We start from the raw sequence: 122,139 nt of genomic DNA on the forward strand, positions 1-122,139 counted from the left end.
AAAATGACTCATATATCTGATGCCCTTATCAGAAGCCTGATATCGTTAGTCAGTCAACCTAAAACTGTTAGATCTGTTCAAGGTTAAATTCATTCATCCATAAAAGATGGAAATTACAGTTCTTGCATCCACATCAACCAATGCTGCCACAACTATTGTTAAGGATTGGTTAGATTTAGGTACAACAGCTGCTTGGTTAAGAAAGGATTTATAGAAAGATTGATGAAAAAAAAAAGCAATGTTGGCTACCAGTAGGGAACAGGATGTGACTGTTGGGCTTTTGTGTCATAGTCATACAGTTTATTGACCCATCCATCCACAATATAGAACAATGTCACACTACTTTTGCCTTTGCTTCTGGGGCAAAAAAAGAAAGAAATCATTACTCCGGTTATCGGCCTGATTGCCGGTGAAAACAGCAGTGGTGACAGTGGACCACTCAGAACTTCAATGTTACTGGACCTACAGGATCCATAACCAACACCACTGGTTGGCCTTTAATCACTTAATAAATGTACCGTTCTAGCAACTAAAAACAGTGCTCCTTTTTCTCAAAAGCACCTTTAAGGTCCCCTGTGGAGCTTTTGACCTCTATAGCGCTACGGAGCTTTTTTCTATGATTTTGTTTGTCTCGTCCATGCACATGCACGCACACAGGGATGACACGGTACACACCCCTGTGTGCGTATGGTTTCACACTATTATGCTAATCTACAGGTGTATGTACCACATTTTTTTTAATCTGCTTTGTCTTTTATGAGGGAGGAGATGCTTTTTCAACACATTTGTCTGAGCTCCTAGATACACACAGTGCATTTTGTTGAATGACACTGAACGAAGACACAACTTTTGTTTGTTCACAAAAAAACTCCACAGGGCACCTTTAAGGCTAAGACAATTTTAGTCCTATTGTATGTCAATAGGCTAAGGTCTTAGATGCTTTTTGGAAACGGGGCCCACATGCAGTCATTTTGATGTGACCACAAAATGTCCCACTGCTTGTTGCAAACACACCTGAAACATTTAGTAATCCAAATACACGAGTTGAAGCCTTTAATGAAGTCTGATTGGTCCTCTTGATTGGAAACTTTGGATACTTTGGATAATTTTGGGGAAAAAATTTGAAAAAGGGTGCTGCTCTTACTTGAGAATCAAAAACACCTTGACCTCTCTTAGTGAAGGAGGGTAGTATCACATAAATGATCAAACACATTTAACATTGGTTCTGCTATCAAACGTTTGAAAAATGATTCTGCCTTTACACTGAATGGAAATACTCAAGTAAAGTACAAGTACCTCAAAATTGTACTAGAGTACAATGCTTGAGTAAATGTATTTAGTTACATCACTGCCGCTGACTGTATGTACAACCTATAGTCAACATGTGCTCAGACCCACAACCACATACACTCACGAGCGCAGACACAGACACACACACACACACGCACGCACGCACGCACGCACGCACACACACACACACACACACACACACACAGTGTATACGTGAACAAATAATCACACTCAGAGACTCACTCAAGTACTCTCTCTCCCACCAATCTACCTCCCTCCCCCCTTCCCCCTCTCCTCTGTTCGTTCCCCTTGCCCTCAAACACTACTCAGAATATTGATACATCACCCCCTCCTCCTTTCTCTCTCTCTCTCTCCGTCTCTCTCTCTCCCTCCATCACTCACTTTCTCTACTGAATACTGATAGGCTGTCTACTCCGTGGTCTGAGTTTCAAATCTCTCCCTCCCTCTTGCTCCCTCCAGTCGCTGCACCCACTACAAAAAAACAGCAACATAAAGGAGGAAATAGCAGAAGTTAATGCACTGAGGTAGACATAAATTCACTTAAGTACCATTTCAGATTATGTCAAGCTAAAAATGGGCTTAACATTGTGGAAAGGAGGGGAGAGGGGTGACAGAGGAGGGGGGGGGGGGGAAATGTGCTCCTTTGGTTGGCTGTCTTGCCAGCGGAAACTGGCCGAGCGGCTCGCTGCACGTTAGTGAACGGGCGGCCGGCAACAAAAGGGAAAAAGACGTGTGAAAAGTTCAGGCAAATTAAGACGCATTCAGTGTTTTTTTGTCCAACTCCCACCCTCCCGCCTCATTGTTGGGCATGTCGGCTATGCTGTGACGAGGGGGAGAAGAAGGGAGTGAATGAGGTCGTCAAAGAGTCCCAGTGAGCCCCTTCCACTTCACACACACACACACACACACACACACACACACGCACACACTCAAAAGCTTGAAACAGCTGAGAGCAGGAGACAACAACAATGACAGAAACAACACAGACAGAAATTGTCCTGCTTTTCTCATATGGATGGGAAGGTGGAAGGGCCTTTACGGGTATTTGTGAGTTTAAGTGTAAGTGTGTGTCTGCGCGGGAGAGAGTTTGTGTGTGCCTATAGTCTCTTTGGAGGAGGCTTTCTGTCTGCATTAGAAGTGCAGCGCGTCTGAGACACTGGGAGAGGGAGTGTGTGATTTTGTCCTCCAAGTCTTCCCCAGGCGTCCTTGAAGGAGACTTGCAGGGAATATCTGACTCTGTGTGTGTGTGTGTGTGTGTGTGTGTGTGTGTGTGTGTGTGTGTGTGTGTGTGTGTGTGTGTGTGTGTGTGTGTGTGTGTCAGTGTGTGTGTTTCAGTGTGTTTGAGTCCTCACAGGCTTAGTTTAGTACCGGAGGCTTGGCTCACGGAGCAGTATTACAGGTGTTCCCTTCACAAAGCAGGGAGCTCCTAGAAGTAACAAAAACAACAACCTCAGGCTGGAGAATTAACCCGGCCTGATGTATTGAGAAATGTAATTGAAATAAGGGTTGATAAGAATAAAAATCTGTTTGTGTGTGTTTGTCTGTGTGTGTGTGTGTGTGTGTGTGTGTGTGTGTGTGTGTGTGTGTGTCTGCACATGCATGTGGAATAGCGTGTGACGACTGTTGCAGTCAGTGAGACAGTCACACCCATGTCTGGCCTTGTTTCTCCGCCTGTCTACACATCCTATCGGCTGTGGTCAGTTCGATGTAGAGACAGAAAACTGCCTTTTTCAGAATCACAGTTCAAAGAGGCCAGTGATGAAAGCAATACTCAGATCCTTTACCTCAATTAAGTAACAGTACCACATGGAAAATAATCAAATACAAGTCCACCATTTCAAATCTTATCTAGGTAAACATTTAAGTAGTCCCAGCTAAATATGCTTAGAAGTAAAAGTACTCATCTTTTCAATTATTATTGATTAATTGAAGCTGATCGAGGAAAAGCTAATTTCAACTAATACTGTTGGGTATTAAATCGTTATAGTACAAATATTATATCTCAGATGATTATCACATTTTCTATGTAAAATCTTAATCTGCAAAGTAACTATAATTGTCAAATATGTAGTAGAATAAAAACTATTATAATCGGAAATGGAATAAGAAGTAGGAAGTAGCATAAAATGGATTTACAGAAGTTAAGTACTTCTAAGTGGTACTTAAAAAGATAATGCACTTACTCCACCTCTGGCAGTAGGCAAAGAATGCTATTGAGCTTTAGCTTTATGAATGGAAATTGAGCATAAATGTTCATTTTTAATATTGGAAACAGCAGTTTGAAGTTTTAATCAAAAACTACGTCAATGAATAACACCTTTGTCATGTCTTGTTGCCTTTTTGTCTGTATGTATCATGCACTCTCTGTGTCTATTTACCCTCTTCTGTTAATGTGTGAAGTTTTGTTTTACTCTGTAATGTGTTGATTTAGTTCTCATGTATAAAATCAACATGCAGTTGATTTCTAAATTTATTTTATCTGATAAAATAAAGGGTCAAATAAGTAAAATTGACACACAAAAAGCAAAAATTCAGCCAGAGCTGGCAAGATAGTGAGACTGTTAGACCATGTGGTCTAACAGTCTCTTTTGACTAACATTTACTCATATGCAAAAAAAACCTGAGAGCTTCAAACTACGCTTTAAAATGAGGAGGTCAACAGGAGAACAAAAGTAGCAGTTTAATGTTAAAGATTGATCAGATTTACTACGTGTCTTCTGAACTACCAATACTGCTTTCTGTTTCCATAGGAAGTAAACACGGTGAAAACTGGCAGACTCGTTACAGCTAAAACACACTGTGTTTGTGCAGTGAATGAAAATGAAGTTGCTCTGTTGATATACTTCCCAAAATAGACCAGGTTAGACCTATACATATTGATGTCAACATACAGCAAATAGATAGATAGTATTCCTCTTTTTGATAATACTATTTCTTTGGATAGCATTCAGAAGTTGATGCTGAAAAAAACCCATCTACAACATGAAACTATGTTCTCATTACATCTTTTCCCATCATCAAGTTGGCTAATTTTCCCTAATATTATTCTAACTCCTGAATAATTAAGAGATGGTTTGTTCCTAATATTCAACTAGTAATTGGTGTATTTTCACAAAGGCAACTTCAAGGTGATGTACGATAATTTTAGTAGTTTTGGGAGGTACTTGCTAGACTAAAAAGACACCATCAGGTTGCAATATGTGAGGAGTAGGATCCAGTATTGTTTTAGCTTGACTTGTAACAGGAAGCAAAAGCTAGGACCAACTGCTAGAATATGCTTAAATCAGAGGGACACTTAATCTTGATACAAATCTGTTTAAAATAATGTTTGTCTTAAAAGATGACTGATGGCATTGATATGATGCAGTCATCTCTGCAACATTGAAAATAATTATTTTTCCCCTGACATCCGTATCTGTCGAGAGATGAAATACTTGCTTCCGTAGCTGTCAGCGTAGTATTTAAGACTATGACAATTTTGCATAGCAGTTCACAACGTTTTCTTCACCTTCCCCTCAGCAGCTCACACGAATGATAAGTCTAAAAGGGTGTTTAAAGATAACTGCCATAGAGTAGATAATATTCCAAATCTATCAGACAATAATTCTTTGAGGGCATGTGGCCATTAAGAAGCTATTTCGCCTTTTGTTGAGTATGCTCTTCCATATTTCATTGAGATGCATATCTGCCTTTCACACTGTCTGCCTGCTCCGCTATTCTCTATTCAACAGTGACCCATTGCTCCCTGCCATACAATCCTTCACCTTTCTGGGCTTAAAAGTAATTACCACTTTAATTTGCTGTCCGCTTTTGTGCATGCCTGAGTGTATCTGTAGCTGACTGGAGAGCTTGCTGTGAGTGTGTGTGTTAGGGTGGGCGTACATGTATGCATACAAGAAGCAATGAATTGCATGTACAATGCAACAAAGAATCAATGACTGAAACAATGAGTTGATAAATTATTAGATAGACAGACAAAATGATAAACGATTAATTGTTGTAAAAGCCATGTTAAGTAAAACTGCAGTCACCGGCTGCAGCATCTCAAATCTTCAAATTTCTCTCACTTACACATATATAAATTAAATATCTTTTTAGGTTAGTGTTGGTTAAAACCTTATTAAACAAAAATGAAACAATCAAAAATGTGAATATATGAAGGTTTTGTGCGTGCAATGAGTGTTTGTTCATTACCTTTTGCATGGGTAGAAATACAAGTAAGGTGTGTGTGCAAGTTTGCTATTCACTTACACACATAAAAATGTATATTTGTGTTACTGTGTGCATATAAATCTGTACACATGTGTACTTAAAAGTGCATATGAACATGTGTGGTTCTGTATTGTTTAATGTGTGTGTGTGTATAGTTAGCCTCCCATTGGCCCAATTACTCCAGAACCAAACCCCCTCTGCTTCCCTGCTTCCCCCTAAAATCCCTCACCCCTCTCACCTCACAGTCCCAGCGGTGGAACCCCCAAACACCCCCAACCTTCCAAACTCCCGCCCCATGCGGCCAGATTGTCCATCACAATACACCCGACCCCTCACAGGACCTTCACCACCTCTACTGTACCTTCTGCTCCCCTTGTCTCCAGTAGTCCCACTAAATCACTCCATCTTTTGCCCCCCTCCCTCTCATATCTCCCCCCACCTCACTCCACCATTCTTCCCCCCTCTGCCCTCCCCAGTCCCAGGTGAGCTGACGACACAAGGAGAGCAGAAACACTCGGCGAATATTAATGGTTTGATCTGAATATTAATAAACCATGCATCTTAATGATCTTCAAAAAAAACAAAGAGCCACAGTCGAGCGCTATACTGCCAGCATACACACACATACACCTACACACTCACACACACACACACACACACACACACACACACACACACACACACACACACAGAGAAAGGCCAATGCAAAAACACACACACACACACACACACACTGAGCTGAACTATCTGCACTGTGTAGATTAGTTAAAACAGGGCCTTATCCTCCAACCTGCTGTTTAAATGCTGAGCATCACGTTCAAGACAAATGTGTTGTCTTTTTTTTCCTCTCAGTAAATGAAGACACCTCTCCTTTCCCACGTCCTTCTCCTCTATCTCATCCTGTTGCTCTCTTCATTTTCTTTTTATCTCCTTCTGCTCTTTTAGTTCAGCCCCCCCCTCCCTCCATCTCTCACGGTAGCCCCATTTCACCCCCCCCTCCTCTTTACTTACTCCCTCCCTTTTTCCCCCCCACTATCTCACCCTCTCTCTATCACTTTCTCACTAGATTACCCCATCTCTCCCTCTCTCCCAGCCTCACCTACTCGATATTCCAGCCTTGTTCTCCTGCAGTCTCCAGCACAACTTTCTGACCCACTTCCTCTCTCCTCCCTGGCCCCCTGATCAAAGCCTGCAGGACGGCATCGCCTTGGGCAGAGGAGAGGGAGAGCGCGAGATGGGGGGATGAAGGGATTGGAGCTGAGAGAAGAGAGGAAGAGACAGATAGAGTGGGGATAGAGCGGCACGAGAGAGAGGGAACAGAGAGATCACAAGTAAGGGAAGAGGAGCCAGGTGCCCTCTCAGCCCAAGGACAAAAGCTCTTCCTGGCTGATCACACACACACTCAGCGAGTCCTGTCAGCGCCGTCATTCCTGGTCATGTACGTTATGTGTAAAGACAGCGTTGACATTAATGTGGTGTGATAAAAAAAATAGCATTTTTTCTGCGGCTCAAACTCCCAAAACAACTCAACTTTACAAGTGATGGCCATTAAAATTCAACAGGATGTTTAATAAATTACACTTTCAGATTACATGTTGTCCCATCTTGTTATTCTGTTTTGCATGCTGGCATTGCACAGGTGAGCACACTGACAATGTGTATCTGTATCTCAGCAGGTGTCAGTCAGGGTGTAAACTCTCCTTATTACTAAGTCATTTTTGTGTTAAAGCCTTATTTTTTATAAGCAGGTGAAAAAAATCCGCAAGTGGAGGAAGATTTATTTTTTTGTTTAAACTATTTTCCAAAATCAAGTTGCATTTTTCTTGATTCTAGTGCAGAAAGCTACCTTCCCCTTCCCCGATACAGGCACTCACAGGCACAAATTATTACAAAAATCATTACAGAATGATTTACACTAACAAAATAAGTGTTTTAGGACTCAGTTATAGACTTGATGAGATGGAGATTTCTTGCAGAGCACATCCTTCTTCTCTGTGGAGTCGTTATAATTTTAAGAGTCTGGGTTTGGGATGTAAGGTCTGTCCATCCCAGTGGCTGTGTCGGTTGGGCAGTGGGGCGGGCGGGGAGGATGGTGGCAACACCAGCCCATTTGTACCCAGAGCGAGGTGGCTTGTACTTTAACATTCCCCGCGCATCCCGACAAAGAGCACTAATTATAAATAAATTAGGGACACGACACGGTGTGCCACAGGGGGACCAGCCAAAGCAGTCACAGAATAGAGAGACTGATAGAGAGAGAAGAGGGTGTGTAAAAAGAAATAGAGAGAGGTAGGAGGGAGGGAGAGAAGACAGAGAAGAGCAGACAGGAGAGATTTGGCAATGACATAGAGGAGCAAGTAGGAGAAGAAAGTAGATAAGAAAATAGAGGAATGGAGCACGGGGAGGCCTGGGGATATAGAGGGAGAAGAGGGAGGGAGTGTAAGCGAGCGGGTATACAAGGCCTGAATCCTCAAAATATAACTTGAACATACATCCGCTGCCAAAAAAGTGACAAGATTCTCTCTAGATGACGGAGGCAGTGCAATATATTTGAAGGTAGCAGGAAAATTAACAACCAAAATGAAAGAGTCTTAAAAAAAAAAATATATATATATATATATATATATATATATATATATATATATATATACATATATATATATATATATATACATATATATATATATATATATACATATATATATATATATATATATACATATATATATACACATATACCGGATACAAGATGAACTCTACTGAGGGAGCAAAATTGAAAAAAATAATCTGGACTGCATCTGTTATAAATGGATTCCTGTTATTTTATAGATAAATAATACAAATCTGATTAAGTAAATACTGTATAATACAATAATCATAAGGTGGCGATATCTACCAGAGTGTTCTACACACACTAGCAGTCAACACTCCCTACCTGTCACTCAAGCTTATCTGAGATGACTTGTCAACCAAGCAAGTGTATGTCAAGAGACTGCCTTGTGTCGGAGTGTGTGTCTGTGTGTGTGTGTGTGTGTGTGTGTGTGAGAGAAGAAAGATCTGTTTCTTTGTGTCAGCGTGCACACAGGTTTGTGAGTTAGGGAGCACACCCGTGTTTGTTTGTTGCGTGGTGTGTGTTTAGCCTAAGTGTGTATGTGTGCGTGTGTGCAGGGAGAGAACCTCACCACTATCTAAATGGATCACACTTCAGAGTGTGCCGCCATTTCTCAGAAGCTGCCATCTCTGTGCAGACAGACAGACAGACAGACAGACACTGGGTGGGGGTGGGGAGACGGGCTCAGCCGGCTCACTCCACTCAAGGTTATGTCCTGCCTGAAGTTGAGAACTGATGACTGTCGCCACAGCAGGAAAATGTGACGGAGTTCCAGAGGAAAAACAACCGTTGTCTTTACTCGCGGACATTTCTCTACATTGATGCAATGCGAGTGTCTTAAATGATGGAAGTTAACAACCTGCCCGGACGATAAAGCCAGGAGACATTTATCGTCCCCGAACAACTGCTTTGTGTCTCTTTTGGGCCGAGGGTCAGAGGTCAGAGGCCTGTGACACAGACAGAGAGGTCGACTGACTGACCTGCTATTGGCCCCTGACACGGCCCCCCACTGACACGGCAGTAGCCATGGCTACTGAGCTGCAGACAAACATGATGTCAGTATAAGGTTGTTGGTTGGGGGGGGGGGGGGTTGCAGGAGAGAGGTCAAATAATAACTCATCTAATATTCCCGTCAACACACATTCGCACACAACTAATCTCCCATTAAGACCTTTAGTTTCTGACGAGAAGATGCTCACTGCGCCCGAACATGCAGATCCAACATGTGGAGACTGCCGAGTGCAAATAATATAAAAGTGCTGGGGTCTCCATTATCAAAGTCCACGCTTGTGTCTATAGTGTCTAAACTTTCTGCACAGAGGATAGTTAAAGAAGAAGAAAGGTAGGGAGGGAAGACAAGAAAGGAGCAGCTTGTTGCATTAGCATTCCACCAGCAGAGAGGCTGTCTGTTTGCCTCTGGCAGCAGCCGAGAGAGGGGGACACTCTCTGCATCCTCACACAGCTCGTCTATCTCTCCCTCTGTCACTGTCTATCTCTCGCTCTGTCTGTCTCTGCCTGTCTCTCTCTCCCTCGCTCTCCCTGAGTCTGTCTGTTACATTTCTTCCTCCACTCTGCCACTGCCTGTCACTGTTTTTCTACACTCTGGACAATTTTCTCTGCAGTCTTCCTGTATCTCCCTATCAGTCTATCTCAGACTGTCATCTTTCTGTTTGTCTTTCTCTCCACTAATTTATATTTTTGCCCTCTTTCTCTTCACATTACTTTCATTCAGGACCTCACGTGCCCCTCACAGTCTCCCCTAGAAATTACACTGATCACTATTGTGAAAAACGGGCTCGAGTCATAACTGCCAGAAGTGAGTCATGAGGCTACATGGTGTCTCATGATGTTGGTCGGTATGAGTGTGCACTTTTTCTTAAGCAACATAATAGATTCATCAATGAATAATGGCAGAGATAAAGTAAATAAATACATATTCACTCATGCACAAACAAGCAGATTTTGTTTCAGGCGGTCAGCTACGTGCTAAGTGCAACCCCCCCCTCTTTGTTGCCATGGTGATTTTAATAAACACAAGCCTTGACCATTCCACGCATGCAGATACATAAAGAGCAATCCATTAAATAGTATCATGTTCTTTTTTTCAATTATTCATTGAATGTATTAAAGGTTGCATTTTTGCATTAATTATTAAATAGAAGTCCTTCTGTAAATGAATACTAGAAGGAAAATGGAGCCAAACCAAAACAGGAAATTTCAATTTCTTCTCTCAGGCTGTACAACGATCTGAAGAAAAAACATGTTTTAGCTTTCAGTGGTGTTTACGTCCATACAGTCTAGGAATCATTACCGTTTTTAAGACAATACAGCAGGACAAAGAATATAAATATACAGACAAGTCAACCAAGGAGTTTGAGGAGCAAACAGTGGAATATTATTGACTGGCCCAGTTAGTCACCTGCAGGAACCCCTGACACAAACACAAAGTGAAGCTGGTTTCAGTACAGATCTGGTAGTGTAGCACCAGGGATGATACCATGTATCTGCTGAGGTCTATGGGTTGTTATTGACTGCAAAGGCTTGGACACCAAATGTCAATAAGAGGATTTTATTTATATTATGTGTACTGTATTTTTACATGTACAATTACTTCAGCAACTGCATATATATACAGGGCTACAGTTGCTACACTATTCATCTGATATAAATGTAAACACTCAGATTAAAGTTAAAGGCAGCTTCAATCAGAGTAATTGTTTCAAAATTGCGAAAGGTTTCTGGTTCTCGAGTCTCTCTTTGAAACAAGATCTTAATCTCAATGAGGCAGCCCGACTAAATAAAAATGAAATAAAGTAAGGTCAAAACAGCACCTTCCTGAGCAGAAGTCACAATGTGCTTAACAACAATAGTTAACATAGAACAAACACAACATAAGAATGAAAATATAAACTAGAAAATAAAACCTGTACAGAGTCAGACTGCACCGTTTGTACAGGTGTTTGCACCGACTTGACTTGAATTGTCAAGTGCTTTTCGACTTGTCAAGACCCAGTCTGTGTTCTCTTTCCATGAAGGAAGTGAAACACTTAAGAGAATTCAACTTTTGTCAGCATTTTCTACCTACATGCGTGAAAGGCATCACCTTGTGAATAAACGGCATAGTTTACTGTCATTCTCTCCCTGAATACAATGCACATTTGCTCCGCTATCAACCACGTACCGCAACAAAGCGAATGCGGCCTAAAACACATTCATTCAAAAAATACCCTTAATGAAAACATTCAATCACGATAGAACTAAATTACCATATTAGTATGACAAGTACTCGCCATTATACTCTGATGATTATTCTATACTTTATCAAATTCAATTAGATTATAAAGGCTCAACCTCCAAATAGCTGTGGGTAAGTAAATCATGTGCCGTTCAGGAGCTGAGCTTAAGCCAAGCAAACTCTGTAGTGTAGCCACCGAGACAAAATGCATTGAAACAAATTAATAGTCCATTAAATAAAAGCACAACTCTGGCGGCCAATAGTGCCTTAAAAGCATATTAGCATTAGAACAGAATAGACACTCATTTGTCTCGTAAGAGACTGTTTTAGCAGTGAGAATCTGAGGGATGAGTTAGGAGCCTCGTGATTCTTTCTTTACATACATGTGACATCTGGTGGAGGTCTTTATCCCTACAGTGCTGTGAGTGATGGTTCGACCTAACCCTGACATGATCAATTTTTTTTTTCTTTCTTCTTTTCTTACATTGTCACTAAAACTCATCCTTCTCATTTAAAAGGTACTGTATCTCCCTTGTCTCAATTAATCTCACTCTCTCCCTCTGTTTGCCCTTCCGCATTTCCACTCCCCGCATCCCTGCATCCATCTTGTTTCTGCCCTCCCCCTTTCCCCGAGGCCCGGCCACCACTCTGGTATTCCCAAAGTCATCTGCAATCAGACATCTTCAATGGATTAATTACACTGTCCTCACACAGCTTGATTGAGCATCTAACATCTACACCCCACCTCCTCAGACCCGTGCTCCCTCCTCACCTCAACCCACCTACAGACCTCGAATGCTTTCTTCTCACCCACTTTTCATCTCTCTTTCATGCTTCCTCTCCTTGCCTCCTTTCGTTTTTTATTTTTTTTATCTTTTCTCCTTTTAAACCTCTACCTTCAACTCCAGACCCCACCCCGACCTCCTGTTCTCAGACGATGACCACAGCGGACGTCCCCCTCTTCTCTGGGTAAGAGAGCCTTTGCTAATTGGACATCGATTTGCAGGGCTCCCTCCATGATCTCTCCTGAAAATCGGGATCACACTAATTGAAGAATTAACTTAGGTGAGACTTGAACCTGGAAAAAAAGGAAGCGGGAGAAAGGCAAAGACAGACAAAATGCTTCAGCTTAAAGAAATACAATAGCGCACACACACATGGGTGCATTCAGGCGCATGCACGGACCCTCACGTACAAAACAGGAAAAAGACATGCAAGGAAACGGAGCTCCATCAAAGATAAATGTCTTGTTTGCCACATGGTAAGATTCACAAAATGTTACATTGATCATTATTAATCAGTGGAGCGTCCAATAACTTCCCTAACAAAACACTTGCCCAGAGGAGCAGTTTAACTAGTCTTTACTTATTTTTAGCACACAAATACGCACAGTCTCTTTTTTCACTCCTCCCTCACATACACACACATCCACTTCACATCAATCTTGGATCCCAGACCCTAACCCCAAAAGCAGAGTGCTGCTTTGAGTCATTCTAAAATCATGATGGATGACAACTTCCCAAAGCAATCCCTCTGCGTGCCAGCATCATTTAACTAAAGGCATCAACCTGCCCCAGCCAACACCACTCCTCTGTTTCCCCGGTCTGAGAGCGCCGGACTCGCCGTTCAAAACCACTGACATGATTCTGAAAAAAAATCCTCCTGAGGAGACATATGAGGGTTGCCACAGAAGAATGAGTTTCACCCAAGTTTCTGATCATGAATCTGTATTTGCCCCCCCCCTTTCACAAGCAGTAAAGACGACGAGAGACGAGATTGTGAGGAGGTTAAGCTGACCTCAGGCTCACGCTTTGGAGCAGGCTTACCCTGGAGTGTGAGATGACAAAACATTTAGCCCGATCTCACTTGCAGCTCGCTGACAGGCTGAAACAAAAGAACAGCCTCGAAGGAATTTGAAATCATTGAATGAATGTCAATTAATTTCACAGGACGAACTTGAATTGATTAGAATATAAAACAATCTTTCTTGAAAGCAAAAGGGAATTGATGTCCAAGGCCTTCAAACAGCGAGAGTGGTGAGACAGAAAAACGACAAAATGAAAGACGGCTGATCTTGTGTGTATGTGCGTGAGCTTAGCAGTGTTTGTGCCAAGGTGCATGCATGAGTGTGTTTGTGTGCGTGTGTGTGAGCTCAGCAGTTGTGTTGCACGCTTGGCTGGCGGGGTGTGTGTAAAGTAATTAACATGATAGCCTCCCTCTAAGCCTGATAGCCTGTTCCCTGCAGCGAGGTCGTTCAACAGACACCTGAGCTGCGTCTCAGACACAACCCTGCAACGCATCTCTAATGCAAACACCCACACACACACACACACACACACACACACACACACACACACACACACACACACACACACACACACACACATAATAACATGTTAAACTCACATATGCCTGGTACCAACAAATACTGGGAACATATAGCCATCAGCAGAAATGCCATGGCACATGTATACCTGTCAGCAGCATGTTGCATGAAGGCTGAGAAACTATTTATTGACATTAATCAATTCATGTTGACAACCATGCAGACAAGATGCAAAAAAAGATTTATTAAAGAGGCAATGTGGAAGCAAACAAGAGATAACAAGCAACTTGGCTCATACCTCCGCCAAGGCTTCAAAAAATGCCCCAAATATTTTATCTTAATAACACAAAACGTTTTTTAATATGCATCTGGATCTGAACTAAATAAGACATTCTGATGAACATCTTTCCTTTAAAGCGGTTATTACAAATTAAGCTTCTAAGAAGCCACATACTTTCCTCAGGAGTTGATAGAGCTCATAAACAGCTAAATGAGAGTGAATAGCATTACATTCTGTATGAGAATGTTATGGTTTTATAAAAATAATGAATTTTGCCAAGTAAGACTCACAACCAGTGAGTTATGGACAATTAAATGTACTATTTTCTGTAGCGCCCCCTATGGATGATAAGCCATCACATTTAGCAGGACAGCTTGGAGTTCAGATGTTCACATTTTATCTAAATGTGGTTGTTCAAGCCTTATGGAAGTTAAGATAACGTAGGCCATGTCTATAAGACTTTGACTACAATTTGTCACTTCAGTAAACATGACATCAAAAAACAAATGACTACATTCTTTTGCATTATCCAAATATATTATGGATTTTGTATTATGGATTGAAGATTGGATGAAATTAATAGTGTAATGGCAAAAACGGGCTAAGCAATACATCTAAAAAATAGGTAAAGTGGTTTATAAATGGCCACATTTAGAGCTATCTACATCAAACTAAAAATATTTTTGGACTATAGTGTCTTCTACCAATGTCATTAAATTGGTTCGTTGGTTTTGAACAAACAAACATGAGCTCCTTGGTGAGGTAATGAGACATTGCATATGACCGCTGGTGGCCAACACAATGCTGACAATATCCTTTTCTTTTGTTCCAATACAATCTATTGTTTTCATCTTCTTCATCCCTCATAACCCCAGGACCTTCACTCTGGTCCTCTAATACTATAACTGTGGCTTGGCGCAGACCCCTAAACACCCCCCTTCAGCCCCACACAGCCCTCATTTGCTAAAGGATTAGAGTGAGGGCACCGGGGTCAAAGTGAACCCACCACCACCAGAGACCCTAAAAAAGAAGAAATGCACACACACCAGGCACTATAGAGCCACGATTACACACGCACACACACAGACACACACACACACACACACACACACACACACACACACACACACACATTAGCATTGCGTACGCTGTACACATGACACTGCTTCATAGCACACACAGTCTGAGAAGCGTAACAGCATTATGTATTCACATACTGTAGGTGTGTAGGCAGGACCCTCATCCCCAGACACGTACCGCAACAGAGACACAAATTTGCATGAGCATGTGCAGAACTAAATAAATTGACCTTAACTCTCGAACTCAAAAAAACACTAATACACATTTGTGCGACTTTAAAAAACCAGGGTCAAATAACAACTTCAGAGAGAAAGAAGAAGGTTGTTGATAAATCGTAGCAGCTTTAAGGCGGCATGAATCACACCTTCGAAAGAAGTGAGAGAAAGAGAAAGAGCGAGAGAGAAACAGGAGGGAGAGTCAGCGAGAGAAGAAAAGTGATTGTCAGGGAGAGAAGAAACATCACTCTGAAAACTTCTAAAGAAGGCCCTGCTCTGGGTTTTAAATGCTCTCCTCCCTCTATCACTCTCTCTTCCCACTTTCCTCTCATCCCTTTCATGAATTAAAAGCACGGCCGGTCTGTGGGGAGAAGCATAGTTAATTCTGATCAGATCTCCTCCTCCCTCCTCCCCGCCTCCCCCCACCCTCCTCCTCTCCTCCCTGGGCGACGGTTGCCGTGCAGTCTGACAGACGGAGATGGGATCTGACAGTAAACAGGCGTGTGGATGCCCGGCGCGTGATTGACACGTAGGCAGGTCGGCGGGGGCCCGCCCCCCTCCTAATCCTGCCCTGTCAGCTCTAATTGGGGAGGTGGGGCTCTATGTCACCAAGGTGACTGATTGACAGGACCCCAGCTTTGCATAGATATGAGGGAAAGGTGGGGAGGTTCACGCATGGTGTAACACTGTTAACACTACCATACCGCTAATAGAGATATGTGTGTGTATGTGTGTGTGTGTGTGTGTGTGTGTGTACTAGGTGTGTGTACACATTCACAGACGCAGGTGAACTCACTCAAAAACATGGCTGAGTCCACAAATAATACCCACAACAATAACCATGAAGAAATTCGACATGCATACAGGATGTCTGTAGCAGAGTGCACTTACAAACACACACACACACACACACACACACACACGCAATCTCTTGACATGCTGTGATGAAGAGCAGAGGTTGTAAATGCTACAAGAAGTGGGATACAGGACGCAGGGAGAAGCAATTCAGAGGTCTTCACCATGTCGAGGCAAATGATCGACAGGGTCAGGGGTCAGACACTTTGCGATAACACTTCAACCTGTGGACACGCAAATGTGTAATGTGTGTTAAACGAAACAGTGTATTTAAGAGTCTATGTGTCTGTTGGACACATTTGATGTTCTATATGGCAGTGGTTCCCATCCTGGGGGTCAGGACCCCCGAAAGGGTCACAATATGATTAACCATAAAAAGGAACAAACAAGCCATGCTTAGTGGCTCATTGAGGAGGTGCTTAGGTACAGCGAGGCTTTGAGCTAATTGCTAACGTCAGCATGCTGACATGCTCACAATGACAAGTTAATCAGGTATAATATTTACCAGGTTCCTCATCTTACTTTAGTGTGTAAACATGCTAACATTTGCTAATTAGCACCAAACATAAATTAGCTGAGGCTGATGGGAATGTCAATAGTAATAAATACAATTATTGGACCAATTTTTACCTGATGATGGTGCTAGATAAAAAGTCAGCAGATCAACAAAGTGATTGCAATTCATCCTGAAAGGTACATGAATATCTGAACCAAATAAAATTGCAGACAGGACAATGAGTATTTCCCTCAAAACCACAAATGTTCACCAAAGTCTTTAATATTCTCACCCTCTGGGCACCATGATTGTCTCTAGAAAATACCACGGCCACCCATCCAATAGTTGCGGAGATATTTCAGTCTCAAAGATGTGAACCGACCAACCGACCAGCTCACAGAACAGTGATACGTTCAGTCACTATTTTATTAGTTAAAACAATTGCAGTCCAACAACCCTGCAATAAATACTACTTTCAATCTTTTTTGAGAATTGTTGATTGTGTCAACTTTATGATAATTTTGGAGGCTTTAGTTTGTGGTGGTGTTTTTGAATTGTATTACGTTTTATATTGTTCATCCCATGTGTTTTGTAGCACACTGTCTCACTGTCCACCCTGACTAGGTTTACCTAATAAACAAAATTCAAATAAAATAAAATCTTTTTTTTTTTAGAATTCAACTTATTAATTTGTTTTTTTCTTGTTAAATTCTTGGCAGTTTTAAATAATTAGAGTATGCGAAAATCTGAGAGAGAAAAATCAAGCTGCTCACAACCTCACAGACATGCACAAACTATGAGGAGGGGTCGCATGTTACTGCCTGCTTCATTATAAGGGGTTATAAACCAAAACCGCTACAAGAAACTGTCAAAGTTTGTGCTCCGAAGCATCTGAATTTGTATGGCTAATTATAAATTAATAATTATAATAGCTCATATATTTGTGTATAAATATATTTTAGTGATGGTGTGTGGGTGCATGCGTGTATGTGCATGTGAATGTGTATGTGTGTTTTGATTGACAGCTGCCACTGACCTGTGCCAGTCAAAGTGCCATACTGCGGGGCGGTGGGGTCGATCGCTACGGAGAAGACCTTCGCCCTCATCTGCATCCTGCCTTCATTAGCAGAGCCAGGCAAGGAGAATAACAACCCAATAAATTAATAAAGAGAAAGAGGGGAGAGGGGAGAGAAGGAGGGAGGGAGCGGACAAGAGTAGAGCAGGCAGAGCAAGGGTAAAACAGAAAGAGAGAATGAGGAGAGGGAGGAAGGAAGCAGGCATGAGGGAAGGGCAGGGAAGGAAAGGCGTGAGAGGAAAGAGCGACACACTGAAGTATAGAGGGCTGGGAGTGAGGAGATGGAGGGGAGAGCTGCAAAAATAGTGTGTGCGTTTGTGAGTGAGAAGGCTACGGATGTGCGGTCAGCTCTGGTAAGAAAAAAAGCTAGGTGGCAGAGGAGAGTAAAAGGTACATAAGTATTGAATTCATCCCTAGTATTAAATTCCAAGTGCAGATAAAAGATGCATCCGCAGGACATTGTGACTACGCACCGAACCTCAAGCAAGTCAAGCAAATTTGTAAAATTACCCAAGAAAGACTGGAAACGGATTTTGCCAAACATATCTCGGGGCTGATTAAGAAATGTGGCTCAGAGCCCTGTTTAAACAGAGTTTTGATACATTACCATCTGTACTGGCTCTTAAATGCCAGTATTGACAGAGATGCACTAACTGGTCCACAGAGTAGCATTTTGACGGGGCCAAATGTTCCAGACTTCCCCCCTCCCTCTGGTTCATGATTGGGTTGACCACACAGCAAATGTGTTGATAGAGTGTGAGGTTTAATCATCCACTATTGTAACGGATACATAGCCGTGCTGGTGTTGTTCAAGAGCAGACAGAGGTAAAGAAAGAAAATACATCTTGCATACCTCTACACTAGCAGTAAAACACACACAGCAGAGTCCAGAGGAAGCTTGCCACATAAATAAATTATGAACAAGTATGTTACACGGGATATACTTGGTTGGGAGCTTTCCCAGGAGGACTCTAGCAATGATGTTTTCTCATCTTCCAGCAGAGTTTTGTACTATACAGCAACTTCCATTACTCCATCTTCATCACCATGATGGATGAAAAATCCGGCCTATCTTTATGCCAGGAGATCTATGTTTTAGCCCTTTAATAATGAATTATACGTTTCAAAGTTATCTAGTGTTCTACAAAGAACAGAGGAATACAATGGCAAAGATATCTAGGACAGTTTTGTCACTGTGTTAGAAAAAGACTGTATAGATCGATCAGTTTGAAACACTGAGAGATGTTCATCAAGCCGATCACAGCCAAGTCTAACTGAATTCGGAGAGGCAACAACATCAGCCTTCATGCAGCCTGCTATAAGCACCCAATAAAACACATATATAATAATATCACATCAAAAAGCCCCATCTGATGAGAAGACACAGGTAATGTGCCTGACCCTATTTTCTCTGGCTCTAACAGAAGTGCAGGCTGTTCAGGGTCGCGGAGAGTGAGCGGGGCCTGCTGTGCTGGGGAGGAAATTCTCAGGACGATCGATGCAGAGGATTAGGGCCAGCTTTGGGGCTCAGAGGCCTGGATCTGAGCAGTATTCTCAGTGGGGCCCCTGAGAGAGCCGGAGAGGAAAGCTGGAGGAGAGAAAAGAGGACCAGGGGAGAGGAAGAGAGAGACTAACCTGGAACTGTCAGGAGGCTGAGAGAGGGTTGGTCAGGCTGGGAATAGAGGAGCTGTCATGGTCCCAGTTGACATTATGAATGGCGCTGAGACTCAGCCACCCACTCAGACAAACACTGGCCAGTCTGATTGGATAAGCTGTGGAGCAAAGAGATTGTATGTAACACAAGAGAGAAAACAGGTTGATAAACACAGATGAAGTTGGTTATTTTGCCTCCATTTTTTTAATTTTCTTCAGGCCAAATCGGTAGTTGTCTTCTAACTTGATGATTGCAGCACACAACAAAAGGCTCCCTCCGTCTGCGAGTCTGCCTCTGATGCTCATGATTGGTCAGCCCGTTTGCCAGCTCGCCGCTTTCCCCCGGGTACAGACGGTTGGATCCATGATTCATTTTGCAATGAGGAAAAGAAAAAAAGAAGAGAGCGCATGTGAGAGAAGAAACAGCCAAGACCACTGGGAAATTATATGGTGGAGCGGCGTGGTGGATCTGGAATTAAACGGCATAATTAATCAAGCAAAAAAACAAGCACGTTGCTCATACATTTATTATTTGCATTTTTTCCACTTCAGGAGATGTAATCAGCAGATATACGTTGGGGCCCCTGATCCATGTCACGGGGACCTGGAGGCCGAGCGCCCATTTAGACCACTGACCCTAAAAGCGCAAAGTGGGATCAGTTCTGTTCAACGCTTTATTTTTTTTCTCACTGACTATCATCTCCACACAATGCCCTCTGCCTCCAAAGTAATCTCCACAACAAGCGGAACAAGTCCCACAGAATCATGTTGCTGTCTCCCTGTCCTTTAAATTAGGGTGTCTGCAAAATTGGGTTCACAACTCTGGGCTCTCTGTGGAGTTGTTCTGCATTATGCAGTGTGTGCACTTGACCTGATGAAGCAAAAACTAGCCACTTTGAGAAAGATAGCGTAGAAATATTACAGCAATATGATCACATAGCAGTAAGGGGCTGGCAAAACCATGTAAACACCTCACAAAACAACTTTAAAATAAGTAAATCACCATTGCAAACACGGCTACAGAGGTCACATTAGGTTGCACGCCAATTAGCAGCCCTTGCAAAACCCCTGTACACTACTGCAAGTTCATCATACTGTATCCTTATGAGTTTGTTTTTTTCTGACTTTGGTATATAGTTGTAATGACTTTCAACACTGGTCCTCACGATGCACCTGCAGGTTGGGCACAGATAATTTGACTTATTTCATACTTTGTTAGCTGTGTCATGTTGCTTTGAAAACTCCTTTACCAAAGTAGTGAATGTCAGGTCTGTTTTTTTACAGTCTCGAATTTGTAGCTGACAAATGCTACTGTGTGTTTAATAATAATTTAGTTACTTTAAATCCTTTTTTCATGTGGTGTGTTACAAAAAGTTCCTAATCAACTACATTTATGAATTCCAAAGTTGTTACCCCAATTTTGCAACCTAAGGCACCATTAAACCCCTTCAACATCCCCAGCATCCCTCGTCACATGATGCAGATGTCAATGAGCTACAATATGAGCAGGTTGCGTTATTCCCCACTCAGATTGATTTGAATGGTGTTTGGACTCCTGGAGATGGTAAAAATAAATAAGCAAACATTTGTGGAAAAAGAGAAATAAGCATTATTTTGGGAGTTGTGTTTATTTTTTCCTACCTCCTTGATCATCTCACGACCCCTCGGTTTGATCTTGTGATACCAGGGGGTCACTGTGTACAACAAAAAGTGTACATTCATTTACATTTGAAGAAACATTGCACATAGAGTATATTACAAGCATGCACACTAACTATAGGCTATAGCTTTCTAACTTTGATCTATTATTTAAGCTTACTCACTGGCTTGGGTGTTGTCCGTAATCCTTGATTTTCCTCCTGGTGATCAATAATGTTTGGTATTATTTGATCATCTTATACAAATAAAGAAAGCTATAAAGCACAAAATTGGCACACTATATTTTACCCACTTATAAATTGTAGTCCTGCTATTGTCTACATAAGTATTGATGGTAGTATAACAGCTTGTTGTTATTATAGGAATATTGATCACAGAATACAGAGCATTGGCGAATTTGCACGTAGAATATATGTTGCAGCCTACATCATGACATGCACTTCATCTTTCACCTAGTTCTCCTGTGCCTCCGCCGCATGTATCTAACCCTCGTTATGCCCATTATGCATAAATACATCCTCCAAATAGTTTGAAACGTATCACTTTCCAGCTGGTCAATAACGGCTTGTTCCTGGAGCGCCGTCATCAATCGAGCCATCAATATGGAAATACCACTGTGACCCAGACATTAATCAATGGGCTCCTCGGGGAGACGAGGGAGGGCAGGGGCACCTAAAATCATCAATGAGACGGATCGGCCCGCAGTCAGGCTCGGACAGTCCGTATTGATAAGAGCATTTCCACCTGTAGCGGCCCAGAGCCGGGGAGGCAGGCCGCATCTGAATTCAATACCCGCCGCCGCAGCTGCGAAGCTCGAAGCCCAGAAAGACACGGTTGAGCGGAGATACGTGCTTCGACTCATCATAAGACCGGTCTCCTTTTCTCCATATATGTCCCCTTCCTCCTCCTCCTCCTCTCTGTCTACCTCAGAACTTTTTCTTTTTTTTGTGGTCGTGCCTCACACTAAAGAACCACATCACGCCTCTAATACAGAGCAACAATAGCTTCAAATTAAGTTCTTTGTCTTTATTCCGCGGCTTACTTTGGCGTGCACCCCCTCCTCCTCTTCCTCCTCCTCCTCCTCCTCTCTCTCCCCACACGATCTCTGGAGTTTAGTCAAACCTATTTCCTCCTCCAACTTCAAACTGTGAGAGAGGGGAAGTGGAGCTCGACATCAATGAGAAACGTCTTGAGACGCTCGTCTCACGCATTCATCTCACTGTGAGCGCTGGATTAAAGCGTCGTCCCACTGTTGACGTCCAAACCTTAAACCCATGCAATTAGGTCCACGCTCCTCCGCGTTTGCCTCCGTTACCCGGAATACAGCAGAGCAATGGTTGATGGGTAGTATGGGACAAGGCAGCCTCCCAGTGGCCTCTTTGTGTACGCACAAGGAAAAGCAGCAAAATGCATGTGAAGACATTTCATTTAAGAATAAAAAAGGGAATATGAGATAATTGTGATTTAATTAAGTGGCTGAAACGGGAACAAGCTCTAGCTCTAAAGGCTTTATTCTTTTGTCTCATTTTGTTATTTCCCATCAAATTAGCTACTAATTCTGGCATTCCTGACAACCCTGAGTGGCTTCATCCCTACACTGGCCAGTAAAGCAAATGTTGACGATCCCCATATTTGACTTCCAATCAAATCCCACACCACTCTCTCCCTCATGACACTTCTTAAAGGTTAGAGTTCAAGGGTTGTGTGTCCTGTGTGCACACGGGCCTGCCCTTTTCATTCCCAATCAGCCGTTCTCTCGTCGTCTTTTTTTTTTTTTTTTTTCTGAGCCAGAATGGAGAGATGGACCACAAAGGTCATGGACATGGATTTCCTTTGGTTTGACTCAATGAAAAGGTCAGATGAGGGCACCATGAAATGGCAGTGAGGCCTTCACTTCGCCCTCACAGGGACCCGAGTCCTTAGGCTACATCGTCCCTGAAAATGGCACAGGCGGAGCCCTTCTCACAAAAAAAAACAGGAGGGTCCCGTGGGCCGCTGTGATCCCATCTGGTCCCCTGGGTGGCTTTAGTGGCCCTTCAACAGTGTGCAGAGAAAACGGAGACAACAACTGTGGTGGAAAGATCATAGCATTCTGTGTGAAACTAAACTTTGGAAGACTTATAAATGAATGAACACACATCTTCTTATAACTGCTACTTAACTGGCAACAGTGTTCCACAAACTGATATAACAACAGACAAGAGCTTATGGAAATAGCTCTTTACCCACTTTTCTTGTACAGTGATTTAGTGTGCGTGTGCGTGTGCGTGTGTGTGAGTAGGCCCGTCTGTAGTAATAGATCAGAGTTGTTTTGCTCTTCCAAAGCAGCTGTATCTCTGTTGGTAGGGCAGAGTGGCCATTAATCGTAAGGTTTGTAAGGATACCAGATTCCTCCCGTCCACATGAAGTGTTACGACACGGAGCTCCAGACTGCTCTCACTTTGGACAAAACATCTGCAAAATGAATGTCACGTATCTTAATAAGTGACTTATCAAGGAGTTTAGGTGTTTGATGCCTGTGTTTGATGTCTAATTTATCAAGCTAATTGGTTTACAAAATCACAATCCACTGCATAACATTTATGGAATGTCTTAATTAAAAACAAAAAATACTATACTAATTATACCGTTTCATATAATTTTTCTTTTCCGCAATTTTTGACATCAAACCTCTTACTATTAAACTTTTTGCAGTTGTTCCAAGCCACAGGGGGCTGCAAGATGAATGTGAAGGGTTGTAAGATGATGAACAGGGTAAATATAGTCTACTTGTTACACAACATTTTATTTGATAAGAATTTAATTGAATCTTTATTTTCCTCGAAGAGATCATTTAACCTTTTAAAAATTAAACAAAACAAGGAAAAACTCATACTTTGGTAGAACTGGTCACAAACAGTGGACATGTGTGGCCACCGCTGATGGGTTGCAAGCAGACATCTCTTCTTTATGGTGTCACAAGCCAGAAACTTTTGGAAACCACAGACCATTACTGTACCTGTCCTGAATGCACACTTCTGATTTTACAAAGTGGGTTTTAGAATTTGGATGTGTTGACTCACAGGAAAAGTGATCAGCGCTATCATATGACGCTGATAAATAGCAATTTACAAGTCTTTTTTTTAGTAGTTAAACAAGAAAAAAAAACTGAACTCAAGTTCCACTTTCTAGCTTTTCCAGAGCTTGCCTGAGGTTAATTGAGATTTAAAAGTTGATTAAGAATGAATCACATTAACTGCAGACTGCTCAGGATTTCCTCATCAGTTCAATGTGTCACTAATCACTTATGTGTAATAAAGAGACAAGAAGCAGAAGTTTTACAAGATTTGATTTATTAACTATGATACAGATCACATAAGGCCTTGCTGTATACACCATTCCCATTGAGACAAATTACCATACTCAGCAAATAATGACAGTTTTTTTGTTTGATGTTATCTTTTCACTTTACAGTACTTCATTTATTTTTTTATTATTTTCTCCCCCCCATTATTTCTTTATATTTTTTTATCATCTCTTAAATAGTGAGAGTGGTGGAGCCCTCTTCCTTGGTTGGGAAGAAATCATGCACTATACTGGGCTGCTCTCTCAATCGTTCACAAAGAAATTGTTAAAAAATGCTTTGTATTTTTTAATTATTAAAATAAAACATAAAAAGAAAGTTTTTTTTTCTATCACCACAAACTAAAGGGCAACGTGTTAAACCCCCTAACATACCAATAAACAACCATTTGAATATAGTTTTGCTTGTTTCTCATTTTAACTTAACAGACATCTGTCACCATTGTTGCAAAAAAAAGAAAAGAAAAAGAAAAGCAATGCAGCCACATATCGCTGAACCAAAGTCACATTTTTTAATTCATTGTTCTTCTAAACTGTCACTTTGCTTCCTATCTCTCCCTCGACCCTTTTTTCCACAGTCTTTGGCTGCCTCACAGTCAGTTCAGTATTAACACATTGATATACACAGGGAACGCCACTGGCCGGCGTTCTCTCACACACACACACACACACACACACACACACACACACACACACACACACACACACACACACACACACACACACACACACACAAGTACCAGTGGTCACCCCTCCTTCCTCCCTCTGTCTCCCAAATAATGATCCCATTCACCCGTTTGCTGCCTGTCTTCCCTCCCTCCAACCCTCCCCAATCTCTCCTCCATCACCCTCACACTTTCTCTGAGGATCAGTGTGTGTAATCTGGACGAGCTAACAGGGTTACACAGCGGGGTAATGACTGCAAGGAGAACTGCATTCCTCTCCTTCATGTTTATTTGGATCACACGGGTGTCTGGCCGTCTGCCAAGCACAGCTTGCTAGCATGTTCGCTCAAACCCACCCGACCAAACACACGTTCTTAGTTCCTCTATCCCCTAATCACACACATACACACACACGGTAAATAGGTAGTATTGACTTATAAAAGCTCCTTTAATTAAGAGTTCAGAGATTGGTTCAAATTTAGTTTTTTTCCTCTCCTTTTGGGCAGAGGACAGTCTGGGGAGACATGCAGAGATGCAACTCAGTGTCAAACAGAATAAGTGACCCTGGTGAGCATCTGCTTAACATTAACACGCATAAGTTCACATGCGTGCACACTTTCTCAAGCTCGCGCTCTCTCACACACACACACACACACACACACACACACACACACACACACACACACACACACACACACACACACACACACACACACACACACACACACACACACACACTTCATAAGCTGCTTCGATCAGGACTCAGCAATTATCCTCGAGCCCCATCTCACTGGTTTCTACGGTGACAGCAGGCCGGGCCGAGGAATTCTGGGATGCTCGTTTCCAGTCATGCAGACGGATGAATGGACTGTCTGTTCTGTCTGCTGTCGCTCCCAGACCCAAGTATCTCTCTTGGACTGGGAATGACTAGGGGATGTGGTGGCATAACAGTGACAGCGGGGGCATACTGGTGTAGTGGTTACACTCTTGCAAATTATATTTTTTGAGTGCACAGAGAGCAAGTTTGAGTCTTCCTTTCAGAGGTATGATGCTGTGTACTAAGAGGACAGCATGCTGAGGCCTGAAACAGTGGTTACCAATTACTTCCAACAATAAAAAGCCTCCCCTGCCACCTGTCAAAGCTTGAGCCTCACTTCCAGCTCTTACTTTCTGGGCCCTAATGCTACATTTTGCCTCAATCTCCTAAATTCTTATATCCCACCACTCACGCGAGGTGTCTGGAAAGTGGCCTGCACTCCTTTACAAAGGGCTGAGTGCTCTGGTGAAGTGTGAAGTAACAACAAAAGACAGAGGACATTTTATTCACTGCATATCTAATCAACTGCAAGAGCAGAGCCTGAATCTATATAATCTCAATTGATTTGTATCAGATTTAAAACTGCCGTTTTTTTTTACTTACACTTTATGAGCACTAAAGTTAACTTTACCTGACATACAGTGATGAAAAATCTTAACAATTGCACCTATAAGAGAATCTGACACCACACAAACCACAGAAGGAAAATGGTGCTACGCCCATGCAGTAGTGGAAGTCAGGTTATGGCTGCAATACCCATTTCTTCCTATAGATGTCAGTGGTGTGCTCCCAGAGTGAGAGAAAGTAGGGTGGACTGACAATAAAGTGAACGGTGGCTGTCATGTCATGGCAGCTCCAATTTAAAATGTGCCTTCAAAGTGCTCAGAAAAGTGCTTTTTGAACAAGGTCCTTACTGTGGAAACTGCAGAACCGACTCGCTCGTAAAACCACCACAGCGTGAAAGAAGCAACATGACAGGTGAAGGTCCGACACTGGAATTATTCCCACTATCTGCCTAATACAGGGAAATTCAGGTAAAACAAAAAGGCATGGATATATGCACACACAGACTGGTAGACTCTCACACAGACACTTACACACAAGGCCACGCATTGAGTGACAGGCCCCTTCCCACGATTTTGTCTAATGAAGGACAAAATAAAACACGCGTTGGGACAGCGGGAATGTAGAATCAAGATTTAGACCAATCAATATATATCCAACTGTTTTCTTCATGTGTTTACAAAGTGCATGAGGTTGAAGTTCAAACCAAGAGAGAGAGAAACCAAACAGGAGACTGGGAGGAGCCTTCCCAGAATGCAAAGGGTGTGAGAGTTCCCATAATCCTTTGCTCCAATTTGCTGCCTAGCAGATCCAGTCTGTTGAGATATTTTTTTTTTTTTCTGTGCTTGGCATACTGCCTCAACTGAAACTGATTGTGTCTGTGTGCGTGTTTGTGTATCTGTGTGAGGGGTTGATAGATAGGAATTTGTGTGTGTCGCAGAGGACAGAACATCCTGTTGGGTGAGTAGTAACGCGTGTCTCTTGCCTAAGTCCCCTGTACAGTGGCCAAATAAACAAACATGTGTTAAGGACTCGCTCTCTGCTACACCTTGTCCCAGCCACAGCCTCCCAGGTAGGTACAGTATGTGGGCGGATTGCAAAAAACGTGCGCTGGCCTCAAAAACTCCCAGGACAGCTAGAGGCTTCGGGATTGAGGAGAATGGTTGTTGGAGGCACACTGGCCACTGGGTGTGTTTGTGTGTGTGGTGAAGCAATCCCAACATAGCAGAGTTCACATTCCCCTTTCCACTTTACTTCTGAGTCCCTCCCTGAGTCCCTTTAACAGTTACTGGCAACATCGCACTCATTAGTGTGTCTGTGTGTAGGTTCTCTATAAGGCAAGGAGGGCAGGTCTAAGTGAAGTGACACAGAGACAAAGGGATGAAGTGACGAGGGGGTAGAAAGATCATACTGCCAGTTCAGAGGCTCTTCAGTGTTCCCCTTTTCTGCCTTGTGTGTGTGTCCGTTTTTCTAAAATTAGCAGAGGCTCAAACGCCCCCTTCTTCTCCCAAACACGTAGGTTTCTCCCTGTACATACTGCATCTCACTCAATCTCTCCCAACATGTCTTCCTACCTCTGGTTCTCATTTCAATTTTTCCTTCTTCAATTCCTTCCCAAACTTCAAAATCTCTTATTCTAAACCCTTAAATCTCTCTGAATCTCGTTATCCGTCTTCTTTGTTTTTTCCTCTTTCCCTTGATCCCTGGTTCACAGCGTGTGTTGTTCCGTAGGTGGGTGATGGGGGTGTAGGGAGGGCGGCAGCAGGGCTGGGATGGGGGACTGGGGAGTAGCAGGTGGGGAGTGGGGTGGGGACTGATGTTGATGGAGGTGGTGGAGGTGGTGGTGATGGTGGTGGTGGATAGGAGGGCCGTAGTGTGGAATGACTGGAGGGGTGGCTGGGAGGACATAGGGAGTCGGGGACGGAGTCGGCGAGGATTGGTAGCCTCCAGCCATGCAGGAGTAGGCCGAAGTTCCTCCCCCGGAGGAGAGCGTGGAGGTGGGGGAGCCGGGGAGGCCGTCGGCCAGCGGCTGATTGTAGAAGAAGTATGCGCACTGGTGGATGAAGCTCTCGATGATTGTCTGGTAGGTGCGGGTGGCCGTCAGGGCGTCCATAGTGGTAAAGTCTGGTCTCATCAGTGTGGGCCAGAAACAGATGGACAGGTTCTCACTGGTCATTAGGTTCAACTTGTTGTTGTGGTTCACCCTGCGCAACACAAAGACACCAAAAAGAGAAATTAATTGGCCACAAATCACCACAGTTAAATCACATATTATTCTTAAATAGCTTCATTTGAAGGAGTATTTTATATTTTTGTGTTATTTTTTTAATCATCTTGTGACAACTCAGATTTTTCTTGGGACCTCTCGGGGGTCCTGACCCACTTATTTATACAGTTTGGCTACAAAGTTTTCCTAGCATTTATGGAGCAGAGTAGTCATCAACATACACAGAGATAACACTGCAATAACACAGATAATGACTCAACCCGAGTAAAGCAACCTCTATTCTGTCAGTATGATACTTTCGGTGATGTCACTGTTAGGTCACTTGACTGGATGACCGGCGGGGTTAGTCAGCACGGCTGTCAGAGGCAGACTCTGACCCCGTCACTCACTCACTCACTCACTTGTTCAAGTGGCTGCTGACATATTTGAAGACCTCGTAATTCTCTTTGGGGAAGCGCCGCAGAATGTCCTTCATCGTCTGGAAGCGCTGCTCCCTATCATTGATCTCTGAATGGTGGGAGAGAGAGACGATAGAGGTTAGAGGAAAGTGGCTGAAAGGAAAGATTAAGGGAATCTATGGCAAAGATGTCAGAGGAGTGAGAGTTAAGGTGGGTGGGGGGGTAGTACAATGGAGAAAAGGAGAGTTTGAAGAGCATGTGAAAGCAATTGGATTCAGCTCTCAAAAAATACGTGCAGAACACAGCAGTACGAGTTTCACACATTTAAGTCACGAAAAAACACACACACACACACACACACACACACACACACACACACACACACACACACACACACACACACACACACACACACACACACAAAAAGGACTGCAGACTACAGTTACAGTACAAAACATTTTTTTTTTTCACCAGACAAAGACCACACACATTCCAAAAGAGAAAAGTACACCCATCACAATGTCCTACAGATTACAGCAACTCACACACAAACACACACTGGGTGTGTTAAGCCTGATGGCAGCGAGGAGTGAGTCAGAAAAGCTGACGTCACCGGCTAACACAGTCCATCCTGTGTGTATGTGAGCGAGGCAGAGAGCAGCAGTGGGAACAGCAGATGTTCTCGTCCACATCGAAAACATGATTTACAATCAGAGAATTTGGGTTTGTATTCCCACAATGAGGTCAGTGTGGATCAAAAACTGATTTCATGCCTAATGACTTAACACAGCCCCAGTTCCTCCTGCTGTACGTCCATCATCGGTAATCAACACATAACTTCTTACAGCTTATTTAAAGTAACGTCACCATGACAATGTGCACTAAAAATCCACCCGCCCAGCTTTATTCGCATCCCTTCTTTTTCTCCACCTCTCACGCCTGACAGTAAGAAAATGTTCAGCACAATTTGCAATTTTTTAACCGAATGAAGGCTTCCTTGTCTCTAAACTTGTTTTCACTCTCTTCTTTTCCTCTATTGTGGCACAGACTGCAGGAGCTTTATCAGGTCTCTGTCACGGCTGAAGAAGCTCGCCATGGCCGTTAAAAAAACACACACACACAGAGCTCAGTGAGTGACAGCAGCCTTGCGGCCCAGGGGTAAATCTCTGTGGCGCGATGCAAGACTAAGCTATGCCTTAAATCTCCATTCCAACAGATTACAGGACACAAAGAGAAAAAGAGAGGCCGTGGAGAGCTCAGGAGCACCCTCGTTTATCTCACATATGACTGTTTTCTCATGACTTCATCCGGACCCCGCTATCCATAGTGCTCCTGCATCCCTTCAACATGTGCAATCATCCCAAAATTCTCCTTCCTCAAACCTTAAATATTCTCCCCTCCATCCCTTTTTTTCCTCCGTTCCCCATTTCCTCACATAGTGGCAAATCTAATTCTTATGGATGATTTTGGATTGCAAGAGTTTTGCTTGTTAGGTTAAAGAAAAGTTACAAAGAAGGGAAAAGGATTTAAGGTCAAATCCAATACACTTCAGGTTTTTGTGCAGAACTTCGCCCCACATCCCTGAGCCCCAAGTCCCCTTAAACCAGAGCCGAAGGACTTACTGAAGGCCTCCACCAGCTCTCCCTGCATGTTGTAGGGCACCAGAGGCTCAGGCAGCTCGGAGAAGAAGGCCTTCATGGCTCCGGCTACAGTGTTCATGGTGAAGTCTTTCTCCACCAGGTCCAGGTTGTGATCTGAAAATAGGATTGAAATGGAGAGAAAACATTTAAAGTACAAAACACACGTATATACACATAATTGTACATGCATACAGTAAATAAGAGATGGCTTCAATAATAATAATAATAATAATAATTGTATTATTATTAAGACAGCTTAGTGGCTTGACAAATCAATGAACAGGAGTGTTTTATGGAAATAGAATTTTCATGAATGTAATTTAGTCTATTATTACATTTTCTGGATCAAAAAATGACATTTTGGTTCAGTTGCATTTGAGGGTTTTATCCATAAAGCCTACTTACTGAATTATTCACTGTTTGTGGTTGTTTTTGATTGTGCACACAACTTGTAGACAAGCCTGGACAAACAGGTCTGTACAATTCATCATTTAATCAATATGATCTTATGGTATCACCAAAGCAAACAGCATCTTTGGTGATACCATAGGATCCTTTAGTTTAATAGAGGTAGAATGAACCGCAGACACTTATAAAGTAGATTTAAGCTGAGGGAGATCGGTCAGACAGCAACACCACTAAAGAGGCACTCAAGTGTGTGTGTGTGTGTGTGTGTGTGTGTGTGTGTGTGTGTGTGTGTGTGTGTGTGTGTGTGTGTGCGCAAGGGACTTAATTAAAAATGTAATTTTCTGATAACTTTTTACAAAAGGTAGTATGTGTAGAAAGATGAGGGGCTAAAAAAAAGTAATACAGATACGGTTAGTGAGTTCTTGAACAGTCCGAGGAGAGATCCCGTTTTGAGAGTTCCCAAAGTGTGCGGCTTCTAATGCCGCATTGTCCTGTAATGAGATATCTGAATCTTCACGGGGCTGTTGAAGTGCCATCTTCAGTATGGGTATGAGACACCTTCGCTGTAGTTTCACCTGTAATGTCTTGTCCCATCGGCCGGAGGCTCAGAATGATTCAACGCAGGGCTTCAACTCTGATTACCTGAGTTGGATTTTAGGCTCAGTCAGGCGTGGACGTACGCGTACACACACTCATACACAGGCCATCTCGCTCTGCTATCTATCTCGGCAGCGACACGCTTCATTAACCAAACCAATCTGGAGGTAATTAACTGCCCACAGCAGATAGACACACTCATGGAGACACACACGGAGAGCACTTGCACATGTGTGAAAATGCGCATGCACGCAGGAGCAGGTACAAAGATAGAGGAGGCAGCTCTGCAGTCTAAAAGGAAGTGAAGGCCAATTCGCTCTGTAGAATTAATGCACCCCGGTTAATGAAGGGGGCCGAGGTTTGTTACAAATAGAAGCAGACATGCATACACACGTCTTTGTGGCCTTTTTGCCCAGCTTGTACGTGTACAGCTGAAGCAAGGATGAGCATGTGTACACTTGTACTTTAGGTTGAAAGTAACGTACCTTGGTCAAATTGCCGCTGCATGCTCTCCATCTCTGCCTTGTTCCCGCTGACCCTGTAGAGGCCCTCTGTGCTCAACCCTAGTGTGTGTGTGTGTGTGTGTGTGTGTGTGTGTGTGTGTGTGTGTGTGTGTGGTGGGGGGGGAGGAGAGAGAGAGAAAAATGTCATTATCACAGTATTCTTTTCCCGTGTCTAATTTGCAAATATCAAATATTTATAGTAGCTGGTCAATCACCACCAAGGACTATTTGATGTATCACTATGCTGCTTATAGATGCACTCTGAAGGCCTAAAAAAGTAGAACTGCTCTAATGGCCTCTCCCTATGTCCCCTTCCATCTAGACACACTATTAGCACTATTTATTAAACCCATAAAGCACTCCTGCAGGCCTGCTAAGAGCCCACTGTGACAAGCCGAGGCTACCTTTGTAGCCACACATACTTTAAAATGACTTGAGGAACTGCAGATGCCAAATACCAGCTTCATCCTTAGGAGGATAATTACTCAGGATGTGCTTTCTTTAGACACTTGTATGCATATTTATTAAGGGCCGTGCTGAGGCTTTGTGGCAGAAAATGGGGGTAAAGTAGTAACACTAAAATGAGCGTGTTTGAGGTCTTGTAATATTTACTTAGAAATGTACTTCTATTTAGAGGTGTGAAATACACCCAATGACCAATGAAGCAGAAGAGACTGTCTGATATTTAATGTCTGGAAAAATCGGGCACTGTTTTATCCAACACACACACATAAGGAGACTACCGGCACATTAAAAGGGTTACAGACAACCATCTAATAGTTCAGACAACAAAAACATTTAAGTGGCTGCAATAAATAATACTGCAGCAAATTAAAAGATGCATTTGAAATGTGACTTAACAAGAGCTCTCCATTCATCACTATAACAATACAAGACAAAAGAGCAGGACTGCAACAGTCTGCTACTTTTCATACAATTCTGCCTTCCTGTTTCTCTCGCCTCTTGGTTGAATATGTATTTTTCAATACTTTTACTGGCTCACACCTGGAGCAGTGGAGTACTGATTGTTAAATACTTGTTAAGGAGGCCTGTTGGATTTTATTATCATTAGTGTTTACAGCAATAATACATCCCATTATATGCTAATAATCTAATATAGTTAACGGTTTCAAAGTTTTAACAGCAAACAAAAATCTCTGATGGCCTTTTAATTCATTCTGAGATCTTTTTGTTGAGCTGACAACCACCGACTAAGCTAATATGAAGTCTCATGCTGTATAATTTCATTTTATGGGAAGAATAAAGCACAATAGAAGTTTAAAAACTGTCGACCCTTCAAAATATTTTAAGTTCAGCAGCAGAAAGCACAGTACAAAACACGTCTTCTACAGCCCAGCGTCAGTTCTTATTTTGCATATCATAATCACACATATGAGACTTACTAAATACTCCCTGAATTGAGTAGCGGTGGTGGTTTGCTGAAGGCTTAACCTCTTAAGTATTTTCGCAATACATCCATGTTCTCAGAAATGGAAAGCACAAGCAACCGAGTCAAAGCACAACAGTGAAAGGCACATGGATAGCTGGTGTGAGTGAAAGCTCACTTCATTTTACTTAATTTTTTTCCTAGTTTATATAAAGATAAGGTTCCAACTCCCGCACTTGAAATTCTCTCTTCGTTCACACTTTGGTGGAGATTCAGGGAGACAAAGAGCAATCCAGAGGGAGTGAAGGAGATAAGGAGTGGCAGAAAAAGAGGGCGAGATAGAGAGGCAGGGAGGAAATGAGAGAGCTCTCAGTCAAGGCATACAGCATCGATCGCCTCCTTCTACCAATCAATTATCCACAAAAGCTTTTCTAGCCAGACACACTAGGAAAACAGGGATGGGAGGAGAGATAGGGAGAGGGGAGTAGTGTAGCAGTGGTGGGGAGAGAGAGTGAGCGATAGGGGCAAAACAGGACAAGCACCCAAGTATGAGAAAGATAGTGGGGGGAGTGTGAGGACGCATAGGAGTGAGGGTCAGGACTGATGAAAGAGAGAATGATAAATAATAAAGGGATTAAGATAAGCAGGGATCTATAGAGGAAAAGAAAATGTGTTTGAAACAACGCAGCACATCAAAGATGGAGGTTGCAGGAGAATGAAAATAATGGAAGAGGAGCCACAAAGCATTGGGAGGATGGGGGGAGTGAATGGATAACGAATAGAAGAGTTTTACAATGATAGAAATGATGAAAGGTGAGCTCTCCAAAACAAACAACAGCATCTTCTTCCTCTGGGGTGAAACAAAGTGGCAGTGCTTCCTGGGGTCAACGTAAATATGATTTCTTCCTGTGGCAAACAAAGGTTTTTTCCTACATCATCTAAGAATTTTGTTCGAAACTAATCAACTAATACCTTTCCATTGTTTTAATCTATTATCAATCCATACTACACTTCCCGAGCACATACAAGCAGAAGCCTACAAGTTAAAACCATCAATGGTGCCTTCACAGCTTCCAGCAGCACTCAAGTGGGCAAAAACACATCTGTGAACCTGCAATCACACAATCCCTGAGCGGGCGATAAATGCCCCTGCAGTTAGCGGCTGTGCTTGTACAGTGTGTTACTATCTGACAACACTCCAGCTGATCCCAAATCAGCCCAGACCCCAGCGGCTGATTTCATAGTTCACCATGATAACGCGTCGGTGGCTGGGTGCTGCCCTTTACGTCGCTATGGAGGCTCCTACAGCCAGCAGATATGCCCGCACACGCTAACACACACATTCATCACCTCGGCATCCGTGAGCAGAACACACTGCGGCTATCACGCCAAGAGAGAAAGCCAGAGCTGAGAGATAAGAGCAGTCACAATGGATTGATTTTTATATAGCTGCTTCTCTACAAGCTCAGAATGCATGAAAATAACACAGAAATACCACATCTACTCCTATTATTCTCAGGGACAAAGGGAGTGAGCTGGGAAGCACAATTAAGAGATCCAACAAAGAAGTAAACCTTTGAATAGAAATATAAAAACAGAAAACTAATTTTACTTCAGTGCCTCTTGTGTGTTGCCAAGACATGCCTCCAAAACATATAAAAAAAAATGTAATCCATAAATTCAATGTTTTGTGACTAGTAAATCAACAATTTGGCTTTGTCTGAGGGCAAAAAAAATCTGTTTCCATCACATAGACCAACATCTTCATCGGTATAGGAACACAAGACTGTAAAAGGATTATGATATTTAGCAAGTTGAGAATAAAGGCAGGAACACTGAGTTTGGTTTTAGAGTATTTTTGTTTGATTAGGAGGTAAGGGGGGAGGATGTATGTCAAAGCTGCCGGTCCAGGGTCAGTCTCTCGAGGTCACTCATTATGAGCTCACTCTATAGTGACAAACAGTGTCAGCACTGAATGGCAATTTCCCGTGAGTGCCATTATACCCACAGATTGTAGACACAGATATTGTATAAGTAAAGTCTGACTTACAGCGACTACAATCAAAACTAAATAGCACATTGTAACTCATTTCCCCTTGCAGTCGCAGTAATTGTCTGTCTGGGTGTGTCATTCTGTACTGCATGTGTTAGTATGTAAACAAAGCATTTATGTGCGCAAACTCTTCTTAGAGCACACACACACACACACACACACACACACACACACACACACACACACACACACACACACACACACACACACACACACACACACACACACACACACACACACACACACCTCAGGAGCAAGCTAAACACACAGAAAAGAGCTGAGCCCAAACATTCTTCCAATTTCCTACCTTGTGATATCGATCGGGCAGAGGGAGCTATGGGGCAGAACATTACCTTGCTACCTCCTGGCGAAAACACACCCTGACACACACACACACACACACACACACACACACACACACGCACACACAGCATGCTGACAAGAGGAAGGAGAGTCAGATATGAAAAAGTGTGTGTGTGTGTGTGTGTGTGTGTGTGTGTGTGTGTGTGTGTGTGTGTGGGGGGGGGGGGGTAGCAGGAGGAAAAACTGCAGTGAATTGAGGTGACGATAAGACAGGGAGAAATAGAAATATGGGTTAGGAAGAAGATGAAAGAAATCAAATCTGACAAGTGAAGGTACTCGTGGAGACAGAAGGAGCAGGATGACTGGATCGGGAGAAAGCAGCAGAGAAACAAGGGCACAGGAGGAAACAAGGGGATTAGGCGAAACACTAAAGGAGTGAGTGAGGGCAAGAGGTGTATGCACACACAAGTGTGTGTGTGTGTGTGTGTGTGTGTGTGTGTGTGTGTGTGTGTGTGTGTGTGTGTATATTCACGCATTAACCAGTTTTTTCTCCTTCATCCAGAACTAAGTGCCGCTGAGTCTGCTCCAGTTAGCACCTGAACAGGGGGAGGTGAAATCTAACGTGATGCCTTGTTATCTAGCGCTTTGCCCCTATACTCCTTCTGTATACTTCTGTATTTTTAGACCCAGTAATTTAAGGTAAAATAGACGGTTCCTGAGGCTAGATGTTAGTTGTGTTGTGTTTATTAGCTCTTGTTGCGCACAGATGGTCAGGTTAAATAAAACTTGTAGAAAACACAATAAAACAGCCAACTAATCAATAAAAAGAGGGGTGGATGACTGGTGGCAACAGCCTGAAAACCTGTTAAACACAATTGAGCACAGACTCTAATCCACACAAAGTTCAAGGTAAATCTAAAAAGATGAGAGCATTTTAGTTCAAATACATGGAACCATTTTAATGTTATACTCCATGACAAATATATTTGTCGCTTAAATTCCCCCTTGGTTTTTCTCATCATAACATTGATCTGAATGAGGCTCTGATGACTCTTTTTAAAGTTAGCACAAAACACTGGGACTGTAACCAACAGAAGCCTGTATGATCTGCTTGATGTTTTTACTTGAACCAGTTTGGGAGTTGCCTCACAAACAATATTTAAGTAATATGTATATACAAACAAGGAACCGGCTTCACCCGTGGATCTTATCACACCTCGTTTTGCTTTGCTTTTATGAGACGACCATTTAGGTTATCAAAAATGTGAAATAGCAACCCCAACCTGGTTCATGTCCCTGGAGGTGCCCACCTATAAAGTCTACAGCTCAGCAAAGCACTACTATTTGTCAAACCTGAACAAAGAGGAACGGAGATACAAAAGAAAGCACAGAAGCATGTGCACGTAGACACAAAGGCTGTGATTTAAGGAGGGCCAGAGAATCATCATTGCGACGAAGACCACAGTACATAAGAATCCCACCAGGGAGGGAGGAGGATTAAGATAAGTAAATATAGGGAAATGGGGGGGGGGGGGGGGGGGGAAGAGCTCAAATGAGACAGGTATAGCATACACAGAGGCAGAACGGATCCTTTGAAATAATTTCAAAACACTTAAATGACTGAAAACAACAGCCTGTTCTGTGGCTGATTGGATTCCATTAAGCATCTGTCCTGTTTGTTATGTAAAGTAAAACTCTTACCTGTTGTTTCAATGAAACGGATGCACTTCTCAATGAAGACTGGGATTGGCCTCTCAGGACTGACCACGGTGGCCAGTGGCATACCAAAGTAGTTGCTCTCGATGGGTTTCGAGATGGAATGCCTGGGTTTGGGTCGCGGTTTCTGCAAAGGTATGATCGAGAGGAAAGAGAAGATTGGTAGGAGCACTCAGAGACTAAATTTAACATTTGAGCCTGATTGACAGACACTGCTGACATAGGCACACATTTCCAAAATGACACTAAGCCTAGAGAAATTGTTCTTGAAATGAGTTGATATTGATGGAAAGGACCGTATTTAGTAACTATTTATGTTAGTATCTGCTTGAGCAAAAAGACACGCACACACCTCACACATTCCTTAGTATCTTAAACTGATAAGTAATCAAACATTCCTGACTTGAACCCTGTTCTGTGTATAAATGAGATAGACATCAGTTCCTCCATCACTCTTGTCTCTTCATCGTTATCCTCCTTCCTTCAGAATTCTGTGTTTCTTTCTGCATTGCAGCTCTCAGATAATCAAACTCTCTTATTCATTGTTTAATTACTTTGTTACTCCTGTTATTCTCCCGTTAAGAGACCTCTAATGCACTCCTGCAACATTCTCTCTGCCTGCCTCCATAAGGCTGAGGCATCAGCAGTAATTGTACTGCACTTTAATGGTGTTCAGCAGGAATGTTTTGAAGGCCCCTGAGGCCTGGATCTCTAGTAAGTCTGTCAGCCCCCCGAGGCTCTGCTCTGGCAGGCAGGGTGGTGAGGCAGGGATGCATGGTTGGCTGGGCACACAGAGAGTGGGAGCAGTGCAGGCCTGACAGACACAGACACAGACACAGGAAAGGAGCAGAGGAGTGCTCATTAGAGAGAAGGAGCCCGGTGTGCCCTCCGCTCCAGATACTGGCCTCACTGCACTCCAGCAAACATTTTTGATAGCACATATACACACACTCACTCACTCACTCACAGTGGTATTCAAAGAAACAAGCAGGGAAACACTAATTAATACTGAGCAGATTAACACAGACTCACCTGGACTTTTTCTACACGTTTTTTTTTTTTTGTTCGAACATTTAGTGAATTTATTCTGTTGTTAGTGTACGTTATCTTTCAGAGTGCTTTCTAGGCTTCCACCTAAAAGAGCCTGACCAAACCAATATTATTGGCCGATACGTGGTTATTACAGATAAAACAATATCAGTAGGTTTGGAGATACATATAAGAGATCAAAGAGTAAATTAAAGCAATACATGTTTTACTGGTGGCTTCCCAATGTATATACACATTTTCCCAACTTAAAATGTAATATATTTTTATTACATTTATAGTATTATTAATGCGTCATTTTAAGTTCAAATTCTAAATAACTTAATGTTTAACCTCCAAAATGTACTGTTATATTTACTGTTGTGGTCAGCCGTCATTGTATTGTATTGTATAGTATTGACATCAGTATTGGCCTCAAAGATCCAGTATCATCCATGATTGATGAGTATTTAATGATAAACTGTAGAAAAAGGGGCAGAGTCGCTACTTCCCCCGTCAACTGGGTGCCAAGTGTCAGGAAAAACAAAATGTCAAAGATAACTCGATAACGCTGACTGGCTTAAGAGTCTGCACTTCATTCAGGAAGGCCCCTGAGCTGCTGATGAAGGCTCTGTGCTGAAACACATCTAGGGTAAATAACGGCTGACTTTCCCAGCAAATCCACAAATGCTGTCTAGTTATCTTTCTATGAGGCCCAACATGAGCAGATTCCTAACTGGAATTCCTTCACTTATCACTCCCGACCAACTCCCCTGCGGCCCTGCCCGATCCCTCTTTGAGGCTCCCTTTCTCAACGTACAGACATTCTTATACTTGTGGCTATTAGCTGAACATCTGCGCATAAATAAATGTGCACTGTGTATCCACACGTGCACAAAACACTCACATGAGGCTTTAATTGAATTACAGGGGTAGTAATAATAGATGTGACACTGTGGTGGTAGAGAGCTGTGCTGTCATAACTCACTGCCAGCTTGGTTTGTAGCTCCAAGTAGCAGCTCATAATTTATTTGTGTCCTATCACACTGACTGTGTTGTATATATGTGCCCTATCTCATTTTAGCAGACTGTCTCTATACCCCCCTTCTCCTCTCTTCCACCCACTTTTCTCTCTCAGTGTCTTATCCCCCTGCAGTTTTGCCTTCTGGTCACTCCTTTTAGTTGCTGACTGAGACAGGATATGTTGCCAGCGCTGAGAAGACAAAACAGACCTCTACCGCAGAAGACAAACAAAACACATCCTTAATAATAACATACAGACACCATGGTGAGCGTTTACATACACTGTAGGCTGCTGAAACACAAAGCCGCAATACAAAAAAAAAAAAATACAGTTCTATCATAACTCTTATTTCTCTCCGGCTCCATTTCATTTTCTTTCCGTCATTGTGTTTTCTGTTTTTCTTCTGATGGTCTCCCTCCCTCTTATTTTTTTGTTTGAGGACACTAGACTGGAACTAGGTGACTGAGGAATTTAAAGCATTCCTCTTGCTGGCTGAGGAGCTTTGAAAAAAAGCTGCAAGAGAGAGAGGAAATGTTTCCGGCCTCTCGCTGAGGGAGGGCGGGCGGGACAGAGACACAGTTGGTCATTGCCCGAGGTGAAGGGGGTGTTAAAACAGACTCTAAATCTAGTTTCAATTATTTGTTCCTACCCGTCATGACTCGGGAGTGGTAGACAGGCTCCCTAAGGCTCTGACTGGGAAAATGTTTGCAGTGCATGAACCCAAACCTTCACCCTAAAACCAACTTTTTTAACCCTTGCAAGCCACAATAACAGGAACGGCTGTTTCTATACCAACCATGAGTCACTGCTACAACGCGTCTCCCTGAGATGACCAAATAACTCAAGAACATGTCAGCTATCCTTAGGGGATTTTAGACTACAGCATATTGAAAATTGACTCTTATCTTTGAGACAGCGGCTTAGAAAATCGGTCATAGAACTTGATAAGTTCCACAATTAAGCCATTATGGCCTTTAACACGGATATCCAGATTCCAGACCTGCTGCAGGGCAAAAATCAGAGGCACTAATTACAGCAATGGTCAAGAAACTGATGTAAATTCAGCTGGATTCAATTTTCTTGTGGATTTGTTTTGAAACGAGCCTAATAATGTGGCATGTGATACATTATTGATCCCCCTTGCCCCAGGGGGTCAGAGCACAGGGTCAGGTAAAAGTCAGCGCTAAAGGAGCTTGTTTACCTGCTAACAAGAGGCTTGAACTGGGCTGTCTAATTCATTGGTAGCCCGTCCTTGCACACTTATTTCAGAAGGACAAATGGCACCGAGCACACTATGTGCCAAGTCAGTGAGTGCATAAAGGAAATAACGTGGTTTCGGCAGTAAGGAGCTATGTGAGAAGACAGCCTTCATGCAGGTACTTGGACATCACAGCTGAGTGTGTGATAACATTAATCATCCCCCCACCTCCTGTTCCACCCAACTGACAGCCATGGTAATTATCACAGACGCACAACATACAAAGCTGTAACTCCTATTCAGCTGACACTTCTGTAACACGCCATGTGTCTGAGTGAACAGCATTCCAGGCTGATAAGCCTAACAGAGTAAGGTCAAAACTATCGTCACACGTGTGAGAGACAAGCATAGAAACTAACAGGACAGGGGTAGACAGAGACTGACGATAGAGAGATATAAGGACTGCATCATTTTGTGGGGGGGAACACTGTTAATATGAAAGAATGAAAGGAAGGAAGAAAAGAAAGCCAAGCTGACAGGGAAGTATTTTGGCGTCTAAAGAACAAGCTGACCAGCCTTGGCACATACTTCCCTGCAGTACCACAACACTGAACAGTAAACAACACTGCCTTAACCTGATGACACTGATGTCAATCACTAGATCATTAACGGCAAACACACTGCACCGTTGGCAACTAAGTTGTAAACAATGCGTAGTCGTACTACTAGCGAGGCTTGAAGCAAGGTGACTGTACAATCGGGTACTGTAAATTATAATTAAGGAGTGAAGGACTCCATCGCTGCGATTCTCTCACAGTTAGTACTTTTGTTTGCTGAACAGCAGGGATGTTTACAGCTAATTTGCTGAGGGTATAACATTAGTTTTAATATCTCTTCACGTATCGCTACAGCAAGAATTGTAAGATGGATGTTGATGCTTTCAAAATCTTGCTAAACTAAATATCAAACATCATTAAGTCAGCTCTCGTATAATGAGAAACATGATGCTAACCAAGCAGACATGCACACAAGCACAAACAGATAAAATAACACAGTGTGCTACTCTGGCTCTGTCCCTATTCATTAAGAGTTTCTGCCTTCTAGTATAAAAGTTTAGTGACTGGAGTTTGTCTCTTTTTCCTCTGATTATTTGGTTGTTTAGAGAGCTCTCACACAGTGGTCAGGGTCAAATATAGCAGACATGCTTTGAGGCAAACTCCTACAGTATGGCTTGTTTTCACTGATGTAAACTACAGAGAGTAGAAAGAGTATACTGAAATCATTCATTGACTTTAGTAATTAACACAGTTATCCACCAAAGCAAACGGGTGTTGAATTTCAACCAAATAATTGTACTGAGGATTATGGACAATTAATCCATTCTGTCCTTACAATACATGTGTACTTATACACTGCAGACAAATTTGTATAGGTGAACAACATCCATCAACAGTCAGTCATAAGTTACAATTCATAGTAAGTATTTTGCTTAAAAACTAAATTTCCACTATTTAAACGTGTCACTTTCCTGCCTAAATACTTAGGATGGTTCTTTTCATTGTCTTTACTTGGACAATGTTCACAAACAAATACGTAATATTTTGAAATAACCCTTGTTAACAGCTGTATTTGAAAAAAGTTGAATCAATCAATTAAAATTAAATGTTCTCAATTTAAGATTTAACAGTTTTTAGGAACAGAGTTGAGACTCAAACATCACTCATATCTTACAGAAACAGATGGATGCGCTAACACTAACCTTCGTATTTCTGCGCAGGCTCTTAAGAATATTTCTTCTTTTGGGGTCCTCACTCTCCTCGATGGAGTTGTCTTTTTGGGCTCCTCCCTCATCCTGGTTAACCTTGGGTGGACCCCCCATCTCATCATCACTGCCTATAGAGAAGCTCGTCCTAAAACTGCTGAACTTGCCAAGCCGTTTGGATCTGTCTCTGTAAAGCTTGGGCTTTACCCCAATGGCGGACAACTTTCTCCTTCGCTCCAGCGAACTGCTATCAGCCTCACTGTCTGACCCATTCCCCCCAGCACTCCCGTTGGAGTGACCTTTGTTGGCATTGCGGATAGTGATAATTTTGCCTTGTGTGCTGTCATGAGGGACAGAGTAAATATTCTCCTCTTCTGTGGGTCGAGGTTTGCTCACAGCATCCATGGGCTCTGCGTAATCTGAGGGATCATAGCCACCATCGCTACCTGGAGCCCAAGTGACAGCTTGGGGCAAGGAGCGGCGGTTGGTGCCACCCTGCTGGTCCATGTAGGGGCCGAGGTTCACCTTACGGACAGGCTTGGGCTTCACTTGTGGAGGAACCTTGTTGTTCAGCTTGCTCTCAAAGGTGCTAAGCTCAGAAATAACAGAGAAGGTGTCACTTGAATCCAGATCTGGCAGCTTGAAGCTTCCCAAGTGGGAACTGAGGCTGCCATCCTCCCTGAGGGTAGGGTAAGGTGGTGATGGATCAATGTCATCCTCTGAGTCCATAAGAATATTAACTGGACTAGGAGAGCCACAGCGAGGGCTGATGCTCTCATTGGTACATGCCTCAGCCACATTATCATACATGTGTGTGGCCTCAACAATAGTGCACTTCTCTACCGCCTCTTTGAGAAAGGATTGGAAAAGGTCTATTTTATGAAGCCCCCCTACTACCCCACCATGTCCACATATCACTGTGTTGAACCTGGCCTCTATTTCATGGGCTAGTTCCTCTCCTTGACTGACTTGCTCCTTAGCTGACTCTGACTCTGACAGCTCCATCTGGCTCTCCCCAACTGCTAGCAACTGGACTGGGATGATGTCTTGGACCTCACACAGGAAAGCACATAATGTCTCCATAGAGGCCTTGCGGCGAGCAGAATAAACTGCAATGTAGCCATGGACCAGCTTGGTTTTGCGGAGCGAGAATGAGGAATGAAAGGAGAGTAGCGACAGCTCAATATTCAGCCTCTGACCTCCTATACTAAGATCCAGCAAAACCGAGGTGCCACTGCTGAGGTTAGCAGCAGGACGACAATGCTGGGGCAATAGGAAAGGAGCAAGCAGCTGGTCTATGTCGTATGTGTCTCCACACATCAGGCACATGACTATCCTCAGGTCTGCCTCTAGCACTGGCTGGGACTGAGAGTCTCTGAAGGCAGAGGATGGAGGGGGTAAGGGAGGGGAGCTGCTCCCTATGCTTCTCCGTGATTCTAAGAGGCCCTTCAGCATCTGGTTGATCTGCCTCTCATTGACATTGCGACCGTAGCCCACACCTGGAGAGGCGGGGTCTAAGTAGGCACACTGCAGCTTTCCAGCCACCTGCTGCCCTTGTTGGATAAGAGTCTGAGCTGTCTCCCCCCCAATATCCCCAATGGACCCCACTCCCCGCTTGGTGACCAGAAGGAGGGACAGCGGGGGTTGAGCTAAGCTGTTTTCCCTTTCCCTTCTGCTTATAGTTGACTCCCTAAGCTTCTCTAAACTCTCGACAACATAAGAGAGAGATTCCTTTGAGTTGTACAAACACAGGCAACCATGAGGTGTAAAGGTTGGTGTGTGGAATGAATTGACTGGCAGGCGTACGTTGCCCTCTATGGGACGAAGGGCTAACTCATACATCTTGCCATCTAACACGTACCGGTCGTCACTGGTGCACATGGCCCTTATCTCATTTGCCATCTCTCTGGCTAGCCCATCTTTACCGAGGATGACAAGATTTATTCGTTCAGCCCTGCCCAAATCCAGTCTTGAACTATCCGATGATGGGTAGCGGGTAGGGAATCTGTAGGCCAGTATCTGCTCTATCTTACTGTCCACACAGTGGGGATTGTTGGGACAGGTGTCCTTTGTAGGGTGGTAGACAAAGTGGATATGTTTCAATACCAGAGCATCCCTTTCTGCCTGCAGCTTCTGCAGGGCTTTAAACCTTTGCTCCTCACCCAACACCTCCTGAATGGCTCCCATTTTCTCTTTACTTGGCTTTGCATCCACTTCCAGCTCATAAAAGAGCTCAGAGTATTCAAGAAGAAGTTCCTGAAAGTCCTCTTTGGCTCGGTCAATAATTTCCTTCTGGTGTTTGTTGTAGATATCCAGATATTCAGTCTCATCCAGCCACTGGTAGAAGTCTTCATTCATGATGAAGCTTCGGGCCTCCTCCCAGGGTTTCCCTGGTGTGATGAAAGGAGAGACGCTTAGCTTCTCCTTGAACTCCCATCTCATCTCAGCCCGCTTGCGCTCATTCCTTAGCTGCTCCAGGTGGGTCTCATATATAGCTTCAGCTGCGGGAGTCTCCAGGAGGTCCTGAGGGATTCGATCATCCTCCATGTTATCAATGTGTGTCGTGGTCTCCCAAGGGGTGTCATCTAGCACTATAAACCATTGGATGAAATCTCTCTTTGTCTCCAGGACTTTCTGAACTCCAGACCAGCTGAGGTGGTCTATCACATCCAACTCTGGTAACAGTACAGACAGGGCCTGTGGTAGAGTACTAAGATAGGCCTTCCTACGTTTCTCTATATGGTCTTGTTTAAGTCTATGCACATGCTGCTGGAAGAGCTTCTTGGCTTTAGCTGTCCCCTCAAGAAAAACATAGTCCTTGTACTCAGGGGCAGACTGCATGCGACGACTGACTGTGGGCCATGTCTCATTGTGGTTCTTCACGATTCGGTTGACCAGCCACTCATAGCGGTCTTTAGCTGAGGCAATCTGTTGACTCTGCTGTTTCAGTGACTCAAAGTAGGGAATGATTTTGGGCTTTCCCCTACCCTTGTCTAGTAGCTGAACCAGTGTAAGAAAGGCAAGTTCAACATTGACATTAGATCGTGCTGATGTTTCCACCACCTGTAGGTTCTTCTTGGCTAGGGCAAAAGTGTGTGAGTCTTTAATATAGCGCTCAACTCCTTCATCACATTTGGTGAGAACCAGTACCACAGGTTTCTTCGTTTTGGCTAGCTGGTTGTACAGGTTGGTAACAAACTTCATCTGGTCCTCAAAGCTACGGTTCATACCCCTGCTAACATCCACACAGAGTAAGAAGCCATCCACCATAAGCTTGCCTTCAGGCATCTGTTTCTGCTCAAAGTCCTGCTCCAGCCCCAGCTGATCTGTGCAAAAGTACATCAGCTTCTCAGCCGAAGCCAGCTTGGTGGAAGCTGCCCTCTTGATGTAAGGCTGGAGCGCCGTGCTTCGGTGTGGCTGGAACGTCTGATCATCAATGAACTCTGTCTGCTCCACCACATTCATACGGCATTCGGGCCCCTCCTCCAAAATCCGCCCAGCCTCTCCCCAAAACAGGAAGTGGTCATTGTTCACCACACGGCCCCCAAAGTCACTGGTGCTGAGAACAGAGGTATGGTCTAGGTGGAAGTCATCTGCACTTGGCCGGACAAAGCGGTTACACAGGCAAGACTTGCCCACACCACATTGGCCTTTCTCCTTCTCCGTGCCGGACAGCCCAACCACGACCAGGTTGTAGGTGGGTGTCCGCACATCTTGCTTTTTGGCCATCATCAATGCTGACAGAGGCTCATCCTGCCATGCTGGCCAGTAGCTCTAGGGAGGAAAGGACTGCCAGGGAAAAAGCGGTTTCCATGCAAGAGGATCTCACTGGGCTGGTGTCTGGCCCTGCATGATAGAGAGAGAGAGAAAAATGGAAAGATAATTAATCTACAGAAATACAGAAGAAAAACACATTCCAATGACAGGCTTTATTATTAGAGAGCTATTGTGTCACTCATCTAAATTCCTTCTGCGCGCCTATGTGCTGTTAATAATGTTTAATCTGTGATCCTATTTCTCTACTGAATGTTTCCTGAAAAGATTGAGGCCAGTGGCAAAGCTGCTGGAATGCTGCACATTACTTAACCCAGCTGTAGCTCAGTAAAAGGCAATTTTTCCCCATTTAACTCATTTAAATTGTGTACTGCCAGGACTGGCAGTGGTGCCTTCCACATTTCATTCCTGTGTTCGTTGAGACTCTGTATGTGTTTTGGCGTGTTATCCAACATCTAACACTATGGTTAGTCGTCTCACTGCCAGTAGCGGTAGAATAAAGTTATGTGGAGTTTTCGGTATTGCAAAAACAGACATATTAATGTGCACACAAACACACGCACTACCACACACGGCTCACTAAGCTCCCTGCACCCAAAATGAAAGACACACACAAGAAGATGAAAGCAGATAAGTGTTCCAGAGCTAAAGTTACTAATTGGCCAACTAGGGAAAGCCATCTGCATTTTAAAAGGCTGCACTGCCTGTTGGCTGACTCGTCTCCATCAAAAACATGTTTTCCTATGTTTCTCACTATACAGCACTCTGCAAACAGATCAGACTTGGCTGATGCACCATCACTAATGTCTCGAGATATTTACCTACAGTAGATGAAGGAAAATATGGAGCCAATTTCTGGACTGCATCAACAACAGACAATATCCAGAACTGATCTTACATCACACACAGCCATTGTTAACTGAGAAAGCCTTTTGTTTTTTTAAAAGGTATGCTGATGAACCTCCCTTTTTGTACTGTAGTGCTGCTTGGTATCAATATTGTTTGCATTGTTAGTTAGTCATGGAGACATAGGGTGGGGTTGGTGGCTGGGGGAGTGTTAACAATATGAAAATGTCCTAAAAATGTATTGTAATCTTCATGTTTTGACAGAATGTTGGACACAAATATATATAAAAAAAGAAATAAAACCAATAGCACATAGAAAGATACATAGAGGTTTGGTAGACTGGCCAATCTCAGTATAATTTATTCCATCAGTAGATCTCGCCTAAAAAATAACAAGAGAAAGGATGAGGGGTGGGGAATGCTCTTTCTGGAATGGCCCTCTTTCACAGCACAATTTGTAAAGGAATACAAATCTTTCAAGACAGCAAACAGACTTGCAGTACAAAACCACCCCCTCCATGTCATAACTGAGGCGTTAATGTAGTAAAACAGACATTAAAACCACTATTAATCATGAATAGCTCTTTTGACAGAGAGCACAAAAGCAGACAAAGCCTTCACTGCTGCTGAATCGAGTTTGTCAGACAACACAGAACTGTGGATGTGCAAAGATGAACTTCAAAGCCCAATGCTGCTACACCAGAGGGCGAGACAATGAAAAGGAAATGGAAGGAGGAGTAAGAAACTCACTACAGTGGAACACACTGTAGATAAAAAGCAACCTCACACCTGCGGTGTACCGACTACTGCATATACTGTACATTTTTGGGTTTTACTTGAAAGCTGAACCACTAATTGAAGTTCAAAGCTGACAGGTATGGCCTTGAAAACCTAAGTTTCACAATTCCGATCAGACTGTGAATTAACATTAAAGAGGCAAGACATCCCAAGTGCCGCACCAGGTGTATAACCAAGTGCCAGCACAAAAAGGAATCAATATCAAAAAGAAAGTCTTGTGTTTTGATAATTGCAGAGGAAAAAAAACATGAAAAATGGATCAAAGCTCCCATAGATGGACTCAGTCTGTGTTAATAATAAGGCATGGTGTTGTGTGTTGTGCTCGGCCAGAGTTATTGGTCTATATTTTTCAAGTAGGTAAATGTCCTTTGAATTATGGTTAATTCAAAATCGTGTCTTTCCAGACTCTTGTAAGTTAGTAAGTTTACTGCATACATGTGTATTTCCTCATCTGTATGTGTGTGTGTGTGTGTGTGTGTGCGCGCACCAACATGCAGTTGGAAAACAGTGCAGTATATACAGCCTTGACTAGATGAGAAGAACTGCAGGTGTGGTATCTATAGAGCTGGAGTCAGCAGGTTAAAAGCAAACCTGTGTACTGACCTAGTCATGTTCACAATACAGAGCAGACTGCCTAAACTGCAATCAGCCACAAAAAAAACCATGACTTTCTGCCCTGGATATTGTCCACCGGCTAAAGAGAACATGTATCCAGCCTGTTAATCATCATTTTTACATACTATATCTACATGATACCTGTGCTACACACTGACCAGGTTTAAAAGGCATTAAATTATGATGTGAAACTCATACAATAGATACCTCTGACATCTAGAAGAATGTATTAACAGTTCCTCACTAACATTTTATGTTATCATTAACTATGTTCTAAATTGTATATAGTTACTTTTGGAAGTCAACCAAAAGGGCTCTGCTATTGCAAAAGGTTGCTGTGATCTGCATCTCTGCACAGACTGAACCGTTGTGACATGCTTGAAGTAGCTGCCTACTCAGCTGACCTTGAAGGCCTTGGTGCAGACCTACGTTAACACAAATGGCCTATATGAGTTTACACATAAAAGTGCATACATGCATGCACACACACACGCACAGACCATTTGTTTATCCTATGCAACACCCTGGTGATGAGCGTCTCTTGTGTGAAATAGGTCATGTTTGTGACCAGTTGTGACCGTGTCTGGATTAAATAAAGTCAAGCACTCCTAATGTCCCTACAGACCTGGAGGCTAGCCAGGCTCAACATTCTCACAGATGCATTGCTAACATCTGCTTCACTGACTCCACCTATCATTTTCTAGGAATGTTCATATTTATGTACCGTGAATGTCAATCTACAAGTTCATACACATTTTGAGACAGTTAATTAACATACTCACTGCGGTAGAGTGCAGGTTAGGCGTGTGTGCATGAGTGTGAGTGAGAAAGAGGGAGGGACAAAGAGCTGTTTTTTTTGTTTTTTTGCAATTTCCATTAAAGGACAAGAGAAATAATGCAGTTCTGATTTTTTTCCCTGAGTCAGTGTGAGAAGCAAAAATACAGCTCAGAATTCAGTTTCAAGTGATGTGAGATGCCGTGGTTTAAAACATAACAGCAGCAGATAATGGAAAAAAATAAAATGTCTCATGAGACTGACTGCCGTGCCCAAGCCAAACTGACAGAAACATCAAATATATGTGACATTACAACTGCATAACTTGGCTTGATTCACCAGCCTGTGTACTGGCAGTCGAAGTGCAGCATTTCACACACAATAGATCTAGCCATTTTGGGAATACATTTCCTCTTTCCGCAGACCTATAAAAACACCACTGCCTGAGCTAAACTAGCCTTAGTGAAGCAGTCCAGTTGTAGAGCACTCAGACAGCAAGTCTCCCAGTTCACCCCGAGGCCTGGTGCCTGGTGCGCATGTCCAGCAACATACCACTGTCTTGAGGCCCAGGGCGGTTTAGCACTGAGGCAGAGATAGGTTAGGGCCTGCGTTGCATCGGCCTCTGACCCTGAAAGATTAGGGTAAGCAGAATATGAGAGAGAGAGTTTGAGGAGGTAAAAGAGATGCAGGAAGGAGTTGAAGGAGTTGGGGGGAGGAGACTGAGGGCGGGAAGTTAGTGCACATGGAGAGGATGGGGGGTATAGAGAAGAATGGGTATGAGGGGAAGGGGAGAGGGGTCAGTGGCCTGGGTCATGTGAGCTGCACATTGGAATCCCCTCAGGGAAAAGGGGGGAGGGTGTGGTGAGGCCTGCATGAGTTAAGGGTCAGGGTCTGACCCTTCACATCTCTCTCCCCCTGCCTATTCACAAACAGCACTACAGGGAGGACATACCCAAATACCGCATGTCCATTTCCCCGTTGCTTTTTCTCCTTCCTTTCTCCGACAAGCATTTACAAATCCATTGGTTCAAAACAGTCAAAACACAGTTAAGACAGCAAACCTCGCCCTGGCTGAACCAGCCATTTCTAGGTCACTGACTGTCTCATGGACAAGAGAAGCCGAGGAAGATAGGATGCATCTGTAGGGTATTGGGAGTGCAGCCTGAAGCTAATGCTAGGGCGGCAGGGCGTGAAGTTCATCATAACACGTGCTATAATAGGGCAGCAGGGAAGAGGCTGTGTTCACTGCTCATAAGGAGAGACCATGTAGCCTTCACGGGGTGGCTGCATTCCTTTCATAACAGAGCAAGAAGGAAGAGTCAGCCAGGGAGTAATTGTCAGTCAGGCCTGTTTTGACATGCCAAAATAAATCCTTATTGCTTTGACGTATTAGCCTAAATGAGTGCACATGGACTGGATGAGATAACCATGAGGGTAAGACGAAAATCCAAGTCAAGAAAAGTAGTTGTGTGGGAACTTATAAATGTTGTGTGGAAGTGATGTGATATATATATATATATATATATATATATATATATATATATATATATATATATATATATATATATATGGGAGTGCTATATATGGGAGTGCTTGGAGTTATCCATTGCTCAAGTTGTTCCACAACACAATGACAAAAATCTGATATTTCTTACTACATGCAGTACAGTTCATACTCAAAACTGCTAAACAAGGATAACCGTGGAAGATCGCTTGCATGGTTTCCCAGCAAGCCCTCTGGTTGAACAGTATTATACACTCAGGAAGGCTGAGTTGACAGAAAGAAAGGTCATGAAATAGTCATGAAGCAGTGTGACGGTGATGATGATGACAGAGCGGCAGCGAGGAAAACCTCTCTCTCTCTCTTATTCTTTAAGACTTGGGACTGGCTTGCCCCCCCTTTGCTGCAGTCCAAAACATGTTTTCACTCCTTCTGCATGATGTAAGTCTGCAACCAGTCGTAGTTCCTCTCTCCTCTACCTTATTATTTTTCTCTCTCTCCTGCGCTCACCCACAAACATTACCCTCATCATATAGATTTCCCATCTCCATCTGTCAAGATTTTTTTCATTTCAACTCTTCCCCGTCTCCAACACTATCCCACACTCTTCCTCCCCCCCTTATTTTCCTCCTCTGGAGACTTGTTGTCCATTAGTAAAAAAAACTAGGGTCGTGGACCGAAGATTGGGCTGTGGCTGGGTTGGGATGGTCAGACTGTGCTCTCTCCTTTCACAAGGGTATTAACACACAAATGAATGTGGATAATGAGTCCAAAACAACGTAATGAAGATATATAGCACATAACGGCTGATGCACACACAACCATACAAAATGAATCAAAGAGTATATATGTAAAAGTCTGGCTCTACACCACATTTAACACGCTTTACATGAAGGGCTCTGTGGTACAGTGTGACTCTGTGTATTCGCTAAAACGGGAGTCATTTGTCTCTTCCACAAATGCAGCACATCAATCTAGCACTCACCAAACAGGAAATACAAAATATTCTCCGTGTTTCCATTAGAGATGAAACGCTATGAAAATTTCATATCAGTGTCATAATGACCAACAGAAAATAGTTATCAGTATTACCGCCGTACTGTTTCAAATAGTACTGATATACACACTGAAATCAAGTTTTGTATTGGAAACAAATAAAATTAGCAGCACTACACACTAACCAATACCTTAATCAGAGCGCTGTCATTGACCCTCCGCCATGTTTTCATTGACGTAAAACAAACCCTCGTTGCATGCTGCGCCCATTAACTGTGGTTGATGGACAGTATTTACCACGACCAACCAAACCACCTGAGCAAATCCAACAGTAATGAATTATTCCAATGAGAAGAAAATACTTTGACGTACCACAAAAGCTCAGCACAGCCTGAACCTATGTCCTTCTATTCATTTAGCATGTTTTGCATCACACAAAATACATATCTGCCAACAAACACACAGAGATATTAATGCAGCAGCCAAACAGTTATTACACGTCCAGGTCCTGATCCAGGAGAGCTGGTCAGTTGTGACTGGGATTATGGGCACCATGGATTACCTGCAGCTATTTTCATCTTTCCATTTGCAGGATCACAAGTGGTGCTGTCTGTGCATTAGCATGATCCGATGGCATGGTGACATAACCACATGCAGATAACAAATCCCCCTACGGCCGCTCTGTCACACTACTGACAAAGTGTGCACACAGACCCACTGACACAGAAACACACAAGTGTGCATGACGCTAACAATTAGCTATTCCATATCTTCTAATAAAATTCATTTGACATACAGTTTATGTTATGTATTCCACACCTGTCTGCTGCGGCCTACGTCTTCAGTGTATTATAGTTTTTAGTAACCTCAAGTGAAGCTGCCATGTAGCCCCCCCCCCCCCCCCGCCTGGCACTGCAGAGATAGAGGGACAGTTACCGACGGGTCCCCTGAGGAGAAAGGTGGACAGACAGACAGAGGGAGGAAGGAAGGATGCAGGATAAGACCAGAAAAAAAGGATGAGAGGGACAAAGACTGCAAACAAACATTCAGTCAACAACTGAGAATGCAGCATATCAGGAATAAGACAAAAAGAAAGAGAGCAGAGAAGATGAAATTCAAGACTGAAGAGTTCAAGGAGCGGAGATGGACCAAAGTGCAAGGTTTAAGTCGGATAAAGAAAGGATCTTGAAAGAATGGGCCGACTATTTAGAGAGTGGAAGGAGAGAGCGGTAAGGGCAGAAAAGGAGGAGTGTGTCACTGTGGTGAAACCTCTTCAATTGTACCAGAAGGCCTCACTGATAGCACAGCTAAATATAATGTGCAGGAAACATTGACAATGACAGTTATAAATGTGGTACTAGTCACCGTGTTTCTGCAGCCACAACTTAGCAAACTGCAACACCAGTTCTCTGATCTTCACGTGCTGCGTTGTTTGATTTCACTCACTAGGCTTTAATCTGTTCACTTTCACCTGCTGTTGAATTTTCTCTTTGACGCCGACAGAGCTTGAATCATCGATTGTTTTTGTTGAATAATAGAAAATGAATTGGTTCATTGTTTAATTAATTTATCAGACAGATGAGCTGAACATCTCTGCTTCTCAAATGTGAGGCTTTGAGGTTTTATATAATTGTAAATTTAATAACTTTGGGTTTTGGACCGTTGTTTCGACGAAACAAGTTATAGGAGGAGGGCATTTTGAGTTAGGGAAACTCTTGGATGATATAGTTTAAAAAAAAAAAAAAACATTCGATGGCTAAGCTGCATGGGACATGGGGAACCAAACACTGGTAGATGGAAACATTTGCTCCAGAAACTCCCTGTTCAACAGGCTACACAACATAAACAACAACAACAAGTGTTGCTTTATATGCAGGGTCAGAAAGACAGACAAGCCTGTGTTTTCCTTTGGCACAAAAGCTCATCTGTGGGCCTCTGCTCTCCCTCCCACTTAATTCCCTCTGCCAGGCATGAACTGCCTTACTCATTTCTTTCGATGCCCCCTGGCCCTCGTCTAATTCTGCCTATATTTCCTGTCTTCCTCCGTCTAACCGTGCCTCTGCTGTGCTCCGTCTCTCTCAGCAGTAGTACCCAACCTCCTGGCCCAGCCCCTGTCAGACTGTAGCAGACTGTCTGCTGCCGGTGATATTAGCATACATCTGATCCCTGCTCCCCTGCTCGAATGCCTGTCAGCATCAGCACAACTGTATACACACATTCAGACATCCAATACAGCTGTCCTGTCCTCCCAGCCAAACTCGATGCAACAGCACAAACAAACAGCTACAACACAGACAGATATAGACCGTACGCAAATATGTCCAATACGCTTAACAGTTGTGTGGTTAAATATGACGGCATTTCGCTCTCTTCCTAGAGGAGAGGGATTCGGCGGCGGGTCTTTAAACCCAGCTGCTAAATCTTCCACCTGAGTGAGCCTCCGAAAGTAGATGCTATTGTAATTGGTTTGTCAGCAATGAAGTGTGTGTGTGTGTGTGTGTGTGTGTGTGTGTGTGCTCTAAGAAGAGTTTGTGTCTTTAAAGAACTGGGGACTCCCTTCATTTTTTCAGTACCTAGGACTGGATATCGTTTGATGAATATTTTCATATCTATGCCGGTTTTTCAAACAAAACAAAAATTCTACACATCTCTGTGTTAATATACGTGTTCATGTCTTGGTGCATTAGTGTAAAGTGAAAATTGCTTCCAACACATCCTCTCCGTTTTTAAATAAAATTAGACTATGCACAATAGATTTACTCCTATAAAAAGAGCCTGTAAACCAGAAAAGGAGTTGTGCTCTCATACTGCTGAAGGGTTATTACAGCAGAAAAGTTGCTGAACAGAAACTTAACTACTGTAGATACATCTGCACTCTGACCTCTGGGTGGAAAGGCATCATGCAGTCAGAGAGTGTCTTGATAAAACAGAATTCCATATTTCATAAATTTCCAATAACCCGACAAAGTGACTCGCACTTACTCAAAACCTCAATTCCAGTGCCAGGCAGACAAAGTCGTCCACATAAAACACTATGATTTGTAAGAGACAGACCGACTGTGGGCATTACCTTTAATTTAATTGTTATCATCAACCCATTGTTAGTGGAATGCTCATTATTTGCTGGAGTGGGTTTCTGTCTAATAGATGTGTTATCTGTGATCTACTGCTGGGAGGGAGGGTTGTGATGGCCAGACTAAACTCACAGCACAGTCTTGATTGCAACAATAACTTGATTGCAGCCGCACAGCTTTCATTGTTTTGTCTTACTATGACAGAAAGTTTCCATCGTACAGCATATGGGTTGCGTTCACTCATGTTTTCTGCTAGGGCAAAGATTAGTCGACTAATCGTTCGTCTTGGTCGACAAAGGTTTCTTTAATTGGTATATTTTCTGCTATATTTCATGCCGAATGACTCATTTCCAAGATACTTGTGAGAACATCTCTGGTAAACACAAGATTTAAAGTGGTGCTTTTGTGTGATTCTTTGTGGAAAAACTCAGTTTTTCAACTAATCAATTAAGTTGGCAAAATGGTATGAGAGTTAGTCGACTAAGAATTTCTTTGGTTGAGGACGGCCCCATCTTCTGCATCCCCTGCTTTAGAGGGGTGGTGGAAAGATGGGGTAGAATGAATCATGCAAAATGGCTGCTGCTTGGATTTGACTTTAAATACCAATTGCCAAAATATACATGACCATATTTAATTTGCACCTACTAGCTAGAAAAATTCTCTATTTGGCCTTTTACTTGACTAGACTCCCAAAATAAATCAAAAGATGATTAAGCATGATTAGCCAAAACCTTAAAAGGAGCTTTATTTAACATTCTGAACATTAATATAGCAGCAAACAACGATTAGCTATGTAAAGACATAGTGTAGTAATGTCTACCTGAGCAGAGAATGAAGTCACTTTGCCTCTGTGAGTTTTTAATACAAGTTTCTCCTTGCTTTGTTGACATAGCCGGGCCGCGTGTGCTTTTAGTGCATGTAAGTGTGCCCCACTGGTTAGCCAACGGCCACTGCACTGCTCTCATATATATCGCCGTTGACATTACGAGCTGTTGAGAGGCAATCGAAATGCTCCCAATCTTTGATCTTGCACCTTAAACGTAGGCACACATTGTTGTATATCAAATGGAGAGCCTTTAATAACCTGCACCATCTGCTGAAACTCATCAGCCAAAGACACATTATACTAAATACACGGGATTCAGAAAGACTTCTCCATTTGAATATTTATATTGCTGAAGGATAATGTTGCTTAAGTCTTTCCATCTGGGCTTGTAACCCCCAGGCTTTGTATATAATCAGGCGTTATGATCCCAACAGGGAGATCTACCAGTCCAGAGATCACACAAACTGTTACTAGGTGACAGATGGTCATCTCTCACACACACACACACACACACACACACACACACACACACACACACACACACACACACACACACACACACACACACACACACACACACACACACACACACACGTTGCTCCACTGTAGATACGGCACGTTCTCATCTCACACATACACACTCCTTCTAACTCGCCTGCTCTGCTTAAATAGAGAAAGTGTTTTTTGTCTTTGTTTGTTTTTTGTGAGATGTTCAGGCACCGCTGAATCTTGAGACCAATTAAATCAGAAAATGACAGAAATTAAGGGACAACATTGGGCCAATTGGGAAATGCAAAATGATATAAACCAATTCCTACCGAAAGCCGAAGAGTGTCAGCTCAGAAACAGTGTCTTCCAGCAGCCACTGTGCATCACTGCGAGGCTGTGAATGCCGCGTTGGATGTGGCCTGTTCTCGTCATGTTCTCCTGTGTGGAGCCTACGTGCTAATGGGCCGGTCTGAGCGGCAGTATCCTAATAGCATCATCACACCCTGCCAGTCGCATAAACTAGACAAACTAGTCAATAGGTGCCACGTCCACTTGCATCTCAAGTCAATCCCCTCAATCCTTCACTGCCCTGCGGAAAGCTAATAAAGCATTCGACAGTAATAAAAGGTGCGTCTGGACACTGCACTGCCAGCTGCTTTTGACAGGCTCTCTGGTAGTTAAAGGCACAACCCAGATTCAAACAAAAGCGGTAGACAAAACAATCCCAACACCGGCTTTGTTTGTGTGTGTAATTATTTTGTCATTGAATTGTACCCACAAACTGATCGACCCAGCGATGTTGGCAAGAAACGTCTCGTTATAATAAAATGGATTCGAAAACTACAAATGTTTTTTGAAGGCTTATATTCGTTTGTAGACACCGGAGCAAATTGTGTTTTTCATTTTGAGTGGCACAAAGAGAAAGAAATGATTTTTCAATCAGTAAATGCAATTTTTCAAGAACTTGGGTGTCACAACCTATAAAAGAGAGAAATGAAATGAGCCGAAGAAAAGAACAAAAGTCTGTTGGATGCAGATGTATTGCGAGGGCGAGTGTCTGGTATCATGAAGGAGGAACTGAAAGGTATTATGAGAGGACAAGGAGAGTTTTGAGCAAAGTGAGGTAAGAAGGGGAGAAGTAGAGAGTTAGCGTCTGGGGGAGGAGGTTAACACAAGCAGCTTCTGGTAAGTGCTTAGCACTTGCGGTCGGCTAATGGTACACAGACAGGGCTACTTTACGATCGCTCATCTGCACTTCTTGCTGCTGCTGCTGCTGCCCTGACAAGCCTCAACATGAAAGAAATAAGGCGCTGTTAAGAAGGGTAGAGAACCACTTTCTCTACCTCTTTGCCCTTCACCTTTCCCACGGTCGTCTTCGCTGCCATTCAATTTGAATGCTCCTGTTGTTCTTCTCTTTAAATTGTTCTCTCATTTCATATCGCACAGTTGCATCATGCTGCATGCCCTATAGGAGCAGGATAACCTTACAGAGAATAAAGAGGTACACAGCACACTAAAAGAAAGGATGACACGGGGAAAAAGGAATGAAGAGCCCCAGAATGAAGCGGAGGACTGCTGCCAACTATGGGTGAGTCACTGCAGAGAGACAATTGGAAACACCTGAACCTGCCACAGTGTAAATTAAAGATAATGACTTTTTACTGGTTGCCACAGTAACCAACTGTTGGCACAAAAGCAGATGGCTGCAAAGCCCCCCCCCCCCCCCAAAAAAAAAAAAAACAACCCGCTCCTCCCCTCCCTTCCTATGTAGCTTTCATTTTTTCCCCCAAGAGCTTCACTCTCTCTGTCTGCCCTACCGTCATACAAGGAATATAGGAATATAGAAAGCCAAACAAATAAGTCATTTCCATGCTTAATAACCCCCAACTAAAATAGTATTTGCTTTGACTCCGTCAGTACTTGATGAGTCCCAAATGCCCAATCCACCTACTCAGTATGCCTTGCCCCTACTCTGCCTCTGATTGGCTACAGGATGCTAAATGCCAATGTTAGCTACGATGCTAACCGGTGTTTCGAGCTAGACAGCCCTGGAAGGAGCGACTCAGCCGGGGCAGCTCACATTTTTTCCCCCTGTATAGTCCCGAGGTAGGAAACCTGGTCTGAACAACAGTACTTTTTCGTCATTAAATTAAATTCTGATCATTTTTGAGGCAAGATATATTAACTGTGTTGATTTTGAGTATTGGCAGTTTTGTGAAAGTTTGTATAATAATCCATATTATTATGGCAGCCTCTCACAAATATAAAAATATGTGAAGATGAAATAAAACAAGAATACTCATTATTATTATTATCAGCTGAGTGGCTCCTCCCTGGTCGGTCAAGTTCGATGTGCAGGCTAGCATCAAAGCCAGACTAACTTTAGCAGCCAATCTCAAAACATACAGACGCAAATAGTTCATAAATAAGACAAAAGCATTGCACCGGTAGAAATCAATCCTGCGCTTAAAACTTTAACAGTTTGTTAAACAGGTAACAGGCTACAGTGAAGATAACTGTGTGTCTTTATTAGTTTTTAGTATTATTAGTGACTATTATTAAGTACAGTGATCATGTGAACAGACAAACTTATCAAAAGTCTCTCCAGCTGTTAAAGCCAACAGAGCTGATCACAGCTGATCCAGCTGTGATCAGCGACCACCGTCATCAGAAACAGACGTCGCTTCACGTGACGCAACTGAGGAAAGGGGTGTACCCAGAGTCGGGTCGGGTCTTCCCACTAGTCACCCTGGTTAGGCACACGTGCACATCAAGCAGCTGGGGAAAGGTTCAAACAGCTGGGACGGATCAGGTAGTGACAGAAATTAACCAGATTCAGGATCACAGACGATTAAATAAGATGGAAAAGTAGACTTAAATACAGTATATGTCCTACAGTCTAATGTAGCTGGTAAGCTCCTACCTTGTGTGCATATGTAAACACATCACCTTTTAACACTCTTAAAGCAGTGTTTATGTGCGCACATGTGGGAGTGTCCCCTCTGAGCTCCTTCTGCAGGCTAAGTGGAGGAAGCTTGTCCAGAGTTTACAGAGCTTGTGCTTGGTCATCCATTTTAAATCAATCTCCAGACAGACACTGGAGCGCCATTACAGCTCAAAACTTTGCTCCTCTGCAGCGTTCTGCCTGCAGCTGCAGCAGTATTGGGGCACAAGACCGAGCATTGCCTGCCGAGGCTCACATGGTGGTGTCCACTGCCCTGTTGGTCCCGTCTGCATCGCAGTGAGAGGAATGCGGCCTTGCAGGGTAAGAGTCAAGCTCTTACCACAGTGAGATAAATACCTTACAGGGTGCAGGATATTTTGTAACTGTGTCCTTGTGCATGTACAACCGCAAAACGGCTTCTTTAATCTCCGTATTGCTTTCTTCTTGTACATTCATGGTAATTCTGTGGTAACTGGAGTACTGTGTATACACGTGTACTGTAAAAATTATGCTTGTACTAGTGTTATGGGATACATATACAATAAAACACAGTGCTTATCACACCGCCAATGGATTCATGTTATCGCAATGGGTGTTAATGCAGTAACATGATATGGCAATGAGGGGTTGCATCTGAGCACTGAGTGGAAAGTAGCAATGAAAAAGGAAGACATCAGATCAAACTTGTCTTTTCACCACTTTAAAAAGCACATGATGCAATTTCCCACAGTCTAAAAAAAATCTGGTTGTGTGGTTATTTAGCATTTTTCATAGTTTTGTGTTATAGTTAGCCAAAGAACCGCTTTAATATCAGACTGGAAGCATGGAACAAAAATAACTTACGGGTTTTACATTCCTATTTGCATACAGCTTAAACAAACAAAAAACAATATGTTAATCACTCACTTTTAGAGGTGCCAGTGAGCATATTTTTGAACTTGTGAAATTGAAGCTAACCACCCCCTGGCTACAGCTCCATAAATAGCACACAGATATTTGAGCGGCATCGATCTTACCATCTAAGTCTTGGCAAGAAAGTGAATAAGGGTATTCCCCAAAACATATGTCCACCACTGGCGGCACCGTGGTGTAGTTAGTGTAGTCAGCACCGTCGCCTCACAGCAAGAGGGGTCTAGGTACAAACCCGCTGGCCCTTCTGTGTGAATTTCACATGTTCTCCCTTTTGTCTGCGTGGGTTCTCTCCGGGTTCCTCCCATGCCTGTCAGGTTCATTGTTGTCCTATGATAGGTGTCCAGGGTGTACCCTGCCTTTGCCTTACGTCAGCTGGGATCGGCTCAAGCCCCCCCACCCACAGCCCTGAATAGAATACGCGGTTCCAGATAATGAATGGATAACTATGATTCTGGAGACTATTGTTATGCCACAGTAATTCTATATAGTCCTGGGATAAAACTAGCTAACATCAACAGTCGGTCCAGCCTTGAGTTGACCATTCTTTCTTCCTGGGCTAGAGAGGGTCCATCACAGAAACATTTGCCTGTGTTGAGAGTGGCAGCAAGAGGCCAGCAGCGGCCACAAACAGTCTGGACTCGTACTGTGGATCTGTTAAGAGGCTGTGGAGCACACTGAAGCCACGAGAAGCTGCAGACTAGACGAGAAGTCTGAAGCCTAAGAATGTGAAAATATATATAATGGCAGACCACAAACACAGATGCTGCCACATAGGGGATAAAATAATCGATCTTGACCCGTTGACCTCCTCCTCCTCCTCATTTCTAAAAGTTACACATGTACCATAGTATGTGTTCTTCCTGAAACTAGTTTCTAAGCCGTGCTGTTCCCTCTCAAGGCCCGAAGGAAGAAAATGTGTCAGGAAAAAGCAGTGGGAGAGAATTAGAGCATTCTCTCTGCTGAAACAGGAAAGGAACCACGTTGGATGTTAAAGCAGTTCTCCTGGCCCTGATCCACACACACACACACACACACACACACACACACACACACACACACACACACACACACACACACACACACACACACACACACACACACACACACACACAAATGTATCTACTTAGCCATGATGCTGAATCTTATTTACTCCACCATTCCCTTCCTTCACTGGCCAGAGAAGGGCAAAACAAGAATCCTTGCCGTAGTAAAACAAAACGTTCCCCTTCATGCCGCTTTTTGCTCTACTAGCCAGTCGCTTTTCTAAAATACATACGTGTTAAACTAAACTTGCCTATTGACTATTAATAAATGGTTTATGACAAACTGCAATGTAAGCAGATAAGGACAGTTCTAAGTGTCTATTAATGTATTTGACAACACATAGCTGGTGTATAAACAGACAATGAAGGACAACATGATACCATATTAACTACTCTCTTTAAGGTCAAGCTCAACACGTCTTCGTGAGTTTTAAACCCAGTTGTGAATGATTTGTACAAGTGTGTGAACAATAAAAAATCTGTTATAATGCAGTGCAAGGATTGGTTCAAGAGCATAATAATCATTGACTATGATGACAGTTATGTTACACTGTCAATCATTCATTAATTGTTTATACACCAGTAACAGAAGCTTCATAAGAGAAAAATAATTGATATCTGCTGAAAAACCACATTATAGTGTGCTATGAAATTATAAAGTGATTATTTATCACTCATAAATGCTAAATAGGGCTGTTAAAGTTAAGTGTTGCTTTTTATGGATAAAGAAAACTGTTTTAAGCACTTTGATGATGAACACATGGGACTACTGGGACTTGCAGACACCAAACATTATGTTTCTGTTTCTGTCTCTGAATCCACAGCACAGGGTCAATGTTACTGCAGCCTCTGCACTTGACAATGTTTCAAATGCAACACCAGCCTCTTTAAGTGCTGACGTCATCTCAGATAATGCCAACCCCACAAAGACACACAAATGCGCACTTCCCAGCTAGGCGTACCGTCTTTAAGCCTTTCTAATCCTTGATCTCAGACAAAGAAAGGGGCTTCTCACACACTCTCACACACCCCACCTGTCTCTATGAAGATGCTAGTCTGTCTGTTGGTGAGCGCAGGCAAAGGTCATTACTGAGATTGTCGTGTGAAGGTAAAAAGGGATTATTTTTGCCAGCGTCGACTCAACACACATCAGGGGGATCTCTCTCCCTCTCTCTCTCTCTCTCTCTCTCTTTTCTTTCTCTCCTGACCCTTTTTTTATTATTATCAAGAGATAAAGTGTGAGCGTCTTGTGCAAAGCCTTGACAGGCACATGGTGACCGTACAACCTTGAGTGGGCTCATTCATAAAGCCAACCTACGTAGCAAGGGGGGGCACAACCAAACAACAAAACAGGATAAAATCTACTGGGTGAGAGGGGGGGAGCATAAACGAATTAAGCCAGATAAAGCCTTGTTCCTATTGCACTCTGGAGACTTGCTGTCATGGCGGTAAAAAGAGGAGAGAGGAAGAGAGAGCTTTAGAAAGCTCTTAGAAGTGAAAGAAAGAAAGTGGCAAGCCAGAGTCACACACTGAAACCTGCTGCTACACCTATTCACTTTATTACGGTAGCCAGAAACTTTTCCATTTATAAACAAACTTATTTAAAAATAATGTTCCTACATATTAGCTCCCAATATCCACATCTTTAAAAAATATCTTTCAGTGGCAGTAGCGACAGACTGCTCCTGGCTCCCATCCCACAATCCACTCTGATGTTTAGGTTTTCAAGTGAGGCTCTTGCCTCTGTAGAAACAACCTATGATAGACGCTAAATCAAACTCTTGGTACAATCGAGGAGTATAATAATGAATGAGTCAGATTAAATAAGAACAATTTAAAGATAAATGACACACCAAGGAACTGGGGGGCCAATTTAAACCCAATCTGACATGGTCCAGACTGGTAAATATTGTCCCGTTTAAATAAATCTACTATTCTTCCTCCAATGTCTATTTATCTCTATCCCTTCATCTCCCTATTAACTGGCCTGTCAGGCTGTCTGTTTGCTGGGCCGCTCAACACAATGACATGTTTACCTCCAGTCAGATTCCCATTTAGATCCCTGAAGAAGCGCGAGGAGGTGACAGCGTGCGTTTGTCTATGTGTGCAACAATAACAGAAAGCCTTGCTGTTATAAATACAAATAATGTGTCAGGTAGGTGTGGGGCATTAATGCCGGCTACCATGTAAAACATGCTAATTATGTATCAAGCTTTCCTTTTGGATTTGGTGTTGCAATGGATGTAAGTCCACTCAGTTGCACTTCAGTATCTAACACAGTTAAGGCCCACCTGATTTCCAGAGGCAGTTTGTACTGTAGGCGGAGGCACAGATTTTCTATACATTGTGCACCAGAAAAGAGCAGAAAAGTCAGAAAAGAGACGTTAACTCCACCACAGTTAAGAGGCTCTGCATTCTTGTTTTTAAAGAACTCCTACATTTTCAAGCTCTACACTGCTCACTTACATCTCCATCAAGAAGGCCAGAAGTGAATGCTTTGCAGAAAATGGCTGGCAAGTTCTGGAAGAATACCTCCATAGAAACAGAGCACAATGCCAGGACACACTTCCCTTTTAGAGTTGTCCACATATGAGTAAGCTTCCATATAAAATGTCAGTGGTTTTACAGACAACTGTATTTATAGTGCCATCCCGGATTAGACTGTCCAAACTGTGGCCAATAAAGCAAAGATTGCTTGATCAGTCAAACTAAACCAACAACTAAATCATTCTTTGTTTGTCCCACAATTAACGTAGTTATTTTTTTTTTGCAATTTTTGGATTTGAATAAAACACATTTCGACAAAACATGAGTAGAGTATATTTTGAGCTCAGACATTGAATCTAGCCTAGACATATTGTATTAGAGTGGAGAGTATTCCTGGAGCTTCTTTTTGAGAGTATACCATAAGTAAAACTGACTTGAAAGCTAGAGTGAATTTGTAAAATTGGGTACAATATATGCTTCGAGTTAAACAGTCACACCTGCCACCATAAGTGTTTGGTCAAAATAGAGCCACATTACTCCTTAGGCTCTGCATTCATCTTTTTGCATCCCAGAACTACCTGCTTCCACACCCACTGAACATAAATCACAACCTGATTCATCTTCATAAAGCAAAGAGGCAGGCAGAAATTCTCTACAACTCTCCACATGCAAGTGTGTGTCATGCGGTGTGTAGTGTGCATACTCTCCTTCCCAGCGGGGCCAAATATTCATGAACAGAACAGTAGGAGAAAAAAAAAAGACCTCCACACTCAGGTATGGGTTTTCTGATATTACACACGATCTGTAAACCATACAGCCAAGTCTACTGGAAAGCAAATTTATGCGCACACGTCACCGAATCATGAATGTGTCTGTAGGCAAAATTATTCAGCTTGTGCTTTGACAGCATTTTCTCGGAGCCCACTGCTTACACACCGACATATCTACATGCTGGCGCAGGACTCACCCTCTCTCAATGACTGCAAGCCAAATACACACGATTACAAACTCATCCTCGCAAATTAAGCTGGTTTATCTGATGCAGGGGATGTGTGTCTGGTGTGACGGCCACACAGGTGCATGTCATGTTGCAGACAAAGATGAGGACACGTGGCTTACAAACGTCACTCAAAAGTCCTCCGCGTTAACACCTCGGTCACACACACACAATAATTGTTTCATTCAAGCTGCATTAACACAAAACCCACCCATGCTCACTCACACACACACACACACACACACACACACCTTGTGGTATAATAGGAGAACATGCAGCATAAAGACAGCATAAAGGCAGCTGGACCTGACTGGTGACAACACTCCTATTCATCACCATGCCCTTGGAGACTCTACATCCCTCCACAGTGACAGCAGTCAGCAGAGCGCGCGCGCGCACACACACACACACACACACACACACACACACACACACACACACACACACACACACACACACACACACACACACACACACACACACACACACCTTGTGTTGTGTGCGAGTGTGTGTACGTGCTTGTATCCACATATATTATTCATCTGCATGGGAGCACATGAACCAAGTGTCTCTGGTAGGAGAGATAAGGGGCTTCTTTATTTCAGTCTTGTATGTGAATGAATGTGTGCTTGGGTGTGTTCTTCCAATCGTCTTTTAAAACAGACAATTTGTTAAAAAAGGGAGGAGTGGAAACATACAGAGATATCAACAGAGGAAGCAAGAGGGTTTCAAGGACGAGGAAAAATACAAGGAGCCAGAAAATGAGGAATCACTTATAGGAACAGAAATAGAAAATGAAAGGCAATGAAAGAGGAAGTGAGGTTCGGAGATGGCAAAGAAGGAGCTCAAGGGGGCTTATCATTGTCATATTTTCATTTTAGTGCACAACCTTGAATTTATCAAAGGAGATTTGCAGAATTCAGACACATCCGGTACAAGAAAACACAGCAGATTTGCCTTCCCATTCTAGCCCACAGTACTCAGCATTCATCCACCCCATCAGCGCCAACAAGCCAAAGCTGTCAACACTCACAGTGGGCTTCACTTTATTCCATCTACAATGCAGTCTGCTTCCAGAAAACATAACACACACGCTGGCACAGGCATACAGAATTACACACATTTACAAAAAACATCTCTTGAAGAAAGGGCTGAACAGCACAAAAAATATAATTTTTCATACTAAGATGAATACAGCGACCTATAGAGACGGTATGCTAATGATTAATAGATTTTATATTGAAATCAGAAACTGAAAGAGTGGGATTTTCATGTAGCAAGAGCCACAACTTTAATTACCACTGACATGATTAACACCGTCTTATAACAAGCAAGGAGAAGTTTAAGCCAGATATTTCACCAACTACAAAGACAACTGTCACTAGCACATTTCCTCAGCTGTGGCCAATAATTGTTAATTGTGCGAGTTAGCAAAACAACAAAAAGTGCCGTACTATATACGCCTAGCCACAGGTTTATCAAAGAAGAAACACCACTATGTATAATTTTTGTTTAAAAAAAAATGGGAGGCAATCTTTGGATTGCTATACACAGAAGACCAATAGAGTAGCAAGACTGTTTTAACAGAAATGAAGAGTAAATATGTCCCGTCAATTTAGGTAGCAGGTTACTTGGACAATGGTAGCTGTTGAGTGAAAATGACGGACAGTTAGTGAAGTGAGTTCTGCATCTTAAACCTTTTAGGAACATTACACATCTGATATTAATAATTATCATTACAATGATTTTTAACCATTCACCTCAAAAAGGAGGCCACGTCAAGTCAAGGAAGCTAACATTAGCAAAAGCAGCTACTGTGCAGAGCTACTGACAGTAGCATTATTCTGCTTCTTCCGCAACCACGCCCACTACCAAGTGGACCTGCATTGTGACTTTCAGAGAATACAATTCAACTTCTAAAAGAACTGTGCTCCTGGTCCCAGAGATTTATAGAAAGGCCGTAACCAGAGAGCAATTCTGATGCTGCATGTATGTGCAGACACAGAGAGAAACTGCTGCACAGACATCTTTCCATATTTTACACGAAACGCTATTAATGCATGCATGTATTAAGGTGGTGCAGTGCAGGGATTCAGGGATTTGTCGTGTCTGAGTATTAACATGTTTCAAGCACAGAATCGGGGCTGCTATCTTATGGGCTGAAACAAAAATGGTATACTAACGGTATGCATACAAATGTGTATGCACAGATACACACAGGCACAAAGACACATAGGCGCACAAATACCCACAATAGAAAGTCGGTCAATGAATGGGAGGGGGCAGGCAGACTAGCAGGTGCTGTGTTGGTGGACGATATGGCTTCTGTCCACCTCAGCATTTCTAAACACTCACAGTTATCTTCCCTCTGAAAAGGAGGAGAGGTCGTTTCTTTTTGCCTATGCACCACCATCCTCTCCACATCTCTGCTTTCCCACTTCTGCTCCAGCCTTTTCTCCCATCTCATTTATCTACTCCCAACCTCTCCCTTTATATCCTTTCCCCGTTAGCTTTTATCTTTTTTTTTTTCTAGCCTCCTCCTGCTTTTCTTTTTCCACTCCACCCTTCTCCTCTCCATCCCCTCCTTCCTCTACTGCTCCTCGTCGTCTCCTGCGCTCTCAGTGGAACAGCCCATTCAGCAACAAAACAAAGCTGCCCACAGCATCACACACTGGCTAATCAAGCAAGACCAGAATGCAGCAGCCCTCACATCCACTGAACACCACCATGATACTGGGCAGCAGTAGAGGGGAGAGCTCTGTCACGTGAGGAGAGGCAGCAGCGAGACAGAAAAGGTAGAGTTTGTGAAAGGTTAAAGAGAATAAATATTACCTTGTTTTTTGCAGCAGATAGGCGCTAAAAGGTCATTTTAAACTCCCATGGTTCAGTCTGTGTTTACATTTGCGCTTATGGAAATAGTGAAGAGAATGAGTTCGACAGTACAAAAGGCCACAACCACTTCAGGTAAAGACGAGGTAGGAAGGAGGGCTGAAGAAGGGCATGATGGAGAGGCAGAAAGATAATGGGGTGAGGAAAATTCTCTGACAGGCTATGCCCGGTGAAGCATTCATGATGATGATGAAACCCAACAATGGTCAGCTGCAATCTCCTCCTGGACAGAGGATGAGCGTTTACAAGCTAGCATGCCAGCCAGCTCCACCGTGAAGCTGTTCACCTTCAGGGGGAAACTCAGAACACAACAAAGAACCCAGTCCTGCAAAGATGCAGAGATAGGAGAGGTAAGTAAACATGCCACAGCGTCAACAGGGGGGCCACATCGAGAGCCGGTGTACGAATAAAGCGTATTGTAAGCTGGCTAAAAAGTTGGAATAACTCATCCACAAATATTCATACACATGGCCAGGGCACAGAGTTCCTCCTTGTAGGGATGAGGCAGGGGAAGTGTGTTTCTGACTTTCTCTTCTTGCTGGTAGAAGAAGGAGGAAGGCTTAAGAACAAGGTCAGGGAAGACTGTGGAAGCAGAACTGCTGCAGAGAAGAAACTGTGCTAAAGTACAGCAGACCCTGCCAAGTAACTTGTTGTAACACTTACTGCTTCCTCCCCAGTTCTCAGTCTGGCTTCAACCTTTTGAATTCAGATCACAGCAGCCATTAGTGCCTAGCCTCGGAAAGACCTCGTTATTTATTTTATTTTTTTGTTTGCTTGGTCTTGAGGAACTTTGTCATAGAACTGTAGCTTTACTTCTCTGTCAAGCTCACACTGGGTACCAATCATTGACGAGACAAGAGGCGTTTCCTTAACCGTCTTTAGCATTTAGTATTTGTTTACCAGTGACAAGTATAAATCTGAATTAATGATTTTCTGAAGGCTTTCCTCTGCTCAAACAATTTGCCCCTAAACGCTCATTAGCACCAGGACTAAAGGCAGACAGAGTAAACTACGGGTTGAACACGATTTGTAAAACGTCTCTATGCTCATGCACCGAATATCTGTCCGTATAATGTTTGTTTCTGGGGGTTTCACTTGTTTTGATGATACGCAACATGTTTGAAGCTTGTAATGTAGGCAGGACGGAACATCCGGGTGTGATGCAAGACATTAATGGTGTTAAAAGTAAAGAGTGGGATTGTAAGGAGGAAGAGAGGGCAGAGTGTGCTGCAAGGAGGAGAGAGCGTGATGGTAGGCAGCAGAGAGGAGACCGCAGTGATGAGACCAGGAGGCGCAAGTGATGGTGTGGAGGAGAGGAGAGTGTGATGGTAGGATGGGATTTGAGTCTTTTAACTTCATTAGTTCCGCCTCAGTCTGGGGTCTGTAGATTATGTCTAATTAAGCAGCTTAACATGGCTTAAAAAGCACCACACAGAAAGCACAAGAGCCTTATCTATCAACCTGCTCAAACGATTCTCCGCTTCTCCTTTTCTTCCCATGGCAGGCGAACATAAATTCCCTTTGCATGGCCTTTATGCAAGAGAGATTAGAGGCTCTCCGACATCGGCGTGAGCTGGATAGCTAGCAGCCGCGGCAATAGCAGTGTGGGCTGTGGCGCGCGCGCACGAGAGAGAGAGAGAGAGAGAGAGAGAGAGAGAGAGAGAGAGAGAGAGAGAGAGAGAGAGAGAGAGAGAGAGAGAGAGAGAGAGAGAGAGAGAGAGAGAGAGAGAGAGAGACTATGTGTGGCAGGCAGTGGGGAGGCAGAGGGGCAGGCAGATGCTTCAGACTGCAGGGGGAGAGAGTCGATAAAGAAGGGTGGGGCTCACCAAACACGAGAGCTCCTGTCATTCTAATCGGTTTTGGTACACCAGTACAATTAGTCAGTAAAGCAAAAATCTGATGATAAATGATGGACAACAGAACACATTTAAATATATCAACTTGGGTTTTTGAAAATTACAATCTGTATTTTCACTCGTTCTGGACATTTTCTGGACCAAACGATAAGCAGCACATTAACTGATGATAAAAGTAACTGTTAGTTACAGCCCTACTAATGATTTACACACTGAAATGGAATTGTGTAGTTGCCCTGATCTTCCATTTAACTGGTGATCCAGCAGAGTAGTATCAAGACAGCCAGGAACCACGGTGAGTTAATGCTAAACTGCCATTTCATCATGCCTCATACGTTTCGAAACCTGGATCATGTTATGAGCTGTATCAAAGGACACGATTAACAAAGGTTTTTCAAGTTCCTTGTAAATGTCTCATCTCGAACATGATCAAAACCAGCATACGACTCTAGACTGGAATACTGCCCTTCATGCTAAAATACTCATTACAGAAACGGTTGCAACTAGCAACAACATTCACCAAACCAGATATTTCTTCTGGGTTGGGTTTCCTGGAAATCTTGTTTGGTGAGACACCTCATCCCAACCTCTCCACCGCTTCCTAAACACCACCTGTTAATTATCGAACAGAATTGTGTGACATCAGACGTGCCTGGCTGCCATATGTCATCGGTGAGCGACGTGATTGAGGAAAAGATGGATGTAGCTGTAACAAAACACAGGAGGTTACTGGGAGTTTGGTTCCACTCGGCTTTTCCCTACCAGGCAACATGCCCCACCTCAGGCTCACAGGAAGACAACGACACTCCCTTCTTTTTAGGATCTACAGGTATCTCACGCCGCAATCTTCTTTATTCCTGCCTCGGTTAAGTTATTATCTTTTGTGAATCCACAAACACTATCTTCCAGCTAGAGACAGGATGTACAGTATTATCTCCTGTGAGATTTCAGACAGTCAAGATGGCCGCCCCTCAAAGCTGATCCATCACACCAAAAATCACACCAGACGATTAAGGAAATTGTTCACCGACACAGACTGTAACGTGCTGGTTGTATGATCGGCCTTAGAGCAAAACCCCACAGAGCGTCTCTTTCTGACACTAACTCATCTCATTCACTCCGGGTGCGAGGCCTCTGGGCTGGGAAAATCCAGTCTACTGCAGACACACAAATAGGTGCACAACATGAGGTATTTACATACCCCCCCAAAAAAAGGAAAGACTTAAAGAAAGAACAAAAGGAAAAGAAAGAGGGAGAAGTAGAGGCCAACAGCTACAGAGAAGAGAAGAGCAGAGCAGGTAGTGATGAAGAGATAAAGTCAAAGCCTGACTGATGTAGTGAAGAGAAAGAGAGTGCGGGACTTGGAAAGGAGGGAGAGATGAAGAGAGAGCTGCTATCTGATAGAAGGGATTTGCCCTTCCATGGAACAGTAATTTACTAAAGCCATTCTACAGAGGCCCATCAGTGGTGATCTGTTGGCAGATTAGACGACAAAACCTCATCCCTCGCTTTCCCCCCAGCCAATCAGCGCTGGGCAGCGGGCACAGGGCAGAGGATGAAGGGAGGACGCGGGAGGGGAGGGGCAAAATTTCCGGTCTGTCTGTTGAATTTAGGGAGGCCGCATAGACAAACACGGTCACACACAGACACACATACACACATGTGCCGCAGAATACATACAGGAGATTGGATTGGAGTCGGAGCCATTACTGTTGCATTTTCCCCACCCTTAGGATACAGCTAACACTGCTTGGTTGCAAGAGCTGGGGATTTGTCATTTATAATCAGTTTTCTGCTCTTGTTTCCTCTGCGCTCGCTTGTGCTTTTTGCAGTTTGTATCCTGCCCTGAAGGCCCTTGCAGCATTCCTCTGTTGTGTTGGGTCCAGCCACTCTCCCCTTCCCCTTCCCCTCCCTCCCTCTCTGTCTGTCTGCCTCCTCCCAATCCCTCTCTCAATCTCCCTCCCTCCCTCCCTCCCTCCATGCACTGCAGAGGCCCGTCTAGTGTGCCCCAGCTGTGCAAGCAGTAGGAGCTGTTTACCATGCTACATCATCAGGGAGCCCCGGGAGCAACGCCCCGACGCGCTCAAAGAGCACTCACAACCGTGTTTTGCACATGATGTTGAACATTATAGACCCTCTGAACAAGTCAACGACCCAGCGTGCACTAAAACAACCTCTCCTGGCAGACGCCCACAGCAGGAGAGCAAATCTCAACGTATCTTATTCTTGACGACTATGTAGCAAAAACAAGGGAACAATATGAAATACCGCTGAATCACAATTCAAGTTCAAATCTGTTGGCCTTGTGGCTCACCAAATGGTTCGCATAGACATACACTTCACATGCACATACACCCATGACTGAGCTCCTGCGTCTCCATATTTGGCGCCGACGTGTGAAAAAACTAAGAAAGTAGAACAACAGCAAGCTGTTCTTTCCACCTCTCTGCAATCACTGCTTCCTGTTTGGAGCTGCTGCTGCCCAACCTCACAAGACACCAGAGGATCCCAGGAGGCCCTAAGGAGAGGTATAACATCACCCACCCATGTCTCCTGTCAACTATGACCTCTGGAGGGAGGGAGAGGGAAAAAGACAGGAAAAGGCAAGGCCCCAGATGTAAGCCCTGGTCTGTGGTCTAAAAGCACAACACCCTCAGAGTTGCACAATTTCCGAGAATCTGATCCACTATGGCCAAACACTGAGGGACCAGGGACAGAGATAGGACATGTTTACATAGTTGTGAAGCAAAAACTGAAATATTGTGGATGGGGAGTCTTTGAAAAATATGTGTGTTGAAATAGAGTTTGCTTAAGGTCTGACAATAAGTGTGCTCGTGTGTAAAACTTGTTGTGGTTCAAGGACAGGCTAAACTAATCTCAGGCACTTGTTTGGTTGGTTCCAGAAGGGCCCTGCAATCAAAACAACATGACTCAAATGCTTTGACATGTTTATGGCTACAACTAAGCTGATGGCTCTGACATACTTTTGGACATTTCTATCTTACAATTCTTGCTGTTCAGAGTCTCTTCTTTCTGACACGTGCATACATACTTGCACAATATACTAAACACAGCAGGTGGTTGAAATAACAGAAGGATCAACATCCCTATAATGATAGCTTTGGTGTTATTTCTGGCAGAAGTTTGACAAGAAACTCATAAAAGACATGGTAATTGCCAATTACTGCTATCACAGGGGGTCTGAATGTTTCCAAGATTACCGTGACAGTGGAAACACAATCACATGTCCCAGACATGACCACAATCATGCTTTGATTTGTTTACAGTTCCTACTTAGCTTGTGTATTGCACTAACATATTCAACACATACTTTATGGTTGTCCTTAGTACTCTCAGACAATACTTGAGCTGAGAAGTAGAATAGATTTCCACTTATGAACTCAAACAAGTCATTCTTCTCAAGCGACTTTAAATCACTACCACTAATTATTAACAATTAGTGGTAGTAGTTTTAAAGCTTCATATGGGTATTCTTGGAGGAAGCAGAGACATAACCACCACGAAACAAGGAATGCCATTAGTTCACATGGGCAAAGCTTCATTTTTGATAAACCCCTTTTGTTCAATCTATCCGCCACTATGGTAAGTGAGCCAGGCTGGGGATTCAAGTATTACTAGAGTAAAAGCACATCCGTTCTCTAATAAATCCCTTTTGCATAATGCATCTTAAATTTGATGTCAGGAATGGAGCCAAACATTTCTCATAATCTATGATGCACGCGTGGGACACATTCCAACCACAATACCATGATGTCTCTGAGCTTATTCAACTTCTCTCTTTGATTGTTCAAAGATATTTCTTCTCATTGACTGGTCAGATATGATCAACAATTGAGAACAAAAGAAATTCTTAATCAGCATTTACCACAATCACTGCAGGATAAATACGCCATTAGTCATCCAGAGTCATTAGTCATGAACAACTTTGCCTTATAGGAGTAACTGCATGACCGAGAACACAACCGTCTGCATGAACAAACACTGTTTGAACAGCTTCCCTCTTGGTTGGGACCCACTTAGATCAAATGGTCAAGTTCAATGCCATTGAACAATATAATAACACTATATGACTATACCAATACTACATTAATATAACAATAATAATGTCTGGCATGCTATGAATGTGTTTTTCTCAAGTTTTACATGAAAATGAAAACAGTTAAATTTATAAATGCAATTGAAGTTCCAATATTCGCATGCAATAATTGTTTATGAAATATTAAAGTTTTAATAAATCCATTAAGTGTAATCATGAGTCATGGCAGTCCAGTTGTACTTGTAAAAGTCTGTTTATTTGCAATGAGAAGCATAACACAGCCTGTAAAAACAGTTGCTGGCTCTGGTGGAGCTTGGACACCGCTGAGTTGCATTATGGGAGATGTAGGATCCAGTGTTTTAGGAGCTTGACCTACAGTATACTCAGCACAAATAGTCAGTGCCTCTGTTGCACAAATTCTGAGCATTCTTTATTAAATCAGTCTCTTGATGTCCCCTAAATTTATGGTGATTAATAACTTAAATAGCTGGAGTACCCTTCATCTTGACATTACTTAAGGTAAATTAGACATTTCACTTTTCAATTTTAAAGATCACATCTACCTGTACAAATAGAATTCAAATGTTAATTCAAATGTAAAGAGGAAAAGCCTGCTTCCGCTCTTCTTTCCTCACTACGCCCACAAAGTGATCCAACCTCTAACATTTCAGTGGAGATATGGTCTCTGTGGAAATCTAAGACTGCATTGACAATGTAACCGATACAAAAATGAACATCCTATAAGTCATCTACAATGATGACATATTCATGTTTCACCAAAGATTAGTCCACGTGAGGTTCACCTCTCTCTCGTTTTCTTTCTGGCAGTCACTAAAGCTACAACAGGCCCAGCTCGCAGCTCGTCTGGACCTGACAAACTGCATTCACAACGACCTTTTCCCTCATTGGGCAAAAAGGTCTGCATTCTCTTCTCTCCGATGACTGTGACTAATACGAGCCGTGGTGTGGTGAGGCTGTCCTCTCCCTGAACAAGCCTCAAACCAAAAACAACTCAGAGAAATGTTTACATTCTTCCCCCATGTTTCCCTTACTTTTATCTTCACGACTTCGGACATGTGTGTCAGCACAGCAACAAAGGAAGATGCAGGACTTGTGCCGACTCGTGGTTTGTGGTTTATGGGGATTTGCAACCAAAGATGATGAATTCAAAGTACGATTACAAACTTCAGCAAAAACTATTGCGAGGACATCTTCATTCTAAAACATTTAACTGCCTCATGTTTGTGACTCATGAACAGTATCTTAAATAGGATACACAATTACACTACTTATGGCATAGTGTGTCCTCAGCTGTGCTAACTGTGTACTCAGCGTGAGGCTGAATGCAACATGACGTTTTTTCAACTCTTTAACTGAGATGAGAGACTTTTAGAGTTAAAAAGCCACACTTGTGAGTAATGGGTGGTGAATTGAGACACATTTCTCCAGACCTCATCGGGAATGTTACAAAATGGTGGATCCTCAGGAGCTGCTGGAGCACTGCAACAGGAAATGAACTCTGACATAAGAGCTATGGACCTTGGGGCCCCCGACTGCATCCTGGGAAATCACGGCACTGAGAAGAGAAATGACCCATGTCACCCCCCTGAAAACCCAACTCACAGCTAAATCCATTTACAAACCTCCAAAATGGCACACTGGACATATATCTTTCTGGCATTCATAGCAGCCTTTTTTAATTGCCTCTAGATTCAAGCATTCAAAGGTGAGTCATTGCTGAGATTATTTATTTAGCGCAAATGTGCTGTTTGCCCAACAACAGTAACAATCAGAGCAACAAGGTCAAAACCAGGCCAACACAGAGACTGGCACACTGGGAGAAATCGTGGTCCGTCTTTCTTTCATGCAGATGGACCAACCAGCACCACAATAAAGACAGCCAAGAAGAGAAAGAAACGCGAGAGGGAGTTGGGATGGAGAATGACAGTGCTACCATCTTAAGATAGCATAACGCAGTACCATTTGGCTCAGGCTGCTTCGGGTGTGCCTCCCCTGTCGGTAAAATCCATCTTTCCCTCCGTCGCCGCTCTCTGTTTTATGGCCGTTTTCCCAGCCGTGAGACAATAGTATGGACATCATTAGCTAAGTGGTGGCTGGATGACAGGCAATGGCGCTGCAATCGATACCGGCAAGCCAAGCCATCCGCAGGCTGAGCAGTGCTTACTCATCAGCCCCAGCTCAGGCCAGAAACCGGGACAAGGCCAGATAAGGGATGTGGAGGTGTCGGGGGGGGGGGGGGGGCCTCGCTGCTTATGATAACAAATGGATATACAGCCACCTTATCTTCTCACCTTAAAGAGAATATGATGTCCACTGTCACACAGCTGCCTAACGGCCAGTTATGTTATGAGGGTGAGGAGAGCAGTATACATACTTTAATTCAGACCGGGGTGCTAAACTAGTTAGCCCCTTCCAACGCAAATTTCCAAACTTTTGAAGTTGAGTTGCCAACCATGAATACTAAACAATAACCGCCACATAATTATTTAGAAATTATTTAAAATGCCTGGGGCAAGCTCCAAGTTAAGAATACCTAATCACAACATTGTGTTAAAAAAAATAAAAATAAAAAAAAGCCCTTTGTCCAAATACAAGGGGTTTGTGTGTCCTTTTGTGTGTGAGAGAGACAGTGTCAGCACATATTCACTGGGGAGATGCCACAGGCCAGCACAGTGGTGGCCAGATACCCCTGAAGTGGCATCTGAGACTAACATCTAGTGACAAGGTGGTGCCCTTCCTGCGTCCTCAACCACAGCTGACTAGAACATTGCACTGTGCTCAAGGACAGAACATTTGAGCGACGGAGGGAGCCATGGGAACAGAAATAAACAGCAACGGAAATATTCTGTGAATTGTGAAAAAGAAAAGAAAGAGTAAGAGAAGCAGAGAGGCAACAAGAGCAATCGATAGAGCTTAGGAGGAGTTTGAGAAAGGTGGGAAAAACCTGGGGTTGAGGCACTTTCAAAGGCTTCCAGTTGTTTGGGTCTACAGGCACCTTTTCCCTTCCCTCCCCACTCTACTGCTGTCCCTCTCTTTTCTTCTCTGATGCTCATCAATCTGTGATTAAACCTGCCAGCTTTAATTGGAACACGCTGAAAGAACACCTCTCTGCCTCCCAATTTCCACTCTTCTTGCATGCTGCAGGTGTACAAAGACACTTCCAATAAAGTTGTCAGAACGCTGGGCTGAAACAGCATGTACAGTAAGAGACATCATGATGAATAGACAACATGGCGGGATAACACACAAGCTAAAACATCACGTACCTGCCTTGTCAATATGCTTTACCCATGAGCATCAACGTATATGTTCCTAAAGCAGTTATATATTGACATGGCACAGATCTAAACCCAAAGAAGGAGTTACAACTCACAGTAGAGGGACTTTACATTCGTATCACCACAAACTCACTCCATGCCTCTGCACACAGTTGTAAACTGCCAAATTCTAATAGCATTCCTCCGCAATCTTGTACAAGACACCTAATGTTATTATGGCAAATGTGTAAAAATGAAATGAAAAAGTAGTTTGTCACACAACCTATTGGTTTCAATTACAATGTTTACAGAACGGTTAGAGCAGCGGAGCAGAGGTGGGGATGCATGTTTTTTTTTTCTCTCTCTCACTTGTGATATTACACCTAAAAAGGTGCAGCTTACGAGTGCAGCCAGTCTTTTGTAGTTAACACCCCACCTCAGAGTGTCTCAGTCGCACCGAAGTTGCTGTTACAGGAGCCTTTCTGAAATTAAATGAATCTGACTGATGATACTCGAGGATGTATGATGATGCAAGGATGTACAGCAGCACTAAATAAAATGAATGCATAAGGTGTCCTAATGGAAAGTTCCACAGTAGGTAATCAAGAGAGTGATGTAGCATCATACGTAATATATAATAAATCCAGCACTCCACCTCTCTCTACATTTAAAAAGGATGGGAAAGGATAGACATGCATTGAGCGTTAGACTGCTTGACGGCCGAGCTTCCTACTGAACCAACAAGTTGTATGAGAATACATGAACGGAAGGTGTGCCACCTACAGCACCCGCCATCATTCAGCATGGTAGTTGCATTTAGCTATTTTTCCTCATCTCCTCCACTCTATCTACTTCTGAACCCCCTGCCCCTCCCAATGGAAACCCCAATGGCGCCACAAAGGAGAATCTCCCAAGAGAAAGTCAAACAATGACACACAGGGACTTCTCCTCCTGACTCCAGCCCAATTTAGGCAATGAAGCCTGGAGCCTTGCCAGTGACAAGAGGGAAGGTCAGCACGACATGTTAAGACAGAAATGAACACTAAGTGTTGGGTTCGGGTGGGAAACGTGTGAGTGTGTATATTAGTGTCCACAGAATAAAACATGCTCAAAGTGATCCTTTAATACTTGTGTAGGTGGATTTCAGGGCCATCTCTCTTTGTTTCTGAGAGGTTTCCAGCATCTACAGCCTTTCAGAATCCAAAGTACAGTTAGCGTAAACACTGGCTCACTCGAAAACAACCAGAGGCTATTATACCCTTAACATGATAAAATAATGGAATATGTATTCATGTAAGACAAGCCCCTCTTTTCAGACCATAGTCCCCCTCACGACCCATAAAACTTGGAGAACTTAAGGTGGTACACACGTTTTACATGTCATTATAGCAGCAGCAGTCCAACCTAATGAACTAATTTCATTGGCAGTGACTCAATCATAACATTTTATCTACAGACACGCTGAGTCATGGAATTCAACTGTGGCCAATTGCCAAGCAGCAGGGTTACTTATGGCTGTCATTGATTGGTTGATCCCTAAGCAGAAGGCTGAAAGGGCACATACCAGGAACACAGCCTGAAGCAGAAACTGGCAGCTTGCGTTTTACTTTACTCTCTCATGCTTGTAGCTTTTTTTTCTCCTCCAACTGACTACCTTGTTGTGTCACTCTCTTCCTGTTCTTAGTTTATCCCCTCATGTTCCCCCCCTCTTCAGCGCTTCCAAATTACCATAGCCCATTAGCCTTGCCCCTCTGTTGTGTAATTGTATCTGGAATAGCAACGCGGGGCCGCTCACGTCCAGAGGTCACCATTCCTCTGTGGCTTACATCCTGGTCCTTCATCTCCATGGTCACCGTGATTCCAAACAGTGTCTTTTTTTCTTTTTTTTTTCTCAGGAAGAAACATGAAGGCTAGTTAAAACTCTCCCAACATGGCACTATGGCCACCATTCAAACCATTAATCATATCTAAAGCCCTTATTTTCCACTAGCATTATCCATTAATAATGCATTTGTATTGGAAAAGTAATACCATAATACAGTGGGCTTGGGATAGAGAGCAAATGCAATCTGTATTACCGATTGATTTCAATAAAAATGACTTACAAACTCCTTTGGTGAACCATTTGTTATGAAAGGGCCTCTGCATATGAATACTAGTGATATGTTCTTGTAATTTTGTTCCGTGAAATAAAAACAAGGCGCAACCACCATTGCTGATCGGGGGTCGATTCCCTCATTCATAATTCTACCATTCAGGATATGGAGTTAAAGTGTCTCTAAAACAGGACAGGGACACACTACAGAGGCCTTTATATCAAGCAGTCCCCATCTGCAAATCTGTAATGAGCATGGGAGCTGAACCAGTGGGGAGAGAAGAGAACCTCAGTTCAACTGAGGCAGGCACACTTTCTAATGGAAATTCAGATACAATCATCCCAGAATGCACTTCTCTCTGCCTAATAATCGGCCACTAGAACAAGGCAGCCATTGAGAGGAGAGTGACTGTAATCTGGTCCACCAAACTCCAAAGCTGCCCGCTATAATTAGCTCTTTTCTCCATCAAACACAGGCTTACACTGACTCACAAGCAAACCTCTCCTGTGATACAAGAGGGAGAGACGAGATTTAGTGAACGGCACATTTTCAGATGAGCGGGGACGTTTTCCATCCCCGGCATACGGAGTCACTCTGCGTTGACAAGTATGCTAGCTGTGAAATCGGCAAAAGAGCGAGAGGCCGCCGTTTCATTCGGCGGCACAGTGTTTTGTGAAAGAAAAAAAAAAGCCTGGGTTGACATGGAAATAATATTGCATGGTTCAAGTTTTCAAATTGAGTGACATTACAATCAAATTAACTCACAGCTGGGTTTACTGATTCAGAACATGTTCCACACTTAAGGTCTCAAGTAGTCTCCAATTGCCTTTATCATTGTGTTGAGAAGTCATATTGAAGACTAGTAGAATAAACTTGATGTAAAAGGATTAGATGTCCCTCCACTGTTTCCGTTTCCCTTGTTTTTCTTTACACATAATACAAGGACAGAATCTCACTTCCAGTGCCCTCATCAAAAGATATATCCACATCTATGGCCTACATCCTGACGAACAAAGCCTGCCCTCCTCTAATCCCAGGAACATGTTCTAGCCGAGGGACTAACGACACGATCCGCAGCCCAGAGGCAGGCAGACAGACAGGGGTGAGTGGGTACACTGGTAGCTAGCCTGCTGCCTGGGCAAATGGCACGGCTATTAGGGGAAGAAGAGGCTTCCTGGAGAGGTGTGACTGCACTGTATAGGGCCCAATCAAGCAGAGAACAGAAGTGCTGACAGCTGCTAATGCATTTACCTGAGAGCAAAGAGACTCTCTTGCCAAGGAAAGTGTGTGTACTTGTGTTTACTTCCTCCCTGGCATGGTCGTCCCAATAAGGCTGATTAAGATCAAAGATCAAAAAGCACTCAAGTCAAAGAACAGTCAGCAAATGCAGGAACATGAGTCAACTTATTTGCTTGGTAAGGACGTAAAATCCTCATCATAAATCCATGATTAAATGACAAAGTTCCTGTTTTGAAAATGTCCCCTGTATCTGGCAATGACACAGCAGTACAGGCCACAGCCCTCACTGTGTTAAAGGCCATATCACAAACCTACACAGACATTCCCCCACTTATCTCCTTCTCTGAAGTCTTTCACAGTCGATCTTAAATCAATATTACAGATGCAGGTAGAAAAGACCACTTCGAAATGAAAGTACTGAAGTCCAGTGGAAGGACTCTGAGAAAAAGGGAGTGGCTGTGCAGGGCAATGACCACTTTGCAGTGGCATTGAGACTGAACTTGTTAACACACCGGTGACAAGTTCTAGCACAAAAATAGATTAATTGTGATGTTAATTGTTATCATACAGTCACCTGAATCAGTCTGTACCTTGTCTTAGAACGTGAAGTGGTCGACAAGCCGCATCCAGACAGTCAGGTTAAAATAGCCACACCTGAGATATAGATATTTGGTAGAAATGGCCACACATATAATGTATAACCTGTCTTAGAAGATGTAAGCCACATGTGTGACAGGTACAGTTAAACGGGGATCAGAGCACTGTTACCTCCCGGCAGGGCGTACACACATTATCTAACTGTGTCACCAGGAAGCACTGAACATGCAGCTCTGATGTTTGCAAAGTTAGTGAGGCATTTAACAAAAGAGGAAAATAAATCACTCAAACATTTACAATGTGTAAAGAGTGTGTACCACGATCTAAAACTGATGAGGGCCGTGGTTTGTGGCTACTAAATTGCTAAACATGACAAATAAAAGCTCAGACAGCTACATTAAACAACTTACAACTTCACAAAACCTCATTCTAAAAAAAAAAAAAATTTTTTTTTAAAAATCTGCATTTGATCAAAACATTGATAAATACACAAAACATGCAACATCTAACAGTTGTTTGACAGCCAACGCAAACACCCTATTTCCCCCCTCTAGCAATTAAAAATCCGTATTGCTCCTTATATTCAAGGAATACATGGAGAGTTTCTCTAGGCCTGACCAGACCAATGCATACCAGGTGTTGTTGTACAAACAATTTAAATGTTTGGACAGGATCCATTTGTATGACCACCCTTCCCTCCCTTTCTCCTCTGTGAATTTCCCATTTAAATACACGGCCAGCCTACATTAGAACAGGTTATGTTTGTACCCACGCACGCATCGTCGTTAGAATAATCATTAGTATTACTATCGAGGGCTTCAACATCTCTCCGGCTCTCAGGGGGGACTGGGGTTGACTCCCAGTTTATTGTTATTCGCAGCACTTCATATGTAGGGAGGAGGTAAACGCCTAAAAAAATAATATCCTTTCACCATTGTTTCAAATTGTCCATTCACGTGTGTTTTTTGGTGCAAAAGAAGAGTGATCTCGTGTGGTCTACATACCATAGCATTCCTCTCTCCAGCTCCTCGTCCACTCCTTTCTTTCTGTCGCTGCTCCTCTCTGCTCACAGCCGGGCGAAAGACTTTAAAAAACAGATTAAAACACTTCCTACCAGCACTGACATCGATCACGTTCCGCCTTTTTAAATTAACAGGCTATCTGTCCATTGCTTCTCATTAAGTGCTCGTTTTCATCAGACTGAAGTTTTCAGAAACGAGATGCGTATCTCTCCCCGTCTTTGGAGAAGAGAAAAAAACACAACTAAATTCTCGTCAGGAAAACAAAAAAAGAAAATGCTGTTCAAACTCCAGTCTGGAATTGAGGAGAAAAGGGGAGGCGTTGTAAAAAGCGCTGTTTCGGTGGGGTTTTTTCCCTTCTTGATTCAACCACCACGTTGTTTTCACCAATTATTATTTCCTTTGTTGTGTCAAAAATAAAGAGTCCGTATGAAACGCGATTAAAAGCCCTGCCTTCATTTACCAAAAGCGCCACTTTTAGTGTACAACAGATCGTCCGAAACCGTTGTATTCTCCTTTCAGATCTTAAGCCCTTTACAGGCGAAATGTGTGACGGTGTGTATAAGTCTATTTTTTTTTTCAGCTTCACAATAATGGCGGACCTTCTCCCGAATCCAGCATCTGCCCTCCCTATTCACAGAACAGAGAGAGAGAGAGAGAGAGAGAGAGAGAGAGAGAGAGAGAGAGAGAGAGAGAGAGAGAGAGAGAGAGTCTCGCCCAGCGGTTCATGGACACAATTACAACACACACGCAGTGTTTATGAAGAGATTTAAACGTGACTATTAGATCTTTTTCACTTATACATATTTCGTCATAGTCATTAAAAATAATTGCATTAGCCAAAAAGCCAAAGAAAATGTCTCTCTAGATCCCATATCAGTTTTTTTCCCTATAAGTATTTATTATACTATTATCAGTGGACGAATGAATTGACTAAAAACATACAGAAATATCTGTAACATTAACTAAACAACTATATACTCACACGCAAAACACTTTTTTTTAAAGAATTATCTAAACTGTATGGAGGCTACTGTGCTACAACTATATTAAGGTACATGTACTTTCACTACATTTAATTTTAAGAAATAATGCAGTTATTTCAAATACTTAAATTTGTATTATGTTGTATATGTCGAAACACACAACATAAAGTACATTGTTGATGGCCATCGCATATACATCACAATAACTTTATTTATGTGGCACATAAGAGTTTTAAAAAGATAAAGATTGGAGAGAAAACCCTGATGCTGTTTTCATTTCCCACACATATATATTATCAACTTTGTCCATCTTTTAATAGATACTTTCTCAGTCTTAAAGCTATCTTTCCATCTCACGGATCTCCAAATTGAATGCACTGTTATAGATTAAAGTACCCAACAGAGTATATAACAGCCTGACATGTATGACACCATATTCTGTATTGAGTACATTTACTCTTGCTACTTTAAGTACATTTTGAAACTGAAGCACCAAAGGACTTCTACTCGTAACGTGATATTTTTACATTAAGGTATTACTACTGTCTCCACTGACGATTACTTAAGTACACAATGTTTGAAGGTTTTAACTTGGGCCTACATTAATATTATCACTTTCACACAAATTTCAAATAAATAAAAACATTTCAAATTGGATGTGTAACATCACTGATATCAGACTATTATTCTGTGTTCCACTGTGTTTTACTGCAACACTGTTTCCGTGCTTCAGGAAAAAAGAACATCATGTCATCATGATTGTAATTAATTGACTTTATTTCGGCCCATTTGCCCTATTGGCCCCATGTCTCACACATCATTTCCTTTCACAACTGATCCCCGTTTTCCTGTACAAACTCAAACATTTGTCATTTCCAAGATTTTAATGTTCCGTGGCTACATAACTGGTAATAGATTTGTTGAGCGTTCACCCGAGGACTCCTACCTAAAACCGTATCCAACAGCACAGAGGTAAAATATTTAACACCTTTTCTGGAAAAAAAATCTCAAAGATTAGTCATAATTATATATGTTGTGACCAGAGTCATCCACTTGGTACAAGACTGCCTGTGAAGTCTGTTCTTTGATTTCACTACACAATAAAACATTTTAAGGTCCTTAAGTATTTTTCTCAGAAATACAATGCAACTACTTTCACATACTTGGTCTGCAATATTGTACAAGACAACTGACTGTACCAACAGCTCAAACAGATGTCTAGTGTCTTGCATTGGGACTTTCTCTTGGAATTTAACCTCATTTCTCCCCGATAGTCCTTCCTATCTGGTGATTTTAACTCTGTCTGATATGAAAACAAATACTTCATAGGGATGCAAAACCCAATTTATTGATTTGAAATTGAATTTCACATGTTAGAAGATAGTTGAGACTGAAACACTGCATCATTGAAGCAATACAGACATCATGTCAGAGGCTTGTCATCAAAGTTACAGTCAAGGTAAAAGCCGTTATAATATCCCACCTCCTGGGCTGTTGAATGGCACAACCAAAACATAAGAAATAATTATTTGTAAGTATAGATGTTATATTTTTCCTACACGAGATGTCAAATTATAATGCGCTAAGTGTGCTTTGACAGTTTGAAATGTGACCCACAATTAAATACACAGTCAGTCAGGGTTCAAGGTGCACTGCCCACCGTTTGAATAAGTCCACACTTCTGTCCAATCACATTAGTCACTGTGTTCTCAGTCATATTTGCATGACCCCAATCACACAGAGCAAGATTAGCATGGGGTCAAAGTTTCTGTTGAATAATCTGCCTAAGTTTTACATCCCTCTCTCCTACCACTGCTTTTTCAACAAGGAACAGACCCTATCATACATACCATTAGACGCACCAGAATCAAAACACAGCTGCAAACACAAATGGAGGAAAAACTATGTTTATCGTTAAATCACTGGTTTTCCCTTTCATTTTATATTGTTCCTCTATCAACCCTCTTTGTATTTGTAGCTGAAATATTTATGGGTCCCAAGAGCAAGCACATTCCTTCAGTCCACAGTGTTGCAATCCCTGACAATCACAGTTCCCCCATCCCCCTCTGACCCCCTAAACACCCTGAATGCCCAGAGAGGCAAGCTGTCCAAGCTGTCTGGGCAATGTTCTGCATTGAATGGCTGCACACCCAGACAAGTAAACAAACACTGGGCCCTGACACTGCAGAAAACAACCACAAATGGTGTAACCTCCGGGGGTGGAAATATATACCGGTATTGCAACTTTTTTATTCTACTTTTTTATATATAGTGTATGACATAGTTATTCGGAGGTACATTGTGTCACAAAGGTAGTACACATGACCACACACACACACACACACACACACACACACACTCAAACACTATTATGAAGAAATGACTAAAATATTCATACTATTCATACAATACTATTTATTTAAGTTAATGGCATATATATATATATATATATATATATATATATATATATATATATATATATATATATATATATATATATATATATATTTTTTTTTTTTTTTACATTTGGTGTGGTAAAAACGAATCCTGTTCCATATGGGAAATGTCAAGCTGGACAATAGTAATGAGTTACATTTTGAAGTAACCTTTAGTTTCCTTAAAATTTTTAGTAATACAATTGATTGAGTGATGTTGAGTATTATAAAAATGTCTGCCATCATATCGCAGTTTGTTTAAATTCGCATTAGAAACTACATGTCAAGATTTTACTACAATAGAAAATAATAGATCTTCTCATGTGATCCAAAGCGCGACTCAACTGAAGACTCTGCGGAGGGACGCTGGTTCTTGAAGTGCAATAAGACGTCCCAGTGGCTCTAAATGTCGCGACTTAAACTACTGTTCCCACCATGCAACGCAACTTAGTGTGGCGTCTCACTTCCTGTTAGCTCAAGGAAGGTAGCGGACGAGCGGTCGAAGAAATTACTAATGTATATATGAAAAAAATCCTCGCAAAATTCTTCAGGAACGTGATATTCTGGAGCCTCTCAGGTCCATATTTAGGAGACAATGGTAAATATCTCACGTATGAAAAGTGTTTTCTTCTCATAGTGGTAGCGTTTTACCGCTAGCTTGCTTAACCTCTTCATTCAGTCAGTAGAAAAACGTTAGCAAAGCTAGTTGGTTAGCTAACTTACCTTAGCAGGCTAAAGCCACAGATCTGAAGTCACGACGTTTTTATCACAGACACCAACTACCACCTCGCTCAAATAGATCGCCTGGCAATCATTTTGACTTTGTCTAAGGTCTTGCACAATCTAGTTGTCAACAGAATGGGTGTGGTTTAGCTACCGCGATTTTACGCGTTAGCTAAAGCTATTGCTACCAGTTTTTAAACTAGCTACAGTTGAATAAATAACTAGAGAAATACTGCTAACTCATTAGGTAATGCAAAGTAACACTAACATTAGATAGTTGTGTCCTATCTATGAGTTATCTGTTTCTGTTAGACATCTAGGGAAGGTAACGTTGGACTATTTCTGTTGTAAACAAATTTTGTCTCTATTATTTAAATTTTATTTTATCGCATAGATCCGCTTCATCCTCATCCAGAACCGAGCAGGGAAGACACGACTGGCCAAATGGTACATGCAGTTTGATGATGATGAGAAACAGAAGTTGATCGAGGAGGTGCATGCTGTGGTAACTGTCAGAGATGCCAAGCACACCAACTTTGTGGAGGTATGGGATTAGTCAGTATCAAACGCATGCATGCACAGTTGTATGGCAATTATAAAAAGAACCATTTCAGCCAATGGATGGCATTCTGGAGCAATACACTGTAAAAAAAAAAAAAAAAAAATCCTGCTCTGTGGACCAGTTTTATTATGCATTTTGTTCGGTAATCTGATAGATACCGGGTGTGTTTTACCTTAAAGCTGGGAAGCTTACCTCAAAGCAAAGCTGCTGCTGTTGTCATAATACGACACACATAGTTGTTAAGAGGCTTTATCTTTTTTGTTCTCACAGTTCAGGAACTTCAAGATCATTTACCGGCGTTATGCTGGTCTATACTTCTGTATTTGTGTGGACGTGACTGATAACAACTTGGCATACCTTGAGGGGATCCACAACTTTGTAGAGGTAACTGACATACACAACACATGAGATATATATATATATATATATATATATATATATATATATATATATACACACACACACACTTAATAAGTGAACTATGATGATTTACTTCTCATGGCCTGATTGTTTTGAGGAATGTCCATTAATGATTTCCTTCAAAAAACTTGCAGCTCCTTAATATCAAACCTGCATTCTTTGGGAAGTACAGATTGCAGTCAAATGACATTTAGTGCAATGTAATATCTAAATCTCTGTGATTATATGGCACATATGGTTTAATCTTCAAAAGATTATGGATTATCAGAGTGTTGCTAGCACAACAAATGAGTCACAGTATAACTGTGATAGTCTATTTCAGTACAAATTAGGATAATAAAGTTAATTTTGCTTTCTTACATTCAGGGTGTATCATTATTGACTTTGATCAGTGTTAGATAATGATAAGTCAAGTGATGCTGGAAATAAGCCTCCAGCAATAAAATAACAAATTGATCACTAATTACAAACTGAGTCTGATAGCAACTGACACTGAAGTGGCTGTCTATGGCAATGATACAGTCATTTCAGATTTGGGAGCTGATTATTTTTGTATTAATTATAGTATGGTCAGATTTAAAAAAAAACAAAAAAAAAACACGTTGGAAGTTTCCTACTAATGTCTGTGTGAGCTCCTGTATGACCTGCTTTAGCACAGTTGCATCCGGTCATTGCTCAGGTTGGCCCATGAAGCGCTACTGCAGCATTGTCTGCCACTCATCATTTTAGATGTACAAATAATTAAATCAGAATCATGTTTTTTATTTGTAGTTTACAAGTAGTAAGAGGAATTAGGCAGCTCGAGTGTCACTTACTTTGCTTGATTACTGGTGAACAGCCTTTTCCTTTTCAAATAATATAAAAGTTTACAAATTGAATAAATATCAACTGAAATTGTGAGCTCATGGTCGGATCTACTGTTTGTTTTGGGCTAAGAAGACAAATAGTAGCTGTAGTCAGAGCCCTCGGGAGTGAAGGTCATGTCATGTAATATTTGACTATGAAGAAATGCCAGCGAGTCTTAAGTTGCACTTTCTAAACTTGTTGTTGCACACGACCCCATGCCCCAGGAGAAATAACCCATTTAAAATAAATACAGTGCATGTTTTTTTTTTTAGGAGACAAGCTCACGGTAGGACTTCATGGTGCTTGTTTCAACATTTACTTTAGCAAATTGTTAACCAGGGGTCAGTAGTTCTGCCGTTGTAAATTACACTGTATCACTGCTTGAAAATGAGGACGAGCACCACATACATTTTCATTTGTAGTGGAATTCGGCTTCTTGCCTGTTTGTAAAGTGGATTCTACTGCTGCTACAGCATCAAGATAATCTGCAGTAATGCATAACATTAATGAGCTGTATTCAATATTGTGAACATGAATATAGCAGCAAACAACTATGAGCTATGTAAAGATATGGTGGAGTAATGTCTACCAGAGCAGAGAATGAAGTAGAAGCAGAATTGTAGAACCTATACTACTATACTATTTATTATGCCAGAAAAACCTGTACTTTGTAAGGGCAGCAGCAGTGATGGTAAAAAGAAAAAGTATGTGATTTGGAACTCAAGCTCTATCAGCACTTATGCCGCTGTTAGCTGTGAGCCACTGGCTCGACTTCGCCATGTTGGTTCCGGTGCAACCGAAATGCTCCCAATCTTGTATCTTGCACATTACAGTCATTCCTACATCTTCTCACAGTAGACTATCTGGTTATCTCCTGGCTGCTGTCTGATTAATATTAAAGCTTTGCATTTTTTTTTTTTTTTACTGTTCCTCTCTTTTCTGTAAGGTGCTGAATGAGTATTTCCACAACGTGTGTGAATTGGACCTTGTGTTCAACTTCTACAAGGTAAGGACATCGCAAGATTATTTTAGCTTTGTGAGATTTTGAAACTATTTTATAATCGCCTTGATCAGAGAGAAGGAGCAGATAAGTACACAACGCCAGATGAGAGAATGTTTCATGTCAAATTGATATAATATTCACAACTCAAGCAGTCATTCAGTGAGATTCATCTCAATCATTCTAGTGATGGATGTATATTTTTCATGGAGAGAAATGCTAAGCAACAAACACCTCCCAACAGCTGCTAGTGGTCTTACTAATCACTTAAGGTGTCTGAACATCCGCCCACATGCAGTACTGAAACCAAAGCACCGCCCACGTTTGACATGTTACACGTGTTATTAGAGAAATCAATGTTTTTGGACAGTATAGTTCCAATTTCTTCCACTGATGCACAGCTGCTCCTAGGACAAAACTATTTCACAAGCTCAGCCATTCATGCATTGAAGGACTGATTCCTCTCTCTCATCCAGCAGTCATTTCTACATGTCGATGACACAGAGGTGGAGTTGAGTAATGATGACCACAGGATGATGATGAACCTTTCGTAGGGACAAAGATAATAGCACTTGGGTTTCATGTCCGTGGGGTTTGTCCTCCATGTTAATCCAACCTGAATCCTCTCATTTCCTGCCATCACTGTTGGGCCACGTCCGCCCTCTAATGCACTGCCTTTGTCTGCACTTTAAGGTGTACACGGTGGTGGACGAGATGTTCCTGGCTGGAGAGATCAGGGAGACCAGTCAGACTAAGGTCCTGAAGCAGCTCCTCATGCTCCAGTCGCTGGAGTAGAAAACAGACAGCCGCCCTTCCTCCCTGCCCATTAACCTGCTGCCCTGATACCCAACCTCACCCACTCCTTGTTCCCGTCACTCTGGAAATCATTTTCCCCGCCTCTACGGAGCAGACTTCACTCTTACTGAAACTTCAGGAGGAGGTGATTTTAGAAATAGAAATGCACAATATTGTGTACATATGGATATATGATGGGGAGCTTCAGTTAACCTGTTTGTCATAGCAGTCTATATGTTGCAATGATCTGTATTTGATATACTTCTGAAATCTCCCAGTATTGAAAGGCTGTACATTTCAAAATGTTGACATTTCATATACTGCCTAAGTTACAATCAACGTAATATTCAGTTTACTTTTCTAAAGCCAGAGGCTGCAGAAATTAGTTATTTCATAAAGTAACCAATTAGTCTTAATTAGTCTGCATTTCTCTCTGTGTGGAAACACTGATGTAGACTCTCCAGTGTGACACTGCTCTCTCTCCTGCCCAACTCCTGTCCTCCTATCATTAGCCTCAACTTACATTTAATGGCACTACTGTCACTAACAAGCACCACGTATGAAGAGTGACTGCCTGCAACAGCCATTTCTATAAATCCATGTAAAGAAAGACCGTTATGCTCATTTTGTATCTGGATCACAGTACATGTAAACTATAACTAGAAAGCCCTTTGGAGCAATTGACCCATCACGGCAGGTTCATAATTTAATCGAGTGTACTTAGGATGAGTGCCATTCTGACTGCGTGTTATGGCAACCTGTGGCAACATCCTCATGGCTGATGATGATGCACAGTGTAGGTTATGTAGGCTCAGACGGCTGCGCTCTGGGTGTTGGAATTGTTTTCATTGCATTTCTAATGATCCAGATGATTTGAACACATTACATTAAATGGTGCTTGTTGGTTACACAACAGAAAGTATATTTTACACAAAGCAGTACTGTGGAGTTTGCATCGTATGGTGTGTACATACAGTGTATCTTGCGTATGTTGAATATTGTGAAAGTGACACATGCATTCCAGAAGGAGTGGTTATTGCTCACTGTGTGGTCAGAGGAGCATTTACTTGTGTAAGATCCATAAACATTCTTTTTCCATTGCATAAAATAAATTGGCTTTTAAATTCCTCCGACAAGCCTCATGAACTTTGACAAATAAATCCACTTTTATTCATTTCACTTTGCTGGACTTTAATGTTTATAAAACTACTTGACATACTCAAATTTTTACCATATCCTGTCACAAAGATGGTTTCATATGTTACTGTTGTTGAACTTTTGTATTTTTTTTTTTTTTTTTAAATGATTAGGCAATTGTGAAATATGTACTGCTTCCCTTTTTGTCCACCTGTGTGAGTTTGTCGATGGAAGATGTGTGTTTGTATGTATTGCTGTCTCCAATTTAACTACCCACATCAATACGTCCCATTATATGTAAATAATCTAATAAACATGAAAATGAAGTGATACATGAATACCAACTGTCAATTGCATCTAATTGATGATTAATCTCTTTGGAAAGGGAATTTTATTAGATATTTTCCCATCAAGACACTTAATGCCTGATGTCATTAAATATGTAGAGACTGTCCTAAAAAATATGGTAGTAAATATCCCAAAACATGTTAATTTGACTAGTGCAGCTTTTAACAGGACTGACTAAAACGTCTGGATTTTTCTATCCAATATTTTAGCACCATCTAGTGGTCACACATCAGCTCTTCCACAGTAAATTATGCCATTTGGTTATGAGGTCATCTCGACAAGCTGTGTAGGATCAATAAATCAGTCGATATATCCACTTCAGCTACATTAAACCACTCTAGCCGTTACTCCATCGACCCCGGGACATAAATCCAGACAACTGGACACAGAGGGCATTTACTCTCCATCTCACGAGTCCTCCGACATCCTAACCTCACCCTCACTGCCTTTCAGAGAAGTAACTGAAGAATGAAAGCAGGAAAATTAATCAGGTTCACGGCCGCTATTGTTACATTTCAGGGCCTGCTAAGTCAGCTGATGTGTAATAAGCTATTGCTCACTGCAGAGTTGAAGACAAGACACGTGGACATGAACATCCAGGAGATGGGTGAAAAGGGATTAACTGAAAAAACAAAGCCGTTTACTGGGAATTGCATATTCATTACAATCAATGAGCAACACTCACTCTCAATAGACAAATCTTATTTACAGCATAGGTTACCTGAAATGTACAGTAGTATTTGGGGTTGATTATATAACATTAGTTACTAAGCAATAACTGAGTCGGATTGTGTTCATCACATGATTGAATCTAGACAGGAAGTGAGAAAATGATGCTTATCATATGGCTATTTTGATTTAACTGTACGATAAACACACAGATGAATGCAAGCGGATTGGTTCAACAGCAGTCAGCCATTTACACGTCTTACTGATTATAAATGTCAACTTGTGATCAGAATGGCTGCTGACGGCCTCCCATCACTACCTCCACATCATCAGCGGGCGATAATCAAAGAAAACCTCAGACAGGAGTTCTCTCTGCTACAGCAGTCCTGTCTTGTGACAGCAGACACCAGGAAATTAAATTAAGGATCTCAGTTGTTATTTAGTAAGAAATGATAACATACAATTAAAATCTTTATTACAGTATACTGTTCAAGTAAAATAAAATGTACAATTCTATAGTTGCAGCATATAAACAAAAAAAAAAAAAAATAATTCAAAAAGTAAAAGTGCACTTGCAGAAGGAGACAAACGATCACACAACGCCAGTATTTTATGAAAACAAAAAAAAAAATCTTTGACCATCTGTGTGATGATATTCTATACGATGTCATGTTTGCACGACTTGGTCTTTTTCCCTTCAGTGTGTTGGCTCACTTGAGCTTAAAATGCATATGGTTCGTCTGGGAGGACATATGCCAACACTCGGGGACAAGACATGGGAAATGAGATTTGCAGGCAGATTTGTTTGGATCTCCTCTCGGCTGGGTCAGTGTGACCTGCTCTCAGTGGTTCAGACAGAAGCAGTGCCTTTGACTCAACAGCAGGGCAGGATGTTTTGTTATTAACTCGCAACCTAATTTTCCTCTTGGCAGCGCTGCAAAACCATGTTGTCAGTGCTGCATCGAAAAAGGAAACCATGTTACAGTGGAAATTCCCTGTTTCTCTCCGGGGCAACACGCGGTTTGTTCTAAAGCAGAAAACATCTGGGGTTGACTTGGCAAACTCACTGACGGTTTGCAGCACAGCAGAACTGCTGCTTTGCTTGAAAAAAGAGAAGTACTTGGAAGGCTAAAAACAGCATTCCCGCTTTCATCAAGACGCACTTACAACCTTGAGCATGATAACGGTGTCAAGCCTCTGAGAGAACTGAGTGGGCAGAAGGTTTCCCCAAACACGGCACTGAGGAAAAACCAACTGTGGTTTCCTGTGACGTCCCCGACACAGAACGAGCGGCGTAAATTAAAGGGGAGGTCAAACAAAAATGGAGGAACAGCCCAGCATGAGCAGCCAAAGACATTTTTACTGTTGCAAATATTGACGACCATCTTAACCGTACACTGTGATGGGACCAGAGACACTGGGACTAAATCTGATTATGCAAATCTACAGATTTTGGGATATTTTGGAGTAAAATATAGAGAAAAATCTCTGTTCTGTGCTTCAAACCTGATGCACAGGCTCGTCTATGTGTATGTACAGCGACGTGATTGGACTATTCCCTCTGACAGTTCAGAGACACGGCGACTAGGAATAATAAACTGTACATCCACAATATCAAGTATATTACTAAGGCCAACACTTTATGTCATAATGGTGCATTTTAATGCAAAGCAAATAGTCAAATGCCTCAACATAACACACAATTTAGAGTGGGTAAAAGAACTGGGCTCTACATTTGGGCCTGTGTGACTTTAAAAGAATCTTCACTACGGATAAACTCACTGATCAGCTGCTTCCATTCAGATCAGAACAAATTACTGAAGAAACCGTGACAAACATTTACATTGTGTCTGGTTTTCAATAAATTCTAGATGAATACTTAACCAAAATGTGTACAGGTTGACTTCTAAAAAACGGTCATCGCTTCGTCACCATCAATGTCTGAATTTACTTAAAAGTACAGTGAACTCAAATAATGGATAACAAAAATCAAAACATCAACGAGTGCCTTTATGAATATTACAACTCAAAAAAACGCTGACCAAACTTATCTTGAATCATATTCAGATAGCTTGAACAAGGGAATATGCAGAAAAATAGCTTACCAATAATAATTTACAAACAATGATGTGCAAACGTAGAAAGCATGGAGGTGATACTAAAACCAGAGTGAGAAGCACAGAGATAAAACAACAGTAGGGGAGCCCCCCCCCCCCCCACCCCACACACACACACACACACACACACACACACACACACACACACACACACACACACACACACACAACCCGTGACTCTGCCTGGTCTGGTAAGTCACGGAACGGAGACTTTACGTTATGATCCCAGCGTGTTCACACCGAGGGGTTTCCCTGCCTAGACACAGGGGCAAAGGTCAGGGGTTGCAGTGATCTCTGTGACCACTCGTCCAGGTGATCCAAGGTGTGTGAGACTGCAGAGAGAAGGGTCCCACACACCAAACAACACCTGGGGCTGTAGAAGAGAGAGGAGAAGAGAAAGTGATCACTGATCAAGTAAAACAATGAGAGACGGGTAAAATGTCTCATTTAAAAATGGATGAGCTGCCACTGACCTGTAGGGGGCGTCCTGTCTGTGGGGGCCTGTGGGCTGAGGTGAGGGCGGGGCCCCGATCCCTAGCAATTACACTGCTGCTTATTCTGTGTGGTGGTGCCTCTTGGCTGTCGCAGCTGCCTCAACGAAGCATCTCCGTACTGGATACCTGAACCCATCCTCTCCGGATCCAACTCTCCTTTGGAATTAACCAGAACAAGTGAAGTCAGCGATGAAGACAGACACGTACACAGTAAGACTAAAAAGGCAGATATACGGGCGCCATGCATTCAAGTAGTGATAAATGAGCAGAGTACCTGAATCTATCTTGGACAGGATGGTGCGAGCACACTTTAGGAAACCCTCCTCGACATTCTCTCCTGTCAGAGCGCTGGTCTCCAGGAACATCAGCTCTACGGAGTTAAAAGAAACAAAAAGACAGAATGAGAAACAAAAGACGGGGTGAGGTGGTACAAATTATGAAAAGCAAGCACACAAAATGATCCAGATAATATGAATTTAACATCAGTTACCGTTCTCCTGAGCAAAGCGCGACGCTTCCAGGAAGGTCACCTCTCTGTCGGCATCCAGGTCCTTCTTGTTGCCACACAGAATAATAACAATGTTGGGGCTCGCCAGAGTCCGTGCATCCGTCAGCCAGTTAGTTAAAGCATTGTACGTCTCCCGACTGCAAGACAGGACAGAGGGACACATGGTACAGCACAATGGCTAGTTTAACGTTTTGTGTAGAGGATCATCCTGTAACATCTGCATAATCTCAAGGGTCCAAGTCACATACAGATGTTGTACATGTGGGCCTTTAAAGTACTCTTAAGTATCATTATCTCAGATATATCACAAAGACTGTGGGTCAAATATAAAGTGAAGAATCTTTCAATGTTTTAGGGCGCCAACAAAATTAAAATAAAGTAGTTTTAACTGACCAAACCAATCTCCAGGTGGATTCTTGTCTTTTGTTTGTCAGAGTTGCAAAGTAACTTGTAAGTGAAAAGAGTCTGCTCTCTAACACTAGTCTGTTTCCCTCCTCAGCTCCCTGGGTTACATTAGTCTGATGTGCAGGGAAGATAGTCACATGAGGCCAGTGAGGTCAGCAGAAGGGTGTTGGTCAGCAGAATGATGTTAAACAGCTGCTTTCACAATGATGTCACTCCTCCTCCACATGCAGCCGCCATCTGATTCACACGTTCTCTCTTTCTCTCAACTATTGTCCTGTCCACGTTCCTGCTTACCCACCTGTGAGAAGTGGCACATGTCTCCAACTCCAATGACCCTCTTGTTTTCCATCTCCTCATGCTCCCTCCCCCCCACACTCTGAGGACTGTTTTTTTCCCGAGGTGACACTTTCTGTGATGGACTTTTTCTTTCCCGCTTGCTGCTGCTGGGACGCCTCTATATTACAGCTCCTGTCACTCTGCACTCCATCTCTCCCCCCTCAACAGCCCATACATTCACACAAACACTAACTGTATTACATTCCTGTCTCTCTGCATTACTCGCTCCATCTTGATTTCACAACCCCTCTACCGCTTCACAAAGCGTATGAAAAACAGGCCTGTGTGGGTTCTGGTGCTCTAGTCGTTAAAATTGCACAATTTCTAGAGATGGTATGGACACACTATAGCTTTCTGACACCATGGAAAACCACAATATAGGTGCTCGTAAAAATAAAGTGAGTGAATTGAAATACCATTTACAGTTGAGCTTCGTGAGTTAGTGAATTCAAATGTCAGGTCCAATTTCAACATTTTCAAAATATCATTGCTGTGAATGTCTCACTGCCATGTTGTGTTTTCAGCTTTCTTTCCTAGTTTTTAATGATTATTTTATCATTTAATAAAGACAAATGTCTGGGTGACTTTTCCTGCACTGGCAGGAATGTAATGTGCTTGTGTCTGTATCCCTCAATATGGACAACATTATTTATAACTGTTTATTCTGATACACAAATATGTAGTATAATAAATGTGGAGAGTAAGTGCAGCGATGGTTTTACCTGGTGATATCGTAGACGAGGAGCGCTCCAGCTGCTCCTCTGTAGTAGCTGCGTGTAACAGAACTGTGGAGAGAACGCAAAAATATTGGTTAAAAATAATAGATTCACAATATCAGCATCAGCTGGTGAATGAGAAACAATCCATCTCTTTTAACTGTTATCATCAGTTTAATGGAGCTGCTCAGAGACAGTGGAAACGGTTTGATGTTGGTTGTTGCCCAAAGACAGCGCGTGTGCTCAGTAATTCATGTTAAAAGTTCGCCAAACCCTTAGCGGGAAAATATTGCAGGCCGTTACCGGAATCGCTCCTGCCCAGCAGTGTCCCAGATCTGCAGTTTGACCGTCTTTCCACCAACATTGACGACTCTGGATCCAAACTCCACACCGATGGTGTGGTTGGAGTCCTGTTTAACTGCAACAGGACAAGGAGAAAAGAGAGGGAAAAAGGAGAGACATGAGGCAATAAGCACAGCAGAACAACTAACTTTAACACCGTTCTTGTAGTGATGCCATTATGTATATTACCTCTGATCTAGAATACGTTGGTGTGTTGTGCTTGTTTAAAAAGACCTAAGCTGTTATCTTCAAACGGCTCACATCCTCATTAGAGGCTGGAAGGAGTCTAGATGGGATTAACACCGTCGACCTGTCCTCCCTTTCCCTCCCCAGGGACAGCACAGGGTCCCAACATGTCTCCATTCAAATGAATACGAGCATGTGTGTGAGAGGAAACTTGTCTACTTACTTACTTACTAGCTTACTTATAACACTTGTAACATTGTCACAGTTCTGAAGTTCAACGGGCAGTAAAAATGTTGTGTTTATAACTGGATCACTGAATTACAGCTTTATTATGGGCACAGCCCTGCAATAAATCCTGACTTTGCGAAGCTTATGATTTTCACGTTTGTTGACACTGTCAGAGAAATAAGAGTAGTTTAACAAAATTATTATCATTATTAGTTTGGGTGTTTTACTGGATTACAATATACAGAACGTGTAAGTTTAAAGTAATTGTAATTTAACCATAAAATGATAGCTAATGCGAAACATTATATTTTTACGGTACAAAAAAGAAACGGATAAAAATAATAAAAAATGACTACAATAGAAGGTCCAAGTTAAGATCCAAATGTAGTGCATCTATGTCAGAGTTAACTAGATGCAAATCAGACATGTGTTATGACTGATTTCACAGCTGTATAGATTCCTACATTCACATCCAAAAATTAAGCTTTTATTTTGGAAAATGTAGTAATGTCCTGTCTCCTTAGGCCCCTACGCCAGAGAACAATAGTGTCATGCGTTATATTTTGATGGATAAATGATTACCTACTGAGAATGTTAGGAATCTGTCAGGAATCTGTCATTCTGGTTTGACGGCACATGGGGGGGGGTCAATGAATAACTATTTCAGGAGGAACTTGTTGAAAAGTAAGTGAGTGAAACCTCACAGCAGAGTGAAAGGGTGTATTTGGTGTGTGTGTGTGGCATGAAACAACGTATTTAAATCAACAACACTAATTGTGACCATGGTAATTTCTGTGTGTCTGTGTAAGAGCATAATGATGTGACTTATAGGCTTCAATGAGGTCAAACTTACACTTGTTCTCAATGAATTGGTGGAGGAGGCAGGATTTCCCCGCCCCGGCGCTGCCAATCACCAGGAACTTAAACAGGAAGTCTGCAAGCAGAGGAAAGGAGGTAGAGATCAATGCAACATCAATGTGAGGGGAGACTCTGAACCTGCTGCTCTCGACACTTCCATCCCCAGAGACAAGCCTTAGATTTACTCCTAATCCCATTGAGCTTCAACTTGCAGCGTATCCAACAACCCCAAATTAGCCTGCTAATCACAAAGCCTCGCATGTAATCGGTATAACCTGCTAGTCATGATTCTGATTAAATATGCTTGTTTGTCTGAGGTGGAAAATTACTGTGTTTGAAGAAGCACCGGCATTTAATAACGCATGTCAATAGAGCAAAGTCAACGCTTTAGTTATTGAACGTGGCTTAGGTTAGCTCACAACCAGCTGGCTGTACAGATGATGTTGTTGTTGTTGTTGTGGAGCGTGGGCCCTACAACCCAACCCACACATATGATCCGGAGCCCAAATGACTCCGCCCCCTGACATGCAAGGCCCATCCACGCAGCACAGACAGCCTTTGTGTGGCGTGACCAAAGATAGCGCAGGCCAGCGGGCATTTACATACGTAGGCTGTGCTTCACTTCCAACTGGATATGAAACAGTGTGGCGATAAGAGGAAATTAAAAGTGTGTGCGAGAGAACCATAACAGAGTCTGTGTTTGCGTGCAATGCATAGAGGGGTAGTAAAAGTATGACAGGAAATCAGAGAGTGGTGGGGCGTTCCTCAGACTGTGAGAGAGAATAACCATTGCACTCTACACCTTCCCTCCGGAGAGCCTGCAATTCAACAACAGTGTTCAATTTCAGGCAGGAGTGCTGACCTGGCAAATGATTAGTGACTACAGTTGAGATTACCAGCAAGGTGAACATCCTGAGAGTATTCAACAGAAAGAGTAGTTTAGAAGAGAACAGGAGATGAGATTGATCTTGAGTTCCTGTGTGGCATTTAAACTCATTATGCTCGTGCTCTTAGAGCCACCTTCATCGGGCCAACACCAACACGCAGCCAGCTCAGTTTATAGTGCACCGTTGTTTGTTGAAGCGGGTGTTTTCTCAAGCAACACAAGCCAGAGGGTAAATATTCACAGTAAGAGAACGGCAAAAGCAAAACAAGGAGCCTACAAGCTTTTACGGTTTTCTTCTGGACCAGCAGTTAGTGTTTATAACCACACATTGTCAACGGTCCTGACAACAGAACTGACGGAATCAAAAGCGAACAGCTCGGTTTTAAAAGCTTGCCTTAGCTTTTCAGCGTCTTCCCAGACATTGCATATCCCCATGTGAGATCTGCATACAACAATCAAGCTGTCAATATGTCAGAGCAATGGGCAGAGAGGAATGCAGCACTGCCCTCTCAACAGCAGCCTCTCAGGCTATTGTATTCTTTACACATCAATATTAAATAACCCCTCGAGGGAACGCACCAACACTGTTATCTGCATTCACTTACACTGTGACAACACTTAACACACAGAGGCCCAGATCTACCGAGGGTCTGGAATTTGCACTTAAAATTACATAAAATGTTTGCCTTATTGCACACGACAGAAGGAAAATATGGAAACTGGAGAGATTAGATTTAATTTCATAAGTAACATAATATGACTCAAAAAGTCATATGTAACAAAGGCCGACATCAATGCTAAGCAACACAAGTGTCTGTGTCGTTTTTTTCCCATCCAAATACAGGATGGACATCTTCCTCTATTTTGATATTTTATAGATTAAGTCATTAATCAAAAGGAGTATTGATGGATTAATCAATAACGAAAATGAATGACCATTAGTTGCAGCTCCTAGTCCTAGTCACATTGTGCCAACATGGAGCAATATGGACTAATAAACTATAAACTAATGGAAGTGTGACAAACACACCAAATGAAGTAAAACATATAATGAATCCCCCCCATGGGCCCATCCAACCTGCCCATGTACTTTCTGTATTCATATTGCTTTTTGCCAGTTCCTCCAGGAGAGGAGACACAGCACAGAAGACTCAGACAGAAATCAATAAGCTATCACAGCTACCATTAGTGCGGGCACTTTTACCTAAATACTGCCCACCGGGATAAAGTTTCATGAAGGAGACAGGGTACAAGCAGAAACAGATGTATGTGTGTGTGTGTGTGTGTGTGTGTGTGTGTGTGTGTGTGTGTGAGAGAGAGAGAGTGTGAGTGAGAGTGAGAGTGAGAGTGTGAGAGAGAGAGAGTGCAACATTAGAGGATGATAGTGTGCCATTTCAAAATCACTGGGTCAACAGGGTCGGGTCTGCTGTGCTACTGACACTATCAGGCAGTCATGTTGAATGAATTCATGCAGAATAGTAACTATTATAACAATAACTTTGTGTCTGTAGTACTGGTGGTCTGTCGTTTCTCGCATTGACTTGTAATGGAGATTGTCTGGAGTGCAGTTGCTTGGTTTCAGGATGTGGTAGAGAACAATGACACATAACAGCTGCTGCCAGGTAACCGGATGACTGTCACAGCCACCTAACTTCCTCATAGGCCTTGTAGCTAAAGGCTACCTCTCAAATACAAATACACACACCGAATGCAACATGCTTGATGATTGAATTTCAATAAACTCAGGTTACCCCAGCGTCTGATATCACGTCCTTCATGTGTCGCCATGCTACTGGAGCGTCGTGTCTGGAGTTTGTTCCAACTTTTACCTGTGAAGTGTGTCACCATCTGTGTGCTCGTGCCGTTTAAGGAAGCAAGTGCACTACGCCATCGAAGGACAGATGTGTCAGTTAATACACACGTAACCCCTAACTAGAGTACACTAGTTTCTTTGAATGAAATAGAAGCAGCACACATTAACCATCACTATCAACCTATGGTGAGGTGGCAGCCTGCAGCTAACATAAGCTAACCGTGTAGCTAGCTAACTAGCAAACATTGCTAAGAAGCAGTCCGTCTCATCACCACAGAGTGTACATAACGTTAAAGACAAACATACCGTATGTCTCAGACATGTTGACCCTCGCTGTACGAAGGCTTCACTCGGGTCTTTGTTAATGTCCTCTTGGTATTGTGACAGCTGTACCCGCTGGCTCCACACCTCTTCGGGGGTGTTTATCTACGATGCTTAGAGGTTTCCTTGATCCTTTCCTAGCGTCTTTGCTTCGACCACAACCAAACACGGGCAGCAGCGTGCTACGTCATTCGTCGTCTCGTGTTGCCTTCACGTGTTGTTGGTCCGAGTAGGAATCTTGAAGACAACAAACATGACAGATGCAAAAAAAGTGTTGGAAAATAAGTTTTGTTTGCTTTCACATAACAGACATCTGATGAATTGTGGTTCGCACATGTCTTACGTTTGGACTATGTGTCGGAAATTGCGTTAATGCCCCAGTAGATCAGAATAGAAAATCAGATCAAATTGGCTAATTATTTATCATTAAATTCGCACTTGAGTGCTTCAGTGTGTGAAAAGTGTGATCACATTAATTTCAAATTAAAACAAAGGATATTAAAAGGCTAGTGTACTAAATTCTGTTCTGTCTTTAATTCATTTAAATTAGCGACAAGTATTTTTCAGTGCTGACAAGAAAATACTTACTTAGAGAACTGGAAGGCAGCATTAGATTGTAAAGCCAGTCTCCCCACCTTTACCTAATTACCGGCATTTCTCAATGTCAATCCAAGCAGTCTGTATTCAGAATTATTTAATTCGGGTATTTCTGTTATAGTCTAAATTTAAGCATGATTGATTATGTATTTCTCTAGTTTTATTTCTGTAGGTGCAACATCAAGCCACAAGGTGGCAGGCAAAGATAAAGGGACTACCTGGTCAGATATTGAAGCCTCAACATGACATGTCACAACATGATTTAAAATGTTTGGTTCATTTTATTATATATTTATTAATTATTGTATTTATTTCGCAAAATGTCTTCTCTTTTTTAAGTCTTAATATGATGCTATAGTGTACTTAAGACATCTACTATGGAAAATGATATATTGGGCCACAAAAAACTAAAAAATACCACCCAAAAAGCTATCCTTACACAAACATGTAGTATCAAAATCTGTGGTAACAGGAGCTATGCCTACATGTGGTGTCTTTGGCAAGCAGATGACTACTTTTCCTAAGTAATAATTGCTCAAACTAATGTCTCTTGAGGTTTTAGAGAAATGAGAAATGTCTGTTTTCCTATACTTATTTTTTCATCACCTTTCCATACCTGAATACATATACACACACAAACACTCACACAGAGCCCAGGACATGGAGTACAGGGCCATCCAAGGGCAACAGGTGATAAATTACAGAGCCTTCCACTCTGCTACTATCTCTCCCAGTTCCTCCCTGCCTTTGTTCTGCTTTGGCAGTTCCCCTCATCCTCCCCAGCCTTGTTAAAAGCTCTTTTCACTAAGATTAAAGACAGAAGGAAACACTAGGCTCAGCGTCGTGTGGGGGCACGGATGTTTTCCTAAGGTGGGCTACAAGAAAGGCTGGTCTCAAAGGTGTGCAGCAGGCAGGAAGAAAAGAGGGGGGCTTTTGCTTCCATTAGGTGCTCTACCTTTGTGGGTGTCTCAGTGTCCATTGTGTCTCTCTTATCATCTTTCTTCCTTGTCTATTGAAAGTGACATCATCAGGGCAGGTATTTGATTGGACTACCGGGCAAACAAAGTTCTTGTGAGTGTGTCTGTGTGTGGGTTGTTTGGGGATTTTTTAATTATTCTGTTCTGTCACTAACAGTTCAGTTCAAGTGCTTTTAGAAAAAAACATGTATAGCAGGAAATAGCTTTGAAGGGAGGGGGGATCTTTCATGTCGCCTGCAGACAGTTTCAATCCAAGATCACAACAAACGTGTTTATGATGAGCACATTGGGGAAGCCCCAGATAAAACCTACGACGTTCACAATGTTTACAACCAACAATGAGTCATTTTCCAGAGGATAATTTGAGTGAATCACTTCTTGAGACAGGTGGGCTCTGCGGTTGACTGGCATCGCTGTAAATATAAAGGTGCTTGTCACATCATGAGTCATAGGCCATACAGTAAAACAGAGGGATGCCTGATGACATGCTGTTTTATATACAGACACAAAGGCAATCTATGAAGTAAGAGCTATTAAGACACACTGTGGTGTAAACATAGCCAAAAGGCGCAAATGCATTAATGAGTTGAAACAAGTATGAGAATTTTGCATCTGCTAGATTTCACCTATGGAGGCGCTGTGACTGCAGCAACTGAGGTTTGAAAAATATCAGATTTAAAACCCAACAGACAAAAACTGAATGAGGCTCTCAGATAGACGGTTATGTGTTGGAGTGGAGAACGAACAGTTCAGCTCTGATTCAAACTGAGGGGGTGTATTTATGTGCATACCTACACTGCACAGTAGCGCTTGTGCAACTGTTTGTTTGCTTCGGTTTCTACTCCACTCTGTACTGCCTCAGTGGGTAAATACCCTTGTAGGTCGCCACACACTAGAGCAGACACCCCAAGCTATTTGAATTAAAGGGAATGGGAGCCTCATGATAACACAGGGGGACTGCAGTCTTTCAAATGAGTGGGAGGAATAAGAGAGCATCTCTTAAAGTCATACTGAGGGTTACACATAGAGAAAGGTCTGGCATATCAAGTTCCTTTTAGCTATTCATAGTTCACGTCTTTCATCTTTCCATTATCAAGACAGTTGTAATGCTGTCAGCTATAAGTAGACTATGACAATGTTATCCTTAATGGGATGGTTATCTTATCAGTCCCACATCATACTGATAGCAGGGTTTCCATCCATTCATCAGCCATTTCTGCCTATCCGTGAGGGTCGGGGGAGAGTTGGAGCCAATCCCAATTGAAATGTTTATTATTTTTTTTACATAACATTTTCTTCTCTTAACTTCTCTATATTTTTCTATACAGAAAACATCTCTGAGACTTGCTCACAAAAGTTAAATCTTGTTTTAGTGTGGAAGCCTAGTTCACAGAAGTCAACCATTTCCCCCATAATAAGTCATTTTGACGTGAAGGTTACATGCAGGGACTTTCTTTAAGGCCGCAGCAGACAGGGTGCTCTAGAGAGATGATCTAAAATAGAACGAAGGCATCACAAGCTACCCAGAGGCCCACAGACCTATTGGTTTTCACTTGGCAGACAACAAGATTCACCAACAACAAGTGTTGCTCTTTTTGCTGTATGATTAATGTAACTTATAGTATTAGTCAGTTGCACACAAGAAAAAATCAATTCATATCTTTCAGATTTGATACTGAACACAACTACAGACTCACTCTGTAGGTGGCCATGAAGAGGTACTGAAGTGAGACCAAGTTTCAAAGGAGCAGAAGAATGTCGACGAGTTCAAGGGTCCAAGCAAACCCAAAACAGCAACAACCCAGGCATCCTATCTCAACCGCACCTCTAGGAGCCAAGGTGATGCTAAAGGGTTCAAACTTAATGGAGCAAAGGCTGCAAGCTAGATCAGGCAGGCCAGTTGTACTGCTACATTCACACATGGCATACTGCAACACATAGTCAACACAGCCGTCGCAATGAAGAAAACTTTTTAAGTTGTCAAAGCTCGGCCCACCCTTTGGATCACCAATGAACTGTAGCTGAAAGCAGTTTTTCTGTCTGTGTTTTTGGAAGCTTGTTTCTGGGGTAATTGCTCACTTGCAGAAATGTTAAGGATCACTGATTAATTTCAACAAGCTCTTGTCATGTGGGCTAACAGCGATATCATGAGGAGATCTCTTAGCTCTGTTCAGTTGGTGTTTCTGTGCCGGGCAATATCACTAATTATTGTCACTCTAAATCTCCTCTGAACTTGCTGTATTCTTCACAGAAGTGACAAGGTCGGAGCCCAGACGCCAAATATCAACTCTGTGCATATTTGATATTCACATAGTAAATCCGTTCCATATGAGTTGGCTGCCTGAACTAAGGATTTACAACCCCTTTTAGTCAGTCACATAAAGTTTATCCAAATGTGAGCATAATTACATTTCTGAAATACACACAACACGCTGCCAGTTTATTAGGTTCACCTAACTAAAACTAATGCAGTCCAATACATCCGCCCTGCAATAAATCCTACATTCATGAAGGTTATATGTTTGTTATTGTTGAAACGGCTATAAAAGAGGTGCTAATTTTGAGGCTATAGTTGTGAAAACAAAATGTATGTATGCTTAACAGGTTCTTCAACAAATATAGTTTTCATTGAGAAAGAGCTCATTTAAGTTAGAGTTACTGGTCAGGAGAGATAAGAGGACCGGCTGTGTTAACGGAAAGAATCCTGCTGACCTCTCCAGTGGCAGATTGCTATCTAAAGCCCAGCAGCCTCCTCCATACATCTTCTACTGCCTGTGTTCAAACTCACCTCTCTTCACCTCTTGCCACCAATTTAGTTATTCTTCCGCTTTTCACACACCACAGCCTGAAGGAGAAAAGGAGGACAGCCAAATGTTATTTGTGGTCAGCTGTCTGGAGCCGGAAAGAAGGTTTCACGTTGTTTGTTTATGCACTGCAACAATTATTCTTTTTCACTTGAAGTAGTTTTTTTTGGTAAAAGAAACTACTTCAAGTGAAAAAACTAGACTGGACTAAAACAATAGGCCTTTTTCACAAATGACATTTTCACAAGTCCTTATAGTTGTAAATATAAAAAAATGATAGCTACATTCCATTAAGCTTCTGTAGTAATGTAGTTGTTATTTTCATTCTATATCTGGAGAAGGCTGTTGTTTTCACATCAAAATAAGACGTGGAAGTTCAAAAGAGCAATGCAGAAGACTGGTTGGGGTGAGAGAATTATTTGCTGGGGGAGGGAAAGGGAACAATGAAGTAATTGCAACCACAAAGAAGACAATGCAACAATGTCTTACTCAGCATGTTACTGCTATAGGTTCCTGTTGTTCAAAACATGCATTGTCCTAAGAAGTTCATATCAGTTGTTATTTTCACATGTTCACAGTCAGTTGTGTAAAAGCTTGGACTTTCTTCAGCAAAAGGTTATTACTGAAATCATAAAACATGCCCTGATGTGTTTCTTTCAAATTCTTGGCCCCATTCCAATAATCAATCTTTTGCCTCATGCTATGACACATATTGACATATGGAAGGTCTTATCTGCTCTCACTTGATGTAACTTGTTAAGGAATCCTTGCATGATATCATTCAAAATGTGTGGAATTCATACAGATCTGCTGTGAAGATCATCTTGCAGGTCTCCGGGGGTAAAAAGTGAACGAGTAGCCAGAGGCGCCTCATCTCAGCTCTTCTGGAGCTGACTGTAAGTGCCTGTTCTCTTTTCAGCTCCAGCACTGCAAATAAGATGAACTCATATTTCTTAATTTAGGGGTATTTTGCAAATGTGATTGTCAGTTCATCTTTCAACACACGCTTAAGTGAAAAAAGACCCCTCCAGAAAACATCAAGAGACATGCCAGACTGCACCTACACAAAGGCTGATGCTTGCTGGGAAGAAAAGGCTCTTTTCTTTACATTGTATGTGTGTGTGTGTGTGTGTGTGTGTGTGTGTGTGTGTGTGTGTGTGTGTGTGTGTGTGTGTGTGTGTGTCTGTGCCAGGCAGCAACCTCCGGTTCTGCCGAGTGTCTTGAAACTCGCATTCTCTTTACTGACCAGTGAGTCCTCCGGTTGCAAAAAGAAGTGTGATTGTATTGAAGTCTATGAGAAAATGACCCTACTTCTCTCTTGATTTATTACCTTAGTAAACATTGTTAACATGAGTTTATGATCTCAAGCGCTAGTTTTAAATCTTCTTCAATACAACATTATGTTTTTTTTAGTAAATTATGGTGCCTTTTTTAGTAAAATAGACCATGAAACAGAGTGTGCTTTAGGGTGGGATTACTGTGATAGGTTGTTGCCGCTACCAGGTGTACCGTGTCTCTACGTCATTCATTCAAAATATGGTAATTTACGTTCACAAGTTTAAAAAACAACAACATGGCGACAGCTGTAATCTCAAAGCTTCAAAACGGCAGTCCACAAACCAGTGGGAGCTACGTACACTTCTTATAAGTCTATGGTGTGTGCAGAGGGAGGAGGAAATCTCTGCTGCCAACAAAGCCTCATTACCCATCTCTCACTCCTGAATAGATATATAGTATCTTACATACAAAAATAAACAGCTTAATTATTATTATTTATTCAATCTGTGTCTCTGATGTTGTCTTTTCCTTCCCTGAATTGTTTTCTTTACTACTAACTCTCCTATCTCAGAGGTTATCTCCCACCTTCCCTCAGGCACAAACATATGCCAAACTCTTCCCTATTACCCCTTCCTCTCACACCTGTCAGAAAGCCTGAGAATGTTTCCTCTCCGTATAGATATAATCCCATAATTATTATTCTATTCTTTCACTTTCTTTACAAGGGACAACTTGCGTGGCCCATTTTAGTGTATGGCTAGCTATTATAACTGTTTTGACTAAAGGTTAGAAAATATATTAAAAGTATACCAGGTGTGATATCATCAGAATGGGCTACACTATCATTTGTATGCGATACAAATGAAACACAAATCCTTGTATGAAGGGTGAAGTCTTAAACATCCGAGTGAACGCATGTTGCTCAAACAGATCCCAAACTGAAGTTGTTAGAAATATAATGAAGCCCAGGACAAGAGGCCCAATCTAGGTCAGTGGAACTTGTCTGTCCAAATTCTAAAAGTGTGTATGCATACAGGAGCCCTTCACCAAGTTGAGGCGTTCAATCGTGTGCTGTTGCAAGTTCATGCACGCCCTGGACTGGCCCTGCAGCAGAGTGTCAGTGAGAGAAAACAGTCGCTCCCTAAGGATGATGTCAGAGGCCATGATGGATGACATCACTGACCAAACTCCCTTATATCTACAAATCAAAGAGATGTCTGTGCACATCCTCTCTGAGTCTGTCTCATAAAGTTGGAAAACGTTTACTGGCATTACTCTCTTTACACTATTCACGGTTTTGTAGTGGTGCAAAGTAAGATTTAATCCATTTAGCATGTAATCTTAAAATAATGGATTATCCAATTAGCGTGCAAGAATTGAACTTCAATGCTGGCTTCAGCTCTTTAAATGTGAGGATCTGCTGCTTTCAACACATGTGTATCATTGTAAATTGAATATGGTTGGGTTTTGAGCTGTTTTTCAGACAAAACATGCCATTGGGATGTGGGCCATTTTGATGGGCATTTTTCACAATGTTTTTTTTCATTTTACAGATTTCATGATAAGTGGATTTTAAAAAAAGAAACGGAATGATTTACATTATTTTGTGCTATGCGTAATATATGCATCTGTAAACTTAAAAGAGGTGCTGTCAACAGCCCGAACTTGCTAATGTGTCCTAATTCCACCTCTCAAAATCCCCTCTCTAGTTGTAACAGGAGAGAGGGTCATTGACCTCAGTTGGGCGGGTTAATCTATATGGCTAATGGGGACATCCAAAGGCCCAGGTGTGCAACACCTGTGCTTTGGTCCGACCGCTCGTGCAGGTGAGTGTGGCTCACCTTCATCCCCTCCCCGCAGCTCTGCTTCCCCCACCGCCCTCCCTTAAGCTCCTCTAATTGTGTTCTCATCCCACATCCCCTCGAAAAGCTCCAAACACAAACTCAGCCCCGCCTCATGCTGCCGTTCTCTTTATGTTACTCTTTTTCTGTCTTCTCACGCAGAAGAATGTGCACTGTGGAGCTGTTATATGACAACAGTATGATATTCTTCCCAGTAGACATATCAGATGAATAGATGTCAAAGTGCAACAAAGTATGAGTCTATATACTGTAAAACAAATATTAAACACTTTTTAAATAGCAGATACTGAGCCATATTGACAATCATTTTGAGTGTTATTGGCCACCTGATAGATGTAAGCCCAATATTCACTCTCTTTTAGTGCCAACTCCTGAGGGAAATATCTGACTCTTTAGCCACTAAATACTCCACTATGTTCACCATAGTTGCTGACTGTGTCTGACTCCAGAAAAGAAGAGAAGTGAACCAAAACAGCAAAGTTGTGGGCCAGAAAACCAAAACAATGAGCAGAAAGTCATAATACAGCTTGAAAAGCTTAGATTTGAAAATTATTATTTATGTAAATCAACTCAAACAGTGCATTTAGGCAAAATGTTTTTGTTTAGTGTTTTTTTTAACAGGGAATGAGACTTCAGACTAGGACATAAATACATGTATGGATTTAAAACCGTCTAAACTAAATGATATAGATCACTTCTCTGAGGTCAGCTAAGGATAAAAACACTGTATCGTGGTGAGGTGGTGATGATACGTTTGTCCTCTTCGTTTGTCCTCTTCGTTTGAAGGAGTCCAGCTGCTCTGTCTTTATGTCCTTTCAGAGTGTGCCTCTATGTGCTTGCTGGACCTCCTCTCTTTACCACCTTTTAATTGTGTCTCTCTCTGCCTCATGTCCCCATTGCAAACATTAGCCACACACTTGTCATTTGGGCTTAATTAAAAGGCCAAACTCCATCAAAGTGGTTGAAAGAGTTGTTTAATCAGAGTTTTACACACTTCATTTCTGATTAACCTGCTCATCACTTGAGACTAAAGCAGACCTTTAGGGAAAGGTCACCCACCCACTCCCTGTTCCCCACTCCCCACCCCCCCCTCACGGCAGAAACAAATAGCCTCCACTGGGGTCTCTCAGCAGGAGGCGTCAGCGGTGCAGAGCTGCTGATCACGTTTCCGCGTCCAGCAGCTGCATGAGAACCTTTTGGTGTTTCTCTGCTTAAAAGTGTGACTTTACGTTACGTTATACAATATGAGAACATATGGACAACATGTGGAGCGTGCCTCACAAGATGCCCGCTTCTCCGCCTGTAAAAGTTTTCAATGAAAGCACAATTACCTTCTCAAATATCGCTCTGATGTTGTGATTGCAGTGGAAACTGTGTAAGCTCTTCTCTTTGATCACCACACGTGTAACTAATAGCAACTGAGCACATGAAGCTAATTCATCTTCATACAACGGAACAAAGTCGCTAAAGTGGAAAATGTCAGATCTGGGTGGAGCTCTCAGGTGAAATGTAACTGTCAAGGGTGAAAAATGAAATCAAAGTCTTAGGAAAGTGCGGTGGAGACGGTATCTCTGTTGATGTGTGGATGAATGGAGGTAGGAGGAGGAGGCTTATTTGGGGTTTGTTTGCCTGTAGCCATGCTGAATCAGCTCCCTGCAATCTTGACTCAGAGCTGCGAGTGGCTGCCGGCCAGGACAGGCAACCCCTGTGACCTAACTTCCTCTACCTTCTAGACACACACTGATCCATACAAACTAAAGGCTTGGGTTAGTTATTGCATGTGCACATGGGTATGTGTGTGTGTGTGTGTGTGTGTGTGTGTGTGTGTGTGCGTGGAGCTCTTTCATTTCCTCTGTAATCTCTTAATCATAGAGCCCACCTGGGGGCTGCAGCCTCTATTTGGACAGCGTTCACTTTCCATGATGTCACTTCCTCTCTCATTCTCACTCACACACACACATCTCATACCTACTTCCCACATAAACAGCTAAAACTACAAATCTGTCTGTCTGTATTGTGTGCTGTGAAGATTTAATTCACTTAATTTAAAACATTTACTACCAATTTTAGAGTGATTAATGATGTTGTAAGACGCAGCGAGAAAGAGTAAAGGAGACAGCTGCGATTTGAAATATACATTTTCTGGAGGTTACTCTAGTTCAAGCTCACAAAAACAACACTGTACACGAGACTGAGGAGAATAGCCAAGAGTCTCAAATAACATTGCGCTATTTTTAAGTGTTTGTTGTTGTGGCTTTCAACAAAGAAGAGAAACTCAGGAAGTTTACACTGGATTTCCACAGATTGTGTTTGTCTGCGTGGTTTTATCTTGACTCATCTCCGCTGGACAATTGGTCCAAATAAAGAAATATCAAAGGCCTTAAGAGCCTTAAAAGGTTACAAACCACTACTACTCCTTTTTTTTTTACTTGTCGAGCTTCACTGCCATAAATGCTCCTTTTGTTTGTGTGTGGTGAAACCAAACACAAATCTATCACCACATGTGGATTTTGAATGATGGCATGTGTTGTGCAATATGTTTCTAGGTATACTTATATGTGTGTGTTATTGAGGGAGTGTGTGCGCACACACACCTACATAGAGAGACAGTATTCTGAAGTTTCCTTAACTGCTGGAGGGCAGAAAGTAGATTCCCATACTAATACAACAACAACTTACTAAGTTATTATGTTATCTGTTGGCAAAAACTCGCCCATTGTTGCTTGGCCGTTAACATCAGTATGCTGTTAGCTTTCTAATTCTTACTATATGTCAAAAAACAAGCCTGATTTTCACACTGGTTGTAGCTGCATTTGGTCCACTAAATGTTAAGAGAAATGACCATGCCTGTACTGAAGTGAGTCAACTGTATGGACCAGAAAACCAGAGCAATGATCTAAAAGTGGCTGAAAGCAACACAGAGCTGCACAGGGTCTACATTTCACTGGGATCTGTGCTACAATAATCTCTTCAACATTACAGGTAGTTATATAAATCATATATTTGAATTAAAATATTCATATGTTTAATTTAACTTCATCAAAATCATGGTCAATATTCAAAGTGCTATCTATTTTAGTGTTGGTACGTGTGTGATAGAGTTTGGGTGGGATATTTAAACCTTACACGGGTGCCTCCAGCTGGAGTCCATCTATTTGTGATTTTTAGAAATATTTTAAAGGTGGTATCATATCATCTCCATTAGCTGTCCAAAGCTGTTATTATCACAGATTTTCCAGTGCAGCCCAGGTATTGCCTGCCAGGCTTGTTATCCTCCACTGAACAAAATCAAGGCCACCATTTTTAAAATACACAGCAATTTGCCAGTAAAATAACCGGCTCCTTCTAGCCATTCAAATAAATCACTTTAAGCTCCTCTGACACGGCACTGGCTAGACAGTCACTAATAAATGCTTCAAGCTAACGCACACTCAGCAAGGGATCTAGGTTGCCACACACATATACAGACATCAGACACATTTATACACATGAGCGCATGAACAGAGACAAGTACACACACAATCTCGCCACATCATCCTGTACGGCGTCTCTCTTGATCCCCTCTGCCTAAGCCAGTCTGCGCTGCCTCCCTCTCAACCCAAACAAGCTCACGTTTGGAGAAGAAATTGGTCCAATAAATCAAAACTGTAACCAACACCAGCACCACGCCTGAGTTTCTCTGTCCTGCTGACCCCAGGAGCCCCATTAAGGGGCTATAGTAGGGTCCAGGGAGGAAACAGGGCAGCCTGAACTCCTTCCTCTCTTCCCTGCCTGGCCCAGCACAGCACACGGCACAGCACGTTTCCCACACACTGTTGGGGTTCACCTCTGACTTCTAACCCTCCAGAGTGGGGGTTGGATTGGGGGTAGGGGGGGACCACCCAGTCAGGCTCTAAGGGGGCCCCCTGGGGATGGGACGGCTGAGGGGGTGGGGCTTAGACTTCAGGGGATAACGTCATAGTGGGTTAGGAAAGGGGAAGAAGATCAGAGACATGTATTTGGTGGTGTTGGATGGGTTGGAGTTGAGCTGAGGATGGGAAAAAACCCTGAAGGAGGGGTTAAAGGGGCTTTAAACGTTGTGAATGGGTGTCGGGGGTCACTAAGTGCTTCACTACATGACCAGAGGACAGACAGAGAAACAGTAAACACTCATATTTGGGGAAAATGCTTGTCCTGATGCTTGTATCTCTTTTACCACACCTGAGGGTGGGGTCTTTACTTGCTTTGTGTGGTTTTGCCACTCTGTATATTTTGAGCGATGAAGAACCTCATTGATTGAAGTCAATTAAGGTTGGTGCTAGAGGGTGAAGTGATAACATTAGTGCAGGAGTGAGTAGGACTGATGGAGTGAAGATAGACTGATTCTGTCCCTGGGTTGTAAATCTCTCCTTTATCACCAACCAAATAATAGTCCCAGAGCATTCACTCAGGCAGGAAGGCGCCCCAATAAAGCTGCCAGATTGTGCTGACACATCATTACTGTAGCAATAGTAATTCACATTTCACCAATATTTTTTTGTCAGAGTTACATTATTGTTGCAAGGGTAATGTTGTGAGCGTGTTTTGGGCATCTGAGATTCAAGAGACAATAACTACCATATCTTTTTCTTGACATCAGGGTTTTCTGACTTTATCTTCTGTAAAATGTTGTTTAACATTTGTTTTCAGGCATGTTTGCTTTGGAAATGTAGTGACATTCAAACACATCCACCAACAGATTTTAGCATTTAAAGCATAAGGCTTGTTGTATTCTACATGTTGTTATTGTCAACATATCTCATGAAAAGACCTAAATCAGGAATGTGTTAGTCTGTCTCTCAATACTTTCTGACTTCCTTACCCTGTCTGTTGCCTACTGGTTACTACAGACATAAATCAGTATTTTCCTAAAACCCTACTAAACAGATGTAAAAGGTGCATTAGTTTGGGACAATTTTTTTAGCTGCAGATTAACGCACAATTGGTGCTTAGTGAGTATGTTGAGCATCAGCATGATGTATGTGGGATTGATTCACAATAAATTAAAATGGCTATATATGTATATGGCACACAGTGAAATGGTGAGACTTGTTGAGCTCTATTACACAGAGGAGTACGCTATTGCAGGGTTTTACTAATATTTAAAGTTAAGCATTTATTAAAGCTACACATGGAAAATGCAGATGAGGTGAATAAGCTTTAGGCTGTAGAAGCCCTCTCTAGCCCTAAAATGTAGGTCTCATTATGAACCACAATGACCTTATTTGATCAGAGCCCACATACAGCTACCGTCACATTGTCCCGGCCCTGTGTCGAGTTTTTGTTTGGTCTGAGTGTGGCAGGTCAGCGGTGGACAGCGAAAAACAGATAACACTTGCAAAAGGGGAAGAGAGGAACAGGCAAAGAGGGTCATAAAGAAAGAGTGACAGTGGAAACAGAGCAACAAAGAGTACGAACACAAAGACATTTGACAGGGCAGGAATGTGCCGGCAGGTAGTGCAGGGGCCCAGGAAGAAGGGAGACATGGGAAAACATGGAGGGGGGAACAATAGCAGGGTGGGTGTGTGTTTGTCTGTGTGTGTGTGTGTGTGTGTGTGTGTGTGTGTGTGTGTGGTTGGGTTAGGAGGTGGGGTGTAGCAGAGCCCAGGGGTAGATCGGTTTACCCACCACTTACCTGCTCAGCACAGCACTCACGCTGGGAGCAGGCCTCAAAGGGAAACGCATCAATGGCTGCTATTCATATCGCCACATGACTGTGTATGTGTGTGTGTGTGCAAGCAGGAACTGTTGATTAATTGATGCAGAGATAAGGTGGGGAGGAAATCTTTCAGACTTTTTTCAGTTGCATTCTAAAATAAGCACAGATGTTTGAATTGTGGTTTCTATGAACTCTAAAAAAGTCACAAAAAAATATTTCCGCTGTGCAATAACTCCTTTAACTGAGCTGCTCTCGCTGCTCTTTAATTACACTAAATCAAAGAATGGATTAAAACAATTTTCTGGCACTGATCCAGGGAGAAGATTATGTAAGGGTGTGTAGTGGAGCTCTTCATTACACACAAACATCTCATTTAGACATGCAGGTAATGATGATCGTGTACAAGGTTAAATAGCTCACATCACATGAGTCCCAGAGAGCGAAACATTTGGTTTCAGCAAATTAAGGGGGGAAGTGGGGGTTGTTTTAGGGAATCAACACAATGGGGGTTTTTCGCGAAAAACAAGGGGGATTTTGGTGAACCGTCTGACAGCAGATAAGAGAGATATTGTGTTTCTAATATCTTTCTCTCTCATATTTATGGCACAGTGGATTCAGATTTTCTTGTATGAGGACGGCTTGTATATATCATATACGCAGCCTAAAAATCCCCCTAAACAAATGTGTTGGCCCTTTGCTCTAGTTAACTCTCCAACTCGCAAAAAAAGGCTTACAGAGAGCTAAGATTTCATCCTCACAACCACACTGGGAAAGTAATTACTGTACTAAGTTTTGAGGCTCTTGTACAAGAGTATTTTAATTTTATGCTACTTTTTACTTCTATTCTACTAAATTTCAAATAGTGCTTTTTGCTCAGGCTGTTTCTCATACACCATTCAGAGCTATGCCCAGGAAAAGCAATTTTTCATACACCCCACAAAATAGGGCTGGGCAATACATCAATATATTGATATTGAGATATGAGACTAGATATAGTCTTAGATTTTTTACATTATAATATAGCATAAGTGTGGTCTTTTCCAGGTTTTAAAGACTGCATTACTGTATAGTAATGCCATTTTTTTTAACATACTAGGCTATTATTTACCTTTACCCACTCATTATATCCACATTGCTGATTTCACAAAAAATCTTGTGGACCATGGTCAACCCTATAATATCGTTTTAGATATTAGGTAAAAAATATTGCGATTGATTGTCTCCATATCGCCCAGCCCTACCTCAAAATCAATTTCTTTCTAAATAAGACTTGTCCTTATTCACAGTGCATCTCCTAGAAGCAAAATAAAATATCCAAACTATCATGTTGTGCTATATTGCGCTAATTAGTACATCTTTGCATCAAAATTAGGTTTAAAATTAAATTTTCTAAGACTCTGATTAATTTTGCAGCCCTAAACTCAATAACAGCCAACACCTTTGGGATGAATTGTGAGCCAGCCCTTGTAATCCAACATCAGTGTCTGACCTCGCTAATGCTCTGTGGCTGAATGGGAGCCAATCACTGCGGCCAGGCTCCATGATCTTGTGGAAAGCCTTCTTAGAAAAGTAGAAAACCAACATATTAATGACCAGGATTTTCAAATGAGAGGTTCAATTATCAAATGAGGGTGTAATGTTTGGGTGTCCATAGACATGTTTTTCATACATGTTTTCTTGGGTGCTTCTTTGGCACTTTAACTGGCAACGCAACTGTTTGCCTTGTTTACTTGACCGAAGGATCTGACGGATAGAGTGTGTTGATGGTGGCAGATGTTGGAGTGCAACCCAAGACAAGCTCTGGTTTTCTCCCGAGCGACAGAAGACATGGGTCGCAGTGACAAAAACAAGTGACCCACAGCAGCTGGGGGAACATGGTATGTGTGTGTTGTTTCATATATGTGCATATGTTATGTGTGTTGCATACATGTGTGACATATGATAGTGCACGGGGCAGATGCCTGGAGCAGAGACAGCCAGTTGTCAGTGGATTCCCACGCTAAATCTGTGAAGATGATGGACATGAGTTTGAGAATGAAAAAAAACAAAAAACATACACAGTGCAAATTTTGTTTTACTTTAACAATCAATCCTTTTGGTACGCTCATTTGCTAGGCTCTACACATGTACAATTACACACACACACACACACACACACACACACACACACAACCACGTACACACCTGCTGGTGTGGTATTTTTCCAGAGATAGGGTAAACTCAGGGGATTCCCACGCTAAATCTGTAAAGATGACGGACGAGTTTCAGAATCAGGTGCAAGTAAGTCGAGAAATTTGAGTCTCAAAAATGGATAATGAGTGTACTGGTCTTTTCATGAGTGCCAATCAAATGTCAGGAAACTAAATTATTGAGTGAAAAACATCTTGTATAAATAAGAGTACTGTAGTAGGTGGTCTCCCAGCACAACCACTACAATGCTGATTCATGCTGCCCCAAACACACTGCCTGACTACAAACATGACATTACACTACTGCATCTGTCTCTCCCTGTCTCCCTGTTTGCATGGACGCCCGTCAACACGTGCCTGTGTTTGTGTGTTTCCACGAATGCAAAGTATGTGTGTCCTTTCAGAGGAGGTCACTTTGCAAACAGGAAGGTGCTGACAAAGTCTTTATTTTCCAAACAGTGCACAGACAGAGCAAATAAGTAGCCTGTTGAGATTATTTGTCTTATGGGACAATGAAGATAGTGAGATGGAATCATACGAGACTTTCATCTATTGATATTCAGAGAACTCAACCCATATTTGAACAGAGAAACTGTTTTGCCTCCATTCAGGCACATGTCAGTGTTTATGCCAAACATCAGACTGAAGGCTATGTGGAGTATAGGGGATATAATCGGGCTATTATTTAGTAAACATCAAATAACATTTCCCACTTTGGAAGTTTTTGTATTGCGTGATGAGAGCTCATGGAACCAACCAGAAAGTGATTTCACCCAGTTCCCACCGTGACATTTAGAGAGATAAGAGCACAGAGCCAAAACCATAAAACGTGTTGAGTAATATGTATGCCCTATATAGCCTTAAATCTGATATTTGGCATGAAGACTGATATGTGGTTTTTAAAGCTCTGAGCTGTGGGATAAACCCTTGAGATTGGGCTTAAAGGGGCTCTGCTCTCAGCAGTGTGACATGCCCCTCGTTTGCCCTCAATGGCCCAACGGGGGTGTGTAATCTCTCTCCTCTCTCCAGCCCTCCTCGCCTATACTCTCCTCCTCTGGGAGTCAAGGGACAAGTGTGAAAGGTTGATGTCCATCAGATGTTTCGCGTCAGTGACCGTCAAGATGTCAGACCTCAGAAATAATCCTCACAGTCTCTCCAGAAAGAATCCGTCCCCCCCACCCTTTGTTTGGAGTCTCATTGTCATTGTGTTATGTCACATGACTTTGTGGTCATAAAATAGTGAATTGGCTGGCATCTATGCACATTCACACACACACACACACACACACACACACACACACACACACACACACACACACACACACACACACACACACACACACACACACACACATCCAACACAGTAATAATCTGTATGGTCAAAGATATTCAAGTGTACTGATCAGTTCAAGTTGACACCTGAGCGTCCTCTGTGGTTGTCCAGGTGTGTGTTGGTGTGTGGGTCAGTGGGCTTGAATAAACAAGTGGACCATGCACCGGCATTCCAGAGCTGTTTTTATTATACGCTCCCATGATCACACTGACACACATGCCTCTCTGGTCTTATCTATACTGCTGGAAGGGGCTCCCTCTGTTCCATAGGAGAACAAAGTCCACTAGTTTCACCATAATAACCCACAAAGAGCGAGAGAGCGAGTGTGTGTGTGTGTGTATGTGTGTGTGTTTAACTTCTAGTAAATGGCCTTACAGCTTTTCGCAGCAGCCTAAGTGAGCAGGTGTCCTTTGTTAGGCCTAATCCTCACAAACCTCTTTCAAAACCAGCCTGATATTTACTTTTTTCCCTCTTACTGAGAGACTCTGACGTCAATGCAAGATACTGACGAGACTGAAGTGTGTGTTTCACAGCAATTCATTCCGGGTAAAGTTTTTACAGCCTGTATCTGCTTCACTAACAGAAGATTTATGATAATGTCTCTCCCCCACTCCTCTCCTTCTTCTTCTCAACTCTCTCCACCCTACTTTCCACACTTTGTTTTTTAAACTCCTAAAACCTCCCATCCTTATCTGTTCTCCCTTCCCCCTCTTGTCTGCTTCCCTCCCCCCTTGTATCCTTCTCTATCTCCTTTCTTCAAATGCCCCATTTCTCCCCCGAGCTCAGGTTGTCTTGCCTGCAGTTGCACCATCGTGCCCATCATTTACTTTTTCTACTTCCCCTCGTTATGTCATACCCTCTGTCTGCAGCCCCGGGGTGCATGTCAATCAACAGGGAATAAAACAGCACTCATTCGACACTGCTCACTTTCCATCAGCCCACATACACACACAAAATCTGACTATGCTGTTTTTTCTGACCTCTTTTCTACATTCTTTTTAGTAGTTAGCCGTAAGTTGCTGTGGTTGCATGTCTAATTTAAGGTACAGAGATGAGACAGCATTTGACTTAGCCAAAATGTTTTAAATAGGCTGTCGGCTATATAAAACACAGCAGCCTGATCCAGCAGCCTGTCAGGTCTGTTTATCTTACTATATTTATGTTACTTGGTGTTTCTGGTGTCTGATTTACTCCTCAGCTAGTGGGGTCTGAAGCAGCTGCGAGTGCTGTTATTGGATAAATGTCTGAGCAAAGTCTATTTAATGCATTTCAACAATAAAACGCTGAAGACATTTAAAATTATTTGCAAATGCTCAAAATGCGTACAGTAATTAAGGCACGTCTGCTTTCGTTTGCAAGCGTTTGTGGGTTGTGAGCATCTGTCAGTCTGTTGTTCATTGAAGTGTGTGTGTGCGTGTGTGGATGAATAGTACATAACAGTGGGGTTTGGGGTGGGTTATATAAAAGGGGGGGTGGAAGAACAGAGTAATGCATTAGGGCGGACATACAGTACACAGTCTTTCCGTGCTGTGACATGTTGGGATGAGAGAATGGCACCTCTTGTTTATCTGCGTCTCCGCTCCACAACTCATCAATAAGGATCTTTGACAGAGACACAGATACACTGTGTGTCATTCGTCAACCTGCCGCTCACTCCCACCAGCTGACCCTTGAAGCCCAGAATCCTCTCATTTGCATCCCACCTCCATCAAACTAAACAAAACGTCCATTCAAAAACATGAACACAGAGAGTATAATATTTTTATAAATAGCCTCCCACCCATGTTTCTTAAATAACATGTTCGTCCGTTAGTTCCACAAACTATTATTTGTTCAGCACAGTCAGCTGCTTGCTCAGAGCTGGTATGTTTTTTGATAAGAGGTTCTGGAACAGAATAAAGACCCATTGTTATTCATACAGACCCAGGTGGAACAGCAGACAGACACCCCGATGACAACACTGTTTAAACAGATGTCAGGTGTCACTTGGACTCAGGTTTTCCATGGCTAACAGAGCGCCATCTCAGCAATAACTCACTCAGCGGCAACATAATACTAATGACAACAATCAGGTTACTACAGCATTTGATACGCTACAGTGTAAAAAGTGATTTTATGCATTCACCTCGACTGTAGAGTTGTGTGTGTCAGGCTATGTTAGAATCCTCCTCCTACATGCGTTTTGTGTAGTGTTGAATTTGCTGCCTAACTGATTTCTACAGTGTGTCTTTGTAGTCAGATCAGCTGATTTTTAGTGTGGAGATTGACCTGCCAGTCTAGAGTGGTTCTATCTATAGGCCCACTGAGACATCTGCAGCAGCTGGCCATCATAGTCACCGGGCAAACATTCATTTTAGGCTGTAGACAGCGACACAGAATGGCAGGACCTCCAAATGAGAGAGAAGGAATAAATAGAATAACTGTGTTCTTCTCAGTGAATGACAGCGGAGATATGAGATGCAGTATGTGGGGAAGCATAACCTATTGTTAAGGCAAACAGGGAAATGAGCATGAGCTGCAAACCACATAATTTGTTGTAATTAAGCAAACAGAAAGGCTGTCCGCAATGAGAGGAGGCCTGTTAACCTTTTTGTTGCAAAGAAACAACAACCCAGATTCAAATTAAAGAGAGCATTTTTTCTAAATGCTCTTTCAACAAAATATCAGTTCTTAGCAATTAAGCAGTTTTGTTTTTGCGTTCTGTTCAAGCACTCAAATCACTTGGTTAAGGTAAAGTCTTGAAGTACGAGACATGACGTTTTTACTTAGTAGTTAACACTGAACCAAAATCACAATTCCCCGACCACCTTCCTGTGATTTGTGCAGTTCAAAAGCTTAGCAATAAAACTGCAAGAGCATACAATTTCTATGTCTATACAGTAGAAGTCATCACAGATCCCTTCAACTTTACTACAACTAAGCCGAGAGACGAAGATATACTGGTTGGTTGGCCGAGAAGACAGAATTACTTTAATTCAGCGAAAGCCAGAACAACAAGGAAAGAGAGAGAGAAAAGTTAAGATTGAAAAGATTGATGGATTTTTTTGATTTACAAGAATGTGAGTGATCTATGATTACAGAGCAGTTAGTGTCATTCTGTGTTGAAAAACAGCAGTTATGTAAGAGCCATTTGGCCTGAGGGACATATCCCTAACACTCAAGCAAGTGACAGGCATCCACTGTGTGTGTGACAGCAGAGACAGACACTGTAAAAATGCATCATACACACACATACACTGCTATGGTGAAAACATAAGTGACGAGGAACATGAACTTGGACGTTTTTATTCCCTACAGGAAAATGTACAAGTTAAAGGACAAGTGCGGTGTGTCAACAGTCACCAGCCTCAGTCAATCTGGGGAATTGATTGACAGATACAAACTATTGCTGCTGGCTGTCTAATCCAGAGCTCAGCCTCCAGACCCTCTGATTCACATTCAGCAGCAGACTGGACTTGGAAACAGATACAGTGTCAGTGTACCAGATTTACGTCAGACGGATCACCACCAACTCCCACACATGACCCAGTCTTTCGTGGGGACACAGGCAAGCACATAGAAACACAGAAGCACCCATGAACACACACATTATGCTCATTCATATATCCACACACACACACACACACACACACACACACACACACACACACACACACAGAGGCATGCGCTGGCTGACAGAGAGAGTGGTTGTTCCTTCGTGTCCTCCCTTGGCCGGCAGCTCTGAGACGCCATGGGTCTATATTTCAAAGGCCAAGGTCAGAGCGGCCTGCATTCACCAGGAAGTTACCCAGTAATCAGACCAATTAGGAGGCAGCCGGCAAAGAGGTATTCATTCTCTCTCTTTTTCTGTGTCTCAGGAATAAGGCCTCACTTTGTCCTCAGATGAGATTCACATTTTTACAAAAACCTTAAAAACAATAAATACAGCTTCTTGGCTATTGGCTGCAGCTGTCATATGACTCTTTTTTTCCCACAGCTGGGGGAAATTGGCACCAATTTTGATTCAACCTCTCATTTTTACTCACATTACACTCCCTCAATGTCTACTCGGCTCCGTCTCTATACCTCCCTCTGTCTTTCACAAACTTTCTCTATCCGATTCTCTTCTCCCTTCTCCCTCCCTTCTTGTCTCTCTGTGGTTCACTCCCATCAGCCCAGTGTCCCATATGAGAGATCACACACACACACACACACACACATACACACACACACACACACACACACACACACACACACACACACACACACACACACACACACACACACACACACACACACACAGCTTGATTCCCATAGTGGCCAGCATGTATCCATTAACAACCATCTGTGCTGTTCAACCTTGACTGGGACAATGAACCTCTGCATACTAACTTCAGCCAGTGGGGACAAAAGTAAAATTCTAGTGCTGAAGTAGTACTTTCAAACGTTTAGGTCAAGTAAGAATACAAAAGTATCATCAGCAAAATGTACTTCAAGTAAAAGCAATTCTTATGCAGCAGTAGTGTTGTATTAAGTATTATAATATTTGATTTTTACTAATGCATT

General features: G+C 42.4%; 3 protein-coding genes across 3 annotated transcripts; 1 reads left to right on the top strand and 2 right to left on the bottom strand.

Annotated features, from left to right (window-relative positions):
* Positions 1–24,323: 24,323 nt before the first annotated feature.
* On the bottom strand, positions 24,324–82,359 carry arhgap35a (Rho GTPase activating protein 35a). The gene is made up of 7 exons (XM_068711253.1): positions 81,732–82,359; positions 42,636–46,484; positions 37,614–37,755; positions 32,152–32,229; positions 30,644–30,775; positions 29,025–29,130; positions 24,324–28,600 (listed from the first exon to the last, which is right to left on the bottom strand). The coding sequence occupies exons 2-7, from the start codon at positions 46,368–46,370 to the stop codon at positions 28,105–28,107; spliced, it is 4,689 nt and encodes a 1,562-aa protein (XP_068567354.1). The 5' UTR covers positions 46,371–46,484; positions 81,732–82,359; the 3' UTR covers positions 24,324–28,104.
* A 3,266-nt stretch (positions 82,360–85,625) lies between these two features.
* ap2s1 (adaptor related protein complex 2 subunit sigma 1) lies at positions 85,626–90,988 on the top strand. Its single transcript, XM_068711277.1, has 5 exons — positions 85,626–85,765; positions 86,285–86,434; positions 86,723–86,836; positions 88,665–88,724; positions 89,412–90,988. The coding sequence occupies exons 1-5, from the start codon at positions 85,763–85,765 to the stop codon at positions 89,511–89,513; spliced, it is 429 nt and encodes a 142-aa protein (XP_068567378.1). The 5' UTR covers positions 85,626–85,762; the 3' UTR covers positions 89,514–90,988.
* Positions 90,989–93,883: 2,895 nt separating this feature from the next.
* Positions 93,884–101,034, bottom strand: rab4b (RAB4B, member RAS oncogene family). Its single transcript, XM_068711265.1, has 8 exons — positions 100,863–101,034; positions 97,853–97,933; positions 96,547–96,661; positions 96,250–96,312; positions 94,769–94,923; positions 94,553–94,648; positions 94,258–94,434; positions 93,884–94,157 (listed from the first exon to the last, which is right to left on the bottom strand). Exons 1-7 carry the CDS (start codon positions 100,876–100,878, stop codon positions 94,319–94,321), a joined length of 642 nt encoding a protein of 213 aa, XP_068567366.1. The 5' UTR covers positions 100,879–101,034; the 3' UTR covers positions 93,884–94,157; positions 94,258–94,318.
* Between the last annotated feature and the right edge of the window lie 21,105 nt (positions 101,035–122,139).

The sequence above is a fragment of the Cebidichthys violaceus genome, unplaced genomic scaffold (assembly GCF_023349555.1).
Source record: "Cebidichthys violaceus isolate CVI_PGR_0920_01 unplaced genomic scaffold, fCebVio1.0.p SCAF_1, whole genome shotgun sequence".
Taxonomy (NCBI): Eukaryota; Metazoa; Chordata; class Actinopteri; order Perciformes; family Stichaeidae; genus Cebidichthys; species Cebidichthys violaceus.

Bases quoted from the DNA above. Each gene is read 5' to 3' on its own strand.
- arhgap35a (XM_068711253.1), bottom strand. From the start codon at position 46,370: ATGATGGCCAAAAAGCAAGATGTGCGGACACCCACCTACAACCTGGTC. The intron at 32,230-37,613 runs GTAAGAGTTTTA...CACACACACTAG, and splicing joins CCGTTTCATTGAAACAACAG to GGTTGAGCACAGAGGGCCTC. The intron at 29,131-30,643 runs GTAAGTCCTTCG...CCCACCATTCAG, and splicing joins AGAGCTGGTGGAGGCCTTCA to AGATCAATGATAGGGAGCAG.
- ap2s1 (XM_068711277.1), top strand. The intron at 86,435-86,722 runs GTATGGGATTAG...TTGTTCTCACAG, and splicing joins AGCACACCAACTTTGTGGAG to TTCAGGAACTTCAAGATCAT. The intron at 88,725-89,411 runs GTAAGGACATCG...CTGCACTTTAAG, and splicing joins TTGTGTTCAACTTCTACAAG to GTGTACACGGTGGTGGACGA.
- rab4b (XM_068711265.1), bottom strand. The intron at 94,924-96,249 runs GTAAAACCATCG...CCTGTCTTGCAG, and splicing joins CTCGTCTACGATATCACCAG to TCGGGAGACGTACAATGCTT. The intron at 94,649-94,768 runs GTAACTGATGTT...TTAACTCCGTAG, and splicing joins GCGCTTTGCTCAGGAGAACG to AGCTGATGTTCCTGGAGACC.